This window comes from Lygodium microphyllum, chromosome 4 (genome assembly GCF_053477565.2).
Source record: "Lygodium microphyllum isolate KBCC chromosome 4, Lygodium_microphyllum_v1.1.10, whole genome shotgun sequence".
Lineage (NCBI taxonomy): Eukaryota > Viridiplantae > Streptophyta > Polypodiopsida > Schizaeales > Lygodiaceae > Lygodium > Lygodium microphyllum.
In genome coordinates this window covers 30,670,847-30,815,025 of record NC_141138.1, presented here as the reverse complement: position 1 = coordinate 30,815,025, position 144,179 = coordinate 30,670,847, and the positions used below count along the sequence as shown (strand labels likewise).

Here is a 144,179-nt window from a genome sequence, read left to right as displayed (position 1 = left end):
TCATCTCTATCTTGATGTTTTGGATTTATATCTTAGTTTTCAATGACCTAATCTACTTCTTATGTACCAATACTTGCCATATTTACAGCTTTTAATATTGGAAATTGTTACAATTATCCAACTTTGAATGTGAAAATAGCGCTATCATTTAATGCATTGGAAGTACTTGCCATTATGTCTATGAATGACTGAAAAGTACAAGAATTTGGGTTGTTGTAATTACATTAAAAAAATCCCAAAACAGAGCCAAAAGGGAGGGTAAGAGGTGAGAAAGAAACCCAAAAATAGTAGGCATTAGAGTGCTCAAATAGAGCACTTGTACGCTAAGAAATCTCTCATAAAAGTATCTAGCATTGCTATCCATAAAAATGTAGTAAATGACCATACATTTGTAGGCACACACTAGAGTGTAGTGTTTTGTAAAAGAGTGCCATGCTTCCTCTTGTGCAAATTGTAAAAGGGTAGACGTGCATAAACTAAAGAAATAGGCCAAGTAGAAGGGAATGGGAAAAAGGACCTTGCCATAATAGCTAGTCATGCAAAAAAGGGGATGGGTTCCCATGGGATTTTAGGGCATGTATATAAAGTTCAAAAAGTGAATGAGAGCTCATTCTTTGGTGTGTGACAAAAAGAGACTCTTCTTCTTCTCTTCTCCTCTTCTCTTTGCTTGCTTGTGTGTGCTTGAGGGAGAGTGTGTGAGAGTGTGAGGGAGTGAGTGTGTGAGGGTGAGGGATCAAGGAGGTGAAGCTCTCCACCATCTCGTCTCTTCTTCTTCTCTTCTCTTCTCTTCTCTTGTCTCGCACACAGCTATGGAGGATGGAGCTTGAAGGTGGAGGCTTGAGGATGCTTGAGCTTGCATCAAGAATCGTGGAGCTATCGGTGTGCTTGAGGGAGGAGGCAACTCGTTCAGGCATCAAGCTAAGCTCACTACACCCTAATAGGATATCAAAGGCGCATCGACTAGGTGAGGGATAGTCATAGGTGCTCGCTTAAAACGCTTGAACGAATAAGCGGTCTATGGGTCTTGGCACTTGAGCATGAGCTCGCCTCTACATTTTGATTTCGTTTACCAGGACCAACAAATTCAAGCTTGAGCGCTTGCATGTTTCAAATTGAGCATCAAAGTAAGGGTTTCCAACTCGAACACGAGCTTGAGATGGATAGGAGGTTTTGGCTTTTTAATCCATGCTACAAGTAAGTATTTTTGGTTTTTGATGATTAGTTTAGTAGGAGAAATCATTTCATTGCTTTGCTTTTGATTTTTGTTGCATTTAGAGTAGGATAGGATCGAGAAATTGGAGTGGAAAGCTTAGGGTTCGCTGTTATAAAACAAGCCCAAATAGGGCACAAACAGGGAAAAAATGGGAAAAAGGAGTTCTTATATGTGTTGGAATCACAAGGGGAGTGATCTGGAAGATTAAGGGTTTAAGACCTTGGGAGGCAAGGAAAAGCCTCATTTGTAGTCTTAGCTTTGAGAGAGAGAGAGAGAGAGAGAGAGAGAGAGAGAGAGAGAGAGAGAGAGAGAGAGAGAGAGAGAGAGAGAGAGAGAGAGAGAGAGAGAGAGAGAGAGAGAGAGAGAGAGAGAGAGAGAGAGAGAGAGAGAGAGAGAGCTTGCAAGCCACGAGCTTACAATCGAATCGATTGGAGCGTGTCAGAGTTTTCTGTGAGATTCAAGTATATGAGACCCTTGGCCTACACCCTTGACTGAACTTTGGAATCCTGATTGCGCACAGTGCACAGAAAAGAGTACACACATACACACATAGAGTGAGGGTAAGTTAAGGACTATTTGTAATTAACAAGGAACTCAGTCAAACATAAAAACTTGAAGGAACCCACCAATAAGAGAATATCCCAAGACGGGTGATCAAATCCCCAAACGTAGGACCAAGCAAAGAACATGACTAAAAAGCCTAACACAGCAAGGACTGACACTATCGGTGAAGTGGATCTACCCGACCTCATCAACCTGATCGACAACTTGGCAAAATATGAAATCTTAGGCATGGAAGAGGGCAGCTCAGGCCGTAGAAGCAAGAAGGAACTTGACCTACGAGACTTTCTTGAGGTGATCCAGCAGTTAGTGACCAAATATGACGCTCAAGCAGGGACCTGCGGAGGATATCATAGCGGATCTTGAGGAGGAGAGAAAGCTACCATGCAAAGCTTTGCAAGGCATAGTCACATACAGCTAGGACCAACAAACTGGGAGTTTACACAAGAGCATGGAAATGCAAGAGATCTAAAGAGTGCTAGCCCTAGCAGGCAAAAATCAGACGGAGAGCAAGAGAGCACTAGAAGGATACCTCACGTTGAGCAAGCTGCTGATGAAGCGGCTGCTAGATAACATGGCAGTGGAGCAGAGCACTACAACATTAGCAACATCACTACTGGCAGGGTTAGGAGTCAATCAAAGGCTTTAAGAGCCAATCAAAAATTCCCATGGTAGCAAAGCAGTTGAACAAACAAGCGAACGATGACCTGTACAGCTTTGTGGAGCAGTTTGAGCAGGTCTGCGAGGCCAACAACCTCACTGATCTCACTCAACGCTCACAAGATTTTGGTCTGTGCTTAGGTGATAAGGGTAGGACCTGGTATATGAGTCTAGATACTACTGAGCAAGCCAATTTCAATGGCCTAAAAAATCTCTTCATTAAGAGATTCTCCAAATAATGATACTTCGACAACCTCCTAGTGTGACTCATGAATATCTAATAAAGAGAGAAAGAGGACATCCGAGATTACATAACCCATGTGAGGAGCCTCTTCAAGGGAATCCCTATGGGTGAGAGACCAACCAAAAGAGCAATGTCCATAGTATTCATTAATAGAATACAAAGTGAAGAGCTCTATAAAGCCTTGGTAGGCAACTCAAGCCTGCAGCGAGATGCGTTGGCAAGGGTCTTTGAGAGGACGCTATTAGAGTGGACCAACAACTCAAGGAGAGAAAATCAAGGACCTCTAAATTGAGAAGATTCCAGTGCTAGGAATTTTGAGATAGCTTCAACACCAACCGAGAGATTAGGCTTGAGTGCTTAGGATAAAGGGAAGGGCATTAATTCAGGGCAAGAGCTAGCAGAGATGAAGATGGACATAGTCAAATTGCAGGAGATGATGCCATGACTAGTGTGACCACACGTCCAATGCATATATTGTGGTGGAAACAACCTTGCCCTTGGTCACGACCTTGCACTAATTGTGATAGGTTATTGCGATAGGTTTGGCCATGACACCATGCATTGCCATTTACCTCAGAGACTCCCATACTCGGAGACTTATGGTCAACCCTACCTTGCGATAGGCCACTGAACTTCTTTGAAAGGGAGCCCCATTGGCCCTCCCAGCACCTAATGACACTAAGTCGGCCATCCCTAGGATGGAGATAAACCCTACAAGCATTCGTAGACCACATGGACCCTACGTAACCCATCCATCGAGTGACACTCTAGTCCACTATGTGGATGAGCCAAACGACGACGAGCCTTATGTACACGCTTATGCGTCGTATGATGAAGAAGGAAAATGCATTCCTTATGGACTATCGAAGACCAGTATTAGTGATGGTGTTAGTAGGTAGAGGGAGAGGCAGAGGCCTAAGAGGGAAGACCCAAGAGCCAATCGTGTGTTGGACTTGCAGTCACCCAAGACATGTTTCTTCGCGCTACCCTGAGAGGGAGCAAGAAAATAGAGATAAGGCTAACCTAAGATGCACTGAGTGTGGAATCACTCATTTCTTTGTCAATTGCCCTAGACAAAAGCTATCCACTAGTTTGGCAAATGAGCCATTGGTTCCATTGGGATTGTTTGTCGAGACACTCGATGGGAAGGCCACGCCTATCCCATTGCATGTCATGACCCGTGCATAGACAAAGCGGGCCGGCATATTATTGCCAAGGCCTAACAATCTCGAAACAACCTTAGTTGGAAAGAAGAGTTAGAGATGGAGGAAGAAAAGGCCAGACACTAAGGTCACACTCAAAATCGAAAGTGCCATGACATTGCCTACTGGAAAGAGAGTCACTGACATAGAGGCAGAAATGTCGATGGATCCAAAGATGACTGAAAAGGGAAGTGCTAAGGTCGGGGAGTACCCCAACCCGAAGAACCAACTCGAAGCCATCGAGAAGGTGAAGGAATGGGTGAAAGAAGCCCAAGAGTACCTAAAAGATGTTGAGCCCATACTAGAAGACAAGATCAATGATCTCTCAAGCATGAGAATGCTAGTCTCACCCCCATGACCAAAATCGAGGGATGTGACGGCACCACAAGCAGTGGTTCTTAGACAAAGTCTAAATTCTACGGGCCAGCAAACAAGTCAAGGCCATTGGCTAAGAACCACGGAGTTGGGAGAGAGGCAAGCAACTAGCAACCTCCTTAATACATTGGTAACCACCCTTGTGACTCTAAGCTTAGGTGACTTGCTTAGATAGCATCCAATGCTATGGCAAGAGCTGAAACAGTGGGTCAAAGAATCAAATGAGCAAGTTGCCACAGACTTGCATGATCACGGTGTGGAAAAGCAAATACCGAGCTTGACGTTGCATTCCATGCCTAAATCCTTGCACGTCAATGCTGTTTGGGAAGGCACAGAGATGCATGCAGTCCTGCCGGTCTTAGGTCTTGGAGATGTCACAAGAAAGGGAATCGTGGGACAAGGGGGTGGGAGTGAGTGTGCTAAGCCATGCGATACTCTAAACTTGGGGTAGCCCACCAGTCGAGACTACTAGGTTCAATGTCACATTGGCTAATGGAATGAAGGTGAAACCATTCGGCGTGTTAAAAAGTTGGGTAGTGAAGATCACAGGAATCCAATTCTCTGTTGGCTTTATAGTCATGAAGGGAGTGGACTACAACATCTTTCTAGGCCGACCCTGGATGTGCAATGCGAGAGTTATAAAAGACTGGGGGAACGGTCTCATCTTCTTAGGTAATCAAATGGAGACTGTAAGGGTAGAGTTGGACACCTAAAAGACCATGCCAGTTGACCTAGATGCCATCTCCACCACGTTGAAGGCAATGGCGGTTAGATTAAGAAATCCTACAGGCCCTTAACCAAGTATATCATGTGTCCTAAGGACGAGCAAGACTGGATGCATGTTCTTGCTACCATCGACCTGCCGTTCTTTGACAACAAGGAGTACAAACAAGCCATTAAGATGATTGGCAAGCCCAAGGACACACCCTTCATACCAGTCTTTATGATGGCTGGAAGCCTATGCGGAAGACCCAACCTTGTCACATTCCAAGTCCTAAGTAATAGATGAGAGCTCCTTGAGATCCTAGGATATCTGACCGACAAGTTAGTTGGTAATCCAACAATGAATCTCAAGCCACTCCAAGATCTCCTAGATGGGCCTGAGTGGTGATGGTCCAAGGTGCACGATTTAAACTTGATGTATAATTGGGCCTTAGTCCTTGACCAACAAGAAGAGATGTATTAGGACTTGGGAGATGATGAGTCGCGGATCAAGATATCTCTAACCACAAATATGAAGACTAATGTTTCTTCAGTGATTGAGAGCAAAAGGAAAATAGACACCATAGAATACGACACTGAGGGACATGTAATCAAACAAATATAAGTTGACTCCAGACCACACAAGTTGAATGCCTTTAGATTTGAGAGAGGGATCATGTGCGTGGATTGCGATTGAACCTGGTTAGAGCACATAGGCGTGATTGACTACGAGCAGGCAAGCCTGGCCCAACCAAGTGCCGCACCACTGCTGAAAAGGGACTTGCCTTCTGAGTTGCGCCCACCAGGAGAGACTCCCTCTTTTAGCAAAAACGGAGATTTTGATTTTGAATTAGAAGTTAGATCACATAGTGATCCTTAGTTTCCTCAACCTTCTAGGCCTAGACGTACCAAGGGGGACCTACCCATCCACCTAAGGCACCGACAGCTAAGGGAGAAACGACAGAAGCTGCCTAAGGAAACACAGATAGAGGAGCAATGAAAATGACAAGACCTACCCAAGCGATTCACGAAATTCAAAAAAGGAGATAGGGTAGTGATCTTGTTGGGAGCCAAACGACAAGGGTAAGCAAGCGAATCAATCGAAGGGCCTACCAAGGTCAAGGAGGTCAATTTAGCTAGGGAAGGGAAGACAAACAGACCTATCTTTATAACCGATGACTTGACTGAGGAAGAGGAAGCAAGTCTCATTGCTATCTTACAAGAGTATATAGACATATTTGATCGGTCCCTAGAAGAGCTCAAAGGGGTGGACCCGAGTGTAGTGACTCACAACATACCCATAACACCTGACACAACACCGATCAAGCAGCGACCGTATCCCATGAATCCAAGGCACGCCCATGCTATCAAGGAAGAACTTGACAAGCTAATGATATTAGGATTCATCTACGAAATTGAGTACATGGATTGGGTTTTGTCCATAGTCATCGTATTGAAGAATAATTTGTTGAGATATCGAGCTCCACTCGTGATACGCCAGGGTGACCGTTGTGTATTTATGTCACCGACTTGTCAGTTGCAGACGCGGTTGGTACACCGCCCATGAATAATAGCTACATGACAGCTATCCTTATCTACTCTAGTTCGTGGCTCAGTTAGTATGCCACCTTAGTTAGTTGAGTTTGGTTTAAGACCCATATATAGGGTTCTTCTATTTCTTTGTATGAGAGTTCTTTTGGCTTACACAACTAAGAAGAGGAAAACTGTTTTCAGCCTCCACCCTTGTGTGTATTCCCCCATTGTGCAAGCAAGAAAGCTTCAAGTGAGGCTCCTTCCTTCTCTCCCACAATCTTGACATGGTATCAGAGCCTTGTTCGTGTTAAGGAGCTCAAGAAAGCAAGCCAAGCTCGCGGTGTTCTGGTAAGAGGAGCAGTGTTGCTTTCATTTTCTGTTTTGGGAGTAGATCTCTGCAGGTAGCATAGCCGGAAAGTGCAGGAGTGCATTGTCTCAGGTTGAGATGCCCTTCGCGGTGAAGCAAGAGGGCAGTATATTGCGGGCAAGGGCTTTAGCCCTTGGCGACCTTGGTTTTTTTATTTGAGGCCATTTCAGGGCCTGTTTTGGAGGCGGAAGTTTTCTGCACGTACTCAGGAAAAGGCTCAGTTTTATGTTGTGCAACCACTGTTCTACAGGTCGGTGTAAAGTTACTGTAGAAATTGCATCGTATGCTTGTGCGCAGAGACAATGGGAGTTACAGAATCATCCCTGTTGCTGTTGATGCAATTTCGTCACTAGGAAGTGACTGTGTGGTCAAATACCACTTTCGTCAGTTTTGCAGATTTGCCCTTGTGGGGCTGAAACTGTGTTCTCTGCAGTGAAAGATTTTTTTGCAGTATTCTGTAATGGCGTCTGATTCTCTTTCACAGATTGTAACTGAAAAGCTTGACAAGAACAACTTCCAAGCATGGAAGTTTAGAATGACGAATTTCCTTATGGGAAAAGGATATTGGGAATTTGTTGCAGGAAATGAAGAAGAATCAGTTCTTCCTGATGTTCCCAATCAACAGCAAATGCAGGCATTTAAAGCATGCCATGAGAGAGCCAGGAAAGTTATGTATTGGCTGTCTATCAGCATTTCAGACTCTATGATTCTGCATATTCAGGATGCAAGTACGCCAAAGGAGGCATGGGATACTTTGTCAAAAATGTATAGCACAAATACGCAAGCCAGGAAAATGTAGCTCAAGCAAGAGTTGCATAATGTGCAAAGAGAAAATATGAGCATCAATGACTACCACATGAAGGTGAAGAAGATTGCAGATGCACTTGCTTCCATTGGGTCACCAGTGGAAGATGATGATTTAGTTTCTGTGACCTTGAATGGTCTAGGAAAGGATTATGCACAGTTTCGGACATCGGTTTCAGTTGGTGAAAGATTTCCTGATTTTGAGGAGTTGATTGCTCTTCTAATTTCTGAGGAGTAGAGAAATGGTGGCGCATCTTCTTCAGGAGGAACTTCAAAAGAAGCTGCCTTCTACTCAAATGTTGGAAGAGGTAGAGGCAAAGGTAGAGGAGGCCGATTTGGAGGCCATGGTAGAAATCAGAATATGCAGCAAACTCAAGAAAACCAGTCCTATGGAGGAGGACGTGGTAACTCAAGAGGCAGGGGGAGCCAAAGAGGTTGTGGTGGATGGCAAAGAGGCCAAAATGCAAACAGTAATGTTGAATGCTACTACTGTGGTAAAGTGGGTCATATGGCTAAAGACTGCTATAAAAAGCAGAATGACATCATGAATGGAAAACTGCAACAAGGGAATTATGCATCTTCTAGTAGACAAGGTGATGACAGAAATGAGCATTTGTTTATGGTGCAGCACATGAACAATTCTGTGCAGCACATGAATAATTCAGTGACAAGTGCAGAAGAAAGCAATGATGTATGGTATGTTGACTCAGGTGCATCAAACCACATGACAGGTCATGCAGAATGGATGGAGGATGCAAGGAAAATGGAAAAACCAGGATTTGTGGAGACTGGTGATGATACTGCACATCCTATTGTGCAGATTGGAAAAATTCCTTTGTCTATGCAGGATGGGAAAAAGAAATACATGTCCGATGTATTTCATGTCCCCAATATCACCAAGAATCTGGTTTTTTTTGGTCAAATGGTTGAGTAGGACTTGCAGGTCAGATTTAATCCTCATGGATGCTTTGTTGGGGATATGAAAAATAAAGGTCGCTTGATAGCAAAAGGAAAGAAGAAGGGTAGAATGTTTACATTGGATGCAGACATGTCTGAATTGAGTACAGCAATGTTTGCACATGGGACCGGTGTAGTTGCAGATATTGATATCTGGCATAAACGCATTGGTCATGTTAATGTACAACGACTTAAATCAATGCAAGCCCAAAATATTGTTGCAGGATTGCCCAAATTCAAGGTTGCAGAAATACATAAGGTATGTGAAGCCTGTCAGTTTGGAAAACAGGCAAGGAAACCATTTTCTAGACATGTTCAAGAGAGTGAGAAGCCATTGGAATTAATCCACTCTGATGTGTGGACTACTAAAGCTCCATCTCTTGGAGGCTGTCATTATTTTGTCACTTTTATTGATGACTATAGCAGAAAAGTTTGGGTGTATTTTATGAAAAAGAAAAGTGAAGTTTTTGGGCATTTCAAAACTCTTAAAGCTATGGTTGAAAAAGAAACAGGCCTGCAGATAAAATGCCTAAGGTCAGATGGAGGGGGAGAGTACCTCTCAAATGAGTTTGCAAGGTTTCTGCAGGAGCATGGCATAAAGCAACAATATTCATGCAGTCATACTCCACAACAAAATGGAATTGCAGAAAGGAAAAACATGCATATTGGAGAGGTATCTCGTGCCATGATCAATGAAAAAGACTTGCCAGATTTTTATTGGGCTGAAGTAGTTGCTACAGCAGTCTACATAATGAACAGGACTCCCATTGCAGCAATACATGGAATGACTCCAGAGGAGAGGTATACTGGTAGGAAACCAGATATTTCTCATTTGAAAATTTTTGGTTGCATTGCCTATGTACATGTGCCAGATGAGTTGAGATCCAAGTTGGATCCAAAAGGTGAGAAGTGCATCTTTATTGGTTACTCTCTGCAGCAAAAAGGGTATAGATGCTATAACCCTTCTACTCGTAAGTTTACAGTGAGCAGAGATGTTGTTTTTAATGAGATGAGTAGCTGGTATAAACCAGTAAATGTGATTGATGATGTAGATGCACAAAATTGTAATGCTGCACAGAATTCACAGCAGCAGTCACAAAATATTAGTGGACCTGGAGCGTCCTCTAGCAGTGGTTCACATTCTTCGCCATGGACAGGCAGATTGAGATCATGAGAATCTTCTCAAAGTAATGCAGATAGTGGTATGCAGGTATCACGAAAAGGAAAAGAGAAGGTTGATCAGGCCATGTTTGATGTGAATGCAGGTCACTCTTATGTGGATGGTGAATCCAGTGGCTCAGAACAGAGCATTGATGATGAGTTGGGTATTCCTTCTATTGTTACACCTGGAGTAAGGAAGACCAGGGATGTTTTGAGAGCACGTGGGAGTGAACCTACTTTGCGTAGGTCTACGAGAGCTAGGTATCCTGTGGATAGGTTGAAATATGATGGATTTACAACCATTCACTATGCATATATGGTCAAAGTGATACAGGAACCAGAACCCACTTCTTTTGAGCAAGCCATGGGAAAAGAAAAATGGGAGAAAGCCATGGATGAAGAAATGGATGCCTTGGAAGCAAATGCTACATGGGAATTGATACCTTTGCCTAAAGGTAAAAATGCAATTGGCTGTAAGTGGGTTTATAAGGTCAAGCACAATGCAGATGGTTCTGTGAACAGATACAAGGCAAGATTAGTAGTCAAGGGGTATGCACAAACATATGGCATTGACTATGAAGAAACATTCAGTCCGGTTGCAAGGATGGCAACCGTAAGAGCAGTCATTGCTATGGCTGCATCAAAGGGATGGTCTTTACATCAGATGGATGTAAAGAATGCCTTCTTGCATGGTGATTTGCAAGAAGAGGTCTATATGGAGCAGCCACCAGGTTATGTGCATGCTGTTCATCCTGAGTTTGTTTGTAGGTTGAAGAAAGCCTTGTATGGCTTGAAGCAAGCACCTAGAGCATGGCCTGACAAGATAGGACAGTATCTTGTCACTATTGGCTTTCAGATTTCCAAGGCAGATTTCTCACTTGATGTGAGAAAAACAGAGAAAGGTATTATGCTACTTGTCATTTATGTTGATGATTTGATTATGACAGGTGACAGTGATGAAGATATCCTTCATGTGAAAATGCTATTGAAGCAGAAGTTTGAGATGAAGGATTTGGGAGAGCTGCGTTATTTCTTGGGCATTGAGGTGATTAGATCACCAAGTGGGATACAGCTCTTGCAGAGGCAGTATGGATTGGACATGCTGTCCAAATATGGGATGACAGGCTGTAAGCCTATTTCAGTTCCTTTGGAGCAGAATGTGAAGCTGAGCACAGATGCATGTGAGCTTCTAGAAGACCCTACTATGTACAGACGCATAGTAGGAAGTTTGATTTATATGACTATTACCAGGCCAGATTTGAGCTATGCTGTTGGATGGGTAAGTCAGTTTATGTAGGCTCCAAGGAAACCACATTTGGATGCGGCTAGACGCATACTCAGGTATGTGAAGTCCACATTGCAGTATGGACTATTTTATGAGACTGGGGTTCAGATAGAGTTGCATGGATACACTGATGCTGATTGGGCTGGTAGTATTTCTGATAGACGATCTACCAGTGGATATGTGTTCTCTTTTGGGAGTGCTGCAGTCACTTGGAGCAGCAAGAAATAGCCTACAGTTGCCTTGTCGAGCATAGAGGCTGAGTACAGGGGTGCAGCAATGGCTGCATGTGAGGTAGCTTGGTTGCATAAGCTACTTTATGATATGCATCAGTCTACAGATGGGCCAGTTGTCATTTATTGTGACAACATGAGTAGTATACACTTGGCAAATAACCCAGTCTATCATGCTAGAACAAAGCACATTGAGGTGCATTATCACTATGTGCGAGAGAGGGTTTTACTAGGTCTTATTGATCTAGTTTATATCAGCACAAAGGATCAGGTAGCTGACATATTCACAAAGGCATTGGGTGCAGAGAAGCTGCGCAAGTTCAGAGACCTGCTTGGTGTGCAGGAATTGGGATTGAGCTCGAGGGGAAGTGTTGAGATATTGAGCTCCACTCGTGATACGCCAGGGTGACCGTTGTGTATTTATTTCACCGACTTGTCAGTTGCAGACGCGGTTGGTACACCGCCCATGAATAATAGCTACATGACAGCTATCCTTATCTACTCTAGTTCGTGGCTTAGTTACTATGCCACCTTAGTTAGTTGAGTTTGGTTTAAGACCCATGTATAGGGTTCTTCTATTTCTTTGTATGAGAGTTCTTTTGGCTTACACAACTAAGAAGAGGAAAACTGTTTTCAGCCTCCACCCTTGTGTGTATTCCCCCATTGTGCAAGCAAGAAAGCTTCAAGTGAGACTCCTTCGTTCTCTCCCACAATCTTGACATAATCTACAAAATTAAGTACACGGATAGGGTAGTGATCTTGCTGGGAGCCAAATGACAAGGGTAAGCAAGCGAATCAATCGAAGGGTTTGCCAAGGTCAAGGAGGTCAATTTAGCTAGGGAAGGGAAGACAAATCGACTTGTCTTTATAACCAATGACTTGACTGAGGAAGAGGAAGCAAGTCCCATTGCTCTCTTACAAGAGTATATAGACATCTTTGCTTGGTCCCTAGAAGAGCTCAAAGGGGTGGACCCGAGTGTAGTGACTCACAACATACCCAGAACACCTGATACAACACTGATCAAGCAGCGACCGTATCCCATGAATCCAAGGTATGCCCATGCTGTCAAGGAAGAAATTGACAAGCTAATGGTATTAGGATTCATATGCAAAATTGAGTACATGGATTGGGTTTTGCCCATAGTCATCATATTGAAGAAGAATAGAAAGATTAGAGTATGCGTCAATTACAAGAAGGTAAACGTTGCTACGAAGAGAGATAACTATCCATTGCCATACACCAAGCACATGCTTGAGAGAGTGACTGGTAAAGAGGCCTACTGTTTTCTAGATGGCTTCTCTAGATACAATCAGGTGTGCAAGTGCATCCTAATGATATGCATAAGATCGCATTCGCCACTGAGTGGGACGTCTTTGCCTACATAGTCATGACTTTTGGGTTGACTAATGGGCCAGCTACATTTCAATGACTTATGTGCACTATATTCAAAGATATGCTTAGGAAGGAGTTAGAGGTCTTTATGGATGACTTGTGTGTTTACTCTACTTGGAAGGAACACTTAGACAAACTTGAACGGTGTCGACTATATCGTCTCTCATTGAACCCCTTGAAGTGCCAGTTTTGGGTAAAGCACAGATGCATCTTAGGGCACATAGTGTTGAAGAACGGCATTTCCATAGATTTCTCAAAGGTTAGGGTCATTGTCCATCTTCCATCCCTAAGTGATTACAAGGGTGTTCAATGCTTCTTAGGCCATACAGGGTATTGTTGGCAGTTTATGTTGAACTAACATTGATTACTAGACCTCTATACAAGCTGTTGATCATATTTAGATACATCGAGGAATGCCAACACGTGTGCATCTAAATCCATCATTGAAAAAATTTATGGCAACACTCTTTCTATTTGTGAGGTGCCTCCTCCAACAGACCCAAAGGAGTCCTCTTAGTAGTTGATTGAAATTCATATTCATGCACATCACCATCCCATCTCCCCAACGTAAACCTTGGACTTAGTTGAACATGGGAATCTCAGTTCTACTTCACAGGGGAAGCGTGGACAAGTCATCCCTAATGCCCACCTAAGAAAGATCACTTTGTAATCAATCAAAGCCAGGAGTGAGGTTAACACCGCACTTGGTTCAAAGAGAGTGAGAGACGGGGGAGAGTGTAACTCAATCCCCCTACCCATAAGGTAAAATCTCAGTTCTAGCTCCCTAAAACAATGTTAAACCTGGTAACTACTAATCCTATCGATATTGGGAGGTTTACAATTTAATAAGCTTTATTTAATGTTAGAAAAATACTCGACTTATTGGGTCCACCCAGCCATAGGCGTCCAATCATCAGGATCGAAGCCTCCCACTTTCCTCGATGGGATTTGCTTAGTTTTCTAACTAGCAAAGCATACTACCACACTGTTTGGACATATAAAATCAGCTTTCTTTTAGTACTCTCTTAAATTGGGTTTGTTAGACTCAATCCTTAATACATAACAATAATTCAAAAAATCAAATACTTTATTTCATAATAACATCTGGAAACGATCACTCCGTAGAGTGGTACAAAATCGTCTTTCTGCAGAAGGACATCGTCCAGCTTAGGATAGGACCTTCCAATCCCTCGGGACTGGGTTGTATGTAATTGCACTCCGTCCGTGGTCAACATGGAATTTATTGGCTCAGAGCCCCTCTAAGCTTTCGTGAGCCTCAAGAGCCGTCCTACATAACATGGGCACTTACCACTCGGCCCTTTGCCCTCTTAAATGCTCAAGTGATCAAAATCAAAAACACCTACTTCCCTTGGGAGCATAGGACCCCCACCCGTAGGTGAGTTTTTCCACACTTCGTAGAGTGTTAAAGGAGCATTGGGTTGGGGACCCCAATGTCCTGAACCATCAAAATCCACAATTTGTCCGTCTGTGCAAGCACAGAATCATACGAGCCATAATTCATCATTCACAAATCCAAAAGCATTCATAACCATAATACATTTTTAACATACTTGTCAATGTATACGATGCATGGAATCTATCCCCTCCATCAATTCTTATGTTCCTTCCTAAAAGCAATTGATAATACTTACATGTTTTTTTTGTAAGTTTAAGTACGTTCTAACTAATCATAATCTATCTAACGGACCAGCTTATCTCTTATTAGGAAATTGTAGAAGTAATAGCTTAAAAAGTAATCATTTTCTTATGTAGTAAACTTGATTATCTCCGTTCGCCATCCATTGTGATTATGATTTATGACTGCAACCTCGATTTGTTGTGGGATGGCTGGTTCTTCAGTTTGAATGGGTTTGGGGTTAACTTCCGCTTGCGCTTCAACATCGTGTTGAATTTTCTCAATAGCAGCAACCATTTTCTTGTGTTTGGGAGATCTCTGAGTGTGACAGCACCTTGACATCTCTTGGGAGAGCCATGGAAGAAGTTTGATGGGTTTGGGTAAAAGCGCTTCTGCGTAGGGATGGAGAGACATAGAGAGAAAGAGAGGCTCAGCTGATTGCAACAGAGCTTTGTCGCGTCAATAGCAGTAGAGAGAATTTTGCATGGATCGTTGTGTGTCCTTGACGTGATGCTCTATCCCTGTTTATATTGTAATAAGGGGGGTTTAAAAGAGAGGACACCCGATTTTTAGTGTTTTTGATGATGTCATCGATGACAAAGAGAGAACACTTTCTTTTAGCGTTTTTGACAATGTCATTGATAACGTCAAGGAGGGGCTCCATTTTTGTACTGCAAAGAAAAAAATTGATGAATATATGGGCGAGGACACACTACGCATTGTGGGGCAGGCGGGCGTCACTCCAAGAAGGTGCATGACTAAGGTGACGACCAAGGCATAGACCTTGGCATATTTGGCAATGGGCTACGAAGGCTTCGTTGGCGCTATTGTCTGCGCATGAGAAGCTTCCACTAGCTTGTAGGAAAATGTTCTCGAGAGGTCACCCATGCCGACAGTGTCGTTACCCAAGTGCACTTAACTGCCAAGTGACTATCCACTAGGCTAGTTCTTTTTTGTTGTTCTAAACTACAAAAATAGTTTTAATAAGCTAGTCTTGGGAGGGTTTTCCAAGTCTTTCTTCCATGAATTGGCATATAATACCTTATTAATAATAACAATTATCTTCATAAGTAGAGCCAATTTTATAATTAATTAAAAATGTACAAAATAAAATAATTTTCTTTGGAATGTATACACACATTGTTTAGTAAAATAAACTAAGTAATGGGGACATTACACTATCTTAGATATTAAAATGGCTCAAATTTCTAATGTTGATCTTGCAAAGCTTGGTGTAACAAAGTTTGGAAACTTCAGTGTGGAGGTCATAGATCATGCCTTTGACTACGTGGAGCTGCTAGAGAATGTGTTTGATTTCGCTTGCTTGGAATGATGAGAAGAATCAAGTTAGAGCATGTATTTTGGCCATGGATTCCCAAAAGAAAGAAATGTTGATGAATCCACCATGAAAGCTTGAAGGAAGGAGGAAGAAGAAGCTTGCTTTCAAAAGCAACCAGGACTAGTCTCTCTTTTTGCTCCAACTAAGTTCTCTTTAACCAAATTGGCTGCCAAAAATGCCTAGAATTGAGTGATGACCTGCTATTTAAAGTGTCTGCCACCATATCTATCCCTTCCAGCTTCAAAGTTATCCATATTTGTCTTCTTCCAACTCTAGTCGTGCAAGTCACTGCTAGTCACTGTCCATATCTTATACTTGTAGTACTTATCTGAAATTGGTTTTATGGTGAAAAATTAGAACGAAATAGAAGAAAAATGGATCAAAGACCAAGACTCTGATACCACTTGTCAAGAAGCGAATTGGAGAGAGAGAAAGAGGAGATAGAAGACTATAGAAGAGAGAAGAAAAAGTGCAGAAGTGAGAGAAAGAGAGTGAAGAGGAGAGAGAAATACTAGAAATGGAGAGAGGAAGACACGAAAGGAGAAGAGGGATGGTTGGAAGCCATGAAAGGACATAAGGAGCTAGAGAGAGAAGAAGGACAAAGTTGTATTATTGTGTCAAAAATAGATTCGATGTACATGTGACCTTTGCCCTTTTATATGCTCCTAATTCAGCTCTTTATAAGCACTCTTCAATGTATGTTAATTTTCTTACAATGTCTCACATTCCCAATGTGAACATGGTCTTCAATTATCCAACTCTAGCTCTAATCAGTGTGAAAAGGGTTCCTAGAAAACCAAGTCCACCAAGGTGAAAGAGGATTTCTAACTAAAGGTTAATAGCCTTAAATAAATGGCTTATAGCCTTATCTAAGAGCAACAAACCCATAATTTTCAAAATGGTGTCAAACATGCCATGTCATGAGGATGTTTTTGCCATCTTTAATTTGACTTTGGTCCTACGCGATCTAGTCAAAAGCTTCAAGCTATTTAAGTTGAGCTACAAGCCACAAGCCACAAGCCAAGCAATTTCATCTCTTCTTTCTCTGATAAGAAATACATGACCCATGTGCTTATTTAGCAAGCATCCCCTTTTCTTTTTCAAATAAGCTAACCATGTGCTTCCAAAATAAAAGCTACCCTTGTGCTTAAGTAGCCCTCATGCTTGCATACATGAATATATGAACTAAATCTCTTCTTGAGGAATGTGAAAATCCAATTGTTTTTCCTTGTTTTTGGCCTCAATTAGCTATCCAAACGCTTCAAACTCAATCTATGGTAGCCCCTAAATTGAGCATTGACTTAAACTAGAGAGTTTTGCAATTAGATTTGTACCTCTTTGAGATTTTGACATCAAGTATAGGTCTTGTTATAAGCATTGACTCATTGCACTCCTCACTCCAATTAGGAGCTCCCTAGTACGACTCTCATATACTAGTTGAGAGGAAGCGATGGGCTATGGAGTCACAAGCTTGAGAGAGCAAGAGGGTGAGTGAGAGAGAGAGCAAAAGCACACAAGAAGTTTTTGTGGGTACTTCATTACCCTTATTCTTCATTACCTTCACTTATACTTGAACATACAATAAGTAGATATACAAAGGGTTCTTGCTTGCCAATCTTTAGCCATCAGCATTTACCCTGCATTATCATAATCACAAGGCTTGTACCATAGCAAGGAGTACAAAGGTGACCCATCCATGATTGTTAGAGAAAAAAGAGACTGTGTACTCACCTTCAAGGGCTTCTCAAATTAGGGAGAGGAAGGAGAATGAAAAAGAAGAGAAAGAGGCACACAAGTTACAAGAGCTACATGTTAAGAGAAGATATTGTGGGTGGAAGATGAGATATAGGAGATTGTAATTGGTATAAGATAGGATCACCATAGCATCTAGAATAAGTGCTTCTTAAACTCTCCTTTTACTTAAGTTCTATTTGGGGTTAATTACTACATCTCTCTCTCTCTCTCTTTCTCTCTCTCTCTCTCTCTCTCCAATCCATAGATCTCTCCGTCTCTACTTGTGTGTGTGTGTGTGTATCTCAACCACCTTAGAACATGTCTTGCAATCTATCCTTCAACCCACTCTAGATCTGTAGAGGGCTAGAAAGGAAGGTGGAGAGCTTGATTCAAAAGAGTTGACAAAGCTAGGAGACAAGAGAAGTTCAACCAACTAGTGCCAAAAGAGACCCACTTTTTATAACCAAGGCTAAACTTGGGGGCATCTCAACAACCCATGATTGCATTAAAGGCCCATTAGAGCTTGCCACAAACCCTCACTTGCCTATCACAACTCTCACCCTACCCCCATTTGGAGGTTTTTTAAGATATAGAGAGAGTGGTCTAGACTAATAGGAAAAAATCATTTGTTAAAAAAATCCATTTTTGAAAAGATATAAACATTTATAAAGACACACTTTTTATTTGAATATCCTCATGTGACCATGGTAATGACACTCTTTAGATTAATGACATAGAGTCTAGTCCACTTTATGCTAATGATATAATTAAGATCTTTTACCTTTGTTTGCCGTTCATTCCGGCCTCTTTTATCTTTATTCACTTTATGGTTATCCTTACGGGCACGTTTACCAAATAACATAATCTGAAACAAAAGAGATTCGAACCCTCGACATCATGGTTCGTAGCCACGTGTTTTAATCCCCTGGGGAGAGGAGAGGAAGTGAAATGAATCATGATTACACATGATAATCATGATTGGATAAATTTAAATCCCAAAAGAAGCTTGGTGCTTCAAACTTCTCTCCCATATTTTTTCCTTTTTTTGGCTTGTTCCTTTCCCTTCCTCTCTCATAGCCATGTACATAGAAATTCAAACTTCAAGAAGGTACCCAAGTGCTTGGACTCAATCCATGTTAGTATTTATTTCATTTTTTAAAATGGATACCTACTATTATTAATATAGGTAGCTAGATCACCATGCAAAAGGCAAGACATAGGAAAAGACAAAGATGTGAGAGCCCGTTCATCTTTACTTGGAAGGGTAGAATCAAAGATTTTAGACTTGAAGCAAGCAAGAGTAGCGTAAAAGAGGTAGTACTATAGTTCATATTTCTACATAGAGAGCTATCTTTTCAACCTAAAATCTCAAACCTTCCAATTCATTGATAGAATATTAAGTATTTGATCCTTAATGTTTATCTTTTCTTAGACTTGGGATGGACTTGCAGAATGAAGATATCGAATTGCCAATCTCATTTATGTTCAAACTTAATAACAAAAGGGTAAGTTTTTATATCACATTGTACAAACATGTGCATATATTTTATGTAAATTCTTTAATGAGAAACATTCATGTTGTATATCCCAAAGAGAAGGGAGAAGAGTACATAATGCAAATACATTAAAGTAAAGCTCTTTTTACTTTCAATATAGCTACAAGCATAAATATTGAAGCAAAACTCTCTTTTGTTTCATCATAATTACATACAAATTTTTTTACAAGCAGATACAAAAAATTTATTGCTTTTTGTGAAGATTTTTCCTAGGAGAGACATTCTTTCTAGGATTCCTTTCAAACTCTTGGGCTTTCTTCAAGACTTTATTTGCCATGTGTGTTTAGAATATGTAGTATTGACAATCCATCTTAATTCACAAATTATAGACTAATTGAAATTAGAATAGAACACAAGGAAATATAGAGAGACAAGAGCACAAGAAGAGTATGATAAAAATTGGGTGCAATTATCCTCTCATACAATGAGAAGGCTCTCCTAAATACATGCCTTTATAGATTTTTATTACCCTTGTGCCGAAGCTAACACATTGCATCCATGTTTTTCTGTCTTTTTGTGAGTAGCTCCCTTCTCCCTAATATCTAGTCAATGTCCAAAAAGTTACACAATAACTTGAATATCTTGAGCTAAAAAATAATATTTTCCAACATTACAACATACAATACAATGTCTAATGCTTAGAAGTATGCAACAAAGCATTTAGCAATTCAAGTTTGTGAATAAAAATATTAATTATTAGCACTTAGACTAGCGCTTCATGCCTTTCTCCAAGTCCTTGACCTCAACATCTGTCACTAATACATAATGCATTAATCCTTCTCACGTCCACTTGTACAATGTGACTAGCACTATACATTCTCACATGCAATACGTGACAATTATGTGGCGAATCAACAAAAAATAAAAACTCCACATAAGCCTTAGCTGCAAGAAAAATATAAAGAAACATGCCTAATTGTTTTTGGAAAAAATAGTAATTCTTGTAACACTTGTTGGCCTTATTTATATGAGAGTTGAGATCCCTCCTTATGCAAATTGTATGTAGTAGCTAGCAACTCAATCATAACTTGTGTTCATGTTATTTTTTTCAACAAGACTAAGGTTGAATTGCATGTAAAAAGAGCCATGACTGGCTAGAAGGACCACAAAAGGGGTAGGTGCCCAAGGGGGATGGGGAAACCCTATGTATTTAAAGGATGAGAAATAATAAAACATGCTATTCATGTGTGTGCAAATTTTGTGTACTTGCCTTCTTGCTTTTCATTGGTGATAGAGGGAGGAAGTGAAAGTTGAGAAAGAGAGTGAGTGAGTGAGAATGAGGGACCATGTGGTTGAAGCCTCCTTCTTCTTTCCTTTGAGTTTGATTGGCTCCTTTCTCCAGTAGTAATTGAGGTACTCATTGAACCACTGGCCATGTTTATTTTGGCATCGATTCCCTGCTCATTGCCTAAGTCTATTTTGCCATATTATAAAATTTTATTGATCTATTTAGCACCTCTTCCTTTACATTCTTAAAAATCATAGAGATTTTCTTGATGTTTTTAAATATTATTATGGGTGGCTTGAGTTGGTACACACACACACACACACACACACACACGTGTTGTTGAGATGACAAGCTCAACACATGCAGACATTAATGATGGACCACCTGGTTAGATGGGTCACACATCTACACTTAGCATGTCGGTGGTCATTATGACTCTCACATGGTCACTGACTCATTACTTATTATATTCAGATTATTACACCTATTTACAACTGGCATAGTTATAGTGTCAGTCGACTAGTGTAGTCGGTTATGCACTGTTTGACTTAGTAGGCTATTTTTCTTTATGTTGTATCTTATCTATACTTTGTGTACATTGTAAAGTGTGTGGACGAGAAGAAGAAACCAGCAAGAAAACGTTTTGACCTCCATCTCTCTTCTTGTCTCTTGAGTGAGCTTCTCCTTGTGCATTCTATGTATGTTTGGCACAGCATCTTGAGCAAGTCCCCCCACCACGCGATTCGTGATATGGTATCAGAGCTGCACCACTAATTGAGGATGGTTTTGAAGGCTAAAGCAAAGGAGAGGAGCCAAGGATTTAAGCAAGCAAGCAACGGGTAAGAAGCTCTTCCATTCTCTACTTCTTCTCTCTGATAGTGCCTATGGAGGCACCGGAAGCAGGGCAGAGCAAAAATATTAGATTGCAGTGAGATTTGGTGTGCGCGAAGAGCGCTGTGTATTCTGCAGATGAGCCCTTTAGGGATTCCCACTGCTATTTTGGCCATTCGAGGTCATTTTAGGCCCCGTTTTAGACTCACAATGTTGCAAACAACAGTTCGAGGTATCCTACAATTTCAGCTGTGTCTACAATATACAGGTGCACATGTTACAAATTTCAGATCTGTAAGTTCAAAGGTGTTTACCAGCAAATAAACACAAGGTTTATCTACAAACTAGTTGCAGATTGCATGTATTATTGAGTAGACAATGAAAAAGGCTGTCTGGTGTATTGCTGTGCACTACAGGTCGAGGGTTGCAGAAGATTTGCTTGCTGTTTGGTATAAGTTTTGTGATAATGGCAGAGAATAGTGGAAACCCCATCATTGAGAAGCTCGACAAGAACAACTACCCTTCATGAAAGTTCCGTGTCACGAACTTCCTTATTGGAAAAGGCCTCTATGAGTTTGTTTCAGGTGAAGAAAAGGAGCCGAAGGTGAGTGATCCTCCAACTGCAGAAGAGACAAAGGCACGGAAGGAATGGAATGCAAAAGACAAAAATGTCATGTATTGGCTGTCTGCAGTAATTGACAATAATATGCTGGGACATATTAGAAATGCAGAGAATTCATAAGCAGCTTGGACCATACTTGAAAGTATGTTTTTTATAAATACAAAGGCACGAAATATTTAACTCAAGCAAGAGTTGAATACATTGAAGAAAGGGAAGATATCTATCAATGAGTATGCACTGAAGGTAAGGAGCATTGCAGATGCCTTGGCAGTGATTGATGCAATGCTCGATGATGATAATTTGGCGTCGTCTACCTTGGGTGGACTTAACAATGAAAAGGCTTGGAAGTCTTTTGTAACTTCCGTATATGTTAGAAAGCCATTTCCAGATTTCGATGAGTTGGTCTCCCTTATGATCAATGAAGAGATCAACATGCAAAGTGAGACATTTGAAAAAAGTGGTGAACAGGATCAAGCTTTCTACTTCAGTTCAGGAAGGGGACGTGGCAGGTCCTCTTCAAGAGGCCATTGTATAGGACGTGGTAGTGACAATCAGCAAAACAGATTAAATCAGCAATTTGGAAATATACAGGTTTCAGGAGGTCGTGGTAACTTTAGAGGCAGGGGGAGATTTAGAGGAAGAGGTGGATGGCAAAATAGAGGTTCTAACAACTTTGGTATTGTGTGTCACTACTGTGGCAAAACATGTCATATTGTAGCCCAATGTTATGCCAAGAAAGATGATATTCACAATGGTAAGTTGCAGCAAGGAAACTATGCATTGTCTTCACAACAGAATGAAGACAAAAATGAACGTCTGTTTGTTATGCAGCATATGCTAAATGCTGTTACATGAAAGGGAACACATGATGATGTTTGGTATGTTGATTCAGGTGCATCCAATCATATGACCAGCCATGCAGAATGGTTTGGAGAGATGTAGGATTTGCAAAATACAGGTTATGTGCAGACGAGTGATGATTCATGCCACCCAATTTCACACATTGGAAAAGTTCCCTTGTCCTTGCATGATGGTAAAACAAAGAGTCTTTTAGATGTATTACACGTGCCATCTATTACAAAGAACTTGGTGTCAGTCAGTCAGATGGTAGAGCAAGGACTGCAAGTCAGATTTAATGCAAAGGGCTGCTTTGTAGAAGAATTCAATGACAAGTGCAGGTTGGTTGCAAAGGGAAGTAGAGTTGGACGTATGTTTACTCTAGATGCTAGAATTCCTACTATGAATGCTGCTATGTATGCTAAAGGAGAAGGTATTGTTGCATATATTGAAATTTGGCACAAATGCATTGGATATGGAAATGTACAAAGGCTGAAATTAATGTAGTCCAAAGGGTTGGTTATAGGTTTGCCTACATTTAAAATTGCAGAATTTCATAAGGTATGCTAAGCATATCAGTTTGGTAAGGAGGCAAGACAACCCTTTTCACATGACATAGATGTAAGCAGAAATATCATTGATGTTGTGCATATAGATATTTGGGAGCCTACACAAAATGTATCTCTTGGAGGCAGTTCATACTTTGTCACATTCATTGATGATTGTTCTAGAAAGCTGTGGGTATATTTTATGAAGGAAAAGAGTGAAGCGTTTGAGCACTTTAGAACTTTCAAGGCTGCAGTTGAAAGAGAAACATGCTTGAAAGTAAAGTGCTTGAGGTCTGATGGAGGGGGAGAGTACCTCTCAAATGAGTTCAGTGATTTTCTAAGGTCTTATGGGATAAAGAGGCAGTTCACATGCAGGTATACCCCACAGCAAAATGGGATTGTAGAAAGAAAAAACAGGCATATTGCAGAAGTTGCACGCGCCTTGATGGCTGAAAAGAATATGCCTAAGCATTTTTGGTCTGAGGCTGTTCATATTGCTGTTTATATTATGAACAAAACTCCCACAGTTGCAATTTATGGTATGACCCCCGAAGAATGTTTTACAGGTAAGAAGAGTGATGTCTCACACTTGAAAGTGTTTGGTTGTATTGCTTATGTTCATGTGCGAGATGAGTTGCGGAAGAAACTGGATCCAAAGGCTAAAAAGTGTGTCTTTGTTGGATACTCTTTAGAGAAAAAAGGGTATCGTTGTTATTACCCTGTCACATGTAAGTTTAGAGTGAGTAGGGATGTCATCTTTGATGAAATGAGCAGTTGGTATGCATCTAGTGGATGATGATGATGATCATGAAACTCATGTGCAGGCTGAAAAGAAAGAATCACAAACTCTTAGTGGACCAGAGACATCATTTGGTAGTCCTTGGTTTGGGAGACTAAGGAGTAGCTCTACATCTTCAAGTGCATCTAGTAGCACTACAGGTAAAGACAAAGGAAAGAATAAAATGTCAGATGGCATTGATGCAGTTCTTGATGGAGACTCCAGTGGCTCAGAGAGCTTGGATGATGAGCTTGGCATTCCTTCAGTGAGAACTCTAGGTGTGCAAAGAGCACGCGTCAATGCAAAGACTCCATTGAGTGATCCAGTGGTACGCAGGTCTAGCAGGGTGAGATACCCTATTAACAGATTTGATTTTGAAGGTTATGCAGCTCACCATTATGCTTATATGGTGAAAGTGATTGAGGATGTTGAGCCCACAAGTTTTGAGGAGGCTGTTGGTCATGCTCATTGGGATGCAGCAATGGATGAGGAGATGGCTGCATTAGAGACCAATAAGACTTGGGATCTAGTATCATTGTGGAAGGGCAAGAAGGCTATTGGATGTAAGTGGGTTTATAAGATTAAGCACAATGCAGATGGTTCTATTAGTAGGTACAAAGCTAGGCTGGTTGCAAAAGGCTATGCCCAGATATATGGCATAGATTATGAAGAAACCTTCAGTCCAGTTGCTAGGATGGCAACTGCCAGATGTGTGATTGCTTTGGCAGTAGCCAAAGGTTGGAGGTTGCAGCAAATGGATGTGAAGAAGCCTTCTTGCATGGTGATTTTCAGGAAGAAGTATATATGGATCGGCCAGCAAGTTATGAAGATTTAGAGCATCCCATGTATGTATGCAGGTTGAAGGAGGCGCTCTATGGGCTCAAGTAAGCACCTAGAGCATGGTCTGACAAGATCAGAGAGTATCTTGTTTATATTGGCTTTTATGTTTCTGATGCTGATCACTCACTTTATGTGAGAAAGGGAGATGCAAGTTTGGTCATCATAGTCATCTATGTGGATGATGAAGTCAAGGACTTTTTGAAGACGAAGTTTGAGATGAAGGATTTAGGTGAGCTAAGGTACTTCCTTGGCATTGAGGTGATCAGATGTGATGATGGTATATGGCTGTCCCAAAGATAGTATGGCTTGGATATGTTGTCCAAGTATGGTATGATAGTATGCAAACCACTTTCAACCCCGTTGGAGCAGAATGTAAAGTTGAGTGCTGATGTTGGGGATGAGATAGAAGACCCTACTATGTTTAGGAGGATAGTGGGGAGTTTGATCTACATGACCATTACAAGGTCAGACTTGAGCTACGCTGTTGGTCTTATGAGTCAGTTTATGCAGGTACCTAGAAAGCCACATTTGGATGCAGTCAGACGCATATTGAGATATGTGAAGTCCACATTACATTATGGACTTTTCTATGAGGCAGGTACAAATGTACAGGTGTTTGGATACACAGATGTAGATTGGGTTGGTAGTATGTCTCATAGAAGATATACCAGTGGATACATGTTCTCTCTTGGTAGTGCAGCAGTTACTTGGAGCAGCAAAAAGAAATCTACAGTTGCTTTGTCGAGTATAGAGGCTGAATATAGAGGTATTGCTGTTGCAGCATGTGAGGTAGTATGACTACAAAAGTTATTGGCTGATTTAATGTGTAGGTGTAAGGTCCAGTTGTCATTTATTGTGTCAACATGAGCAATATACAGTTGGCTAGGAACCCTGTGTTTCATGCTAGGACAAAACATATTGAGGTACACTACCACTTTGTGAGAGAGAAGGTACTAACAAGTGAGATTGACTTGATGTATGTCAGCACACATGATCAGATAGCTGACATCTTCACGAAGGCATTGGGTACATAGAAGCTTCAAAAGTTTTGAAGCTTACTTGGAGTTGTAGAGATGTAGTTGAGCTTGAGGGGGAGTGTTGAGATGACAAGCTCAACATATGCAGACATTAATGATGGACCACCTGGTTAGATGGGTCCACACATCTACACTTAGCACGTCGATGGTCATTATGACTCTCAAATGGCCACTGACTCATTACTTATTATATTCAGGTTGTTACACCTATTTACAGTTGGCATAGTTATAGCGCCAGTCGATTAGTGTAGTCGGTTATGCATTGTTTGACTTAGTAGGCCATTTTCCTTTATGTTGTATCTTATCTATACTTTGTGTACATTGTAAAGTGTGTGGAAGAGAAGAAAAAACCAGCAAGAAAACGTTTTGGCCTCCATCTCTCTTCTTGTCTCTTGAGTGAGCTTCTCCTTGTGCATTCTGTGTGTGTTCGACGCAGCATCTTGAGCAAGTCCCCCCACCATGCAATTCGTGACACATGTGTATGTGTGTATCAACAAAACAACAACAATGGTAGTAGTAGTAGATTGCCTCCCATCTAGTATAATTACATTGGAATTATGTAGAATTTACATTCCTCTTGTATTCTAAAAGGCCTATTAGATTCATGCTGTCATAGCATGAGAGATGTTCATGTATATATGAGAAAATTAAGCAAAGAAAGAGAAAAGAGAGTGGGAGAGAATGAGATAGAGTGGAAGAATACACAGTTTGAACATGATTGAAGCATGTTGTTTCAATTCTCAAATTCCACTTTAATGTTAGGGGAACATTGTGAACTAACTGTAAATCATAGCAACAATAAGTAATGTACCATAATCTTTGTGTCTATCATGTATTAGCTTGGACTTCAATGTGACTACATATGACTATTTCTATTTCTAAAAAAATAATATTTAGTGCTTGTGCCAACTTTGTGTTTGGACTATTATGAAGAAGTGGGATCATCGTCACAAATTTTTAGTGAAGAAATGGGCATATTTTCACAACTTCTACTAGGTTCTTGTCTATGAAATTACCCAACTTAGGGAGCTCTACATCTTGAGTCTACTATGGTGTTTATCAAACATTATTATGTTTAAGAATATAATTTATTTTTTAGATATCTAGTATAATAATATTATGATTAATGTAATCCATGTTACTTAGTCGAAATTTTTCATATTTATGGATAGGTCAATTTGAATTCAACAATAGTTCATGTCTAAAAATTTTATATTTATGGTTCTATTCTCATATGTAGAAGATCCATGGTCCATTGGATTGGACCTTCTTGGACATAAGAGGAATCTCTCCTCGGAAAGAATAGGAATATCTACACTCCAGTTTCTAGTGTAGAGTCTCCTTAGACATTTAAAAGAGAAATGTTTAGAATGTTTCTTAGAGTTTTGAATATGTGGTATGATGGTTGCTACATAGTCCTATTCCATTTCGAGTCAGCAATAGTCCATGGCTTATAGCAATAGTCATGTTAGTAGTAAACCACAACAATAGTCATGTTAGCATCCACAATTTATGGAAGTGGTCCATGGCATCTGTAGTGTACAATAGGAGCATCCACCACATCTTGTGCAGGTTATAGTAGTAGTCCATGGCATCTCGGGAAGTTATAATAGTAGTCCACGAAAGTTTGTGCTAATGCATTTGAAACTAGAGTATTTATAAAAACTTGTGCAATCATTGCATATTAAGAAATAAGAAATATAGTGTATGCCTTGAGATCCATGACCATTTGCTAATCTTGAGCTTCCCTCACTCTCTAAGGAGTACTAAAGCTTTGAACCTATGCATTTCTTTCCTCTTTCATCAAGTTGCACATAGTTGCATGATATCTTTGTCCCCTTGAAAGTAATATTTACAATGGTGGCATCTCCATTGAAGGCAACTCAACTAGGCATTCATGTCCTTAATGACTTGGCTGACATTGATGAAGGCAGCCTCCTCTACTTGATATGCATCCCTCTTTGTGTACAACATGCCACCTACCTCTTTCTTTTATACATTCCTCTATCGTAAAAATTGCAATAGTAATGTAAGTTTGTTGAACAACAATTTTAAAAATGATCTAAGTGAGTGCTAGAACTATTTTTTTTAAAGATTATACATATTTGTGTCCTTTTGAATTTTGTGTAGTCTCTAGATAATTAGTTCAGCTAGGTCTAGTTATCCTTGATTGACAAATTATGATGTTTTCAAGGACTTAAGTGTAATTGTTTGTGAAACATGTCTAGTGTAGTAAATATAAACTAGGATTATTTTCAAGGACTCATATAGTGCTTTGCTTTTGCTTATTCTTAAATTACCACATGGTGCTCATGAGCTTTTTATTTATAGACATTCAAGTCCATAATGGAAAATGAAGAGCTAGGATGAGAATTTGGAAGAGACTAAGCTAGGCTTCATTTACCTATTTTTTCTATGATCTCTCTCTGCTCATTGGTTCATGTGATGTGTGATGTGTTCTATAGTTTCCTCTTTCATGAGTTTTTTCCATTGTATTATACCTCCACTGCTCTCAACATATCCACTAGTTTGTTGACATGTTGAGTTTCATTTGAACTAGCTTCCATGACATGCCTTGGTGGTGTGGCAAGACTTTACTTTTGGTGCATCAGGTGAGTGATAAATGAGGATATACTAGTGACTCCACATCCACACATTCTATTCTTGGTTATGCCACATTTGTTGTAGCACCTTAGGTTCACACTTAGTTACCACATATATGTATGTTTAAGTGCTTTCATATTAGTCCTTCATGATATTGTAGACTAAGTCTTTTTGAGAGGAAGAAGAATAGATTTTTAGCTACTTCTTTGGGTGCTCAAGTATCCATTATGTGTGTATATGCTCATTGTCGTATCTCTTCTCTCCCCTCTTCTTTCCTTTTATAGTGTTACAGTCTCCCCATGAATACGTAGGGCTTCATCATAGGTTAAGATGAAGCCAACAAAGTTAAAAGTAAGCAAGCAAGAAACAGTTAAGAAGATATTCCATCTTGTTCATTTTCCTTTAGAATATAGTCAAAAGAGGCTCTCAAGGTTGGTAGAACTATAGTGGTTTGGGGAAAGTTTTGGCCTCTACTTTAGCTTTTTAAATTGTTTGATAGCAATTCATGAGTATATTGCATTTTGATTGTGTCAACCATTTACAACTACAAAGATTACATATTTTGAATCTATAAAATTCCAAGTGTGTTTTGGACTATGAATATAAAGAGCATCTTCATAAAAATTGTAGATTGTAGTGTAGTAAATGGAAAAGGGTGTGAAATTTATTGAATCCATGATAAGTTCAAATCACACTTTTTATAAGGGTTACCTAGGCTAACTCTTGTTCATAAACCACAACAAAGTAAGGCCTATGTTGCATCACAAGATTCCTCATAGTTGTTCTCCATATGAAAATGCTCTAAGGGATCAATGCTATAGCAATTGTTAACGGTGTTGGGCACCCCTATTCTACTACATTTAGGAACTTAGCTTGCCCAAACTTTTAGCAAAAGCCTATGTGCTTGGTTACAGTGGACCTACTATTAGCTTGGGACATTGTCTTGTTTGAAAATTATAGTTTTTATAATGTCATTTGACTTGTTAGAATGTTTGATAATTTCAGTAAAATTGTCAAGAAGCTTGACAAGAACAATCATCCTACGTACAAGTTTAGGACTATAAATTTCTTGAAGGGTAAAGGCTAATGGAACTGTATAGAAGGAAACTATGCAATGATACTTGAGAATGGAGAAATGCATTGGAAAGTTAGGAGTAAACACAACGTAAGGTAATGTATTGGTAGTCTAGGAGTATCAAATATAGCATGGTGGGCTATTTATAGGAATCTGATATCTTTGCCAAAGAATGGAAGAATCTAGTAAGGGTATCTGGAGTAAACACAAAGGAAAAATATCTGCAGCTTAAATTAGAGATAAATCAAGTTAAAAGAGGGGATATTCATCAATGATTCTACATCAAAGATCAAGAGTATTGTGAAAGCATTTTGATCTATCAATGTAATATTGATGACAATGATGATGATATTGAGCGTGCATATTTAGGTGGACTTGGAGATGAGTATAAAAGCTTTAGGTCATCTACAAATAGTATCCCTAACTTTGAGATTTGAATTCTATGTTGATACTTGAGGAAAATAATCTCGGCTTGAATTTCGGTGGTTGTGGTGGTCAAGATTATGACACACAACAAAACAGAAAATGAAAATCTTGAGAAACAAAGAGTCAAAGAGGGCAAGTTGTAGGTTCTAATAGTAGGCAAGAAAGGTTTGATGATGATAGGAAATGCTAACATTGTGGTGAGAAAAGCCCAAGAATTGTTTAAAAAGGAAGGATGAAATTAGAGATGAAAAAGGGTAGCAAGGTAATTATGATTCTACTAGACAATGGTGACAAAAGTGACTAGTTATGTGTCATGTAGTATTTTATAAATTCTATGAATATTGATGGTTTGCCTAAGAGATGTGTATTATGTAGACTCAGATACTTCTAACCATGACATCTTATGGAGAATAGTTTATAGAGAAGTGCAATCTAAAATCTTTAGGATACATGGAGACAAGGGATGATACAATTGAGCCCATTATGGGATTCCAACTATTAAGATGCCTAATGTGATGAAGGAAAAAGAGGATACTAAGGTACGTGCTAGTGATCCACATCTATGTAAGTCAACTGAAATTAAAAAGCCAATGTAGTTGTTAAAAAATAGTAATAATATGTAGCTAATCACTAATACATGGGTAAGGTTACACAAGATGTAGAGTCCACTTGTTTTGAATATGCAATTGGTAATGAGCATTGGAATCATGATATGGATGAAGAAATGGTTGTACTTAAGAAAAATTACACATGGGATTCGGTGCTTTTTCTTGCAGGCAAGAAAGTTATTGATGGCAATGGTCATACTTAAGAAAAATGACACATGGGATTTGGTGAGTATGATAAGTATAGCAAAGGCTACTTGTTGAAAAGAGAGGGGGAGAGATGTGCAACGGAGAGTGGATGGCATGGGATATGGAGGCTCAACCATTTTTCATGTTCATCATCTTCTTCTTCTCATTATCACAGTCTTCTACAAGTGGCATATCCTCAAAGTGATAGATACCCTCAACCTAAGGACACTTTACATGTGCTTCTACTTTTGATATATACAACCATAGTATACGACTTAGGATATGTCATATTTATCAACACTCCCCCTCAAGCTCAGAATGAGCTTGCACACATAAGACTCTAAGTGCACTCCTAAAGTACTCAAACTTATCTTTACCTAATGCTTTGGTAAAGATATCAGCAACTTGGTCATTTATTTTCACATGGACCAAGTCAATCTCTCCATCAATGACTTTTTCTCTAATGAAGTGATAGTGCACTGCTATGTGTTTTGTCCTTGCATGGTAGATTGGGTTCTTTGCTAACATAATGTTGCTAACATTGTTACAATACATAATGACTCCACCATCAATCTCTATCCCCATGTCATATAAGATCAATCTCAGCCATGTCTGCTCACATGTTGCCAATGCAATGCCTCTATACTCTGCTTCAGTGCTTGATAGAGCAACTGTAGGTTGCTTCTTATTGCTCCAACTTACCATGGTTGAACCAAATGAGAATGCATAGCCACTAGTAGATCTTCAATCCATAGAGCTACCTGCCTAGTCTACATTTGAGTATCCAAACAATGTAGGATTGACTCCTTTTTCATAAAACGAGCCATAACCAATTGTCTTCTTCACATACCTAAGAACTTTTCTCACTACATCCAAATGTGATTTGCATAGTTTCTGCATAAACAAACTTATCAATCCAACAACATAACTCAAGTCTGGTCTTGTAATGGTCAAGTAGATAAGACTACCAACCATCTTTCTGAACATAGTGACATCCTCAACATAAGATCCATCATCCAGCAACTTAATATTTTGATTCAATGGTGTATCAACCTGTTTGCATCCTGCCAGGTCATATTTATCCAACATCTCCAATGCATATTGCCTTTGTATCAGCCATATACCATGAGGTGTGTCAATAACCTCAATACCCAAGAAGTATCTCAACAACCCAAGGTCCTTTATATCAAACTCTTTATGTAACCCATGCTTGACTTTAGCAACCTCCCTCTCAAGTGTACATGTAATAATGAGATCATCAACATAGATGACAACAACAACTATATCATCTTCTGTATGGCTCACATAAAGTGAATAATCAGCTTTTCTCTGTTGAAATCCCATATTGCATAAGAATTTGTTGATTCTATCACACCATGCTCTTGGTGCTTGCTTCAGCCCATATAAAGCCTCTTCAACCTGCATACATAATGTGGGTATTTTGGATCTACATAACCCTTTGGCTGATCCATGTACACTTTCTCTTCTAAGTTTCCATTCAAAAATGCATTTTTCACATCCATTTGATAAAGCTTCCAACCATAGATAGAATCCAAGGCAATCACAGATCTCATTGTCGTCATTTTAGCTACTGGACTGAATGTTTCTTCATAGTCCAAACCATAAGTTTGTGCATATCCTTTTGCAACTAGCCTTGCTTTATACCTCTCAAGGGAACCATCTGACTTACATTTTCCTTATAAAACCATTTACATCCAATGGATTTCTTACCATGAGGTAATTTCACCAAATCCTAGGTCTTGTTTTTCCTTAGTGCATCCATCTCTTCATCCTTTGCTTGTCTCCACTCTTTGCTCTCTATTGCTTCTTCAAAGCAAGTAGGCTCCACTTGTTATACATAAGAAACCACATATACATAATGCATCTTTATGAACCCATTATAAGTCAATCTATCAACTGGATACCTTGCCCTTTCTGACCTTCTCAATTGAGGTGCACTACCACTTGTCTCAATTGATCTAGCGTGTGGTGGAACATACTTTCCTGCACTTCTAGTGCCAGGTGTTTTAACATGCAGAATGCCATACTCGTCATCTATAGATTCATCTTTTGAACTTTCAACCATAGGTCTCTTTCCTTTCGCAACTTCTGCACTCCTTTGTGCACTTCTCAACCTACCACTCCATGGACTGTAACTACCACTACTTTCTACATCCTCTTGAGGTCCTAAAGCATCTTCATCATGCTGATTTTCAGCCTTGTTGTTTGCTGAAATTTTCCTTCCATAGCCAGCATCATCACTGATTTCATAGGAATCAACATCCATTGCAATTTTGGGCTTGTACCATGATTCATATTCACTAAATCTGACATCCCTACTTATGTATACTTCCTTACTCACTGGATCATAGCATTTGTATCCCTTCTTCTCATCAGGATATCCACTATATCCAAAGCAAACAATCTCCCTTTCTTTCTACCATGAGCAATCACCCTGCAAATTTTTCCATCTTGAAACTCCTCAATGAAACATCCAAACTTATTGAATCTCATCTGCAATCCTTGATAACCGATACTAAGTTCTTAGTTATTTTGGGCATATAAAGTACATAACCAAGCTTATTCTCAGTCCCATATTTAGTAACAAGTAGCACATCACCAATATGTGTAATATTATGTAAAGTATCACCACCAGTGGCAACATATTCCTCATTCTGCATCTGCTCCTTGCTATCAAACCACTCAGCATGATGAGTCATGTGGTTTGTATCTCCTGAATTCAAAAACCAGACATTCTCATGAGGAGAGTGAGTCATGCTCCCAAGCACATGCTCCATAGCAAATAGGTGACCTCTAGGCGATCCACCTCTAGGTTCATAACCTGTACCACCATAAATGCCTACATAGTGGCCATATTGGGTCCTTCCACGACCCCTAGAAATGGCATTCTGTTTGTGATAACATTCCCTCTCAAAATGACCAAACTTCCCACAATAATGACAAGTGCCATCTCTCTATGAAGGACTAGACCGTCCTCTACCTCGAGAGAAAGATCTCCCCCTACCTCTATGCATGAAGTCACCACGACCAAAGTTACCTCTTCCACGAGCAAAACCATCATTCCCACGACCAAGTGAAGAGCCTCTAGCTATAGATTAGTTGTCATGACCTCTCTGGTGATGGAAAACATTGTCTCCACCTGCATTTTTGCCACTGCTAGATGCATTCAATCCCAACTTGATTTCTTCTGTAAGTAGCAATCCAATAAGCTCCTCAAAGTTAGGCATAGAGGCTCCTTTAATTGAAATAAAGGAATCCAAAGATTTGAAAGCTAGTCCAATTCCATTTAATGTCACTGACACTAAATCATCATCATCAATAGGTGCATTAATGGATACAAGGTCTTCTGCAATTTGCTTGATTTCTACCACATAGTCACTGATACTGCAATTGCCTCTCCATGTACCATGTAATCTCTGCTTGAGTTGTATCTTACAAGCCTCTGTACATGTTCTATACATTTTTTCTATAATTTCCAATGCCTCCTTACAAGTACTTGCCTTTTTTATATGAGGAATCAAGGTCTCTGAAATACATATGGAGATCCAATGTAAAACCTTCCTGTTCTTCCCTGTCCAATCCTTGTATGCTTTATTTTTCTCTTCAATTGGATGTTCAGGAACTTTTGGACATTCATCATCACGTGTTATGAGGTCCCATAGACCTCTACCCATCAAAAAATTCTGCATCCTGTAAGACCAAACACTATAATTGTCTTTGGTCAATTTGTTTCCCACAATTTGAGTGATCTATGCCATGTTAGACATTATGGCTGCTACAAACTCAGAAAAAACTAGCAATACAAACTGTCCACAAATGGAATTCAATAGCATGCTCCCATTCGAAACATCAATGGTCCAATCCGAGACCAAAAAGCATAAAAAATAGCCCAAAATGCATGTAGAAATAGCTTCTAGCAATATGTTTGTCATACATGTGTCCAAAAATTGTCATATATATCCATTCATGATGCCAACATGTCATACATTCAGTTTCCAACAAGAAACATCCAAATCGGATTCCAAACGATGTTCATATGACCCAAAATGCATCAAAACATAGGTCTAAAATTGACCATTTTTCCTGCAATTTTTATGTAGTTTTTTGTGCCAACCTGGAAGTACATATCAAGTTGAAGCTACAAAAATTTTGCTAGAATTTTTTGAGCAAAAATCGACCTCCAAATAGCCTCTCGTAGGTTGCATGGAAACTGCCCTTTTTTAGTCTTCAAACCAACTAGGTCTTCTTTTCTGCAGTATGAATTGATTGACTGAGAACCTGTTTAGGAAATAACTAGTTCATGGGCTATGCAAGGTGAAAGCAGTTCCACAAAATAACGAGTTTCCCAATGTCCAATGTGAACACATTTTAGTTGAAGAAGATTCAAGCCTTAATGATAAGGCTATTAAGCCTTATAAGATAAAACTTAAAAAAAAAAAGGAATTGTGAGCTGTTGGCGACTAGCTATGGTGATGTTTTTCTACAACACTTGCTCATCAGTGTTGATAGTAACAGAAATGGCGGATCATGATTTTGTACAAGAGCATAAGGAGTTAAGACTGGTCTCCAACGCGTTCCAGCAGCATGATGGGAAGATCCCTCGCAAGTTTACATACAAAGGCCAGGTTCCCACAAGGGTGAGTCGCCTCCCCTCGAGTGGTATGGCGTCCTCGAGGGTACTCAGAGCCTTGCCCTCATTGTCGAAGACTTGAATGCACTTGACCCCGATGAGCCTTGCCCTCATCGTCCCTTGGACTCACTGGGTGGTTGTTAACATTCCACCAACTTTGAAAGGCCTCCCTGCTAATTTCTCAACCATGAATGTGGATGAGAATAGTGAGTATAGAAAGATCCAACATAGCATGAATGACTTTAAGGTTCCAGGTTACAGAGACCCTCATCCTCCAATAGGTGTGCACCACTACGAATTCAAGCTCTATGCTTTGATACCAACTGAAAAGAGAGGGGGAGAGATGTGCAAAACGGAGAGTGGATAGCATGGGATATGGAGGCTCAACCATTTTTCATGTTCATGTTTATCTTCTTCTCATTCTCACAGTCTTCTACAAGTGGTATATCTTCAAAGTGATAGATACCCTCAGCTTAAGGACACTTTACATATCCTTCTACTTTAGATATATACAACCATAGTATATGACTTAGGATATATCATATTTATCAACACTTGTCCTAGATATGGCCACATTTATTTTGTTTCTCAATGAAGTGAGGAATCTGTTGAAAAACACGTGGATCTAGAGCATGGCTATAGCTATGGAGGTTGGAATGTAGTAACTAGAACCATGACAACATAGGCAAATGACACTAAGGTTGAATTAGGTTCCAAGATAGAATGCTTGGACTCATAAACACAATCCCGAGTAAGACATGATTGGGACACATAGTATAATAGTATATATTGAAAAGTGAACCAAGTACATGCCTTTATAACTTTCCAGCTTCTCCACTCTCCTCACTGTGCTTATGGGATACAAGTCTCCTCATCATGCATCATATATCATTTGACCTATTTTCCAACACCCCCCCTCAAATGATGAATTCTTACACTTGGTGGCTTTTGCTCCCCCTACATGATGACATGACTCGGGAGACTAGCTCATGGGCAGCCTAGTCAAGTCAAGCTTGAAATGTAAAATTTTTGGCAAGGGTCTTTTTCAATACAAATCCACTAAGGGAAAGAAAACATCCACTATGGGAAAAACATGATCCACTATGGGAAAGACATGATCCACTATGGGAAAGATACAATGAAATTTTCTTTAAAACAGTCTATCAGATTTGTTGATGGTCACGGAAGCATATTCTTCTTCTTCATGCATAAACTAGCTTTGGTGGTGATCTTCTTGCACATGTTGTGCTCTCTTGTGGAAACATTCACTGGCTACGTGGCCAGTCTTGCCACATTAATGACAAATAATTCGGTCCTTGTTGCTATTGGTGGTGAATTCTCGACCAATAAGTACCCTTGGTTTACAAGAGGTGATCCCTTGAGTTGGTTTCTTTTACATCCTTGCTTTTAAATTTTCTTTCTCCATCAAGCATTGAGTGCTCAATGTCTTTGAGTGAGAGATTGGGACATTAATTAGTGTGGACACAAGATTCTCATATGTTTCATGATTAACACTAGCAAGTAGCACTGCTATTGCCTCATCCTCATCAATGTTCTTTTTAAGAGTTGCAAGCTGAGTTTTAAGACTCTTGAACTTATTGATGTGTACAGTCATAGATGAACTGTCTTTGACATCCAACTTATAAAACTGCATGAGTAATTTTACCTTTGAGTTCTTTGCTTGTGTACCAAAGATCTTGTCAAGCTCTTCCCATGCCTTCTTTGCATCTTTGATGCCAGAGATGTGGTGTAATACATCATCTGATAGACCCCATGCAATAATACCTATAGCTTTGTTGTTCATCTTCTTCCATGCCTTTGTTTTAGGCTGGTCTTCTGCAACATCTTCCTCTTTAGCATATTCTTTCTTGTCATTTGCTTCATCTTTCTCAAAGAGATCCTTGAGGTCTTTCCTCATGAGATGGAACATGATTTTCTCCTTCCAGGCATGAAAGCCTTCACCATTAAACTTTGCTATATGCTCTAGTTCAGTCATCTTAGAAGGAGGTCTTACCATGAGAACACTTGGGCAATGTCTATCCTTTTACAAAGAAATTGACACTTACAAATGGATTTGATCAATAGGGCTTTAAATCATTACAAATGCTGAGAATGAGTAGTTGAGGTAAAATCAGTGAAGAGCTTGTTCATGAGTGAGCTAAATACACAAGTGCCAAGAGACACTGATTGAATATTAATAGATACTATGTCTTGAAGATCTTAATGTTGGGACTGGATGTTGCTGGCTAATTTTTGAGCTTCCTTGGGCACTTCCAGATCTGCAATAGAATTCAGAGGTAACGTCAGAGTGATCAAGAGCACTATTGATGATGGCAATGAGAAAAGAACAAGGATGCCAAGCTTTCAAGTTTCTGACTATGGCTTCCTACTTCTAGGGTTTGACATGTGACTGAGTATTAAGTTGGTGCAGCTCATACAAGAGGTATTTCTAGGAGATCTTTTGTGAGAGGTAAGCCTACCTTATGGGCTTTCTTTGCCCTATACACACAAGATCAATGGCGGCATGTAGGCGCATATTTGAGCATACGACAGAGGACGAGCATAGACAGGATAGTGAGGTCGAATTTTTGCAATGTCAGGCTATAGATAGCCTAATGTCAAGCTATGAGATGATAGGATACTATGCCTTGATGTGAGGAAGAAGTCTCCAGAAGGGAGCAAGGCAAGATATGCTTTCCTTTGGCTACACCAGTTGCTCCAAGATGGACATGTCCTGTTTGGCTATGGCTGCCAAGTAGGGCAAGAAGAAAATGAAGTTGAAGATGAGGTCATGCACTTATCCCGAGTTAATCTGAGACTGTGAGAAGCTAGAAGAGCAGAGAGAGCTTAGCCACACTTGACTGGCTCTAATACCATGTTGAAAGACATGTGGATCTAGAGCATGGATGTAGCTATGGAGGTTGGAATGTAGTAACTAGAACCATGACAACATAGCCAAATGACAATAATTGTTACTCGGTTGAATTAGGTTCCAAGATAGAATGCTTGAACTCATAAACACAATCCCGAGTAGGACATGATAGGGACACACAATGAAGTACAAAGTACAATAGCATATATTGAAAAGTGAACTAAGTACATGCCTTTATAGCTTTCCAGCTTCTCCACTCTCCTCACTATGCTTATGGGATACAAGTCTCCTCATCATGCTTATGGGATTGTAGGATTTGTGGAGAGTAGCCTAAGAAATGGATTAGGTGGAGAGGACAAGCCAACTAAGGTAGATGTAGATTCACGTATTGATAACATGGGTGAAGTGTTTACCAGTGACAAAACAATTTCAAAAAACTTTTTGGAGTAAGGGAGGATGAAGCATTGCCAATGTTGGCAATTGTCAATGAATTCCCCTTTGTGTTAGAGGACCAAACCCTAGAATACTACAATCCATATCTTCAAGATATTTAGGATGCTTTAGTGTCTCTTCGGGATGCTATCAACTTAGCCGAGCATATTGTAGTTGGCAATCAAGAGTTTGAAGTGGTACAAGCCACAATAATGGCTATGTAGGTACCCTTGGAGGATATATAAGTATAATATTAAAGTTTTTGGCAATCATAAGTTATGTGTTAAGCATAGTAACAATAACATTCAAGAGCGATATCAAGACAAATAGTTACAAAAATTTAAATGAAATTCATGTGTGCATAGCTTGTTAAGAACCCTAAGAGCCTTAAGAGATCATATTCCACCATGGCACGTAAGCAAGAAACACATAAGATCATTAATTTTTGGGGCAAAAATAAATTAGACTTCCCAAGGGTGGAACCTAGGAATCTTGGGGGGGGGGGGGGGCAAGGGACAAAATAGCATATAATGATGGTCACAATCAAGGGACTAATCCAAGTATAAGGATTGCCAATATATTCCTTACAAGGCCCTTTTGGAGTTTGTATTTTCCCTAATGGAAAGCTTAAGTTAAACAAGATTAGATATACACTTTCAAGTAGACAAGCTTAAGCAAGCACTCTTAGGCTCAATTGGAAGCAAACACTCTTGGCTTAGCTTAATGGGTCATATGGACAAACATAGGCCTGCAAACTTAGTTGTAAGAAAGATTGGGTCTTAGAGATGAAAACTTAGGCAAGTATTCACTCTCAAGTTCTTAGTGGTAATTATCAAGCTACCACCAAGCTTTCTCAAGCCACTAGGAGGTACTCTTAAGCTTAGGTGACATGCAAGACATAGGTAAGCTTGAGCCAACATGCAAACTGCCTCCTCCATTTAGGCTAAGATCAAATGGGATGGTAGAATTAAGCTCAAGTTCAAGCGTAAGACTAAGGGAAAGCTTGAGTTGTCAAATTTAAGTCCTAATGTGAGTAATATCTAGTCCAAGTGGACTTAGGCTCAAGAAAGCGAGCATAGTTCTAAGTATATGCTTGAGGTGGCCAAGTATGACAGATTAAGTCTAAGTGCAGTAGAATTACCCAAGAAGGAAAGGTAAAATTACCCTCTAGTGGACGAGGCTTATTTGAATGTCCTTATACTAATTTGAGTGAGTTAGGCAAAAGCGTAATTAGACAAGGTCCAAGTGTATGCAATCTTTAGTTCAAGTGAGGTAGTTTAAAGCAAGCTTGAGTTGGCATATTTAGTCCAATGAATCAAATTAGGCAAGACTAAGAATATGTTTTTGAAAAGAACACTTAATGACAAGAAAGCTTAGTTTTGTAGTCCTAGCCCACTCATTAGAATAACCAAGTCCAAGTATAGCTAGACTAGTCCAAGTGCAAGCAAGTTAGTATAAATGCAGGTAAGTTTAGTTGTGCAAGTTGCATGAATAGCCTAAACCCTAGAGCATGTAGATAAGTCTTACTATTGGTAGACTAATAGTACTCCACCATTCACAATCCTATTACATTATCCATCTTTTCAAAACACACACAAGTCCTTCAAGTGGACAATTAATGAAACACAATTGATGTAATCCAAGAAACAAACAAATTTTCAAAGGATAACACTGCTAATAAAGGATTAGTAGCTTAACTTTTTAATGAAAAATTTTCAATTTTTTTAAAATTAATTCTCAATCTATCCTAACCTATCTTATTTAATCATCAAATCGATTCCTCCACCGATTTGATTGCGTAATCTAGCTATGCATGTTTTGGAGCAAGCAATGTATGCAAGTAGTAGATCAATTCCTCATTATTCCATCCCACTCAAGCCCACAAGCCTCCTATTTTGCTACACATTGAGAACACAAAATGTGCGGGCCAGTTAGTTCTATTCTTGGTCTTAGCAATAGAACACAAATTGTGTGGGCGAGTTAATTCTATTCTTGGTCTTAACTGTAGAACCAAAAGTTTGGGCTCTACAATGGCTCAACATTGGGACATTGCCTACATGCTCTTATTCTTTGAAAAGCCCAACAAGACTCTTATTCTTTCAAGATCTCAACTCTCACATGGATCAACTACCTCTCGCTTGGCTCAAAATAGCAATCAATTACTGCCATTGTTAAGGAAAAGGATGCCCCACTATCAAGGGAAAACTAGAGCCCCTAGGTAGCATTATGCCTAGTTACATTCAACACACAATTTGAGAATGTCTAAATAACTCATGGAGGGTATTGAACTTAATCTGACAAAATGATTTTCCCAACTTGATACAACATTTGGAATCTAGCAAGAGCCTACAAAATGATTGATATGACTATTGCCAATGATGATATTGTTGAGGTCATGTCTTTCTAGTATACAACTCTGAAAGACCACAAACACATCCTTTTGAAATGTATGCTAATCTAGGAGGAATTCCAAAAGACCCTAACAAAGAAGGAGGCAAGGATTCTTTGATCCATACCGCCTTATGCACATGTGAGACAAAGATTAAGGATGAGTCTAAAATTGAGGAGCTAAAATATAGAAATTTAATTTAAAAACCCTATTCTTGAGAGAGTGGTATAAACATCAAGTCGAAATTGCTTGCACTAGTAGTAGTCTCATGACTCTTAATGAACAACAAAGGGCTATTAATACACGCTTGTTTGACCCTATTATTGTACAACCACTTCTCTACAATCAACCATCCTCGCTTACAATTTTTATTCTCCACCAAAACTTCAACACCATCCTTTACTTGACAATGTTATGCGAGAAGAAGAGCTCTGTCACAAGTCACTTTGGTGTACCTAATTTGCTATTAGACATCATAACTTATCTATGTTAGTGTGTTGACTACTCAACCTAGACCCTTTTGCAAAACTACAAGATAACTCTAATTTCTAGGATTGGTGAATGCCAAATTCCTAGGCCAAAAATTTTGCTTGTACATAAATAAAAACACTCTTTCCATTGTACATAACTAATTTTCCAATATATGAAATGCATTGCATAACACAAAAAAACACTCAAGCCATCAACCATACTAGCCCCTTGCAATCCTAGAAAGCATTGCAACTCTTTTTTAGTGGAGGAGGTAATAGTACAAAGAAGAGGTAAAATGGTAACATAGCTAAAATTTTTTGACTTTATCTTGAATGATCAAGGTTTACTCCTCATACTAGAAAGTCCTTAAGAAAAATACATTGCATTTTAAATGCACATGGTAAGATAATAAGAAATCTTAGTCGAGATGGAAAAACAAGGAGTTAGCGTTTCAATCCATGTGCAGCTAGTACCAAAAGAATGAGGATAAACACTAAAGAAGCACTTCATGAACAATAAAACTATCATAAGTAAAATAGTGGTATTATTTTTGACTTCAATGTCTTCACAAGAGCCAAGTTTTGGAAGGATTCAACCCATATGCATGATTGAGACTCTCATCAAGACAAATGTAGAAAGGAAGTGGTTAGAACAACAAAGTGCAGCAACATTCACTAAAGCATGTAGGAATATAATATATTGAAATACCTACCTCATCATGAAGCCTCGTGAAGCTTGGAAAATGCAATCTCAATGGTGCTACAATATCTTAGAGGCAAATGAGTATACTTGGATTGCATTTGGTTATTCTTCTCCAACATAAAGGGATGATGCACTTCATTGTTTGTACCAAAATTTCGGTTATAATTCACACAAGTATGGGAGATAGAACTTTCCAAAGTTTTCTAATGAATGCACCATAGACCCTAACAAGACCTACCAATTCCAACTAGGGGAGACTTTGTTATAAAGTTTAGTAAGGATCTAGCCTTTGTCACCACTTACAACTACCTAAGGTTGATAATCAAGTTGTTAAAGAAAAAACCAATAATGTATGAGGATAGTTTACCACCACTATTATTTGATGTTGTGCTCAATAATAGGACATTGATTTTGATGAAACATTTTAGTATTTGCGCATTAATGACTCATAATGGTTGGAATGTATAACCGTTAAATATCAAAATTGCATTTCTAAATGGTGATTTACATGAGGAAGTGGATGTTTTTCAACATCACCCTTTTGTGTAGAAGGGGCAAGAAAACAAAGCATGCAAATTGAAAATTGCTCTCTATGTTTTGAAGCAAGCACCTCATGCTTGGTATGAGAAGATACACACATACTTGATTGCACATGGTTTTCAAAATAGTCTTACTATGAGCACATTATATGTTAGACATGAGGGTGATGTGCCTATGATCATTGTACTTTATGCTAATGACATGTTGCTCTCATCGATCCTTAAGGTTGAGTTGAAGGTAGCTTTTGATATGTCAAATTTGGGCCTATTGCACCATTATTTGGGCATACAATTTAAGCAATGTGATGGAGGTATTACTTTGTGTCAAATAAAGTAACTTGAGACATTATTGCAAAGCTTTGGTCTTTAAGATTGCAAGCTTATTGTTACTCCTATGGAGATAGCTTTGAAGTTGAGCTTCATGATGTAGGAGATAGTTTTGATTTCTTTTTCTATGAACAGGCTATTGGATGCTTGATTTATGTATGTATTATGAGGCTAGACATTCAATTTTCAATCTCATAGATGAGCAAGTTTATGCATAGCCTAGGCACTAAGCATTGACAGGCAGTGAAGTGGATATTTTGCTACTTGAGTGGGACTTAACACCTTGGGTAATCGACATCATTATTGCCAAATTTACATGCTTTTTTAGATTCTGATTGGGCTAGTTGTTATGATACTTGTGTATCCACAAGTGGTTTTACTTCATGCTTGTTAGCTCATGCATATCGTGGTTGAGCAAAAAGCAACCCAATGTGGTCACTTCTACTTGTGAAGCTATGCACATAGCACTTCTAGTTGTGAATTTGTGGTTGAGTGTGTTTGGCTTAGATGCTTCTTTGGTTGATTTGGATGTTGGACAATCATTTGCCACCACCATCTTCATTGAAAATCAGAGTGCATAGTCAATTGCATAGAATCTAGTGTTCCATGCACATACTAAGCACAGTGAGAGGCACTATCATTATGTCAGCAGGGAGAGATCCTCTATAAGAGAGATCAACTTGGCCTATGTGCCAACATAGGACAACCTTGTAGATCTTTTTACGAAGGCTTTGTCTCATGAGAAGTTCAAAGATTTGGACTTACCCTCCCTTTGTGAATTGATCTAGTCCACCAAGCATGGCACTTTCCTACACATGAATGTCAGCTCATGTTCACCTCAACTCTCCCAAGGGTGATTTGGTACTATTTTTTGGTAGTGATGTGTGTGAACAGACTTGGGATCACTGAGGTACTTTTTTTTCCTCTTTAGGAGGTCTTTTTTCCCATGGTATTGTGTATATGTCTATTCACCTTTTAGGGCATACTTAGTCTTGTAACTCTTCTCTATTGATACCTCCCAATACACTTTGACCTGCACTCTCTTAAACTTTTTTGTCTCCAAGTTGTGTACTTGCATTCTTGCAATCCCAAAACCAATAGACCATAGCCTCCTCAAAAGAAAGTAATTAACCATTGCTATTAAGCCAATTCCCAACCTTTAAAATTCATTTCTTAGCAAGGAATTTGCCTCTCCTTCCAAGCAATGCATCTAAGGGTCACTTAAAAGCCCACTCCCAAAATTTATTGTCTTCACCATCAAGCTTGGAATGCTCTTGCTCCCATATTGCCTAGCAGAGAATTCTTTTCCAATCCTCCACGATTGCAACACTCATCCCATTCAAGTTGATGTTGGTGATAGCCTAAGACGAAACTAGATTGAAGCTTTCTAGGCCCATGCAAGACAACTTTTTGTTCCTCTCTCAGCAAACTTTAGCAAGTACTTGAGCCCATGGAGACTTGAATTTCCATAACAATTTAAGGAGCATGGCTCTTCCTTTCATGGATTCCCTACCAATATCTAGTAGTTATAGACCTCCTAATCCCTTCTCCTTCTAGTGTGTTTCTAAAGCCAATGCAACTAAGTATCTATTGGATTCCTTCCTGCTTCTTCATAGAAAATTTCCCATTATAGAATCCCACATTTCTTGCGTCTCCTTGCTCCATGTTAGCAATGGTAAGTAAAATCTTCATGAAGGGAAAATGAAGAGCTCCAAGATCTTTAACTTTACATGTAATGGCTATGAAGTTGAGCTCCAACTATCGTTTTTTTCCTAGACTTTCTTTAGTACCAATCTTATCCTTTGAGATTCAACCACCCCAACACTGACATGAAAGTCTAGATATCTAAATACGCAACCCCTTCTGGTATACTTCCATTGCCATCCCAAATTCACCATATCATCTTTGATGACAATAAGTAGAGAAGATTTCTCTAGATTAATGTTGAAACTAGATGCTCTTTCATATAGTTGTAAGATTGACAAAGCTTCTTAAAAGTTCTTCATCGTTGTCTCCAACATTGGGAGTAGGTCATTGCGGTGAAGCTTTGGCTACTAGCAACTACTTGTTCATATATCTAAGCCCCACTAGTTTTCCATCTTTGGTGTAATTATCTAGCATGCAAAATAATGGGTGTGTTGCCAAAATGAAGAGGAGTGGACTTAATGGAAAACCTTAGCATACACCTCTCTTTACTTGAAGGGCATCCAACAATGTACAATTAGATAAAACCAAAGCTTCACCACCCCTACTAAGAAGAAAAGGACATTAGCAATATTCTCACAAAAACCCATTCCAATTAACTTTGTCAAAGGCTTTCTCTACATCCATTTGGAGGAAAACTACTATTTGGTCAGATAGATTGACCCACTCAACTAGCATGATGACATTTAGCACATTGTCCATCAAGGACTTGACCTTTATAAAATCGTATTGGTTTTTGTTTACACATCTTTGCAAAATTGGGGATAACCTAGAAGCCAAAGCCTTAGTAAAATATTTATAAAATGTGCCCATAATTGGTATTGGCCTCCAATGCTTAAGCTCTGTACATTGGTTTTGCTTTGAAAGAGAGAGATTATACTCCTTTCCTTGAGAGAGACAACTCATTTTCTTTCAAACATTGATTCACAAGGGCAATGTGATTAGGTCCTTAAACTTCAACTAAAAATGGACAAAGAATTCTGTGGTCATCCCATCAAAACTTGGTGCCTTCATTGTGCCATGACTCTTTAGTGCATGGAATAGTTCCTCTTTAGAGAGCGCTCTTATCAACAAGACATTTTTCTCCTTGGAAGATCACTTTGTCAACATGTTTTAGAAATAAACCTATGGCCCTTTGATCACATCCATCATGTCAACCATAAAGCTCTTTGAAAAAGCTCCTAGATTGGCTAAGAATGACTCTTTGATAAGTTACCCATCCTTCAACTCAATTTTCCAATAGAACATGACTCTTTTTAAGCTTTTTCTTCTTTAAGCCAGCTACGAAATTAGGAGATATGCAATGCGGGCATGAAGGACAAAAACAAAATGCCAACTTTTTCTATTTCCCTTACATGAGCGCTCCATGACCACCTTGTCTTATTTCAATTGCTTCTCTTTCATTTAATTTACTTCGTTTTGTAGTAGATATAGATACTCAAAAGAAATCCTCGACCTTATTAAGTTCAACTCTTCTAGGGTATAGCCATATCCCTTGTAGCCTGATGGACTAAGTTGGCAAAATTACTCCATGCTTTGCTATGTTAAGTTGCATTTCTACTTTCAAAGTCTCAATGGAGCCCTCGATGAGGTAGTTGGACAATTTGATTTAGATCTCTCACATTGACTCCTAGAGGTTTGTGCTGCATTTCCATCTTAAAAAGCTCAATAATGCACATTTTGAGCACAATAGGTAGGTGATAGCGAGAAGACATCCAAAATCTATTTCTAGAGAAACCATTAAAGGAAGCCAAACACAACTAGAGGAATAGCACATGTCCAACCTCATCTAATAGCCAACATGGCTAAGGAAGTTAAAAGTGAGGTTTGGATTGGAGTCATGCACTTTGGTCATAGATGTTTGTGAGGCCTATTTGAAGTGTGAGCCATTCCTAGGCTTGCAACTCAATTCCATGGTCCAAGGTTGAGTTTGTTGAAGCATTCGATGCCCTTATGACCATGTTAAAACCACCTCCAAGAAGGCACTTTCCAACATTCACCTAACTAAGCATGTTCCATAAACTGATCCTACCACGCACATCATTGTGACCATCTATGTTCACATCCAAGTTAGAGCCTTCCCAACCCTACCATAATACTCCTTTGAAAGCTTCAACACTCTTTTAACACCACCTTGAAAAAACCTTTCCCCCCATAATATATTTGCTCAATAGCTTTCTTAGACTTGCAAATAATATCGAAGCAAGTGGCCACATTAAGAGCTTTAGGACATTTACCCATAAATACATGCATCCATCTCTAGATATCATAAATTGTGCCTACATACCAAGCTCCATCCACAATTAATCATGCAATTATTAAAGAGTTCAACCCCTTAAATGTTGAATTCCAACAACCAAAGAAGCTTAGGCAACACAAACTTAAGTCTCAATAAAAGAATCACTATTTCCAAATTCATCAAGGGCTCTTTATAGTATGTGAGACCCTTAGAATGACTTTGCATGTTCACACCTGTGATTATATGTTGACACCTTTATTACTTTAGAGCATCCTTAACCTTTTGAACATGCAACGGTTGGGTCCTTGAGCCCTTAGGTGTAGTTTCCACATAGCTCATGTAAGGCATGCCTTGTAGCATTACCTCCTAAAACAATCACTTCCAATAGGCCTACTTCCATGAAATAGGACCTTTTTTAAAAGCAATGCCTTCTTGATGTCTTTCATAATGTCAAAGGATTTGATGTTGATTGGTACTAGGTCCTATTTATTTTATTATAGAAAAAATTACTATCAATACTACACTAACAAAAACAATTGTTATTGATACTCAACTAGAGCTTGCTAAAAGACATTGAATATGCTAAACTATCAAAATGAAACCCCTAATGGTAAACCCATGGGAAAACTTGAGTGGTAGACAAATCAATTTGGAGCATGCCTCAAATACAATCTCTCAAATCACTTTAGTGTGTGTATGATAGCATTGTGTTGATGTCTATGGCCCTTTACATATGGCATTATTCATTTCTGCAAATGTCAAGCATTCCAATCTGCACTTGTGACCAAGCACTCTTTATGCAAGGTGATTTCAACACCATTACCAAAGAAAGTATCAAATGTTACTGAAGGCCACATAAAAATGCATGTGATGCTATGGATGTTGCAACACTTATTATACTACAACCCCACTTATAGGGTTGAATAGTAGTACATGCATACACTTTTCCTTGTACATATACATGTGAATTACACAACAAACCATCTTCCATGGGACCCAACTTAGGATATACCTCATGCTTGAACAATACATTGACCTTAAATAATAAGTGCCTACTTGCTACATTGCGTATCCAGCTCAGGATATACCTCATGCTTGAACAATACATTGTAGCATATCCAGCAAAGCAACCAAATTGTGGATTATGCTCTCAAACAAAAACAGTATTAGAACTCCACGGCTGCATCTAACTTAAACAATCAATCATATTAATTAACAACCACACAGTGTGCCAATTAAAACCAATGTTTGACTATTTGCATTGCAAGGGCCCTAGAAATTATATCTAATGAACTGTGAGGTACATTGATTGAACAACATTTTGATGAATTGTTAGCTATGAGAGCCTCTCCACTATGCCCTAGTTGCTTTGAAAGACAATACCAAGCAAACATGCATGAAACCCTTCGACAATATGCTATGTATATGTCCTCTCCTTATCATTTTGTATGGAAAAACAGATGACCCCGACCTTCCCCCATCCTTTAACTTGTGTGCAAGAGGAGAGGAAGGAGCATTCCCACATTCTTAGAAGAAATTACCATTGCTGAGGACAGGAGAAGGTAAGTGGCAAGGGTTTTCTGAAGTAGGTAGAAGTGGATGCCCAGAAACCCTACATCAACACTCATGCACACTGCTAGAATACAAAATCTATAGTTGCTTATATGTTGAGATTAGCATGTCACAATGGCCAAGCTAGCATCCATACCAAGGAAATCTTCTCATGTATACACAGGGGAATGAATTAACTTTCACCTACACTAGGCCACCAAGCTCAATGCATGCCATCTATTTTCCAAAGCAAATTACAGGCAAAGAGTAGGTCCCACAAGGCAATAACCACAACACAAACTGTAAAATTCCCCATAAAACTTCCAATCTGCTTTCTGATCATAAACCTGATTGCAGAGATTTGTTTTAGATGTCCAAACCCTTAAGCACTGATTAAAGTAAGGTGCTCTCATCAAAAACACACATGCATGCACAGAGTGGAGTGGGTGGGAGATAGCACACATCATAGACTTCACTACAGTTTGCAGTTTCATTGGCTTCCTAAATGTCATTAAAATGTATGAGAGTTCATCAAAACAACTTTTGACTTTTAAACTCAGCATAAGCTGATATTTTAAATTGAGCAGTTAGACAAGGTAGTAGAAAACGTATGACAAATTCATGTACTATTCACGAGTTTTAACAAATAAAATTCTTTATGCAATGATTTATTTATCTGACTTCAATTTTTTGCTCATAAATGCAGAAAAGGAGGGTATGGAAGGAAGAGATTGTCTTTCTGCATCTGCAGCACTTGTTTTACCTACAAAGATATCATTTGCCCCCTCCACTTTGACTGAATGAGATGATTTTTCAGGAGAATTATCAATGAGTCTTTTCTTTCCCGGCCCATTGATGTTGACTTGTGGCTCAGTGTTTGGGACAATGCCAGTATTCATATTCTTCGAATCTTGAGGCTCCTTTACAGTTTCTTTTGGAGCTCGCGCTTCAAGTTCAGACAAAGTACAGGAAGATAGCCATCTCAAAGTACTTGCGACTTGAGAGTTGTAGAATGATCTCCCAGATTTTCCGTACTTCTTAAAGCATTCTTCCTCCAATGCTACAACAATTGCTTTGTCATCAAAACTGTGCAACCACACCAGAGACATAAGTGCATATATTCTGACTGCATGGATTTCTAGAGAACTTGCCGGAATGATCACTTCAAGGAAGCCCCTTACTTGCTTGCCTGGGTGCGCTGAAGTGCTTGCTCTACTGCTTTCCGCAACTTTTGCATTGCCATCTCTCTCAATGACTGGCTCACCATATTCTTCTCATTGGTCTTGCTCTTCTGCAGCAAGAAACAAAATGGTTAAATTTTTTCTAAGTTTAAAATTTAAGTCACCTTAGGAAGACAAACCGCAGAGTCTCAATATCTGTTGCCATGCATGTATACTAGTCTCAACTGTTTGTGCAAAGTGATTTGGCCATAGTTGTTTCCACATATTTTCGTACAATAAATGTGAAAAGGCATGAGAGTTCATTACAAGAATGATTCAGAACAGCCTCAGGCTGAATCTATAAACATTAGTAGCTTTTTTACCTTCATACTTTGTACACTAATTGGATTAGAAACAAGTGATAAAGTTGCTAGAGAAACATACATTATTCTTTGAACTCGAATTGGCAGATTCCGGGCCAGGTAAATAGTTAAGGGGAATGATTCATTTATCTGTTTTTCATACATCTGTTTCACGAAGCACTAGAGAATGTATCCAAGGCCATCCAGATGCATTGTTCCATGCAAGATTTTGACATAACATATGAATTGGTATTGCTATTTTGGTGTATGATCCAGTCTGAACTGTTAGTGCAGAGACTTTCAGGTTATCTACATACATCCTAACTAACATGTTTTGACAGAATAAAAGCTAAACACATGACTGCTTCCTTTATGTATCTCAATAAGGAGGAAATGAAATTTGGAAGTCGTTGAACTCCCATTGATCAAACCTTTGAATAGGGAACTGTAATACAATAACAAAGCATGGTTACCTCATTTGCTGAAAGTGATCATCTTGCTTCCTCTAGCAAGAAATATTAGCACTTGAGATCATCACACTTGGCTATAAGCAGATGACAGTTGGTTTGGTATTTCTGACCAGATCAAATTTACGGAAGTATGAATTCAACACATTGGCTAAAAAACTCAAAGACAGAGGTGCTGTGCAAGTTTGAGGCAAAGCCCAAATCGAGAAACATGCACACAAGATACTTGAGTAGCAGTGCTGTTACTATGTTTCAGTTGTCAGAAAGCATTTATGGTTGAGAAATGCAGTGCCTACCTCTCAACTTGAGCATACTTCCAAAATTCAGACCAAATGCACATGATCAAAATTAAAAAGGATGGACAGCAGGCTGAACAACAGTCTGAGACAGTCTAGAGCAGTCGCTAGCAACTGAGAGCTGTCACCTACAGCAATGGACAGGCTGAAGATAATGTGGCTGCAGTCGATGATGGCTGGACAGCAGATGGAGGCGGGCTGCAGGCTGGAAATTGTGCGCCAACAGCAGCAGAGGGTGTGTGGGCTGGTGTAACCTACAAACAAAGATAATGGCTGAATGGGGGCAGCTTGTCTATTTATAGATGTGGAAGGGCGCCTCAAAAATTAGGGTTTCCACTAAACTCTCTCGAACCACTTCCCGTTTTAGGGTTTCCATTGAACTCTCTCGAACCGCTTCCCATTTTAGGGTTTTACTCTAAAAGAGCATTTTTAGTGTGTTTTGGGGCTGTTTAAGAGGCTAATTAGCAAGTAATGTATATTTTAGCTCAACATCCCCTCTCAGGTCCAAAACTAAGCTGAAAGGTTAGGCCAGCCATTGTGATGTCTATGTACCCCAAGGCGTCCCACCCCAAAGCAGCCAAGGCATCGGACAAAGGGTGTACGTCGGCTGCCCAATGGCCTACTAAGACTACATAGGCAATGGTTATCTTACCAAGGGAATGCAAGTAGTCACTTTAAAGAGGACATGGCATCGGACAAAGGGTGCACGTCGGTTGCCCAGTGGCCTACCAAGCCCTACAAAGGCGGATGGAACTACATGGAAATTTTTTATTTTTTTACTATTTCTTAATAAGTGAAGTAAATTTGATGGGATACGATTGATTGAGTAAAAGTGACCCAGAAGACGGAAGTAGGGAGGGTACACCCAACACATTACAAAACAGTACAAGCTAACCCATCCACTCAGGGTGTCGATGATGAGGAAAAATAGATGATGAGGTATCCATGTGATGAAGAAGAATGGTGGTGTGGTAACAACAGCCGCCGGTGGAAACAGCTTAGGATCTACGTAAGTGGTGCTTTGCACAATGAGATGCAAAGTGTGCTACATACTGAAGAATGCTCATATAGCAGGTGCCACTTGGACAGCGTCCCTCGTGGAAAAATTGTTTACTTGCCCAAGCGCCCTAGTACAAGGATAATGTAATCATCATGGAATGCAAAGAGTAAGGTACAACAGGGGGAAAGAAGCCGATGCGAAGACAAAGTGCTAAGCTTGTAGAATACCAAGAAGGGTAGGAATCCCCTCTCAACCTGGATGTAGATGCCAAAGAAGGAATAGGAGTCTAATGTCGATCTTCATATGGTGCCGAGAACCATAAGGAATGAAAGAAGACGAAGTGGATGAAGCGGATGAAGCACCCCGCTAGAAGAGCAAGGTAGAAGTCACCGCTATGGTAGCATCGAGAGAGATGCTGCATGATCCGTCTCGGGTCTCGGGAGGGAAAACCGCCATGTTGGAAGAAGAGCAAGCACTCCTAGAATGATGAAACCATAAAAGGAACAGTGCGCATCCCTACGTCTCTAGCCCAGGGAGAACCAAAGCAATCTGCAAGTTAGCCCTACACTAAAAGACAAAACCCTGCAAAAGAGATGAGAATCTGCAAACACAGAGGTTAGTGGTGAGATGCTTCAAAGCAAAACAAAACAGAAAGAAAATCTAACTCAAAATAAATGCAATGAATGCGTATGTGTGTGAGAAAATACAGCGGAAGACAAAAAAATGGAAAAACTAAGGATAATGAATTCTATGGGTCCGACTTTAAGAGTGCGAAAAATGAATGCTAGACTGACCTAGGATATTTGAAAGAACCTAGACGCATGCGAGCCGAAGAAGGTGGCTACCATCGCGTATGTCCAGTAGTAGGGCTCTGCCAAGGAAACGCCAACCGAGGTAGAGAGGAAGATGAGATGGATGCATGAAGTGCAACGGGATCGGAACCTGCAGACCAATCAATCAATCCCTCAGGGGTAGTGAAAGAGATGGGCCGCTGAGGCTGTACTCGAGCCACATGCCCAACAACAACAACGGGTGCTGAAGGAGCAGATGCAGCAGGAGCGAAGGGCATAGCTCCACTAGACTGTGCAATCGCAGCGGTCTGTTGAGGCTTTTTAGGTGAAAGACCTTGGGTCTTGGAGCGATACTCCTCTTTCACATGGCCTGCTCTCTGGCAATGTGTACAAAACTGGTTTTTCTTAGGGAGTTGGTGCCAGATAGATCTAGATTCTTTGGTTCCATTTGAGCAAGAAAGTCACCCTTTAATTGGCTTGCCTTCATATCTAGCGAGTTTTTGCCACTAGTGGTTGTCCCTCCCGAAGAAGAGGCAACCAACCCCCTCTACTCTGAATAAGGCTGTGATGAGGATTTTTTGTGGACTTGATCATACAGCCTTGCATAATGCAAGAATTGGCACTCAAACTCGTAGAAGGTTGGCAATCTAGGTTGAGAGATGATATGTTGAACGAAATTGAAGTACTTGTCATGCAACTTATTCAAGAAGAATGTCATCTGATCGTCATCTGACTTTGCAGAGCCAGTAGTAGCGAACTCGGCAAGTAACTGTTGAGATATCGAGCTCCACTCGTGATACGCCAGGGTGACCGTTGTGCATTTATGTCACCGACGTGTCAGTTGCAGATGCGGTTGATACACCGCCCATGAATAATAGCTACATGATAGCTATCCTTATCTATTCTAGTTCGTGGCTCAGTTAGTATGCCACCTTAGTTAGTTGAGTTTGGTTTGAGACCCATATATAGGGTTCTTCTATTTCTTTGTACTTGAGTTCTTTTGGCTTACATAACTAAGAAGAGAAAAATTATTTTCAGCCTCTACCCTTGTGTGTATTCCCCCATTGTGCAAGCAAGAAAGCTACAAGTGAGACTCCTTCCTTCTCTCCCACAATCTTGGCATGGTATCAGAGCCTTGTTCGTGGTAAGGAGCTCAAGAAAGCAAGCCAAGCTCGCGGTGGTCTGGTAAGAGGAGCAGTGTTGCTTTCATTTTCTGTTTTGGGAGCAGATCTCTGCAGGTAGCACAGCCGAAAATTGCAAGAGTGCATTGTCTCAGGTTGAGGCGCCCTTCGCGGTGAAGCAAGAGGGCAGTATATGCTGCGGGAAAGAGCTTTAGCTCTTGGCGACCCTGTTTTTTTTATTTGAGGCCATTTCGGGGCTTGTTTTGGAGGCGGAAGTTTTCTGCACGCACTCAGGAAAAGGCTCAGTTTTATGCTGTTCAGCCACTGTTCTACAGGTCGGTGAAAAGTTACTGTAGAAATTGCATCGTATGCTTGTGCGCAAAGACATTGGGAGTTTCAGAATCATCCTTGGTTCCTGTTTATGCAAAATCGTCACTAGGAAGTGACTGTGTGGTCAAATACCACTTTCGCCAGTTTTGCAGATTTGCCCTTATGAGGGTGAAGCTAAGTTTTTGCAGTGACAGAATTTTTCGCAGTGTTCTGTAATGGCGTCTGATTCTCTTTCACAGATTGTAACTAAAAAGCTTGACAAGAACAACTTCCAAGCATGGAAGTTTAGAATGACGAATTTCCTTATGGGAAAATGATATTGGAAATTTGTTGCAGGAAATGAAGAAGAATCAGTTCTTCCTGATGTTCCCAATCAACAGCAAATGCAGGCATTCAAAGCATGGCATGAGAGAGCCAGGAAAGTTATGTACTGGCTGTCTATCAGCATTTCAAACTATGATTGTGCATATTCAGGATGCAAGTACGCCAAAGGAGGCATGGGATACTCTGTCAAAGATGTATAGCACAAATACGCAAGCCAAGAAAATGCAGCTCAAGCAAGAGTTGCACAATGTGCAAAGAGAAAATATGAGCATCAATGACTACCACATGAAGGTGAAGAAGATTGCAGATGCACTTGCTTCCATTGGGTCGCCAGTGGAAGATGATGATTTAGTTTCTGTGACCTTGAATGGTCTAGGAAAGGATTATGCACAGTTTCGGACATCCATTTCAGTTCGTGAAAGATTTCCTGATTTTGAGGAGTTGATTGCTCTTCTAATTTCTGAGGAGCAGAGAAATGGTGGTGCATCTTCTTCAGGAGGAACTTCAAAAGAAACTCTCTTCTACTCAAATGCTGGAAGAGGTAGAGGCAGAGGTAGAGGAGGCCGATTTGGAGGCCGTGGTAGAAATCAGAATATGCAGCAAACTCAAGAAAACCAGTCCTATGGAGGAGGACGTGGTAACTCTAGAGGCAGGGGGAGCCAAAGAGGTCGTGGTAGATGACAAAGAGGCCAAAATGCAAACAGTAATGTTGAATGCTACTACTGTGGTAAAATGGGTCATATGGCTAAAGACTGCAATAAAAAGCAGAATGACATCATGAAAGGAAAACTGCAACAAGGAAATTATACATCTTCTAGTAGACAGGGTGATGACAAAAAATGAGCATTTATTTATGGTCCAGTACATAAACAATTCTGTGACAAGTGCAGAAGAAAGCAATGATGTATGGTATGTTGACTCAGGTGCATCAAACCACATGACAGGTCATGCAGAATGGATGGAGGATGCAAGGAAAATGGAAAAACCAAGATTTGTGGAGACTGGTGATGATACTGCACATCCTATTGTGCAGATTGGAAAAATTCCTTTGTCTATGCAGGATGGGAAAAAGAAATACCTGTCCGATGTATTTCATGTCCCGAATATCACCAAGAATCTAGTTTCTGTTGGTCAAATGGTTGAACAGGGCTTACAGGTCAGATTTAATCCTCATGGATGCTTTGTTGAGGATATGAAAAATAAAGGTCGCTTGATAGCAAAAGGAAAGAAGAAGGGCAAAATGTTTACATTGGATGCAGACATGTCTGAATTGAGTGCAGCAATGTTTGCACATGGGACCGGTGTAGTTGCAAATATTGATATTTGGCATAAACGTATTGGTCATGTTAATGTACAGCGACTTAAATCAATGCAGACCCAAAATATTCTTGCAGGATTGCCTAAATTCAAGGTTGCAGAAATGCATAAGGTATGTGAAGCCTGTCAGTTTGGAAAACAGGCAAGGAAACCATTTCCTAGACATGTTCAAGAGAGTAAGAAGCCATTGGAATTAATCCACTCTGATGTGTGGACTACTAAAGCTGCGTCTCTTGGAGGCTGTCATTATTTTGTCACTTTTATTGATGACTACAGCAAAAAAGTTTGGGTGTATTTTATGAAAAAGAAAAGTGAAGTTCTTGGGCATTTCAAAACTCTTAAAGCTATGGCTGAAAAAGAAACAGGTCTGCAGATAAAATGCCTAAGGTCAAATGGAGGGGGAGAGTATCTCTCAAATGAGTTTGCAAGGTTCTTGCAGGAGCATGGCATAAAGCAGCAATATTCATGCAGTCATACTCCACAACAAAATGAAATTGCAGAAAGAAAAAACAGACATATTGGAGAGGTGTCTCGTGCCATGCTCAATGAAAAAGACCTGCCAGATTTTTATTGGGCTGAAGCAGTTGCTACAGCAGTCTACATAATGAACAGGACTCCCACTGCAGCAATACATGGAATGACTCCAGAGGAGAGGTATACTGGTAGGAAACCAGGTATTTCTCATTTGAATTTTTTTTGTTGCATTGCCTATGTACATGTGCCAAATGAGTTGAGATCCAAGTTGGATCCCAAAGCTGAGAAGTGCATCTTTATTGGTTACTCTCTGCAGCAAAAAGGGTATAGATGCTATAACCCTTCTACTCGTAAGTTTACAGTGAGCAGAGATGTTGTTTTTGATGAGATGAGTAGCTGGTATAAACCAGTAAATGTGATTGATGATGTAGATGCACAAAATGGTAATGCTGCACAGAATTCACAGCAACAGTCACAAAATATTAGTCGATCTCGAGTGTTCTCTAGCAGTGGTTCACATTCTTCGCCATGGACAGGTAGATTGAGATCAGGAGAATCTTCTCAAAGCAATGCAGATAGTGGTATGCAGGTATCACGAAAAGGAAAAGAGAAGGTTGATCAGCCCATGTTTGATGTGAATGCAGGTCACTCTTATGTGGATGGTGAATCCAGTGGCTCAGAACAGAGCATTGATGATGAGTTGGGTATTCCTTCTATTGTTACACCTGGAGTAAGGAAGACCAGGGATGTTTTGAGAGCACCTGGGAGTGAACCTACTTTGCGCAGGTCTACGAGAGCTAGGTATCCTGTGGATAGGCTGAAATATGATGGATTTACAGCCATTCACTATGCATATATGGTCAAGGTGATACAGGAACCAGAACCCACTTCTTTTGAGCAAGCCATGGGAAAGGAAAAATGGGAGAAAGCCATGGATGAAGAAATGGATGCCTTGGAAGCAAATACTACATGGGAATGGTACCTTTGCCTAAAGGTAAGAATGCAATTGGCTGTAAGTGGGTTTATAAGATGAAGCACAATGCTGATGATTCTGTGAACAGATACAAGGCAAGATTAGTAGTTAAGGGGTATGCACAAACATATGGCATTGACTATGAAGAAACATTCAGTCCGGTTGCAAGGATGGCAATCGTAAGAGCAGTCATTGCTATGGCTGCGTCAAAGGGATGGTCTTTGCATCAGATGGATGTAAAGAATGCCTTCTTGCATGGTGATTTGCAAGAAGAGGTCTATATGGAGCAGCCACCAGGTTATGTGCATGATGTTCATCCTGAGTTTGTTTGCAGGTTGAAGAAAGCTTTGTATGGCTTGAAGCAAGCACCTAGAGCATGGTCTGACAAGATAGGACAGTATCTTGTCACTATTGGCTTTCAGATTTTCAAGGCAGATTTCTCACTTGATGTGAAAAAAACAGAGAAAGGTATTATGCTACTTGTCATTTATGTTGATGATTTGATTATGACAAGTAATAGTGATGAAGATATCCTTCATGTGAAAATGCTATTGAAGCAGAAGTTTGAGATGAAGGATTTGGGAGAGCTGCGTTATTTCTTGGTCATTGAGGTGATTAGATCACCAAGTGGGATACAGCTCTTGCAGAGGCAATATGGATTGGACATGCTGTCCAAATATGGAATGACAGGCTGTAAGCCTATTTCAGTTCCTTTGGAGCAGAATGTGAAGCTGAGCGCAGATGCAGGTGAGCTTCTGGAAGACCCTACTATGTACAGACGCATAGTAGGAAGTTTGATTTATATGACTATTACCAGGCCAGATTTGAGCTATGCTGTTGGATTGGTAAGTCAGTTTATGCAGGCTCCAAGGAAATCACATTTGGATGCGGCTAGACGCATACTCAGGTATGTAAAGTCCACATTGCAGTATGGACTATTTTATGAGACTGGGGTTCAGATACAGTTGCATGGATACACTGATGCTGATTGGGCTGGTAGCATTTCTGATAGACGATCTACCAGTGGATATGTGTTCTCTTTTGGGAGTGCTGCAGTCACTTGGAGCAGCAAGAAACAGCCTACAGTTGCCTTGTCGAGCACAGAGGCCGAGTACAGGGGTGCAGCAATGGCTGCATGTGAGATAGCTTGGTTGCATAAGCTACTTTATGATATGCATGAGCCTACAGATGGGCCAGTTGTCATTTATTGTGACAACATGAGTAGTATACACTTGGCAAATAACCCAGTCTATCATGCTAGAACAAAGCACATTGAGGTGCATTATCACTATGTGCGAGAGAGGGTTTTACTAGGTCTTATTGATCTAGTTTATATCAGCACAGAGGATCAGGTAGCTGACATATTCACGAAGGCATTGGGTGCAGAGAAGCTGCGCAAGTTCAGAGACCTGCTTGGTGTGCAGGAATTGGGATTGAGCTCGAGAGGGAGTATTGAGATATCGAGCTCCACTCGTGATACGCCAGGGTGACCGTTGTGCATTTATGTCACCGACTTGTCAGTTGCAGATGCGGTTGGTATACCGCCCATGAATAATAGCTACATGATAGCTATCCTTATCTATTCTAGTTCATGGCTCAGTTAGTATGCCACCTTAGTTAGTTGAGTTTGGTTTGAGACCCATATAGAGGGTTCTTCTATTTCTTTGTACTTGAGTTCTTTTGGCTTACACAACTAAGAAGAGAAAAACTGTTTTCAGCCTCCACCCTTGTGTGTATTCCCCCATTGTGCAAGCAAGAAAGCTACAAGTGAGACTCCTTCCTTCTCTCCCACAATCTTGACAGTAACCGCCTATATTCAGCTAGCTTGACTTTCAAATCATTCCCTTTCTTAATAGAGAACTCTTGAAGCTCAAAGTCGAGATTGATGCACCGAGTATGATCACGAGTCGCATAGCGGTCAAGAAGGTGACTCCAACGCTCTGATGTGAGCGGGAAGTGCTGCAACTGAGAGTGAAACTCAGGAAGCAATCCTTGCATCAGCTCAACATTGGCTGTGGCATTACGGACTCTCCATTGACGGATGCAATTAGGGTGAGCTAGTATAGGATCCGACATAGGCTCTAGACCAATGACGAGGTCCCAAAGGCCTTGAGACTCAAGCACTTGTTGTATGAAATTAGACCAAGTGGTGAAATTTGACCCATTAAAACGTATCTTATCCGTGAAGGCATTCTTGGTTGTTGCAATAGGAGTGGTAGTGCTCGGAGATGGATAGTGTGAAAATGCCACCGATTCGCTCGAGGATCTTTCTTTTCATTAACTTATGTAAATCATCTCCAACGATACGTATGTTGTGAAAGGGAGGAGCCAAAATGCTGCAACCAACTGAGCAAAAACCTTTCACTTTCCTCGGTCACCTTTATCGCTTGACACTACCATGGATAGAAAAAAAATGATGAATTCCTTCATGATTAAGGAAGTACAAAGAGTCTTGATTATGTAAAGTTCTTGCAGGAGTAGTGAGAGACGGAGCCATTGTTTATGTTAGCTTTTGTTTTGTCTTCCTAAATTGTAGGGGGTAACTCCAATTTACATGGCTATCTCAAGCCCATGAAAAACCTTGCCAAGAAGATAATGCCACGATATGTAAAAGATAGAAGAACAGTCGTTAAGTCTTCACTATCTCCACAAAGAATGCAGGTGTCAGATGTAGCAATTCTCCGCTTAAATATCCATGATATGAGTAGATAACTTTTAGCTTTCATGGACTACTAAATATTAATCCAATTTTGCTTTTGAAGAGTCATATCATTTGCACTGGTAACATCCGAATTACAATATTTTCCTGAAGTCCTCATGTGAACCGATTTTCCATGCATTGTGCCCTATCAAGAACATGCTTTGGAAAAGAACTTCGTGCCCAATCACTTATGCAATTTGCAATTTAGAATCCATGTTATGCAATGAATCAAGCGATGCTTCCACAAAAAAAATTATGAATGCATTGAAGAAATTGTGCCTAGCCTAACTACAGGTGCTTGTGCGTCATGCAAATGCAAACACAAAAGATACACACACAACGGAAAATAAATTCCTAATGACACTGACTAATGTTTTCAAATTCATAGTAGAAAACTCCGCCTTCAGATTTGCAGTGGTGGACGTGCAACATCACAACACCACGAAGATCATTTTGCATTGACTGTCAGAGTATTACGCCCAAGGCCATAAGACGTATCCAATCTGCACTAAGTCATTGCAAGAAAGCGGATCATCAAGCACCACGATCTCTTGGAGACTGTTGCAATGCATTGCGTAGGTTTCCCCCCCCCACCTATTTCCAAGTCCAATGGACTCCATGGCCACGGCCTATGATTCTACACTCCACTCCATCGAGAGACTATGATTGTTGGATACTGTCTTCTCGTCAATCCGCTCCTTCGAGAGACAATGGTTGCTCAACTCCTTCCTCTCCTTAGGCTCCACAGTCCCCTCCATTGAGAGACAATGGATGTTGCCCATCTATGGCTCTATAGGAGCTACCTATTCCCTTACCTCCCTTGTCTTACTCCGTGGACATCAACTCCAATGCGGGCATTGAGGAGATTCTGTGTGAAACCTCTCCCTCCACTCCCTCTTCTACTTAGGTTCAAGAGGCCACCTTTGGAAGACGTGCAAATACCTTCCAACAAGAGTAATGGAGCTTGTGGCTTCTCTCCCAAGGTTAAGTCTATCAACTCATCCTGTCTACTGTTATTCACTACAAGTTACTTTACAATTGGAACACTAGGCTCCCCTAGTTGATCTTCTCTCTCGCACTTCTTTTTTTCGCTCCTTTTTAGGCCTAAGAGGGGGTGTTGAGAAACCAAATCATCAATACATTTGCCCTACTTTATTCCTATTCTAGTTTCCATTTATAGCCCCAAATAGCTTTATTTGGATCATTATTTAGTGTCAAGGCACCACCCAAGAGAGTCGAGGTGCCACTTGAGAGACTTCTTGGTTGCACTCGAGAGAATTGGGGCACTACTCAAGTCTGTGCCTATAAATATGGCACTAACTTGTTACTTCCCTCATTCTTCATTCCACACATCCCACACATTCATTCTTTTCGACACTCTGTCCCTCTCATCCATATTCTTCTCTCCTTTCTCCATCCTCTCCACTACTGTTCACACCCCATAAGGAAGACATTATGGTTCATGGCTTTTGCATCCATCTCCATCTAGCATTTTGCAGCCCACATCATCTAGCATCAGCCCTCCTCACCTACCATCATCATGAGGCTTCATGATCGAGTATCATTGTGCATCAATTAATTCTTTCATTCTCATTCATTTTCTATTAAATTAATCACACAATCACTCTACGCTTAGGGCAACAATGGTATTAGAGCTAGGTTACCTTCATCGCCCTTGCCATCGCTTGCGAATACCTTCCGTGCAGCCATTGCCATTGAGTGCCACACCTCGCCCAGCTACTGCAATTGAGCCAGCTTTCATCACGTCAATTTTCTAGCCTCGACTAGTTGCCATCGATGGTTGCATGTCATTGTGCTACCATTGTCGCTGCCAATTGGTCTTGCCTTCAACACACTAGCAGCTAGTCCTTATCTCAAGGTCCATTGCCACCAGTAGTTCACCTACCTATCAAAACGATTTGCTAACCTGCACACAGGACTTGCCTTGTCTTAGCCCTGTCTACAGGCCCTTCTACACCACGTCAGACTGTTGAGACATGTCGACCATCACGCCCTCAATTTTCTGTCATCCTTAAGCATTCAGTCTTAGTTTCATTTGAAGACATGACATCAAAGTGAGCCATTTCTCAAGTCTTTTCGCATTTATATCTTCAGCTAGCTTCAAAATTTCAAAATGCATGATTGGTTGTAGACTGCATGTGTTGAGAAAGACAAGATTAGCATGAAGTTGCAAAAGATGTGAAAAAGCTCTTACTTCAGAGTTTTTTTCTTGCCTCAAATTGTACTCTCTTTCAGCTCGCAAAAGACTGTCAAACTTTGAGTCCAGTTTCTTATTGGAGTACCTATGCTCCCTTGTCACTGCCTCTGCAATGTCAGTAGCCTCATCTGCAAAAATATCAACAGATTAGAAAATGTGTACAATTGTGTCTATATCTTCACCCTCTTTTCAGTATGAAAGGAAAATCCAGGCCCTAAGAGTAAATGCAAGTGAATGTACACAAGAATATCAAAAAAAGAGTACCGACCAGAATGCACTCGAACATGTATACAAAACCCAAAATCTGAGATTTCATGCTCAAGACATTTTATGTGTCCAAGCACACACTACAGCCAAGGGTCCATACTCTAATCCATCACAAGCTCCTAAATGATGTTTGGCCATGGATATGCCTAACAAAGTTGCCCAAACTGATAACACAAGCTGCCAACAATCCCAACCTCAAGATACAATATGGTGATCACATGAATACCAGAGCCCCATGTTTTGGGTCTCAAGGGATTTTTGTAGACAATTGCATAATTGCTCTAGTGAATGCGAAAGACAGTTCTAGGTGCTTCTTGGTATGGAACCAGTCACCAAATGTAGCAGGAGCTGATATTGATGTTGAAGTTGTTGATTCCGGTGAACCATGCACCACCAGTACCTGTGCAGAACCAGCCGAATATCACTTAAGTCGTATGAGATGTCTTCAACAATGTATTCCTACCATCTTCAAGGTAGGTGGATAGATCATAGGATACATGACTGTCATCATGTTGCAAAAAATCAAAATATTAGAAGATAATGTGACACTTTTGGTAATATGCATGATTTATCTAGACACCTCGTGGTTGGCTAAGTTTCATGGGTGATAGATACTCAATGTCCTATGAACAAAAAAAGGACATGTTGACAGAGACAACATTACAAAAATACCGAATTCTATTGTTGACTTTGGATCATGCAAAGTCCCATTGAAAAACATTGGAAGTCTTTCTCAACTTATGGGGCTTACAAAATAAACAACTCGTTTAAAAATAAATATAATGGTTATTTCTTCCATCAAATGACTAGTGCTCAGGACACTTGAATGCCCCAGAATACTTAGCTGTCAAAGTACAAAACTAGTGTTGCAGGTTGCTCTTCAACAAAAGATAGATAGTCTGACAATAAAGGCAATTCGAAAATGAATCACCATGGCTTTACACATGTTCTTTTATCTTGACAACATCCCACATTTTTTAGTAACCAACTTCCAATCAGTTGAGGGGAAAGGAATCAAGAGAATGTCAAGAGTGTAGAGAATAATCATTGAGTGTGTAAAAAAAAGAGAACAAATTTGGATGCATAATTGCATGTGATGACTGGTCAGATAATATTAAATGGGCAAAGACTTATTGTAGCTATTATGGCATCTTCTATATCCATAGCACAGAATTTCACCACTCACAAATGATATCCAACTTCCACTAGTCTTCTACAGACATTTCTCCTTCCATTGTATACAAAGAACTGCCAAGATTTGTAGCAAGAAAACCCAAAGCAACCATGCACAAAGCAGCAGTGCTTACCATCAGAATTGCATATATCATCCTCCGGATCATTCCCATCTTCATCTGAGTAGTTCCAGAATTCACTTTGAAACTCCCTGCATACTTTTTCACTACTGCAGCACCAAAAGAGCACATATTCTTGGTCAGATATCAAGGTATGGCTTGTAAAAACAGCTACAATAGAAATAGTATTTTACATGAGCTCTCTCTTATGATCTCCTTATACCTGAGGCTCTATCTAAGACACATAAGTTGTGAAAGCAACTTGCCTTGAAGCTGGAAGTTCAAGACCCTTTCAAAATGAAGATATAATGAAAGAGAATACAAAAAGGTTGTGTGCCTTTAAACAGATGAAGTTTCATCATTAAAGTCAACAGCAGCTTAATTCCCTTTACTGGAAATGAAGTAATAACACAGACCTTCTTATGAACACATTAGCCTTATAGGAGCATCGCATGCTTGCAGTTTCTGAAAGTTGTTGAAGCGCATCAGCAACATGAGCTGGATGCCTACAACTGTCACAAGTTTGACCACATAATGTTGCAGGCACCTACATATGTCCACTAATATGTCAGCACAAGACAAAGGTTTCTTCAGGAAACAAGAGATGGTGGATGAGAAGACCTGTTCTCCAAAGTGGCCAAGAAGTTTCTGCCGTCTACACCCTGGCAGGTCACAGTATGCAACCATCTGTAGAGGAGGAAATACCCCGGAATATTATAAGTTCTGAACACTCAAAACCAAAGGAAGAAGAAAAGTCCATACAACCTTATTAACATGACTACCACTCCACAATTTATGATAACCAAATAGGTATCATCAAACAGCCCTAAATTTCTAATCAATAGCAAAGAGAGTTCTGGTCACTTGCTTAAGACCAGTGACTAAAACTTATGGCAGTCATAATTTTTATTCTTGTGATAGAATACATTCTAACTGGACTTCTGATAAGGGACCTATATTTTGCATTTACAGATAGTGATGTACAGAATTGTAAAGCTTGGAGTATTTCAGAAATTGGATAGAAGCTGAAGAGAGATGAGGGAAGATCAGTGGACCTCTTCAAAATCCTTAAGGCCTTTTTTCAAGATATGATCATCCACTCCAGATTGTTTTCGTTTCTTTTTGGGAGAGTTCCGCAGAACAAATTCCTAGCATGGTAAAATGCTCCAAACTGTTACGCTCTAGAGATTTGCAGAAAAGAAAGCCACTCATTCTCTTATATGAAGCCAATGAAGTCAAATCTAGTTCAATAAGTTACAGAGTAGTTTTACATATGTTCTACCATGCTTCGACGGTCGTCAAGTCCATAGTAAAGTATACTTTTTGAGTGCTTATTATCACGTCCTGCTCTGCCAGATTCCTGATAAAAACTTTCAATAGATTTGGGGATGTTGTAGTGACAGACAAGGCGCACATCTCTTCTATCGATACCCTAAGTCATACAAAGAGAAACCAGATGTTGGGAAAGGATCGATAAATGATTGAGCTGCAATGGTATGCAGAACAACTTCAACAAGACACATCTCCTTACCATCCTGACAAAAGAGTTGGCATCCAGCTCCATAAGTACAGGCAAGTCAAAAGTGTAGGACAACAATACAAGAAAAACTCTATTTAGATAAGATATCAAGGACCTGTTGATGTAGAAAAATTGCACACGCAAAATAAGCTGATAAACGTTCTACACTTTGTGTCATGTTTTCAGTTTTGAAATGAGATTTTTTAGTCTTATTCTTCTTTAATCAAGCAGATCTGTTCTCATGCAAACTTGAGCAACTGTATGGCCTACAACTGCTGTGGCACGAAACTTGCAACAGATTCAATGCTTTTAAGAACTACAAGGATACTTCACCCATGCAAATGAGTAACATAAGATTTATAATACAGACCCAAAAGCAACAGTTCCAACAATGACAGGAACTTTGCCAGATGACCAATCATCCAATGCTTGACTTCGAACTTTGTCTGCTAGACCAGCATGATAAACTGAAAGTTTGCAACAAACAAACTCCAAAATTGTGTATCAAGTACCAAAAAAACAAGATAGTAGTAATAATAAAATTTACCAGTTCTCCACCAAAAAAAAAAAACTCACCACGAGAAGAGATGCCATCTGCCTGCAATTGAGCACCTATTTCATCACAAGTGTTGCGAGCATGGCAATAAACAATGGCACAAGATCTTGGATCCGATTTAAGCAGGTCTCGTAGATCTTCATAAGTATTCTTCAAGAGATCTTTGTATCGAACTGCCCATCATCAATCATCAAGCAACTAAGATCAAACTGTCCCTTTGAATAATTGCAAAGCTAGAGCAAGAAATATCTAGGTTGTAAGAGCACTCAGCAATTGCCTAGAAAGTCTGACCACACTTCCACCAACTAACTAGAGTTAGGTTTATTTTCTAATGTAGACCCTAGCATCACTACTTTAATATCCTAAGACACTAGGTGTACACACCATACATTGACACTTTAATATTAAAGTGTCCACACCATGCAAATTACATTGGGCACTACCCAGAATTGGCAAATTCTAACATTCCCCTGCAATGCCAATGTGATGAAGTACAAGATCAATCAAGTTCAAGGATTTTTGAAAAGCTTCAAACTTCTCTCATGGTAATGCTTTGGTGAAAATGTCAACAACATTTTTCGGTGTAGGAACATACATCAAGCTGATCTCTCCTACATAACACCTTTCTCTGACATAATGACCGTGGACCTCAATGTGTTTCATGTGAGCATGAAACACAAGATTTCGTGCTACTGAGAATAGCAATTAACTGTAAAAAAAAATGGATGTAGAACCCTCCAATGAGATCTATAGATCAGCCAACAATCTACACAGCCATATACATTCAACTATCGCTATGAAAGCTGTCCTCTACTCAACCTCACAAGACAAGGTAGCCACTATAGGTTATTTCTTGCTAAGCCATGAAATGCATGAATGGCCCAGAAAGAAATAATGTCCACTAGTAGACTGCCGAGTGTTTGAATCACCAGCCCAATCTGAATCGTTGTAAGCCTGTCGTTGTGAGTGCCCCCCACCCCCCCAAAATATAGTAATGCATATATCTGAGTACCTTGAAAATAGTGAAAAATCTACTTAATAGCTTGCCAATGCACTGTTCATAGGTTGTGCATAAACCTACTCACCAAGGATACTGCAAATTGTATGTCAGGGCATGTGTTCCAAAGATAAATAAGACAACCAAAAGCCTGGCTGTAAATTGCAACATCAAACATCTCACTACCATCATGCATGGCTGTAAATTGCAAACATCTCAACCAAAAGCCTGGCTGTAAATTGCAACATCAAACATCTCACTACCATCATGCATGGACAGCTTCAGTCCTAGCTTCATCGGAGTGCTCATAGGCTTACAATCTTGCATGTTGAACCTACATAAAAGCTTGTCCACATATTGTGACTATGACATGATGATACAATGCTAGTTTTAGGTGAATTGAATCTCCAAATAATTGTGTAAGCTGCCCATATCTAACATAGCAAAAGCATGTTTCAAATCAGCCTTAAAATCTACAATTTTATCCTCTCTAGGTTTGATGAGTAACATATCATCCACATAAAGAATGATAACCAACAAGTCCCCCCCTTCATTCTTAATGTAGAGTATGGGAGCAGTTTGACTATTTTTGAACCCAATGCTGGCCAAATAAGCATCAATTTTTGAATACCATGCACGAGGAACTTGTTTTAATCCATAAAGAGCCTTATGCAACTTACAAACCAAGTTCTCTTTTGCTTTTACCACAAACCCTGGAGGCTATGAGACATAGACATCCTCATGAAGATTACAATTCAAGAACGTTGTCTTTATATCCAACTGATGCACTTTCCAACCATACTGTGCAACCATAGCGAAAACACACCTCACTGTACTCATACGGGACATAGGAGCAAATGTCTCCTCATAATCGATGCCTTTCTTTTGGGCATAGCCTTTTGCTACCAAAAATGCCTTACACCTGTCAATGATGCCATCAACCTTGTGCTTGAGTTTAAAAATCCATTTGGTGCCAATAGCTTTCTTGCCAAGTGGCAACTCAACAAGATCCCAAGTACCATTAGTAGCAATAGAGTCTAACTCTTCTTGCATGGCCTGCAACCAATATGCATCTTGTTGGGCTTCATCAAAGGAAGTAGACTCATCATCATCCAACAATGAGTGTCACAACTCTATAGAAACAGAATTTGTATCCTTTTTCATTAATTTGTTTATATAATGATTTATTAAATTTGTTTCCTTTGCACTAATTAGATATAAAGAAAAGTGCATTGGAGCTGGCCACTGATGAGTGGTCACAGGTTATGGTGGACCCACGCGGTGGGTTAGAGAAAAGATAGTTCACACTTTCACATATATGGCCCGATTGGGCACCTATGACCAGAACTCACGTATATCAGGGTTAAACTCGCACACAGAAAGGATTGATGCCTTGAAGTGTGGGCTAGATCCGCCACAACAAACAGTTACAATCAACAAGATGGCATGATCATGAAATGCTTGTACAATGTGCATGTGTGGGCTGAAAGCTTGAAATGCACATTTCTTTACATAGGAAAGTCACATGAAGATTTTGATACCGTTTTTGCGATGTACACGGAAAAAGCTTTCATATGACACCCATATTGGGGGGTTCCTAAATTTTAGGAGGTCCCTAAATTTTAGGATCCTCGAATTAGCCTAAAAATGCTAGTCCTAAAAAATAGGGATGTCATTCTAAAAATAGTAAATTCTGTACTCTGACTGTGCTTACTAAATTTGGTTGTTTCTATTCTTGACAATATTCAGCCCAAAAAGGAAAGCCATAGAGAAGAGACAAGTGTCAAGACACTTGTCACACAAGTTTCCAAGAGTCCCACCACTTGTCACATCTTATGACATGTGGCTGGACACTTGTCTTGTGCTACTCCACTTTCCCATTTTATACTAACTCTTCCCTCTCCTATAAATAAGAGCTCGTTTTTCTTCATTCAGCATCATTTTTCTTTGTTGTAAACTCATGTACAGCACCCACAGATAGCCAGAAACTGGCCCCATCCATCCCCATTATCATCCCCTACTTCTCCATTATCAAATTCCTCCATATTCCCTCTTCTATCACTGCTGTTTTACAGGACAGCAAGCCTGTAAATTCATTACAGCACCCCCTTCTCGAGCTCTTTCTTCCATTTTAGCAACAAGAAGCAAGCCCTATCCATGTACTGCTGATCAATGATGGAGAAAGGCTGATTTTCCCTCTTTCTTCTCTCATATTGTAAAGAAATCAGTTCTTATTATTGCATAATAGATAATGCATGTGTGTTTGTACATCTTTGCATGATCTTGTGAGAGTGAGAATTACTTCTCCTCACTCTCAAGTTGATTGTAACTAAGCTCTTCCCTAAGGAACTTGGGTTGAGCAGAAATACATTCCTTCAGGGGGGAGGTTCGAGTTGCCCATCTTCAACCCTCAATCTTGTCTCCATTACTTTTACATTTTCATGGCTGTACTTTTATGAGTAATTTTCATTTTCAGCTTTAAGTGTTCATTCTCTTTTATATTAAATCTCGAAAACAAGTGAATATCATAATTGTTAAGCATATTACGTTGTTTGGGGCGTTTACAGTGATATCAGAGCTTTGGCTCGGTCCTCACCCTAACACTGGTAGTGCTTACAATTATAAGTTTGTTTGTTTTCAGTCCTTGCATTGAGTGCTTAAGCATATTTTTTCTTAGAGTCTCAATGGATCAGTCGAGTGCTATCCTTCAAGCCATTCAAAGTCTTAGAGAGGAGAATCAGCAAATTCGTGAGCAACTTCTCAAACTAGAAAAAGTTGAGAATCCCAAAGAATTCAAGAAAAGAAGCCTATCTCCTTTAAGGAGACAAAGCCATACCAATGAAAGAAGCCGATCAAGAAGTCCAACTACTTCTAAGAGGCAGTCCCATTCTACTTCAAGACAAAAAAAGAGATCACGTCGAAGCTCATCCTCTTCTTCAAAGTCATCTGGCACCTACTCTAATGGACCCTCTTCTAGTGACGAAGAGTCACATCCTTCTCGTGGAAGACCTCATCATCGTCAAAGGCGTCGACATTCTTCACCCTCATCTCCATCTTCATCCCCGTCAAGCACTTCATCATCTTCAACCTCAAGGTCTTGGCATGGACGAAGGCATAAGAAGAAGAAGAAGACTAAGTCACTATCTCAACTTGAAAAGAAGATCAAGTTCAGTATGTATGATGGTTCCCGAAATCCTAATCTTTTTCTGAAGTTTATTCGTCAATTTCAAATTTTGTATGGTCGTGACAAGTATAAAGAAAAAGAAAAGATTAAGTTTGCAGCTTTACATTTGACCGACTTAGCCCATACTTGGTGAATGGGATTGGAATATGATCATGCTGCCCCAAAATCATGGCGGTCCTTTATTCGCATGATACAAAGCCAATTTCTTTCTGTTCATTTCAAAAGAGATGTAAAAATGGAATGGGATCGGCTTTGGCAAAGGAAAAATGAGTCACTTGGTGACTATACTAAGAGATTTTGGGAGCTACTTTTGAAGGTCCAACATTTCAAGAATATCAACAGTTCGGAAAAGCTTAGGAAGTTTCATGGAGGTTTGCATTTTAAACTTCGTACTGCTCTTAATCATTATCATTATTCTAGTCTCAATGACCATGCTGAGACATGGAAAATGGAACACAATGGCAACAAATCATTCCAAAAGAATGATAAGAAGAGAGTAGCTAATGATGAGGAGTATTCAACCCCAAATGAAGGACAAAAACAGCGGCAAAAGCATCCATCAAATCAAAAGAAAATGAAGCCCTATGCACCTCCTAATGCTCCTCAATTTCGCTCCAATCTATACCCACAAGCAAAGCAACTTTCCGAAGAAGAAAAGCAACGCTTCATGAAAGAAGGAAAGTGCTTTAAATGTGGACAAACAGGCCACATAGCGAAGCAATGTCCAAACAAAGGACAAAGCAAGGTTTCTGACAACAAGCCTAAGTCGCCAGTGAAAATCAATGCTATTAGTGATGTAGTTGCAAACACAACCCACACTCCAAAGATGCGCAAATTATTAAAAGCTTGGGGACAGTTGCAAGGTAAGCAAGCATTATTCTTGATAGATCTTGGGATGAATGAAAATGTCATTTCCTTGCAATTAGCTAAAGAGCTTGGATTAAAGAATGAAGAGATGGACACTCCGGCAAAAGTTCGCAAAGCTTTAAATGCCGAAGAAGGTGACACAGTGAAGACTGTGACACCCTACATTGGCAAGCTCAAGTTTCAAATTCAAGGCTACAGTGACGAAGATACCTTCTGTATCGGAGACCTTGATGGTTGCGATGTGATTCTTGGCATGCCCTGAAATCATAGAGTAGATTCAACCATCTTCTCTCAGAAAAAGAAGGTAGAACTCACCAACAAAGGCAAGAAGTACGAGATCCAAGCTGGAGTTTCTGGAGACACCATACCTATGGTAAGCCATATACAAGTCTCTAGAGCAATTAAGGATTGTGTTCAATGTTGTTTGCTTTATGTCACTGATGTAAAAGATAATATGAATGCTGAAAACCAAGAGCGACTTCAGCTCTTGGAAAAGTATAAAGATTGTTTTTCGGAAGATCTTCCTTATCAGCTTCCCCCAGAAAGGCCAGAAGACCATCATATTCATATTGTTCCAGGCAATTCTCCTCCTAATATAGCACCATACCGTGTGAGCTGTCCTCAACAAGAAGAAATCAGAAAGCAAGTCGAAGACCTACTCAACTGTGGGCTAATTAGGCCAAGTAGCTCACCATTTTGTTCACTAGTTCTTCTTGTTCAAAAGAAAGATGGCACATTCAGGATGTGCATTGATTATCAAGCCCTCAACAAAATCATTGTGAAGAATTGGTTTCCTATTCCCAGAATTGACGACATTTTGGATCGTCTAGGAGGCTCAAAGGTTTTCAGCCGCATTGATCTAAAAAGTGGTTATCATCAAATTAGGGTAATACCACAAGATGTACACAAAACTGCTTTCCGCACTTCATACGGTCTTTATGAATTCTTAGTGGTTCCTTTCGGATTAACCAATGCACCAGTCACCTTTAATCGAATGATGGGGCGCATCTTTAGAGAGCATCGACAATATGTCGGTACTTTCTTTGATGATATTCTTGTCTTTAGCAAGAATGACGAGGAGCATCATTAACACTTGGAGATTGTTCTACAATTACTTCAACAAAATCAACTCTTGGTAAATGGTAAAAAGAGTGAATTTTTCATGCATAAAATAAATTACCTTGGGCATGTCATCTCTTCTGAAGGGATTCAGATGGATCTTGAAAAGATCAAGATAATCCAAGAATGGTCTCATCTTCATGATGTACATGAGGTGCGATCGTTTCTTGGCTTATGCTCTTATTACCGCCGCTTCATCAAGCATTTTGCACATATGGCTTTTCCACTTCATGACCTTACAAAGAAAAAGACATCTTTTCAATGGAAGGAAAAAGAGAAGGTAGCCTTCACAAGGCTGAAAACAGCTCTTACTTTTGGACTGGTTCTTATCATTCTAGATTTGGTAAAACCATTTGTGGTGGAAGCAGATGCTTGCGGTGATTGTATTGGTGCAGTGCTAAATCAAGAAGGCCATGCCGTAGCCTTTGAAAGCCACCATCTAAATGATGTGGAGAAAAGGTATACTCTTAGCAGTGGTTCATGCTTTGAAGATATGGAAACGCTATCTTTTAGGCAATGAATTCCTTATTAAAACTGATCATCAGAGCTTGAAGTATTTCAAGACTCAAAAGTATTTGGTAACTTTTGGCGTGCTTTATTTGAGAATTTGGGAACCACTTTAAAGTTCTCCTCAGCTTTTCGTCCTCAAACTGACGGCCAAACAGAGGTGATGAATCTCACTCTTTTGGATATGTTGAAAGCTTATGTTAGTAAACATAAGTCACAATGGGAGAAATATCTTCCATTACTGGAGTTTGCTTACAACAATATAGTGCACTCATCCACAGGGAAAGCTCCAAATGAAATAGTATAGGGTAAAGTGATTCCTCCTCCAATTATTCGTACTAAAGATAAGATTTTTGATGCTGATGAGTTTGCTTCAGATTTAAAAACAGCAATGGATCAAGTTCGAGCCACTATCAAAGTTGCCCAAGAGCGACAAAAGAAGCAAGCAGATAAATGAAGAAGACCTTTGGCTTTTGAAAAATGTCAATATGTCTTCCTAAAGTTTGATAAAAGCAGGCTCCGTCAAAATTCATCTTTTCCAAAGCTCTCCAATAGATACTTTGGACCCTTCAAAGTGATTAAGAAAATAAATGAAGTTTCTTATCAACTTGAGCTTCCTGCTCATTGGAAAATACACAATGCTTTTCATGTAAGTTTGCTAAAACCTTACATAGGACCAGAACCAAAGGAACCCATTACTGAAGATCCCCCACAAGTTGAAGAAACAGAGCAACTCTTGGAACCTGAACAGATTTTGTTTCACAAGGATCGAACCACGAGAAGCGGCCTTGTGACACGAAAATTGTTACTAAAATTCAAGAATCTATCCACAACAGATGCACAATGGGTAGATGAAAAATTCATGAAGGATTACCCACACATTCTTCAGCCATATCAAGAAGTTTTTCAGCTAAGGACAGCTGAATAAAAGCCAGAGGACTGTCACAACTCTATAGAAACAGAATTTGTATCCTTTTTCATTAATTTGTTTATATAATGATTTATTAAATTTGTTTCCTTTGCACTAATTAGATATAAAGAAAAGTGCATTGGAGCTGGCCACTGATGAGTGGTTACAGGTTATGGTAGACCCACACAGTGGGTTAGAGAAAAGATAATTCACACTTCCACCTATATGGCCCGATTGGGCGCCTGTGACCAGAACTCACGCATATCAGGGTTAGACTCGCACACAGAAAGGATTGATGCCTTGAAGTGTGGGCTAGATCCGCCACAACAAACAGTTACAATCAACAAGATGGCATGATCATGAAATGCTTGTACAATGTGCATGTGTGGGCTGAAAGCTTGAAATGCACATTTCTTTGCATAGGAAAGTCACATGAAGATTCTGATACCATTTTTGTGATGTACACGGAAAAAGCTTTCATATGACACCCATATTGGGGGGTCCCTAAATTTTAGGAGGTCCCTAAATTTTAGGAGCCTCGAATTAGCCTAAAAATGCTAGTCCTAAAAAATAGGGATGTCATTCTAAAAATAGTAAATTCTGTACTCTGACTGTGCTTACTAAATTTGGTTGTTTCTATTCTTGACAGTATTCAGCCCAAAAAGGAAAGCCATAGAGAAGAGACAAGTGTCAAGACACTTGTCACACAAGTTTCCAAGAGCCCCACCACTTGTCACAGCTCATGACATGTGGTTGGACACTTGTCTTGTGCTACTCCACTTTCCCCTTTTATACTAGCTCTTCCCTCTCCTATAAATAAGAGCTCGTTTTTCTTCATTCAGCATCATTTTTCTTTGCTGTAAACTCATGTACAGTACCCACACATAGCTAGAAACTGGCCCCATCCATCCCCATTATCATCCCTCACTTCTCCATTATCAAATTCCTCCATATTCCCTCTTCTATCACTGCTGTTTTACAGGACAGCAAGCCTGTAAATTCATTACAGCACTCCCTTCTCGAGCTCTTTCTTCCATTTTAGCAACAAGAAGCAAGCCCTATCCATGTACTGCTGATCAACGATGGAGAAAGGCTGATTTCCCCTCTTTCTTCTCTCATATTGTAAAGAAATCAGTTCTTATTATTGCATAATAGATAATGCATGTGCGTTTGTACATCTTTGCATGATCTTGTGAGAGTGAGAATTACTTCTCCTCACTCTCAAGTTGATTGTAACTAAGCTCTTCCCTAAGGGACTTGGGTTGAGCAGAAATACATTCCTTCGGGGGGGGGTGTGGGTGCGGGTTGCCCATCTTCAACCCTCAATCTTGTCTCCATTACTTTTACATTTTCATAGCTGTACTTTTGTGAGTAATTTTCATTTTCAGCTTTAAGTGTTCATTCTCTTTTGTATTAAATCTCGAAAACAAGCGAATATCATAATTGTTAAGCATACTACGTTGTTTGGGGCATTTACAATGAGCTTATAAACACATCCTCATCAAAAGGAGCCTCTACTTCGTAGTGTCAACCAAACGTGCCCCCTTTGCATTTTGTGTTACCTGTCTAGCAATCCTTTTAGTGTGTTGAGGTAAGGGATTATCAATATTACTCTCCTCGAGAGCCTATAACAACCATCTAGGGACTATTTTTGCTACGTTTACAGCAGCCCTTTCTTGCTCAATTGCATGTTCCTCTACTGAAAGCAAACCATGATCAATTAATTGCTAATCGAAGGCATGTGGAGCGGCAGTAGCTCGCTGTTCGGGCATTTACAGCAGCCGCATATCCAAACCAAGTGATAGAAGACCTTCAAAAACATCACCGAAATCATAAGTGGCTGGCATTTCAAATTGGTCATGCAAAAAGGCTGCATTTTCAGCAAAGATAACATCCCTGCTGATAAACACTTTGCGAGTGCTTGGATCATATAACCAATAGCTTTTGCTTTCCAAACTATAGCCAATAAAGATACATTTTAAGGCCTTATCATCGAGCTTTCCACGAAGCTCTTTTGGCACATGAGCGTAGACTATGCATCCAAACATACAAAAGTAGTCAACCTTCGGTTTCCTCTCATGCCATGCCTCACCTCAAAAAGAGTGTGTCTTAAATGTCTTTGTTAGAGCACAATTCAACACATGAGTAGCAGATTGAAGGCCCTTGAGCCAAAATTTATGTGGCAGCCCCTTACTTTTCAGGATACATCTAGTCATCTCCATGGCTGCCCGATTCTTTCTTTCACAGCAATGCCATTTTGTTGAGGTATCATTCTCACACTGGCTTGATGTGTGATACCATTCTCAAGTAAGATTGTCTCAAATGCGTGAGACATATATTCTCCCCCTCTATCTGTACGAAGTGTCTAGATGAAACCTATTTTAGCCTCTAACTTTGAAACCAAGTGTTTAAAGTGCATGAATACATCAGATTGTCTTAAGACCATACACCGATGTGTATTGAGACTAGTCATCTATGAGGGCAAGAAAATATAGATGACCCCCAAGAGCTCATGTCTGTATGGGAACACACATATTAGAGTGTATAAGCTGTAACTTACTAACAGCACGCACTCCACCATCCTTTTTAAAGGCAAAACGATACATTTTTCCCAAATACATCCTTCACATGCATGGGGAGGTGGGGTCTCAACAGGAGGCAAGGCATCCACCATCTAACAACGTTAAAGTGCTATCAAACTACGAAAACTCATGTGGCCATAACAGGCATGCCATAGCTTTGCATTCTATATGGCAAGTGTGAGGGTGCTAACTGCCAAAGCATCATGAGATCTCTCATATATATCCAATAAGAAAAGGCCCTTATACAAGGCACCTAACAACCAAAAAACATAATCAAGCTCTCTATCTCTAACAATACACTTGTCATCTTCAAAGATGACTTGACTTGATTATTGAATGTTGAAATTGACAAAAGATTTTTAGTAATCCCAAGCACAAACAATACATCCACAAGCATGAAGTCTGATCCATTTGCAACAATAGTAATCAACACTGAACCAATGCCACAGACATCATAGCTAGAGTTATTCGCATCTATAACTCCCTTCCCCATAGGGGCTGAATGCATAGATGTGAACAAACACTTTTCTGAAGTGATGCGTGTGGACACCTCACTATCAAAGTATCATGTATGTTGTGTTTCAGCAACATTAAATGCAGAATCAACCATAGAGGTGTCATAACTACATGTCAAAAATGTGTAGTCCTCAACGAACTTTGATGTAGCATCACCATCCAAAGACCGAGTGGATGATGTCTCCTGGTCAACCACACTGGAGTCTTTCTTCTTCCCCTTAGCCAATCTTTTTTTGCATTCTTCAATGTAATGGCCGGGACTCTTATAGTAGTGGTAGTTTCCTTGTTTCTTTGGTTTTTCTATGTCTTGGGCAGCCTTGCCAAATGGCTGTCCCACATCAGCCTTTGGCTGATTTTTGACTAGCGAGTTTGCTTTGCCTTTGCCTTTGTATTTAAAGAGCATGGCTGCATCACTTGATCAAATAACAATGTCCTTCTGAGTTTGTTACTCTTGCAACAAGAGACCAGTCAACTCTACGAATGTAAAGGGCTGTTGTGCCCCCTTAAAGACAAATTCAGCAAAGTGCGAAACCCAAGATAAGACTCTAGAAGTGAATTAAGAGTGATATTCACTACCTCTCCATCCATCAACACCTCATCAATATTCAGCAAGCTATTCCCATAGATCCTGTATGTGTGTGACGTGATTAGTCATGCTATCACCCTCATCCATATGTGCATTAGCCAATTCTCTATGCGATTTAAGAGATCCTGGATTCATTCCTTGCTGCAAACATACTTTCCAGTATCTCCCAAGCTACTTTTGATGTCTTACATGACCAAATGTGAGGTATTATTGCTCTTTTTACAAACAGAGCAATCAAGGCATGTGCATCCTTAGAGTCCCATTTCCTTTGTTCTTCTTAAGGACGAATATGGGCAGCAGCAAGGGCAGCTTGCTGTCCTTTAGCCCCTCTTCAAGGCATTTGAGGTGCAAACCCTCATAGTCTAGCTGAATCGCCGGTCACAAAATCCCACAAACCCTTGGCAACAAGCAGATTGCACACCATGAAACTCCACAAGGAGTAGTTGGTGCCATCCAATTTGTCCTCCCAAGTGAGGACACCCAAAATGTTGCTATGGTCACTGTGACCGTACTGAGTCATTGCCGCAATAAAGTGCACAAACTGCAACCAAACACTTCCAAACTAAAGTGCAAAACGTACTCTCACGAGTACCAAGATCCCAACACAGGATATGAATACAAGTACAAAAACTGTCCAAAATTGTCAAGTACCTCAAAATACATGCCAAGACTGCACAAAACAATACCAAATCTGCAATACACAGCACTTCACTGTTGTACCACTGCACTTTCTTTGGAATGCGTGCCAAATACAAATTTCAGCAATTTAATGCTTCAAATCCCCAAATTTCCAGAAACTTTTCTACCAAATCTGATCCAAACAGCAAATGCTGTCGGTGCATCATTTTCTGCCTTGGGATGTGTGCAAGCAAAAGCCCAAATTTTCTTGACTAAATTTTGAGCAGTTGAACAAGTTTTATAGTTACAATCTCAAGATTCGATGAAATGTCCCCTCAGGATGTGCGTTGACAGCAACCAGTAATTGGACTGCACCTTAGGGTGGGTGCCGAACCCAAAAATTGCAAACGCCCCAAATTTCTCACACAAATGTCAAAGAAATTGCTCAATGTTGGCAATTTCGACAAAGATTCGTACATGGGACTTCAAATAGGGCAAAAGTACCAAATTTTGAGGTGTCTTTCCCTCCTTGGGAAGCGTATTCAGACAGTCCAAAAGCTTCAATGGTGGCGGGATAGTTGGTGGAGTCGGCAATGGGTTGTGGTGGTAGATGGAGGTTGAGGTGGCACAATGACTAACTAGGCGAGGGAGGGAGGCACGATGGGCATTGCTAGCCAACAGCTATCAAGCATCTCAACGCTACTGGAGCTCGGTGAAAACAATGCTCCTATGGTGCAACAGGCGGACCTAGGTGAGGTGTAGGCTTGCAGGGGTTGGGTGACATAGTTCAGTGACTAGTGACGCCAGCAAAACAGAGAGGGGTAGAGATGCTATCATGCTCCTTGTTGGCAGCACAGCCAGGCAACGCAAGGCACCTTGGACAGGTAGCACTAGTGCTAGTGTAGCTCTAAGGTTGAGCTAACCACACTCCAATTATATGAGTTAGGTTTATTTACTCTAGAGCCTAGTGTCACTACTTCGATATCCAAAGACACTAAGTGTACACACCATACATTGACACTTTAATAAGTGTTCGAACCACACAAATTACATTGGGCACTACCCAGAATTGGCATATTTTAATAGCAAGGCCCGGCAAGGGAGTTTGAAGAAGGCTTTTCTAGGTGATAAAACATGTCTCTTAGGCTATTGGATCAAGATGGGGATCCTTCAGGTTAGACACTAGAAATCTGCACACTTTCGGATGTCTTTGACAAACTATCTCCAAACATGGGCAAAGTATAGTGACCATTATTCGCCCACACTTTCCATTGTAATAATACAATAAGTATATTACTGGTAGGAAACCCAAACTACAATAAAATCCACATGTGATACATGCATAAAGGGAAAAAAATAAGATTAGAACGGTCAACTCTTTTGGGGAGTTGGTTCAAAGATCCCTTCCTAGAATGATCAACTATATAAAAAATGTTATTTAGCAAGATTTCTAAGCCACCACTAGAAATCAGTAAATGATTATTCCCTTCAAGTAACAAAAAACGCCAGACCTTATTCCCCCCATTCTACATGAAATCCATCCATAATATGAGCTTGAAATATCGAGTTTACAGAAAATCCAGACCATGTTCCCTCATCCTCTACATGGAATCCATTCTTAAATTGGGCTTCGATAAATGAAATATCAATTTTACAAGGATGGGTTAGACATTGTCCATAATTTTCATGAAGACTATCATATACTGATGGATTTGTTGCCCCCGATGCTGGTAGTCTGCTAGTGGGAGACACATAGACTTGAGCCACTAAAATTAGAGTTTTCACTCTAACATAACTATGGTGCACTAATCCCTAATTTAGTGTCCTTAGAATAGCCCCAAAAAGTAATTAATGCAAAGTCACAAAAAAAAACGAAGAAAACTCGCAAAAAACAAATGTCTTTTATTTTACAATAGGAAAAATGTACCCCCAATCCCCTATAAATAGAAGCATTGTGTTTGTGCATCCTTATTCCCTCATTCAACCAACTAATCTCAGCTCTCTCAATGTACCACTATTGCCCACTTAGGTGGTTTTGTATGTCTAGTATGATATATTCAGTACACAAATATGTGCAGTTTGGTACATACACAAAAAATTTGAGAATAAAATACATTGTTTCGTACATTCATTTAAAAAATACATATAAAATCAGCCTACACACATATAAACTGTGCAACTTAAAGATAGATCATGGAACGCATAAAGTTTCCATGGATTTGAGTTTAGACAACAATTGCAAGGCCATATAAGAGTTGAAACTTAAAACTAGAATTGGGCAAATCGTAACATGTTCGATTGAGTGAGAGAAAAAAGATACAAAATGGCATTTGCCATGGCAAATGCTTTAGTCTATCACTCAATGCTCATAAAAAAACTCTAAATGACAAAATACAAAATGGCTCATCACTCATGAGGACTCGTTGTCAGGCCCAAATACATTGGAAGGTCAAAGTCACCCTCCCTAGAAGAGGCCTCAGACACCTCACCAAAGTCCCCATCACACCGATGACGTTCCCATCATCATCATACTCGGGCTCTCTAACTAGAGCATCCTCTACAACTACATGTGTAGTACAGGAACTTCCAAAGCCTTGCCTCACATAGATAATGATGACTAGTGCAACGGTGGTCCTGGTGCTTGCAACTTGACCAACAAGTCAACACCCTCGACGAGTGCATGAGACTCGACGATTAATCTCCTCAAGCTCCATGTAGAGATCCTTGAAGATCGCCTTCTGCTTCTCATGTTGTTCTTTGCTGACATTCAAGGTAGCCCCGCTCAACTTCAACTCATCAACACTCATTTAATTGGAGCAAAATGATAAGTTGATTGTTGCAACTTGAAAATTGCATATGAAGATTTAAATTTAACTATACAAGATATTAAACAATTAACTTTTTAACTTAGGATTTACCTGTCTAGCCAATAGGCATCTCATGCATAGTCTGTAGATTGTAGCATATGTAAGTTAGAGCGACAATAAATTAATTACTCTAGCTGCCATGTGCTCAATTTATTTCGAAGCTTAGTGTCTATGAGAGAGTATGCTGACCAATTTCTCTCACACGCACCAGCCGAGAAAAATCCTACATTGAAAAAAAAATTTAAATAATCTTCAATATTGAAAGTTCAAATTTGTTGCTTCACATAGCAATCAAGATTCAAAGATTATAAACGTTTAAGATTCTAGTCTCTAGGTGAGAACTTACAAGGTTAAAATGCAAATTTCAAACTTCAAAAGTTCAACTCACATATGCAAGAATTTTGGACATTGGATACTTGATATCCAAAGGATTCCCACCAAAAAAGAGGCTTGACCAAAGAGAGCATCTTAAAACATGGAGTGCTGACAAAAGTAGTTCATCTTTGGTTGGTATAATTGAGGATTTCTTGTAGGAATGTTGCATGCTGGTTCTCATCGAGTGCCTTCAAAAGGTAGGCATCTCTATTGGTTGCCAACTCCTGATCCATGAAAAGAGATGGAGATTTGTGGGTAGGATGCAAGAGGACAGCAATATTGTGAATGGGTCGTCTTATCCACTTCTATATTTTCTCAACCAAGTAAAGGATGTCATCATGCCTTGGCATGGTATCCAATATATCAACACCACATTTTTTTAAAAAAATATTACATTTAGCCTTTTGAATTTAAATCTTAAATCAATTAATCAACTTATATAAAGCTTAAAGCAGTTACCTCGCGTCCTTGATAATAAGTGCTCTACACACCTTAATCTCCTCAATGGCCTCTCTCATAATGTGTATGAGAAGCCCCAAGGTGGTGCCCTCCATGTTAGTCATGCGTAACACCCTATATAAGGGGGTGATCACTATGACCAATGCCTTGACATTGTGCCAAAATGTCTCTTTCAAGGAAAGCCTCTGAATGGCCTTCCCCTCTTCTACACACGAGAGTGGCTCCGCCTTAAACACCTCTAAGACCATGACTTGTTGAATTTTATTTTGCACGTCATATAGTCGCTCTAAAAGCAACCACATGGCAACAAAATGTGACTTGGAGAGTTCTTTAGCTCCACATCACTGTAAGCGTGAAAGATATCCAAGACCTTTACTATCCTTATGATGAAATCTACTATATGGCAAGCATCCGCAACAATCTTTTTCACCCAATTAATTGACCCAATATCTTCCATGAGGAGATCAATGCAATGGGTGGCACATGGGGTCCAATCAATGGATGGAAACTCTGCTTCAAGCAAGTATCCCATCCTTCAACAATTGGAGGCATTATCGATGACTACTTGTACCATGTTGGCCACACCAACCTACATGGTACAAGAGAAATATAAGGTGGGTGAGAGCTGAGATTAAGGGTGTAGATGAGGTGGAAGAGGTATTGGGATAGATGGTGAGATAAGACTCAAGAGATGGAAATTAGATTCTAAAAAATATAGATTTAAACAAAAAGTCAATAATGAACTATAAAATAAAATTTTAAATTTTTAATCTTGATTTTTAAGATTACCTCAACAATGGCTTGTCGGATATATGCGTATATGAAAGCCCCTGTTCTTCTTCGTTCTCTTTGCTCCACATCCACAGCCCATAAGAAAAAGGTGCCAAGAGGTGAAGAAACAAGGATGTTGATGATACCTCATTTCAAGCTTCTTGGTCCACATATCATTGTAGGCGATGCCATACCACCCCTTGCATGGACCAACAACCGCAATGGCTTTGACCATTCTATTCCACCTATCCACTCGAAGCAAGTGGAATGGGAGATTGCACTCAATGATAGTGCGTACAATCTCTATCACCACATTCCTTTGCCTCTCTTTGAGGAAAGACAAGGGACTAGAAATACCACCCATAGCTTTTTCTGGCGAAGCTTGTCGACATGGCCTTTTGCTTTCAACACTGGGAATGGAGCTCAAGGCTGTTGAGGCACATGGACTAGGATTAGGAATTTCAGAAACATCTACTTCCATATTGGGGGTGACCACCTCCTCTTGAGCCTTTGCCATGATCAATGACACATGCCTGATTTGATTGGAGAGGGGTGTTAGCCTGCTCTATTTTCATTCTCAGTCTGTCATCTCCTGGTTGTGAGCTCCTGTCAGAGTCTGGCAGGAGACAAAGCAGCTCTGTCAGCTTTGTTTCTGCTGTTTGTGTCTGCATTCCTTTTCCGGGTGTCACACAGCCCAAACTGGGCCTTTTGGTGTGCAGTCGGCCTAGATTTTGGGCAGGTCGGCCAGATTTGGCCAGGTCGGCCAGTTTTGGCAGGTTGGCCAGTTTTTCTGGCCTGGGGCTATTTATAGCAGCCCCCCAGTCATTCTCAGCACATTCTTCTGCAGGTTCAGCACACTCTCCGTCCTCTCCCACTCCAGCATTGCTACTGCCATTGCTTTCAGTCTGTTCTAGTGCCCTCACTGACGCTCTGGGCTGCGTGCAGGGACTGATCAGTCCATTTCAGTGTATTCAGCATTCATTTCAGTCAGTGCAGATTTTCTTCCTTCATTCCCTGCTTTCTCTCTCCCATCCTCTGTGTTCGTGTTCTTCTTCCGTTGCGCACTCTCACATGGTATCATCACCTAACTGAGAGCATGGAGGACCTAACCTTGTGGAGAGATGCCTCACCCATCTTCTGCTGCTGTCACCTCATCTCCAACTACCCAGGCGGCCCCTCCAGGTGGCCATTCTTCCTGCGTTTGCTGCAGACGACTCTTCCCGAGGCTGCCACGTCATCCATCGACCCCTCCTGCTTGTGTTTTCCATCAGGCAGCCCCTCCTTCAGCTGGGCGACACATCATTAGGCTGCGTTTTGCAGATCTGATGATCGTTTCCACTCCTGGCAGCTCATCTCCTACTGGCGACCCACTTTCAGGCTGCATTTTGGTGCTGGCGACTTCTTTTCTGGTGATCTTCATCAGCTATCTTTGCGTTTTGCAGATCCAGGTGTTTGTAGGCTATCACAGCCTGCGTCGTGGTGGTTGGTGACCATACTGCTGGTCATACTTCGGCTTCGGCACAATTTTCTTTGGTGTTTGGTATTTTGCAGATTGGAAGATGTCTTACCAGTTTTTAGGCTTTGACGACTCAAAGGATGAGCTCCTTTCTCATCATTCCTCTGAGCGGAGGCGGGATTATCAAGAGTTTCGACGTCGGGAGGAGCCTCCTCGCACTCATCCCTCTTCAATCCATGCATCTCAGAGGGTTCCATCTACCGTGAAGGTGTCTTCCGTGAAGACTACTTCAGCTGTGCGGATGCCTTCCTTGATTCCCTCTATTCAGGTGCCGATTCTCCCTTCCTTTCCGAAGGAAGATAAGTTGGATGGTTCCAACTACTCCCTCTAGTTGTGCAAGGTGGAGTGCATCCTCGATACATTCGACCTTTGGGAGCTTGTTTCTTCGCCCATCGACCGTCCCCCCGTGGATTCGTCAGATGGCACCTCTATGGACCGTGCAGCCTTGTGGGATAGGCTCAACTCTCGAGCCCGTTCCTTTCTTTTTATGAGTCTACATGATTCCGTTCTTGTACATGTTTACAGGTTACAGACCGCGGTGGAAGTGTGGAAGAAGCTTGCGTCTTTGTATCAGCACAAGACGTTTGCCCACAAGATTTCCTTGGAGAAGAACTTGCAGATGCTCAGTCTTGATGATTCTTCTTCCATGAAGGAGCACATCACGAAGATGACGGACATGCGAGGCGAACTAGCCTCTCTTGGTCATATGATATCGTCTGAGGATATGGCGATGATTCTGTTGACTCATCTGCCATCACCCCGCTATGATGTCTTCTACACCAGCCTCATCACCTCGAGGACCCGTGAGAAACTCCTATGGGAGGAACTTTCCCCGCTTGTCTTGGAGCATGACGAGCGACTCAAAGAGATGGGTGCCAGTGGCTCCACCAAGGCTTTTACGGCAGGTACAGGTGGCAGCAAGAAGAAGAAACAACAGAAGGAGAAGGCCAAGGACAAGGAGGAGGAGGAAAAGAAGGATGCGAAGGAGAAGAAGCCCAAATGTCCCCACTGTGGAAAGGGTACTCATCCCGAGGAGAAGTGTTGGCAGAAGTACCTCCATTTGAAGCCCAAGGAGAAGGACTCGAAGGCGGCCCCAGCCACGACACAGTCTGCGTTTGTGCATGTCTTTGTTAAGGAGGATACAGCCCTAGCTTCTACCACTCAGGAGAAGCCTTGGCTCGTGGACAGTGGAGCATCTTCACATATGACCTTCCGACAGGATTGGCTTCAGGATCTTCGTTCCAGAGAGGGCACTGTCACCATTGGTGACAATTCTACAGTTCCTGTTCGCGGCGTGGGGACTCTACCTATGTTTTCTGACAGGTGGTCTTCTTCCGCCAAAGTTCTCTATGTACCTGATTTGGGTTTTAACCTATTGTCTGTGCATGGCCTTACTCAGCTAGGTACCCGAGTCATTTTTACTCAAGATGCAGTCACAGTGGAGGATGCTTCTACAGGTAATGCTCTTTGGACGGGTACACGAGGGTGGGCTTTATACGCTCACAGCCTTGGCTGCGAGGACTTCCCATGAGCTTGGGCTGCTTTGGCATGCTCGGTATGGTCATTTGAACCTCGATTCTATTCGGCGGGCTTCTTGGAGGAAGATGGTGGAAGGACTTCCAGATTTCCCTCCTCTTCACACTTTGTGCCCTAGCTGCTTGAGGGGCAAGCAGCATAGGTAGCCTCACCCTCAGGTTGCCTCTAGGAGGGCTACTTCTCCGCTTGAGTTGGTTCACACCGACCTTTGCGGACCTATGGGCACGGCCTCCCTTGGGAAGGCCCGGTATTTGATGCTGATTGTGGACGACTTTAGTCGTTATGTGTGGCCTTATTTCTTGGAGTACAAGAGCGAGGCGTACTCCCATTTCTGCGAGTAGCAGGTGTTTATGGAGACCCAAACAACTTCCAAAGTTCGTGGCGTTCGAGCTGATCACGGTGGCGAGTTCACTTCTCACCTTTTCTCTCAGTTTTGAAGGGATCATGGTATTCGGGTGGAGTATTCCCATCCGAACACACCATCCGAGAATGGTGTGGTGGAGCGTGCGAATCGGACCATGGTGGAGATGGCCCGATCTATGCTCGAGCATAGGAGTCTTCCTCATTTCCTTTGGGGTGAGGCGGTGGCTACAGCGGTGCATATTCGCAACCACTCTCCGACTTCGGCTTTACAGGACATGACTCCTTATGAGGCTTTCTTTGGGAAGAAGCCTTCCGTGTCCCACTTTCGCATCTTTGGGTGCGATGTTTTTGTCCATGTGGACAAGAAGAAGAGGCAGGCGAAGTTCGACTCTAAGTCGAGAAAGCTTATCTTCGTGGGCTATAGCACGACCACGAAGGGATATCGGCTCTACGACCCGACGACACGGAAGGTAGAGGTGAGCAGGGGTGTGATCTTTGATGAGGCTTCGGCCTCTGAGGATCCGATGGATGGTTCTATTACCGGTGCTTCTTCGATATCGCCGGACCCCCCCCCCCCCCCCCACCTTCTCTCCCTTCTCTTCCTTCCAGGATACCCCTTAGCACCCCACCCATTCCTCCTACTACGGCTTCCCTTTCCCCTTTGGCGGATGTGACTCCTTCTTCTACGAGTTCTTCCACCCCTACAGCCTCCCCTCAAGAGTCTTCTCGGGATACACAGCCTTCTTCAGGTGAGGAGGATCTATCTTCATTTGGTGAGGGGGAGTCCCTCTCTGAAATGGGTGCTTTGCACGTTCCGGAGACTACTTGGTCTCCCTCGCAGCAGGAGGAGTCTCTTAGGATTCCCTTATGGTATCGCCGGCTCATGCAGGATTCAAGTGTTACTCACTTTCCTGCTTCTTCTACATGTCCACGTCGATCAGCCCGATTACAGGTCCAGCGGGATAGTTCACTGTGTGTGAACTATGCTCTTATGTCTCAGATTCTTCAGGATTCCGAGCCTTCCACTGTGGAGGAGGCTCTTGCACAGGATATTTGGAGACAGGCTATGCAGGCCGAGCTCGATTCCATCGAGCGAAACCATACTTGGGAACTTGTACTGTGTCCCAAGAAACAGAAGGTGATAGGTGTGAAATGGGTCTTTAAGACCAAGTATCTTGCAAATGGCTTCTTGGACAAGCATAAGGCTAGGCTTGTTGCCAAGGGTTTTGCACAGCGCGCAGGGTTGGACTACTTCGAGACTTTTGCTCCTACCACTCGGATGTCTACCATTCGAGTTATTTTGGCTCTTGCAGCTCACCACCGTTGGCTTGTTTATCAGATGGACGTCAAGTCAGCCTTTCTGAATGGCATCCTTGAGGAGGAGATTTATGTTTCCCAGCCTCCTGGTTTTCTTGTGCAGGGGAAGGAGGATCATGTCTACAGGTTGCGGAAGGCTCTTTATGGCCTGAAGCAGACTCCTCGTGCTTGGTACCAGAGGATTGACCGCTTCTTTCTACAGAGTGGCTTTCAGCGCTCCGCTCATGATCCCAACCTCTACTTACGGGTTGTGGATTTTCTTTGTGTTTTCCTTATTTTGTATGTCGATGATCTTATCATTACAGGGAGCGACACTCAGTAGGTGGAGCATACTCGGTCCATTCTTCAGCAGGAATTTGACATGACGGATCTAGGGATCCTTCACTTCTTTCTAGGACTGGAGATCTATCAGATGGCACAGGGCATCTTTATCTCGCAGCACAGGTACATCTCCGAGCTTCTTTCGGAGTTTGGTATGGTCACGTGTTGGCCTATTTCTTGCCCCATGGACCCTGAGTCCAAGCTTTTGGCAGATGGAGTCCCCCTTACAGATGCCACTCGTTACAGGTGCCTTGTAGGCTCTCTCATCTAGCTGCTTCACACTCGGCCGGATATCTCTTTTGTGGTGGTCAGCATTCATTTCAGTCAGTGCAGATTTTCTTCCTTCATTCCCTGCTTTCTCTCTCCCCTCCTCTCTGTTCGTGTTCTTCTTCCATTGCGCACTCTCACATGGTATCATCGCCTAACTGAGAGCACGGAGGACCTAACCTTGTGGAGAGATACCTCACCCATCTTCTGCTGCTGTCACCTCATCTCCAACTGCCCAGGCGGCCCCTCCAGGTGGCCATCCTTCCTGCGTTTGCTGCAGACGACTCTTACCGAGGCTGCCACGTCATCCATCGACCCCTCCTGCTTGTGTTTTCCATCAGGCAGCCCCTCCTTCAACTCGGCGACACATCATCAGGCTGCGTTTTGCAGATCTGATGATCGTTTCCACTCCTGGCGGCTCATCTCCTACTGGCGACCCACTTTCACGCTGCGTTTTGGTGCTGGCGGCTTCTTTTCTGGAGATCTTCATCAGCTATCTTTGCGTTTTGCAGATCCAGGTGTTTGTAGGCTATCACAGCCTGCGTCTTGGTGGTTGGTGACCATACTGCTGGTCATACTTCGGCTTCGGCACAGTTTTCTTTGGTGTTTGGTATTTTGCAGATTGGAAGATGTCTTACCAGTTTTCAGGCTTTGACGACTCAGAGGATGAGCTCCTTTCTCATCATTCCTCTGAGCGGAGGCAGGATTATCAAGAGTTTTGACGTCGGGAGGAGCCTCCTCGCACTCATCCCTCTTCAATCCATGCATCTCAGAGGGTTCCATCTACCGTGAAGGTGTCTTCCGTGAAGACTACTTCAGCTGTGCGGATGCCTTCCTTGATTCCCTCTATTCAGGTGCCGATTCTCCCTTCCTTTCCGAAGGAAGATAAGTTGGATGGTTTCAACTACTCCCTCTGGTCGTGCAAGGTGGAGTGCATCCTCGATACATTCGACCTTTGGGACCTTCTTTCTTTGCCCATCGACCATCCCCCCGTGGATTCGTCAGATGGCACCTCTATGGACCGTGCAGCCTTGTGGGATAGGCTCAACTCTCAAGCCCGTTCCTTTCTTTTTATGAGTCTACACGATTCCGTTCTTGTACATGTTCACAGGTTACAGACCGCGGCGAAAGTGTGGAAGAAGCTTGCATCTTTGTATCAGCACAAGACGTTTACCCACAAGATTTCCTTGAAGAAGAAGTTGCAGATGCTTAGTCTTGATGATTCTTGTTCCATGAAGGAGCACATCACGAAGATGACGGACATGCGAGGCGAACTAGCCTCTCTTGGTCGTATGATATCGTCTGAGGATATGGCGATGATTCTGTTGACTCAGCTGCCATCACCCGCTATGATGTCTTCTACACCAGCCTCATCACCTCGAGGACCCGTGAGAAACTCCCATGGGAGGAACTTTCCCCGCTTGTCTTGGAGCATGACGAGCGACTCAAAGAGGTGGGTGCCAGTGGCTCCACCAAGGCTTTTACGGCAGGTACAGGTGGCAGCAAGAAGAAGAAACAACAGAAGGAGAAGGCCAAGGACAAGAAGGAGGAGGAAAAGAAGGATGCGAAGGAGAAGAAGCCCAAATGTCCCCACTGTGGGAAGGGTACTCATCCCGAGGAGAAGTGTTGGCAGAAGTACCCCCATTTGAAGCCCAAGGAGGACTCGAAGGCGGCCCCAGCCACAACAGAGTCTGCGTTTGTGCATGTCTTTGTTGAGGAGGATACAGCCCTAGCTTCTACCACTCAGGAGAAGCCTTGGCTCGTGGACAGTGGAGCATCTTCACATATGACCTTCCGACAGGATTGGCTTCAGGATCTTCGTTCCAGAGGGGGCACTGTCACCATTGGTGACAATTCTACAGTTCCTGTTCGCGGCGTGGGGACTCTACCTATGTTTTCTGACAGGCGGTCTTCTTCCGCCAAAGTTCTCTATGTACCTGATTTGGGTTTTAACCTATTGTCTGTGCATGACCTTACTCAGCTAGGTACCCGAGTCATTTTTACTCATGATGCAGTCACAGTGGAGGATGCTTCTACAGGTAATGCTCTTTGGACGGGTACGCAGGAGGGTGGGCTTTATACCCTCACAGCCTTGGCTGCGAGGACTTCCCATGAGCTTGGGCTGCTTTGGCATGCTCGGTATGGTCATTTGAACCTCGATTCTATTCGGCGGGCTTCTCGGAGGAAGATGGTGGAGGGACTTCCAGATTTCCCTCCTCTTCACACTTTGTGCCCTAGCTGCTTGAGGGGCAAGCAACATAGGCAGCCTCACCCTCAGGTTGCCTCTAGGAGGGCTACTTCTCCGCTTGAGTTGGTTCACACCGACCTTTGCGGACCTATGGGCACGGCCTCCCTTGGGAAGGCCCGGTATTTGATGTTGATTGTGGACGACTTTAGTCGTTATGAGTGGCCTTATTTCTTGGAGTACAAGAGCGAGGTGTACTCTCGTTTCTGCGAGTGGCAGGTGTTTGTGGAGACCCAAACAACTTCCAAAGTTCGTGGCATTCGAGCTGATCACGGTGGCAAGTTCACTTCTCACCTTTTCTCTCAGTTTTGAAGGGATTATGGTATTCGGATGGAGTATTCCCATCCGAACACACCATCCGAGAATGGTGTGGTGGAGCGTGCGAATCGGACCACCATAGTGGGCAGCCACTAGCTGCCCGGCCACTTTTTTGGTCATTGATGTGGGGCGCCCATTTTAGGGCATTTTTAGGGTTTGCGCCCGTTTTAGGGTTAGGGTTAGGGTTTGTCCTTTTGCCTATTTATAGGCAGCCCCCCTCCCCACTTGATCACTTGTCTTCTTGCAGATTCCGACACTCCTCCCCCATGGTGGTGCTGCCATCATCATCAGCCTGATCTGGTGCCCTCACTAACGCTGTGGGCTGCGTGCAGGGACTGATCAGTTTCCTTCCGCCTTCCCGTTTGTATTCAGCATTCATTTCAGCCAGTGCAGATTTCTCTTCCTTATTTTCTGCTTTCTCTCTCTCTCTCCCTCCGTGTTCGTATTCCCTCTTCTGCAGCGCACTCTCACCTGGTATCAGAACCGAAGGAGAGTACATGGAGCTGAGTTTTACGCGGGCGAACACCCACAACCTTGCGTTTGCTGGTCAAGACGTCTCCAACAGCTGAGGCGTCACCTTCAGCACCATCTCCTTGATCAAGGCGGCCTGTTTTGGTGTCCACCTATTTGCGTTTGCTGTTGGCGTCATCCCCAAATTTGCATATTCAGCCTGGGCGGCCCTCCTCCAGCTTGCGCCTTGCTGTTCTGGCTGTTGTTCCATCTTCAGACAGCTCTTTTCCTGCTAGCGACCTATTCCCAGGCTGCGTTTTGAGGCAGAAGGCTGTTTTTCTCTGGTGATTGCATCGTTAGCACTTGCGTTTGACACCATCCTTGCATTCTGTGCAAGGCAGCCAGCTCAGGAGCTTTTGGTGTTTGTGTTTCGGCACCGGCAACCTTCCCTTGTTGTGTTTTGGTGTTTGCAGATATCGAAGATGTCTTCTCATCAATTTACGGGCTTTGATGACTCAGATGACGAGCTTTTGTCTCGACACTCATCTGAACAAAGGCGTGATTTCTATCACAAGGACCGTCGTCCGGAGTCTATTCCTCTTTCCCGTCCCCCTTCTATTCATGTATCTCGGCGAGCCCCTTCCAGTGGGCCGAAGATGCAGCCTTTGGTACCCCCTGTACAGGTACCCGTACTTCCTCAGCTGCCCAAAGAGGACCGGTTGGATGGCTCCAACTTTTCTCTATGGTCCTGCAAGGTGGAGTGTATCTTGGACTCCTTCGATCTTTGGGAGCTTGTTTCTGTTCCTCTTCCCCGGCCTAAGGTGGATCCCGCAGATGGGACATCTATGGATCGTGCAGCCTTATGGGATCGGCTCAATTCTAGAGCAAGATCTTTCCTCTTTCTGAGTTTGCAAGATTCTATCCTTGTTCATGTTCACAAGTTGAAGACTGTAGCAGAAGTGTGGAGAAATATCGCGTCTCTCTATCAACAGAAGACGTTTGCCCACCGGATATCTCTCGAAAAGAAGTTGTGGATGCTCGCTATTGATGATAGTCCTTCCATGAAGGACCACATCAACAGAAGCATCCTCCACTGTGACTGTATCCTGAGTAAAAATGACTGAGAGCACGGAGGAAGCTGAGGTCATGACCTCTAAGGAAGATGGTTGAGAATACCTTCGTGTTTCTTCCTTAGAGGCCATGACCTCAGCTTTGAAGGAGTGGTACTCTAAGACAAGAATGTACATGCTCACTCGTGAGGAATATGAGCTACTCATGAGGCAAGATCAAGTTGGAACTGTCGAGCTAAAAATGCAATAGAAACTGAATAGCTCTTGCTTACAGCCCCAAAACTCAAAATTAACAAACTTTCATTCCTTTCACACATTCTTCATCCAATCCTATTCCTACTCGCTAAAGATGCCATTATTTTGTTCCACCAGAAAAATGGGCAGCAAACAAAAAGAGCTCTAAAAAATGAGCATGCCTCAACTTGTCTCTTGCAGCTTCCAGGAAAGATGGAAAGAGAAACCATAATGCATTTTTCAAACCAAATGAGACGGAAAAGAAAATTTTGAATAACTTGATACAAGTAGAACTTCCAACCACTCATTTCAACTAAATGTTACAAATGATTTAATCCAATTTCTAGCACAAGCAGAATAAAAATTAACATTGAACTGGAGCATGTCTGGTAGATTTATCAGCAAAATACCTTCATAATATATATTAGGCCGATTGAATGATGATATAAGAATTCTTGGCTGGTGTAACTTCAATGATCTCACGATGTCCTCTTGGACCCTGACACAACCATTTACAGTTAAAGCTAGCAGGTTACTGTTAGATATTGATGCCTGCCTGTAATATACTGACTCTGAAATGAAAAAAGGTTTTCAGGTATTCTATTTTATAGTCAATAGTACAAATTTAAGGCTGCAAGTTTCTCTGACAGACTACGGCATTATCAAATGCAAGGTTTGAATCCCATAGGCTGCCTGTAAGCAAGCAGCTGCACCTTTCATGGGTGACAAAAGGGATTTGCTGTGTAGGCTGTGTGGTTCATTTGCAGATAGCATAAGTATTTGCCTAGAAGAATTGACTTTTTGTTGGGCATCAGTTTCTATGTCCCATCTCAATGGGAGGACTATCCCTTGAGAAGCCAAATTCTCTGTGCCCAGAGTTTGAGATCAGCTAAAACTCCCAAATAAATATGGCAGAATAGATACCCCTCTGCCACAGCTCTTCAGCCAAACTACTTGCATCAAAAGTAAATCCTCAGAAAACTCCAGAATTTAAATTACATGGCAATTACTTGAATGGGAAGCTCACTTCTTAGCAGCTGTAGCAGTCAAAGCAAGGATAGGAACATTCGGAAGTCCACTTCGCAATGTTGACAGCTGACGGTAGCTTGGTCTATACAGAATGATAAATGAAAATGTCAAAATTGAGGTGAGCTTAAAGAAAAAGAAACTCGTAGAACAATGTATAGGCAAAAAACCTGAAATCATGCCCCCAAGACGATATGCAGTGTGCCTGTCATCCAGGGCAATATAAAATATTTGCAACCTTTTATGGATGGATTTATAACAAAACAGTACTAGTGTGGGAGATAAACAGGGCCAAATACCTCATCTACTGCAATCAAGCTCAACAGACCTCTATCATGCAGCTTTTTCAACTTGGATAAAAAGCCCCCCGTTGCAATCAGCTCTGGTGTCACATACAAAATTCTCAATGAAGGCTTTCCTGAATTCAACTCTTCATAGATCTAAAAGTACAAACAAGGTCATTAGTGACACCAAACTAGTAAAAGGACAGCTCAGAAGCATAGAACTTTTTTTGGTCTACACCTGTGCCCTAGTGGATGCATGTTGTGTCGAAGAAAGAAACTCAGCACGAATGTGCTGTGACTTCAATGCAGCAACTTGATTTTCCTGTCAACATTTGACTCACCTAGTATTACATTGAATGCAACTATTGCACAAGAAAGTGCACCTGGTCAACAGAAAACAATTATCATGTACAGAGAGAAGGGAAAGGTGTTACCATTAGAGCTGCTCCCTCCAAAAGCATGCCATATGCATCCACAATATCAAATACTTTAGTCACAGGCTGAAAGCTTATAGAATCAACGAACATACAACAAAATCCCCATAAAACAGCTACAGGTCACCTATCAAAGGAGATACGACAAGGACAACTCCGTCCTTTGCAAGTGCAGGTATTTGATAACATAAAGATTTTCCTCCACCAGTTGGCATCAGACAAAAGCAATCCTGTCCTGTACAAGACAACCTGTCAATCAAGATGCAAATGTACAACCATGTGCCTAGAATAATTGAATATACTTACCAGATAAAACGGCTTGAATGGCCTCAAGTTGCCGACCTCTAAAGTTTGCATGTCCAAAGTTTTGCTGTAAAATTTTTCGAAGCTCTTCTTGTTGTGCAATTACAGTACTTTTATTTGATGAACTGGACTTGCCAGTTCTCTGCATTATTAAAGATGCCTTCATCCTTATGTCTGTGGAAAAAGTATACATGATAAGCTTGTTTAGACATCATCAAATAGGAAAGTATCCATCAAACAAAATAACAGTTTATGTTGTGCATAAACCATGCACCCTGGCCACCATGGGTAGACAATTGCTAAATGCCATCCAAACAAGATACTAGAACGACCCAAGAGAGCTTCATGGTTAACCAAGATGATGACATGGCATGCTGAAGCAGTCGTTATCAGTAGGATGTGTTTTTCCACGTTCAAGATTAACATGTCATTAACTACTAGCTCCTTGGGCAAGCAAGACATTGCATAAGTTGGACAAGACATGGGCAGGTCCATTAGTGGCAAAGTCTCAATGTAAAAGAGCCAGAGATTAATTTAATGTGCAAGCTTTACATGCACATTTAATTATTTGGAGCTTTATGAACCTTAGAGCCAAAACTTCAATTAAACTATTAAATTTGAGCAATAGGGCCAAAGTTTAGGCCAAAACACCATAATTTCAATATCTTAATAAGAAAAATAAGCTTTTATGCAAAAACATGATAAGTCAGTGTGTCAATTCTCGAAAGGTGGAGGTAGTCTCTGATCCAGTTGTGACATGCAAAGGAGGGATTGTGGCTGTTTTCACAGCATCATCGATAGACTTCTTTTTTTTTCGTAGTGGATGGATAGTCTTCTCTCTCTTCTCTGCAGTGTGCATGCAAAGACAAGCTGTTTTCTCATCTCTTCCAAGCGTAGTCAAGGTGGACTAGAAGTGTGCAAGGCTAGAAGAGGCCATGTTGTGCGTGTAATCGTCGCGGGCTAATTTGGACAATGTAAACTTGCTATATAGGCTGCATGCAGCCTTCTTGTGCTCAATGCCCACTCTTGTCAAGTGCCATGAATGATCCATGGTGCTCAAAGTTGTAAGCCTTAACATCCTAATATGACAAGAATCCACATTTGCATACCAACTCGTAGTGACTACTACACTAAATAGTCATCCCAATGGCAGAAATACTGTCAGCTTATTGTACCCTGGATGCCAAAAACCAAGTAGGGTGCACTACATAACCGATTTGTCCATCTCTAGGGGAGTGGAGATGCAACCTCCCCCTTGAGCATCAGGTAATACCCCTTTCTATGCTTTGTTGAATCTCAATGAGCCCAATCCAAAGGTTTGGCCTAAAAATGCATTATAACTTAATTAGCTCTTAATAACAGCCCCAAAACTTACCAAACCTTTATTAAAAGAAATGGGATCCTAGAAAGTGTTCTATGTCCCATAAGCCAAACCCTAATTTGGGAGGACCCATCCATCTACAAATGGACAAGCTGCCCACCCCCCAACCCAATCTCGTTTCCATCATCAGGCACCTACTGTCCAGTACCCCTATCGCTGTTGGCAACTGTTTCCAGCCTGCTGTCATCACCAGAACAGTTGTGTTTACTGCTTGCAGATCATGCTCCAACCTCTGTTTATGCTCTCCCTACTAGCACCAACTGCTGACGTCATCAGTAGACCCTGCACTTGCTGTACTGGCACTGCTACGTATCAGCCAGCAGATCTATGTTTTGCTTGTTCCAGCTTGTCACCCAGCTACCACTTCATCATCTGATCAGCATTTTGTCGATTCTGCCTTCAACTGCTCCACTAATCTAGCTTCTCCTAAGCTGCATTTGCTGCTATCTAACATCTCTAGAGGCTATCTACTACATTTTGAGATCCGTCAAAGTACGACACACTCTATACTTATAGTCTCTACCCCAGTCCTTGAGACACGAGTTCAAGGGTCAATATTTCATCTTTGCATAGTGCGCTTGCTGTATTGAGCATCATATATATATTCAGCATTCTTTATTCATTCATTATCTTACTAAGTGTTCATTGTCTTTGAGTTATCCTAACCCTAATTGTGTTCTTTATCAGTTCGTGTTTTGTTGTACAATTGTGTTTGTTATTCGTAGACAATTATTTCTTTACATGGTATTAGAGCTAGATACTCTTTGAAGAAACCTAGTTCACCACTATAGTCTCCAAAATGTTCTATGCTAAGAATGGAGCAGGAGTGGGCTTCACAACTTGTCAACAAGATCCCGACATTAATGGAAAGACATTTGACTATCATGGTGTCTATATACCCTATGAGATCTTAGGGGCCGAGAAAATTTTGATTCTCATGTATAGAGCCCAACAACAACTATAAGGTAACATTGTTTATTTACCCTTAGATTATTTACAAGTCTAATGATTTTGTAGGAAGGACGAAATCTTCGTCTGGCACTGGCTATCCTATCGGAGAAGTAGACACAAGAGTACAAACCCTCATATTCTTCCTTTCCCAACCTTTCTATAGCCTTGCTCCAAAGATTACAGCAATAAGGTCACTAAAAGCTAAGAAATTTCATATTTCTTTGCTGTAAACCCTAATTTACAACAGAAATCAAGATTTAGCAACAGCTTCGGGAAGCATGTCAAAAATTGGAAACTCCAAGACTTGGATTCAATAGGGCTGAAGCTGTTTTCAATCAAATTTAAGTGGAGGGACCAGCAAATCAATGGATTTGGGGCATTTTCCATCTCCATCAAAGCGGGTGAAGGCCAATTGACTGTCTGAAGCAAGGGGCAAATCAGATTGAAGACTTGCTAGTCATCTCAACAACAAGGGGAGTTGGAATACCGAAAGGGATTGGAAAAATCCCATTGTACATCAACTTCTTCAATTAAGTCAAAGAAATACCGAAAGGGACACTAGTTTTGGAGCCAACAAGGTGTCCATTGTCCAAGATTGTAAGTTAATTTGCATTTCTCTGTTTTATAATAAATGTTGCTATTGTAACTAGGTTGTAATCAAGGAATTACTACCCATCCACGGAAGGAAGGCTGTTTCATGGTTCCATTGCCAATATACCACTCAATCCCTTGATTTGATAGACCCGAGGCACCTAATTGCAAGCCAAAGCTTTGTGCTAGTGCTGACTTTTACTCTCAATTGAGAAATTACAGCAATATGTCTTCATACGGTGATGATGCCTCTAAGTATGAACATTCACATAGGTATAAAGAAAATGCAATGCCTGACCTTGGACAAGGCTCAGACCATGGACGACAAGCTGAAAATATTGTAGTTGGGTAAGATGCACAGCCTTCAAGGCATAATGAGACTGATGACTGGCAAAGTGAAGAGGAATTTGATGACCAATTCAAGAATCGGATGAGGACAGCAGAAAATCTCTTTGTTAAATGAAGGGGTGAGAGTGCGCAATGGCATGCAAGGTCAAGGTGTTAGCTGAAGAGAAGAGATGAGCTGAGAGTTAGAGGAAGTGAACGCAGAAATAGGTGTACCATTTTTTACGGTACACAAAGAATTAAAAAATGTACTTATATATTAGGGTACATTAAGGGTGTGTTCGCACCCGTAAGACTATACACGGAGATGAAGGGACTTTACACCCAATAACCTCCCACTTAAAGGCTCAAAGTGGTACCTTTAATCTAACCAACTCCCATTAAACGAATGCATTGCTCATGCTGAGCCTTTGCAAAAGACTTATGAGAACATTTGCAGGGTTATCTTGGGTTTTGACCTTCGTCAATGTGACAAGACCATCATCCAAGACCTGTTGAATAAAGTGATACCGAACATCTATGTGTTTGGTACGTGCATGGAACATGGCATTCTCAGCCAGACATACTGCACTCAGGCTATCACAACCAAGCACTAGAGTACGTGAAGAAAGACCAAAATCCTTGACCAAACGGCCAAGCCAAATAGCTTCCTTAGAAGCTTCTGTGGCTGAAATATATTCAGCCTTTGTAGTACTCAGTGCCACAATTTTTTGCAATCTTAAACACCAAGAGATAGCCCCACCAGCCAAAGTAAAAACATACCCACTGGTAGATTTCCTAGTGTCAAGATCTCCTGCCATGTCTAAATCACAAAATCCCTGCAATTCTAGTGTACCCTTTCCATAGCATATACACTTTTCTTGTGTACCTTTCAAGTATCTGAAGATACATTTCACTGCTTCCCAATGTGGCTTGCCAGGGTTAGACATAAATCTATTAACAACTCCCACTGCATAAGCAATGCCAAGGCAAGTTGCAACCATGGCATACATCAAAGATCCACAAGCTAATGCATAAGGTATACCCTTCATGGCACTAGCAGCTGCATCATCCTTAGGGCAATCAACTTTGCTAAGCTTTGTATGGGGCGGTAAAGGCACACCAAGAGGCTTAGCATCAACCATATTAAACCTGTCAAGTACTTTGCTGATGTACTTGTCTCGTGAGAGAAACAACAAATACTGCCCTCTGTCTCTTTTAATGCACATACCCAAAATGTGTTCAGTTGCCCCCAAATCTTTCATGGAGAAGGCTGAACTTAGCTGCCTTTTAAGAGTGTGGACAACATGCATCTAACTCTCTCACAAAGTATGCGGTTAAATCTTTCAGCCACGCCATTTGATGCAAGATTATAAGAAGTTGCCAACTCCCTCTTAATGCCATGCATCTCACAAGACTTGTTAAATTATTTTGAGACATACTCACCCCCATAATCTATTCTTATGGCTTTCAACTTAAGCCATTTTTGTGTGGTAACAAAAGCATGAAACTTTTTAAAAGAATCCAACACTTCCTTTTTGCTCGTAAGTACATACACCCATGACTTTCTACTGAAATCATCAATGAAAGTAACAAAGTACCGTGCACCGCTATACGAATTAATAAGCATAGTGTACACATCAGAGTGTACTAGGTCAAGAGCATTAGAATTTTTAACGACACTAGAGTGATAAGGAGACTTCACTTGTTTTTCATATAAGCAATCATTACAAAATTTGAGACCAGAGCCTTTTACATCAAATCTCCCTAAAGAGAAGAGAACCTGAAGGCCTTTTTGGCTCATATGACCAAGTCATATGACCAAGTCTTTTGTGCCAAAGCTCCATCTATGAATGGACTTCAGTCACAACCAAGAACTTTCCAGGTAATGCTTTACAATGCAAATAATATAAAGTCCCCTTTTTGCATAGAGCCCTTATGGACCTTCCAAGATCCACCACCAAATGTAGTAAAATACCCTTTAGCATCAAGCTGTCCAACTAATAGTAGACTCTTCTTTATGCCAAGTACAAATCTAGCATCCTGCAAAATCAGCTCTTGGCCATTTTCAAGAGCCTAGTGAATGGTACCAAATCCCTCTATCTCACATGCATAGTTATTACCCAAGTAAACCTTGCCTAGACAACTTGCAATGTATTCAGCAAATGACTCCAAAGAGGGAGTAACATGAAAAGAGACGTCGCTATCCACTATCCATGATTGTGACAGCCCATCAGGAGCTGAAAGTAAGGCATCAATTACCTCCTTTTTGGTGATGTGCATATCACCTATTGCTACCATAATATCTCCATCATTACATTAGGCTACAACAAGTATCTCTTCAATGTCACGAAGCTCTTCAATAACCACACTAGATGCAACATTTGCCTTTGGAACTTCTTTTGAGGAAGAGCTGTCATCATCTTTCTTATCATCCTTCTTTTTCTTACCTTGCTATTTCTTTCTTTCTTGCTCTTTTTGGAAGTACCGGCAATTGGGCTTTTTATGCCCTTTACGCCCACACTGATAGCATGTAACATCCTACTGTTTGCCCTTGCTTTTACTTTTGCTTTTACCTTTACTGGCTGCATTACCCCTCTTATCAGACCTGCCTCTCACATGGTAAGCTGAGCCACTGCTTTCACTACTAGACTTTCTTCTGATTTCTTCATTAAGGATTGAACCTCTTACACTATCAAAAGTCAAAGCAGGATAGTTGCTAAGTGACACAACCAAAGATTCCCAACTATCAAGCAAAGTCATCAATAAGAAAATAGCTTTCAATTTATCATCGAAAGCTGCCAAACCAGAGTCCTGCAACTAACTCAAAACCCTTGTGAAAGTACTCAAATGCTCAAATGCTAGCTTAGACTCATCCAACTCCATGTTCACAAGCTTACGCATAAGATGCACTTGATTCACAGGAGTTGTATTTTCATAAGTATCCTTAAGCTTTTTCCATATAGGATAACCTGTGTCAAGACGACGCTTGATGTCTGTAAGTACATCATCAGACACTATCATCTTAATGTATGCAATGGCCTTCTTATTAAGTCTAGCCCAATCCACATCTGTCATAGCTGCAAGCTTAGTCTCCGAGAGAGTATCTTCACAGTCCTTGAGAAACAAAATGCCTTGCATCCTATCCTTCCACAAGTCAAAGCCACTGCCATCAAACCTCTTGATTTCAAAGAGGGATTTAGTGTCACTGCTGCTAGAAGCATTTGCAGCCATTTTTCAGCAATAAGCCAGAAATTCAATGCTACAACTTATGACAGCAAAAAAAAGAGCTGAATATTCAGCTGATTTCAGTCCAATTTTTCAGCAAATATCAGTCCAAGTACATGTACAGCAGTAGAACGAATGACTTTCAGTAGTATGACTGCAATTTCAGCATACATTAAATGCATAAACCACTGCCAGGTAACTCCCACTTCAGCAATATCACCAAAAATACATCTGCGCAATCCCAGATCTACAAATGATCACTAAGACTGCTGCAACATGAATAATTAGCAATACATTAACTCAATGGGAGCTGTCTAGCAAGTGTACTACATATGTATGTGCTCGTATCATCTTTTAATACCCAAAACACCAAGAAATCTCTGCAATTTCTCCAAAATTGCACAAGCAAGAGATAAAAATGCTCAAATCACTCTACTGATACCACAATATTGCTGCAGCAATATTCCCAAAGTGCATTTCACGCATTAACTTTGCCAAAATCCACAGATTTCAGCAAAAGCCCCAAAATTTCACTATCAAATCTGCCCCAATTGCATTAATACATGTTCCCAAGAGCATAAAACGGGCAAATTTAGCAAAATTTCACAAAATTTTGCAAAAGCCCCAAAATTTCTGGGTCCAAGTGTGCATGAACAACCAATCTGACTCAGTTGAACAAAATTTTACCAATACAGCAAAAGCCCCAAATTTTATGGGTCCAATGTTGAGAAATTTTACTCAAATGAGCAAATTTTCACTAAATTTGGTGAAATCCCCGATTTAAATGTGCACAATGTTTGCAATTTCTGACGCAAATGCCTCAATCTTGCATGAGCAGCACTCAATCTGAAAAAGCCCCAAATTTTTGGGCCTAAATCTGCACAAACTTGCAAATTGAACGTGTGCGTGCGAACCCCCATCAATGAGCAAGGGACCTCCTTGCAAAATTAATGAAAATTTATAAATTGCTGATAACGTGACGAAAACATTAGCCATTGACCAGCCGCCTGTCCCGCATGCCTGTCGCCTGATGAATCTGCCTGCGCCTGTCCTCGTGAGCTGTCGCCTCCCTGGGAGCTGTCACCAGCAGTCATGCTGACTTGTACAGGCTGTCGCCTGCTTGCGCAAACCTGTCCTGTTGCCGCTTGGCTGTCGCCTACTGCAAACTGTGAGCACACGCTAGAAAACTGACGACTTGACCTGTGGGAGGTGACAACTTGCTGAAATGTGTCACCTCGATGCGCGTGCAGCCGTCTGCTGAAAAACAACCTGTTTTCTTTACACACACAAGATGAAATTGACTCGCCTTGACTTCGCGAAGCGCGCACACCTTCATTGAAGCTCTAATACCAATTTGAAGGGGTGAGAGTGCACAATGGCGTGCAAGGTCAAGGTGTTAGCTAAAGAGCAGAGATGAGCTGAGAGTTAGAGGAAGTGAACGCAGAGATAGGTGTACTGTTTTTTATGGTACACAAAGAATAAAAGAATGTATTTATATGTTAGGGTACATTAAGGGTGTGTTCACACCCGTAAGACTATACACAGAGACGAAGGGACTTTACACCCAACATTGAATTGACAAAGGATCCTCAGTTTACCCAATTTTTGAATGCTCCGAAGAAGAAGAACAAGGGCAAGAAAAAAAAGACATCTTCTAGGACAGCAAGGTGTATCGAAGGTGATGCCAAATCCTTTACTTGAAGCTCCCAAAGATGCTAATGAAGCAAAACAGTTTATACCTACAAGGCAAGAAATGCAAATGCAAGGCCATCATGGAAGTGTCAATCAAATGGATTTTGAATAGCTAGACATGCATGCTATGATGGGGCAACCAAGATACTTTGGTGGTAGCACCATTTTCATGCTATGATTGGACAAGAACCACATACGGAAATGTAAGAGCAGCACACCTACTTTCTCTTTACCGAAGTATAAAACATGATATACTCACTATCGGCCTCTATTTCTATTTGCTCGAGTGGATCCCTTGAGAGGACAACTTCACCAAATGGTTCGCAACACCATACTAGTTCAAAGCTATCCTCTGCCAATCCTAATTCATGGGTAAAGGATCCTATTTTGCATTGGTCACCTCTCATGCTAAGAGAGAGTTTATCCTTGGCACTGCAAATCCGATATGTTGGTGATCTCTTGTTTATGCTCTGTCCTGGTCTTCTGAGAGAGATTTTATCCTTGGCAATGCAAATCCAATATGTTGGTAATCTCTTGTTTATGCTCGGTCCTGGACTTCTAGGTTTTCGCCTGAAATGTCTCTCCTTCATGAATGCCTGGTCTGGATCGAGTTCCTTGCCCTTCCTAACTGGCTCGAAGGGAAGATCACGTCCTTGGCAGAGCTATGGGATTGGCAATGGGAGATCTTTGACATTCTAGAGCTATACAACACCAATGGTCTAGAGATTGTCACAAAGGTACACTTCTCGTCCTTTCCAGACACGTATTGCATCTGTATGTCTGCGGGGCACTTCGCAAAAAACTGTCCCTCTAAAGAGGAGCAGACTAAGGATGGCAAGGATCAACCAAAGGTGTACTCACCCAAGGCAGCCCAAGTCAACCTTGTTAAACATAAAAAAGAAACATCCAAATCTACAACTAGTTTGAAAGGCCAATCGAGCAAAAATAGCAAGGACAATGGTAGTGAAACGTAGAAAAGATTGTCGAGAGGCAAAACACAAATTGGGAGGTGGCTTCCAGCAGCAGCACAAGAAAGGAAAAAAGAAGCCGTCGCTCAAACAGCTTGCCCGGAAACCATTGATCGATTGCAATATTTATGTGGACCTTGAGGTGAAAGATGATTTCTTGGATTTCAATGAGTAGAACTGCAGGAGGATCAGTGCACTGCCTTGGAATGTTTGGGGCTACTGCAATGAGCAAAGAAGAGCGGCTTGTAAAGCCTTGGTGAAACCTTCTAATCCCAATGTTTCAGCTTTATAGGAAGTCAAGGTGGGTGAGGCTACTGAAGAGAGCTTGGAAATCAATGGATATCTAAGATTCACTACATGAAAGAAAGAGGAGGCACTTTCATCTACATCACATTAATGCTGAAGCCCTAGCAGGAATGGTAAAAAGATGATAGAACGATGGTGGCAACCAGATTGGTCCTGTAAGGAGAAACACTCGTAGTAGCATCAATTTATACATGTGCTAAAGGTATTCTCACATTTGCTTGTGGACATAAATAATGTCATGGACTCAAACAAGATGTCTGAGTTAACACAATCTAACATGCTTGATCTCATCCCTATTATACAAGAAGGAAGCCTGTGCAATTGGTTTCATGGCTTCAAGCAATTTTGCATGTAGCATCATCATGTGATTAGATACACCTAAATCTACATACCATTCTACATCTACCTCATGCATAGTACCCAAAATAAGTAGCATAGACAACAACTCTTCTCCATTTCCATGATCACCCAAAGCATACTTACTTTGGGAAATCTTTCCTACATGAATCTTTGTTTACTTTTTCCTACATTTGAATGCATAATGGCTTGCTATGGCACAATGATTGCATGATGCTAGTATCTTTTAGGGACTAGGCTCTTTCTTTGCCTTTATTAGCCCCCCTTTCTCTAGCATATCTTCCCCACCATTCCTAGCATGTCTCAACTCATAGAGATTGCCGCTACAGCTGATGCTTTGCTACATGGGAAGAATTTGGGCTTCCTAGAGAGTGGGGAGAAGCCGAATAAAAAGTTGTTTAAGGCTGAGAAAAGAGGCAAATCTAAAAATCAGCCTAAAAAGCGACCAAAATAGCAAAGAAAGGGTCACAAACATTGGCACAATGTAGGGAATCGATGGCTGCAAATAAATGCTTTATTTGTGAACAAGAGGGTTGCATTGTAAGGGACTATCCCAATAAGCAACAAGCTAAAAAATAAAAAAATCAAAGAGATTTCAAGGGAAAGAAGCCCAAAACATCAATGGGATTGGTACCCGATGTTATTAGTGATCAGCCCAATGATGATACTACTAAGTTGTGTCGAGTATGGGACAAAATTAGGGATCAACATGCATTGATATTCTTTGGTAATGGTGCACGAGCTAGCTTCATCTCTATAGACATGGCAGCCTATCTAAGCATTAGAGAGAATGAGATGGGACCCACGGTAGAAGTTGGAATGGCATGTAAGGGCCATGTCACACAGATCCTTGGAATTTTCATATTGCTGCCAAAAATTATACATTGGCAATTTCCCTCATGACTATCACTATTAGGAGCATTTGCATGACCAGTATTGATGCCATGAACCCCAAACACACAGGGGTTAGCAAATGCATTACTAAACATACCACTTTGTGCTCTAGGAATCATGCCAACATTACGATACATGGAATCTTCCATTCCATTTGCCGTACCCAAATACATTGAGCCTTGCATTCCATGCACTACGTGCTATATATCATAAAGATTCCATGCATATATACCCATAAATGGTCCTTGACTAGCCATCGCATGGAAAATAGATCCACCATCAAACTATCCCAAGTGCCCACATTAGCATGCATCCCTTGTTGTCCAAAACTCATTGGATTGGCATGACCAACTTGGCCTAGAATTTGCAGTACTTGCCCTATTGGCACCATTTGCTTTTGGTCATTACCAACATTGTATGCATCTTGTGGCTGAAGTGGCTCTTCTTTGGAACCTCATGCTATCCCAAAGCTTTAGAAGGTGACTTCTTCTTGTTGCGTTTGTTGTCCTTCGAAGAAACATTTTGCACTTATTGAGGATTCTTTGCCAATTTTGCAAAGAGATCAGCTCCTATCCTCAACTATGACTCAAACTGATCATCATTGTCTTCTTCCTCTTGCTGGTCATCAGTATTTTGAGGCCTTGAGGGACCCACTTCTTGGTCAAAACCAAACATTCTCAAGATGCTGCCCATGTTGCATACCCATTCCAAGATTACACATTGCATTAACCCCAATGCTTTATGAACCTTCAAACTATGAAGCATCATCATGACTTGAACCCATTTCAATAGAATATGATGACATGCATGCAAAAATGCACTAAACTGATCACAAATTCAGTAGCTTGCACACAAGTACCTCAGGTCCACCTACTCGAATGAATCGATGTATCCTAGTAATGGAACCTTAAAACCAGCCTTTCTTCTCAGATAGGGTGGTAGATGACATCATTTAACACTAATTAAGCGAGCAAATAAATTTCCCAAATCTGAAATAAAACTTTACCACAAAAATCCTGGACAGCTGACACCTAATTGGCCCCAAAACGGGTGCCCCTTGTGGTATTTCTTTAAGCTTGTATTGCTATAAATCTGTAGCACATTGAGATGTAGAAGAAATCTCTCTACAAATTCCAATTCTTTGGGCTGTCACCAATCACTCGCAGTTCCAATTCTTTGGGCTGTCACCAATCACTCGCAGTAGCAAGATCCAATTTGCCCCTTGATTCTGTCACAATTCGGGCACAACTGAATCTAGTACACTTGCATGCAGGTCGACTTCAATGTGGATGTCCAATCTTCAGTAGGTCTTCTGTAAATACTTCATTTACAGCAGCTGCTTTGATATCTAGGCTTCTATTTAATGGGCATCTTCGAGATGGCTGAGAAAAGCTAATGTCAGCTGTAAATTAGGGTTTTGACAACATAAAAATTGATGTCCACCTTCAAACAGCTAAGCAAGACTGAGAATGGCTGAGATTCAATGGTACACTTCTTGAGACAGTTGATAAACATAATTACAGCAGTAATTAGGTTTGAATTCAGCAAAACAATGCTTAATAACTTCAGATTTGTTGAGATAGGGAGAAGGACAGTATAAGAGAGAGACCCTTCCAATCTGATGACAAGGAAGTGCTGTAACAACAATGCCCTCCCGTTCTAGAGGGAGAAAATCAGGTCACTTGCTGGTTTTTAGGGCTTTGTTGCTGTGTGGAACCCTAATTTCTGCACCAGCAACTGTAGACTGTCATTGACCTCATTTTTAGGGTTTCCTGCTGTTTACAGCCCCAGAATCTGCTCCAGATCAGCTATCCCTACTGTCTTGAACCTTCAACAGCTGTCTCCCTACTCACAATTGAGTTGTCCACCCTCAAATTTGTCCGAAACAGCTCAAGATGGGAGAAAAAACAGCCCAACGTAGAAGATACACTTTGCATGCAACCCAAAATTGACCCAGACTTGACATTTGGCAAATTTCCATTTTCATTAGGGTCTCCACATGCAAAAACGAGCTGCCTAGCTCTTTGACCCTACCCTTATTAAAATAACATAAATGGTGCCATCCTTATTTTAAATTCTTAACCTCTTTGAACTTAAAAGTCTTGAAAATTTCCACAAACCTTTCTTTGAGACATTAAATCATTTAAAACTCTGACCCCCATGACACCAAAAGTCATTTCCAAGGGGAACTCAATGTGCCTAATCAAGATCTATCCTAGGTACCCCACTAGCCCCTGTGCACAACAACTTATGCCAATGTCGCCCACTGCTCAAGCCATGACAATCTGTCACTATGACTCGCATCTTAGTCTCACATTTGCAACTCACATGTGCACAACTAAGTGTCCCAACTTAAGTATCCAAAGAGCATTAAGTTAAGAATTCACGATTGTCACAAGGACATTAAGGTTTAACTTAATGATCTTAGGACGCTTAAGTTGTGCATGAGTAATGTGCACATGTGAGATTAAGTTGAATGTATGTCACGATGACAGATTGTGCTAGCTTTCGCAATGGGAAACATTGGCAAAAGTTATTCTGGACAAGTGCCAATGGGTGCCTAGTATCAAACCTTGGTCATAGCATTGAATGTTCCCTTGAAAATGACTTTTGGTATCATAGGGTTATAGATTTAAATGATTTAATGTCCTAAAGTAAGGTTTGTAGAAAGTTACAATACTTTCAAGTTCAAAGAGGTTAGGGATTTCAAATTGAGAATGAGCACAATTTAATGTTATTTAAATGAGGCCAGCGCCAAAGGCATATGCAGCTCAAATTTGCATGTCGAGGCCCTAGTTAAAATGGAAATTTGCCAAATGTCAAGTTTGAGTTAGTTTTGAACTACATGCAAGTGCATCTTCCTTGTTGGACTCTTTCTCTCTCATTTTGAATTATTTGGGGAAAAAAGGAGGGTGGAGAATTGAGTGGTGGGCTAAGAGAGGGCAGCTGACCATTCAGGACAGCAAAGGGACCTGATCTACAACACTTTCTAGGGCTCAAACCGCAGGGGCAACTACTATGCAAGCATTTCTCTCACAAGGAAGTCAAAGAATTTTCTCTAATTTGATATTCATCTCTTCTCCCCCTTGGTAGATCTGAATTTTCTCTACCTTTAACTTTTGTTTCGGACCTAATTACAACAATAATTAAGGTTTACCAGCCTATCTCAAAAAGTATGCCATCAAAATCACAACCATGCAACAAGATGATTTGCTGGTTGGCAATGCAAAAGTTTCTGTCTCCTAATTCTTCTCCCTCATCTAGACTTGATGCATGTGTCATATGGCAAAGGAAATTGGAGATTTGAGCCTCAGATGTGAACCTAATTGTATAATCCAAGACAAGGATCCTACTCAAATTTTGCCCGATGATGAGAAAAGAAAAACTCCCTGAACATCCTCATAGCCACATGCTAGGCCTCTATCTATAACCCAAGCAATAGCCCCCAAAGTCACCACCATGGTCCCTATTGTGCTATGGAATAACATCCTAAGGGCTCTCCTTCATACCTCTTGGGTCTAGGGCAATCCCATAGGCAGTGTCTCTATGTCCCTTGTGGCTCACCACATCTCGGACATGCCATTGGATCCCTGTTGTGTCCAAGCCAAGTGCCAGCCGCTAGGCTTCTATGAGCTACAAGCCATAGGAAGAGAGATTTTCCTAGGCCTAAAACTATCATGTAGCCTCCTCCAAAAGTCATAGAACTTGTGAATGTCGTAATCCCTACAAAACTTAGAAAATACGTTAAAACAAACTCATTGCCAAGGTCAACTCTAATACCTCCAACCGTAAAAGCCGTTTGCGTTTCCACAAACACCTTCCAGTCATGCAAAAGTTGAAGTATGCCTCACTCTTATACTCTAAGAAATACAGCTACATATATCTATTGAAATTGTCAACAATCAACATCAAATATGTGGCCTTCCCAAGGGAGGCTATGAGCATAGGTCAAAAGTCGGTGTGCACCAACTCTAGAGGAGCAGCAGCCGAGAAGCAACCTGTATATAAGACTGCCTATGCTACTTGCCCTATAAACAACTAGGGTACAAGGTGTGAATAGGAAGAAAATCTAGGAGTTTCTCCACTAACTTCTTCTAAGAAGCCTTGTGTATAGAGTCAAAATCCAGGTATCCATAACAGGCATGCCAAAGTAGCCCAAGCTAGTGGAAAGGCCATGCACAACATCTTGGGTAAAGACAATGCGAGTACCTAGCTATGTCAAACCATGGACAAAAAGAAGGTTAAAGCCCAAAACTAGTACATAAAAGACTTTGGCTGTTGACACCTGACAATCGAGCAAAAGGAAAATATTCCCCACTCCACGAACTCACACACAAGAGCTATCACCGATAGAGACCAAACCCCCTCTGTAATGAAGATCCTAAAGCTAATCCTGATGATCCGTCATATGAGAAGTGGCTCCACTGATGAGACATGGCTTCTTCTTAGTTGAGGAAGCAAGGGTTGTATCCTCAACCTCAAATAGATGCACAAAAACAAAGTCGGTGGTAGCAAGGGTGGCTTTTGAGTCCTTCAAACCATCCTTTGGCTTCAAATGTCAGAAGTGGATGCAGTAATGAAAGCATATAAGAATGCTGAAATAAACTGTTGAACACAAGATAGAAGAGAGAGAAAAATGAAAACACGAGAACACTGCAAAGGAGAACCGGAATCCATATACCAAACATGAGACAGTCACATAGAATAGTGAGTCAATGGGTGTGTGGGCACTGGCACCAGCTCTCTCTCTCCAACAGGGCATGCACTAGAATCTAAACATGAAGAATGACAGATTGTGAAGGAGGAAGCCTGAATATAAAGGCCAAGAATATGCCCTAAACATGTACCACAACACTTCTGCACAAACCATGCTTTCATAACAACACTCCAAGTTAAGTAATCAAGGCCGTGAAGTTTGTCATCAATAGAACAACAGGGAGGAGCCATCTCGAGAGGATAGGAAGAGAAGATAAGGAATAGAGAGAGAGAGAGAGAGAGAGAGAGAAATGAAATGAAATGATATATTAACGTCTACAAAAGGCCAAAATGACCTATGAGACAATGAGTTACAATCATATGTATGATGGTATAACTGTATAGGCAAAATATGTAGCACAAAGCAAAATAAGAAAGGAAACTAACTATGGCTATGTGTAAAACATAGAGCTCTATCTAGTAACAATGAGCTCCAAATGGTACAATCTCATGTGGGTATGGAGGGTCTAGCTCTATCTCGAGCAATAATCCCCTATATCTGCCTATGAAGGTGTCATCGGTGTCTGTTGAGGAAATGGGACATCGCCTCTGCAAAGAGTAGGAACAAGTACAGGGCCAAGGGGCAGGCCTATCATACCGATCTCTGTAGCCGAAGCTCCTCCCACGCCTACCACCTATGAGAACCCTATTGGTGGCTGATCTGTAAAGTGCGGAGACCCCGCGAATCCAACCTAGGGGAAACCCAGCCTCACCATGGTGCCCTCTAGAAAGTCCCAGTCCCCACCCTGTCATAAGCTCTCTCAAAATCCAAGAGTAGTACAGCCAATCTCTGCCCACTGTGCTGAGCCCACTCTGTCGCCTCAAAGAAGGTGAATACATTGTCCAAGATGCTCCTATCCTGGACAAAGCCTATCTATGTGTCATGGATGATGTCTGGAAGCACGGGGCGCAGTCGCCTACCAATCATCTTTGCCAATGCCTTATAGGCCACTGCCAATAATGTGATCCGTCTCCACTGGGAAAGCTCCAACCGGTAGCCCTTTGGGGAGAAGACTGATAAGGCCTGCCGAAAGACTCCCTGGCATCTGTCCTGAAGTGAAGATCTCTTGAAAGGCCATCAGCAGGGGGTCCTTCACCACTTCCCAGTATCTAGTGAAAAAGGCCTTAGAGAGGCCATCCTCTCCGAGCATTTCTGACTGTCCTATGTATGGAAAGCCTCCTCTAGTTCCTTCTCTGTGGGAGTGTCCCATCTCTGAGACGAGGGACAGGATGTGATCCCAAACTTGCTGTCTATATCGTTGTCCTCTAGCTAAGGCTGTCGCTTGCTGGAACAAGCCACTGTAGTAGTTGGTGGCGATCTCCATCACCTTGTCTGGGCTAAAACGAGTCCTCCCATACTGATCTCGAAGGTTGCGTATCTGCTCTCCTGAGGAGCAAGGCAAGTGCACTTGGAAGAACTCCCTGCACATCGTATCTCCCTTCCGCACCCAGAAAGCTGCTAAGGTGCGGAAAGAGAACTCAGAGCGCTTGTCCTCTAGGCCAGCAATGGTTGCTCGCACGCCCACCTCCTGTGCGTGGAGGATGGGATCCCCTAGTGCCTCCTGTAGTAATCTCTTCGTGGCTGCAAGGTTCTGCCGGAGTGCTCTCTCCTACTCCCAGCTCTCCTGCCTGGCCTGTATGGCTACCTCCGCATATTCTGCTCAACTTGGCTAGGGACTCTGCAATCTCCTTTGCAATCCGGTCCCTTCTACCCCACTCCTTGGTCCAAACCTGCTCTATCTATCTCGTCACCTCCTCCCTCCAATAGATCGAGTCAAGGATCCGACAGGATCGCGTGTCTAGGGCAGATGGTGGGGGGTCAAGTGTCAAGAGAACTGGGTAGTGATCAGACAAAGTGGTACCTGCCAACTGCCCTACCTGGCCTCTGTGAGAGCATCCCCACTCTCCCACATAGAACGTGTCCAGCTGCTCCAGCACGACTCCGCCTAGCCGCCTGTATCCCCAAGAGAAATCCAACGATCTCTCCCTCCTGTGGAAAGCTGGCTCTCTCCAAGCATCGCGTGCTCCTACTACCAGTGGAAAGACCTCCCATGCCTCTGCTCCTCCCAAGCCATGCCCTAGTAGTTTCTGCCTCTACCCTACTGGTCCTCTAAGGCCTCCAGGTTGTTGAAGTCTCCTCCAACGATCCAGGAGTCCACCTCTGGGAGTCTTGCTACAATCTCCACCTAGAACCTGCTGCGTGCCCTAACCTCAATAGGGGCATAGACATTGAGGACTCCAAGGCACGAGTCCCCAATATCCAATCTGATCCATAGAACCCTCCCTGCCACGATTGTCCCGTGGTCTCATACACAGGCGGTGAGGCTCAGACCAATAGAGGTGCATATGCCTCCACTCCTGCCGTGGGCAGCACTGATGGCGTACTCCCAATAAGTGTGTGAACTACCCGGAAGTACCTTCCCTACTTGCTGGGCCTGGGCAGGAGTAAGCTTGTGCTCTTGTATAAGTAAGATGTCGATCCATCCGGCAATGGCAAGCTGCAGCTCCTACCGAACAATCAACTTCCTAGAACCACGTGCTCCGCTATAGTGGAGGTTGTTCACATTCCAAGATGCAAAATGTACACTCATGGGGATACCTGTGACTGACCGAACAGACATCTATTCGGTGTGGAAGCTGCTAACGAGGAAAAGGAGCTCTGAGGCATGCGGATACGCTTCGCTGCCGGCCTGGACGGTGAGCTCCATGCCCCCATGGTAGCCCTCGGGCGGACCATGGGAGTGATGGATGCACCTGGTGGTATCACCAGGGCATCTATTAGCCAAGCTGAGAAGCGAGACCCAGTGCACTGGTACAAACGGGCCGCCTGTGCCGAAGGCCACTCGATCACATCCATTGGGGCTCTCCACACTGCGGAGGGGCTCGAACGATAATGCTCAGATATGGGACCTCAGCCCCAGCCCACCAGTTAATGTCCATCATGTAGCCTGGCCACTGCTAGGAGAAGAGTGCCAATCCTCCTTCTCCCATCCACTGGGAGATGTGATCTACCACCTAGCTCTTCACCTCCTCCTCTATCTAGGTCAACGTTCAATCTCCTGTGTGAGACGTCTGAAGGAAAAAAGCATAGTTTGGTCCATCCAATGGTGCTAGTAGATGAACCTTGCCACTCCTTGACTTGCATACCACGAAGATTCCCACCTCTAGGGGTAGCAGGAACTCTCTGCGCTCTGCAACTCTCAGGTAAGACCACGGCCCACTACAAAAGAACTCCTATGGTAGCAGCTGCGCCTGTCTCGGGAAAGTGTGATGGGCGGCATGGACAGAGGAGCTGGTGGTTATGTGGGGAGGGAGGGGGGAGCTAGACTGCCGGTGGGTGGTGGATGTCAGTGTATGGGGGTCCTCACCTCTTGTGGGGAGGGGGGGGTCACATGTGCTGGGTGGGGGTCAAGGGTACTGGTTGGCGGGGGTGGTGGTGGAGAGGGGGAGGATCGAGGGGTTGGGATAGTCAGAGATACGTGGTAGGTGTGGGGAAGGGCCAGTAGCTCTAGAGGGTGGGGGCTGTAGACTAGGGTCGCGGGGGGGGGGAAGGGTGAGGGGATGGGGGATGTGGGCCCTCGGGTGAGGTCGCCTGTGACGCCTCTGTGGGGGGTGGATGTGTAGGCCTATGGTCCTGCCGGGTGGGGTGAGGGACGGGGGGGGGTGGGGTCGGTCGCGTGGGGTTCTACCGGGGGGATGACGCTCGCCCTCCTACTCCCTGCTGCCATGGCTATGTTTGAGGGGATGGCTATAGCCCCTCCCCGCCGTCTCCCTCTCTGCAGTCTCTAGACCCATGTGAAGCTGTCCGCGTCCACCTGTGGACCTGTCAACGAAGCTACCTTGGCTCCAAAGCACATGCACTCTGCTGCCAGATGCCCAAAATCATGGCAACTCAAGCACTGCCTAGGCTGCCCCGCCACAATAACCTACTGCCTAAAGGAGTGTGCGCCTGCCTCAATCTCTAAAAACTACGGTATGTTCTTTGTCTCTTTCACTGCCACCCGTACCTTTAGGACTCCTACGGCTATCATTCGTCTGCAAAAGAGGCGGGAAGGACAGTGCCGAAGAGCCCTCCAAAGTCTTCCACAAGCTGACGATACTCTATCGCCAGTCCGGGGAAGAGTAGGGTAACCAGGTGTCTAAGGAAACTATTGTGGAGCGCAAATGCCTCCACTATAAAACCGCTATATCAAGGGATTGTGTAAATGACCCCCTTCGTAGAGGCATAGGGTGAACTGGTCACTAACTCCTGGGCTGCGTCTGCCGAGGTGAGTCGTACCATGAAGATCCCTTGCCCCATGAGAATTGCCTCCACGACCTGCGCTGTCCCGATGTGCAACGTGGAGTGAAGCCAGTCCCGAAGCTAAGCCTTGGAGGGGGAGTGTCCTACGACCTAACCAAAGATCGCTGTTTCTTTTAGCTCCAGCTCTCTGGCACGAACTGCTAAGAGTTGTTCCTCAGAGAGGACTACACGCAAGGTGTGTGATTGGGGGGCACTCGCAAAATGCGTCAGCGTCTGACCAGAGGTTTCCAGTGCACATCCCTTTTGAGAACCTACCAAACACACTCTTGTACTGCCGGAGGAGGGGTTGTTGCTGCTGCACTGTCAAGGCTGAGCCATCTCTTCACTCTCTTTGGACTCCCTTTTTGGGCCTAAGAGGGGGTGTTGAGCAATCAAAACTTGCCTGTAAATTATCATAGTTTTCTAGCATTTTTAAGCTCATTAGAACAACCCCAAAAAGACATTTTAGCCATTTTATATGACACTCTAGACAGTCGTACAACACAATAGACTTCTTCTAGCTCCAATTAGTCCTATAAGAGAAACTCCATGTGGACACCACTCTCTTTCCCTGTTTATCCCTTTGCCACCCTTGCATCCACAGCTTTCACCATCATACACACCATCCGAAGGTGCTACCCTTCTAGCAACCATCTACATCGGCACTTGCTGTTGTCAACCTGTTCGTGGACATCTCCTTGCTGTCACCGGCCATATGGCATCTCTCAACTACATTTGTCTACTGCTAGCATCCACGACACTATCTGCTGCTGTCACAACTTCATTTTCAGCATCGTCAACTCCTATAGACTATAGGTGACCTGGTTTTGAGCATTGACGACTTGTTTTTCCAGATGGGCAACCATCAGCACACTTGCCTTTTTTGACTAGGAGCTCTTGCGTTTGTTATCTGCATCAGTAAATTTGTGTTTTGATGTTTCACCACTCCATCTACAAATTCCACACCTTCATCATCAGATTTTCAGTCATCCTCATCTCCGACTAGCCCTTGCTTATTGCACGACATCACTCTCTACTCCATATACTCTAGATTTGGCGGTACTGTTGCACTCAGGATCCATACACAGAGGGGGTCATTCTCCAACACACTCCCACAAGAGTCGGTGGTTGTTGGACATCTCCACTCCTTAAGCATCACATCTATACCATCTTCTGTCATTCATATTCTGCATTCAACCACTCACCAAATTCTACTCTTCTCTCCATTCTGCATTTTTTAATTTTTCTCTAAGTTATTGTGTTTTAGTCATATCAATACATTTTGTGTTTTCTCTATGCAAACTCTAGGATGTCTACACAAGTAGAGGTATTAAGGTGATGTTGCATAACATGCTTGGGGTGTCATGGTGAGATCAGAGAGTGCGCAATGGAAGAAGGAACACACACACACACAGCAGAAGATGAAAGAAGAATACTGCACTTCCTGAAATGAATGCTGAAAACAATGATGTCCACTGATCAGTCCCTACACACAGCCCAGAGCATCAATGAGGGCACCAGATCAGGCTGAAATGAATGGCAACACCAATGTCGGAGAGGAACCGGAGATAGAGTGCTGAAATCTGCAGAAGAGAGTGTGTGTAAGTGACTGGGGGGGCTGCTATATAGAGCCCCCACCCCCCAAATCTGGCCAACCTGCTAGCGGCCAGCCAAAACTGACCAACTGGCCCTAAATCTGACTGACCTGCAGAAAATGCCCTAAAATGGGCTGCCTGCCACCCAAGAAGGAAATGCAAATACACACAAATGCTGAATAAACTGACAAAGCTCCTCTCTCTCCTGCTAGACTCTGACAGGAGCTCACAACCAGGAGATGACAGACTGACATGCTAAAATAGGCAAGCTAACACCCCCTCTCAGATCCTGGGACTAAAGGCCCAACCACCTCATGTGATGAAGCAAAGAAGCCTTAGGCAAAGGCTTTGTAAAGAGATCGGCCGCATTGTCCTCCATGGGACAGTAGACCACCGCCAGCTCCGAACCCATGACCCGCTCTCGAAAATAGTGACTCTGAACCTCAATGTGCTTCATGTGAGCATAAAACACCAAGTTCTTGGCCGGAGCTAGGGCACTGTGGTTGTCCACGCATAACTCCGTAGGACTTGTTTGTGGAAAGCCAATCTCCACCAACATACGACAGAGCCAAACTGCCTCCATAGTGGTCGAACATAAGACTCGATACTCAGCCTCTGTAGAAGAAAGGGAAACAATAGGCTGCTTCTTGCTACTCCAAGAGATAGCTCCCGATCCAAGAAAGAAGGCATATCCCATAGTGGATCGTCTCGAATCCACATCACTTGCCCAATCTAAGTCACTCCATCCAGAAAGAGTGACCCCCTCTCTATACATGATCCTGTAGGATTGAGTCCCCTTAAATACCGAAGAACATGCAAGGCAGCCCTCCAGTGATAATGTGTAGGAGTCTTCATGAAAGAAGACAACAAAGCCAGCACAAAAGAAATATCCAGCCATGAGTGGATAAGCCACATAAGGGAGCCAACAAGACACCTATAATGGGTAGCATCTAAGAGGAACTCCATCTGCCACAAGCTTGACTCAAGGTCCATGGGGCGAGGCAAGAAATAGGCCGACACTCGACCCTACAAAACTCCAAAAGAAGCTCGGAGATGTACCTATGCTAGGAAATGAAAATGCCCTATGCCACTTGATAGATCTCCAATCCAAGAAAGAAGTGTAGGATCCCAAGATCTGTCGTGTCAAACTCCTGCCTCAAAATAGCCTAAGTATGATCTACCTCTTGAGTGTCGCTCCCTATAATGATAAGATCAATATACAAAATAACCAAAACACATCGGCCACCCTCAACCTTGTAGTGCAGGTTGGGGCCATGATCAGAGCGATGGAAACCACTCTACACAAAGAAGCGGTCAATCCTTTGGTACCAAGCTCTAGGAGCCTGCTTCAGGCCATAAAGGGGCTTTCGCAATCTATAGACATGATCCTCCTTCCCCTGCACAAGAAAACCTGGAGGCTGTGAGACATAGATCTCCTCCTTAAGGACGCCATTCAAGAAGGTTGACTTGACGTCCATCTAATAAACAAGCCAGCACTGGTGAGCTACAAGAGCCAAAATAGCCCGAATAGTAAACATCCGAGCTGTAGGTGCAAAAGTCTTAAAGAAGTGCAAACCTACTGTCTGAGCAAAACCCTTGGCAACAAGCCTAGCTTTGTGCTTGTCCAAGGAATCATTTGCAAGGTACTTGGTCTTACAGACCCACTTCACACCGATCACCTTCCACTTCTTGGGACACAGAAGGAGCTCTCAAGTTTGATTTTACTCGATGGCATCGAGCTCATCCTGTATAGCTTGTCTCCAAAGATCCTGTGCAAGAGCCTCCACAACCATAAAAGGCTCGAAATCCTAAAGAATCTAACATAAGAGCATAGTTCACACAGAGTGAACTATCCCGTTGGGCTTGTAATCGGGTTGATCTGCTGTAAACGCCCCGAACAACGTAGTATGCTTAGCAATTATGATATTCGCTTGTTTTCAAGATTTAATATAAAAGAGAATAAATACTTAAAGCTGAAAATGAAATTTACTCACAATATTACAGCCATGAAAATATAAAAGTAATGAAGACAAGATTGAGAGTTGAAGATGGGCAAAACCCCCCTCCCCCCCCCCCCCCGAAGGAATGTATTTCTGCTCAACCCAAGTCCCTTAGGGAAGAGCTCAGTTACAATCAACCTGAGAGTGAGGAGATATAATTCTCACTCTCACAAGATCATGCAAAGATGTACAAACACATGCATTATCTATTATGCAATGATAAGAACTGATTTCTTTACAGTATGAGAGAAGAAAGAGGGAAAATCAGCCTTTTTTCATCGTTGATCAGCAATACATAGATAGGGCTTGCTTCTTGTTGCTAAAATGGAAGAAAGAGCTCGAGAAGGAGGTGCTGTAATGAATTTACAATCTTGTTGTCCTGTAAAACAACAGTGATAGAAGAGGGAATATGGAGGAATTTGATAATGGAGAAGTGGGGGATGATGATGGGGATGGATGGGGCCAATTTCTGGCTATCTGTGGGTGCTGTACATGAGTTTAAAGCAAAGAAAAATGATGCCAAATGAAGAAAAGCGAGCTCTTATTTATAGGAGAGGAAAGAGCTAGTACAAAAGGGGAAAGTGGAGTAGCACAAGACAAGTGTCCAGCCACATGTCATGAGATGTGACAAGTGGTGGGACACTTGGAAACTTTTGTGACAAGTGTCTTGACACTTGTCTCTTCTCTATGGCCTTCCTTTTTGGGCTGAATACTGTCAAGAATAGAAACAACCAGATTTAGTAAGCACAGTCAGAGTACAGAATTTACTATTTTTAGAATGACATCCCTATTTTTTAGGACTAGAATTTTTAGGCTAATTCGAGACTCCTAAAATTTAGGGACCTCCTAAAATTTAGGGAACCCCCCAATATGGGTGTCATATGAAAGCTTTTTCCGTGTACATCGCAAAAATGGTATCAGAATCTTCATGTGACTTTCCTATGCAAAGAAATGTGTATTTCAAGTTTTCAGCCCACACATGCACATTGTACAAGCATTTCATGATCATGCCATCTTGTTGATTGTAACTGTCTGTTCTGGTGGATCTAGCCCACACTTCAAGGCATCAATCCTTTCTGTGTGCGAGTCTAACCCTGATATGCGTGAGTTCTAGTCACAGGCGCCCAATCGGGCCATATAGGTGGAAGTGTAAACTATCTTTTCTCTAACCCACTGCGTGGGTCCACCATAACCTGTGACCACTTATCAGTGGCCAGCTCCAATGCACTTTTCTTTATATCTAATTAATACAAAGGAAACAAATTTAATAAATCATTATATAGACAAATTAATGAAAAAGGATACAAATTCTGTTTCTATAGAGTTGTGACATCTGCGTGGACCTGAAGAAGTGGCCACCGCCTCACCCCAAAAAGATTAAGGAAGACTCCTATGCTCCAGCATCGAATACCCCATCTCCAACATGGCCCGATTTGCACGCTCCACCACACCATTCTTTGATGGTGTGTTCAGATGGGAATACTCCACCTGAATGTTGTGGTCCATGCAAAACTGAGAAAAGAAGTGAGAAATAAACTCGCCACCATGATCTACTCATACACCACGGACTTTGCAAGCAATTTGCGTCCTTAAAACACCTTCCACTCGCAGAATCGGGTGTTCACCTCGCTCTTGTACTCCAAAAAGTAAGGCCACACATGATGACTGAAGTCTTCAACAATCAGCATCAAATACTTGGCCTTTCCCAGAGAGGCCATGCCCATAGGTCCACAAAGATCGGTATACACCAAGTCCTGCCGTGAAAAAGCCCTCCTAGGGGCAACAAACCTATGAGTTAGGCTGCATATACTACTTGCCCCTCAGGTAGCTAGGACATAAAGTGTGAAGAGGAGGGAAATCCGGAAGTCCCTCCACCATCTTCTTTTGAGAAGCCCGTCGAATCGCATCAAGATGAAGATACCCATAACGAGCATGCCAAAGCAGCCCAAGCTCGTGGGAAGACCGTGCTACTAAGGCTTATGAGCTTGTAGAGCCCACCCTCCTATGTACCTGTCCAAAGAGCTGCACTTGTAGAAGCATCCTCCACGGTAACTGCATCCGAGGTAAAACTTTAAAATGACATGGATACCTAGCTGTGTAAGACCATGGACAGACAATAGGTTAAAGCCCAAATCCGCTACATAAAGGACTCTAGTAGAAGAAGATTGCCTATCAGAGAACAAAGGTAAAGTCTTCACACCTCGTGCAGGAACAGTAGAGTTGTCACCAATGGTGACTATGCCCCCTCTAAAATAGATGTCTTGAAGAAAATCCTTCCTGAAGGTCATGTGAGAAGAAGCACCACTATCCACAAGCCAAGGCTTCTCCTGAGTGGTAGAAGCAAGGGTTGTATCCTCCTCGACAAATACATACACAAAGATGGACTCTGTCATGGTTGAGGTCGCCTTCGAATCTTTCTCCTTGGGCTTCAAATGGGGGTACTTCTACCAACACTTGTCCTCGGGATGAGTGCCCTTCCCACAGTGTGGGCACTTGGTCTTCTTCTCCTTCGAATCCTTCGTGTCCTCTTTCTTCTTATCCTTGGCCTTCTCCTTTTGTTGCTTCTTCTTCCGCCACCTGTACCTATAGTAAATGCCTTGGTGGAGTCAAAACAACTAGCCCCCGCCTCTCAAAGTCGCTCATCATGCTCCAAGACAAGCGGTGAAAGCTTCTCCCATAAGAGTTTCTCCTGGGTCCTTGAGGTGATGAGGCCGGTATATAAAAAACATCGAACCAGGGAGATGGCAACTAAGTCAGGAGAATCAGCACCATATCCTCAGAAGTGATCGTCCGTCCAAGAGAGACAAGCTCACCTCTCATATCCTCCATCTTCGTAATGTGCTCCTTCATGGAACAAGAATCATGAAGACTAAGCATCCGCAATTTCTTCTCAAGGGAAATCTTGTGGGCAAATGCCTTGTGCTGATACAAAGATGCAAGCTTCTTCCACACTTCCGTCAAGGTCTGCAACCTGCGAACATGTACAAGAACAGAATCCTATAGAATCATGAAGAGAAAGAATCGGGCTCGAGAGTCGAGCTAATCCCAAAAGGCTACACGGTCCATGGGGCCCCATCATCAGGGTCCTCCTTGGGACGAGCAATTGATCAAGAAACAAGCTTCATAGGTCGAAGGTGTCAAGAATACACTCCACCTTACAAGACCATAATGAATAGTTGGAACCATCCAATTTGGCTTCCTTGGGTAAATAAGGGGTATAGGCACCTAAATAGAGGGAATCAAAGAAGACATACGAGCATCCGATGGAGGCTTCTCTAACGAAGCCTTCACTGTAGATGGAACCCTTTGAAACACATGGACAAAAGGACGGGTTCAAGGAGGCTCCTCCTATCATCGAGCACGAAACTCCCGATATTCATGTCTCCACTCACAGGAGTGTCAAGAAAGGAGCTCCTCCTTTGAGTCATCAAAGCCTGAGAACTGGTAAGACATCTTCTGAATAATCTGCAATCACCAAGCAATCGGCAACACAAGACAGAAAGAGAATGTGCTGACTACACAAAAACTATCGCCAACCACCACAGATGCTGCTGCCTTGGCCTAGGAGATGCCACCTAAAGCTAAATGCAATGCCAGACAAGGTCATCTCCTCCTAAGGATGCCGCCTGCAGCCAAACACAATGTCTAATGTGGTCGCCTCCTCCAGATGATGCCACCTCAACAAAACGCAAGGTGGGGAGTGTCTAGATATAACCGCCTCAACTGCATTTGACGATAGAAGGTTGGGGGTTGATGACAGGTGTCCTCATCTATAAGAAATCTCTCCTTTGTGCTCTCAGGTAGGCGATGATACCATGTGAGATTGCACAACGGAAGAAGGAACACAAACACACACACACACACAGAGAAAGCAGAAAATGAAAGAAGGAATGCTGCACTAACTGAAATGAATGCTGAATACCATGACGTGGACTGATCACTCCCTACACGCAGCCCGGAGCGTTAGTGAGGGCACCAAATCAGGCTGAAATGAATGGCAGCACCAATGTCGGAGAGGAACAGGAGATAGAGTGCTGAAATTTGCACAAGAGAGTGTAAGTGATTGGGGGGGCTGCTATATATAGCCCCCACCCCCCAAAATCTAGCCAACCTACTGGCAGCCAGCCAAAACTGGTGGCCGACTGGCCCTAAATCTGGCCGACCTGTAGAAAATGCCCTAAAATGGGCTACCTACCACCCAAGAAGGAAATGCAAATGCACACAAATGCTGAATGAACTAACAAAGCTCCTCTATCTCTTGCCAAGACCCTAACAAGAGCTCACAACCAAGAGATGACAAACTAACATGCTAAAATAGGTAGGCTAACAAGATGTTGCTAACAATGGTGGGGTTTCTAGGAGCAGAGACAAGCCAAGGATTGAACGGTTTCCAATGTTCAAGTAGATTGAAAGTGTTAGAGATTAGTCATCCCTTGGACTAGCATTTCTCAGGTTACCATTGGTGCAGTCAGTTCTCTCGGAGGTACTCTCAAAGGGCATTATTCATTATTCCTGTCAGTCAGTGGCCATTTTCAGCTGACACGGTGTACATGCAATTTGTCAAGTCGGCCAGTTTTGGCTGGCCAACTGCATTATATTATTGCATTATTTCCTCCTATTTAGGCCCGGTTGGCAGCCTGCCCTCCTCACTTGCTTTTCAGTTCACTGGTGGGAGAGATACTGCTCGAGGAGATACGTCTACAACTCCTATATATCTGCCCTCTTCATTTGAGCATTCATTGACTGCTGATTTCTATATTCTTCTATCTCTTTTCTCTCTCCCTTTATCTCGTGTTCATTTTCTTTCAGTCTTGTCCATATGCTTTTGCATTCACTACACTCTAATAGAAAGAGATCATAGATTTGGATTAACCACTCAGTGGTGCAATTTAGTAGGAAAAACAACTGTCATATGTAGCTTGCTACAATTTGTGGGAACCTTTGAGATTATAGTCAAAGTGAACCAATGTCTAGCAAAAATTGCAAAACGTCCTGTGGAGACAATTTTTATGAAAGTGACTTGGCTTGGTTCATGTGGTAAAGCAACATAGCTAGCTGGAGCAAATTCCTTGCTATTTTTGAGCTCTTTAACATCTTTCTTCAGTTGTTGGAGAACCTCATCCTACTTTCTTTTGCAAGAGATTCAGATGGAAATATTATTATTTAAAGGACACATCCTAAGCTTTCACATGAAGTTGAAGGAGTAAGGCGAGTGATGCATTGGGAAGGCACTACGCATGAAGAATCTTGAGGCTGCTTAATTTTTCATCATCCAGAACATGTTTGCAGTGCACCTCGTATGAGATCGCAACACAAAGAATCTTGAGGCTGCTTAATTTTTCATAATCCAGAACGTGTTTGTAGTGCACCTCGTATGAGATCGCAACCTTTTTCTTTGACAATACCAAAAGACACTTTCAAACATGTTCACACCCACTCAGAGTTTTCAGCAGGATCCTGGCCTACCATGTACACAGCAGTTACAATTGGTATTATACAGGTTCCAGCATTAGACCTGCTCCAACAGATAAGTTTGTGACAAACCAAACCAATGCCCTCATCATTAGACAATTGCAGAAAGGTCTTAAGAGAGGCAAACCAAGGCATCGCACGTCCTATCCTCAGTTTTGACTGCATATTGGCTTGTTATGGCCAAAGCACCACTAGGTACAAGACAAGGCAACAGGCTTGGGTGTAGTGACAACACTATCACATTGAGTGAATCCTGCTGAAGTGACTGCCATGTTGAAGAATAAAGGAAACCAGTATGTCATTAGATCTTACAAAAAAGTATTCTTGCCTCCTAAAAGAGGTGACATTCCCATAATTCCACTAGAGCACAGCCAAAAGGTAGCATCCCACCCTGTTACACCAGCAAAAGTAAAATTCGCTCACAGAGACTGCAATGCAAAAGTTTGTACAGATGCCCAAGCTCTTTAGTGATTCGCTATATCCTTCAGGTTATTGTCAAACTCACAATCAGGGGCGGTAAGTAATGCCGCGATGGAAGATTAATAGCGAGAAACACTTTGTAAAACAAGCACACAGAAAATGCTCCTCGGAAATTAAAAACTTACATAGGGTGGACTGGAAAATGGCTATACAAGGTCGCAATCTATACATGTCAAACATGAGATGTCATTCAAGGTTAAGTAAAGTTATTCTATGTTTTTCTGGGAGTCAATGAGGGTACCTATTGGCACTTACTGTGCCACTTATTGATTGTATCAAGCAGGTCATAAGAGTGATCGGCATATGGCACACTCATTACTACCAATGTGCACAAATGATGAGGAATTCAAATTTGTGGGTGATTGTACCACGCAGGTAAGGACGATTCTCAGATGGCACACTCATCCTTAAGTGCATACCGTGTGCACAGATGATGAAAGCGAGTGTCCGACCGATAAGCATGTGAGTAGTCTGACAAAACCATCCGGGTGAAGTACTAAAACCTCTGGTTATTTTGATGCTCTTGTTGATAAAGAAAGCGCCCATGAGTTGATGCACTGGTCCTTGTATTAACTAACCTCATGACATTCAATCAGCCCTCCTGGATGAGGATGCATTATGATCGAATTTGGGGCGCCAAATTTGCAGATTAAAGGATGCTACATCCAGACGTTTGCTTGCACGTAACAGGTCATTGATTACAATTTGAAGACCCCCGGGAGATTGAGAGACTGACCTCGATGGGAGAGTTTACCAAGCGCCAACCCAACAAGCTTCCGGCAGCAATACCTGAGCAGATCGCCCAAGACCTTTCATGGATACGACTCATCTCCATTCTGCTATTGTGTAATTATACAACTATAATAATCACAATTACAATTATCATTATCATTATCATCACAATTACAAGAAACACTCCCCGCACCCACAAATAAAAAGGCCAAAAACACCCTCAACTCAATCAACTCTTGTGTTAACTCAAGAATTGATTATAATTATACAATTATAATAATTACATGTATCATTATCATTATCATCACAATTACAAGACACACTCCCACCCACCCACAAATAAAAGGGCAAAAAACACCCTCAGCTAGAATCGACTAGACTTGTGTCAACTCAAATCAACTTTTGTGTTAACTTTAAAGTAGGTGCTTTGCTCTGGTGTTCTCCCAATTTGTAGGCATGTTTCATATCACAAGAGGGTTCATGGGCACTTGAGTTACCAAAAAACCAACCATGAGAAATCCCAAAGCTTTTGTGTGAGCTGAAGATTACCTTGTATTTAACTAAGACTTCTAAGTTCTTGCAATGAACACGTTTTTGCTATTCTTTTTGTTTTATGCAAAGAGAATATTGCTCGATTTTCTTATCATTAATATTTACATGCGCATTTGAATAGTTGCAATATTTAAAAAGAAATCACCTGCAAAATTAATCGATACCACAACTCTTATAAGGAGCCTGTAGCTAATCTTGAAGACATGTTTTGTCTTCTTTAACCTCTTATGGGGTGAAGGAGGTAATAACAAATACATTTCTCCCATGTCAATGCAATCTATTAAAATATTGAAAAACAAGAGTGGTTTATGGTTGCTAAATGCTAAAGAGAAGAGCAACGCCTTAAGGACTAAATTGTTTTTAAAAATGCTAGATGTTAGAGCTATCTTGCGCATGTATAATTTTGGACCTATTTACTCATAGAAACAAGAAAGTTTATAGATCATGGAACCTTTCAAGACGTAATGTGGAAACTATGCAAGCCATCAAAAAATCAAACTAAATGGAATCTTGGCAAGTTTGATTTCCACCTTCGAAATAATCTTATACAAATCCAAATGGGAGGATTTCACAACACATTAGAGATTGAGGACATTGTTTTATGGTCATGGGCCTACAGCAATCAATTCTTGAGATTATAGGGAGAATGGAAATGTTACTTGCTAGGTATGCTATCCAATAAAGTTGGCAATCGGTTTAACCAAGATGGCAGTTGAAAGTGGTTTGAGGAGGAAAGAAAAAGCAAGGGTCTATCCAATCCTCATAGATTTTGTTAGGGGATAATCGCTCAAAAATGCAAGAGATTCCAAATCATAGTACTATTCATGCTAAAATCCAAGATTTAACTTGTCTAGTATCCAAGGAAATGGATTTTAAAGGTGCTTACAAGTAAGGTTGTCAAAGGATTGAATACAAAAGATGCTTCACACATAACAAACATTTGCAATATATGTGTTCTAAACATTTCTAGACATGTAATCACGATTACTTAGAGAACAACTTGTCTTTCGAGCTTACTCTCAAAGAGAGACTGTTTCTTTGAAGAATAATTTTGGGAGTGTTAATGTTTGGATTAAAATTAAGGAGAGAGGAATCACAAATGGAAAAAGTACCCACGGGGCAAGGAATCTTTATTGTAGTTCTTTTGGAATGGTTGTGTGGTTAAAGTCATATGGCATCAAGTTCTTCCGCACATTGACATGTCAAGCTGTGAACATGAAAATATGTTATTTTGCATCTTTGGCAACATTGCAAGCTAGGAACAAATTTGAGATACTTTCTTGCTTGTTCAACCAAGTCTTTACACTACAAACAATTTGGGAGTCCTACCAAAATGGTTCTTTTAAGTAGCAATACCTTGGCTAAAAATAGCTTTTAAAGGCCAAAGAACCAAGTTTAGGCATCATGATGGAGTGTTGCCCCAAACTTGTCTTGTTCTCCTCTTCTATGTCCTTGGCTATGTCTTGGGAAATTCCCCCTTGTAGTGCTCAAAGACTCTGAAGATGATGCATCCCTTGTTTTTTCACAGAGTCTCCTCTCTTCTTAGCATCTCCTAAACTTACTCTCTCTTTCAATTTGGAAACACTTTAAGAGGCTAATGTTCCTTTGCATTGGTGAAGTGGGCCAGGTGTCCTTGTGCTTAGATAGTGTTTTTTCCATCCATAATCTTTTTGCTTTATTCAAACCATGGTACGTGGAAACTTCTTCAGCAACCACAATCTCATAGTATTTACATTTCAAAGATCCAACCACTTTCTAACACCTTTCTCATAGATGCTCCTCTCACTAGTTTTGGACAAGCCTATAGGGGTAAATTCCCTTCCTTATATGCTTCAGGGGGGGATACTAGCAAGATGACAATAGACAGACTCAGGTTTCCACTTCCTTCCTTATCACCTACCTAGCCTATTTCAACATTGACCTTCTTCCATTCTTTAAAGATCTTCTGAGTGAACTCGAATCCGTGAATCTTGTACCAAAACCCTTTATAGAAGATGATATCCAACTGCTAAAGTTTCTGCCACTCCCCTCTTGGCATTTTACTATTAGTCAGCCAAAATCTTACCATTATTGTCCAAGGTTGCAAAGAGTCAATCCTAGAGAGAGCTTTAAGAAGGAGTCATCTACCGTTATCCCTTAGAGGCTACACTCCTAGGCCCCCCTTCGTTCTCTCAATTGTAACTAGCTCCTAGGGAATATAATAGAATGCCACTGGCGATTATCCCCATGAGTCCAAAGGAAATTTTAGAAAGACTTCTCTAGTTCATCCCACCCTTTGACACTAAAGCCAAAGGCTACAGCAACAATGAAGTCAATCATGGGAGCCAACATTGAGTTGAGAATTACTAGCCTATTAGGGTAGCCTTCTCCATCATCCATTGACGTACATTACCTTTGGCTTTATTCAAAAGCCAACTAAATCTTTGTTGTTGTGTGAGGCCCAAGCCCAATGGGCACCCCAAATACTAAAGTACTTCACCTTTTCCAATGACTTTGAAACCATGTTCTTGAATCCACTCAGGTGGGTGTTCTAACCCAAATACTATCCATGGGTGGTTTTAGTGCATTTTTTAAAGTAGACCAAAGGCCATCCACTTTGTGTTGTCCTCTAAAGTCTCAAGGCCTACTCCACCTTCATCCTTATGCATGTTTTAAAGTAGGCCAAAGGTCATCCTCTTTGCTTTGTCCTCTAAAACCTCAAGACCTACTCCACCTACATCCTTGTGTGATGTGAAGATGTCCTAGCCAATTTGTGTAGGTTTCTAGCTCTCCCTATTTGACCAAATGAAGCACCTAAAAATTTTCTCTAGTTGGAGCTAAGAGGACTTGGAGAAAGGAAATAGAGAAGTTGCATGTACTGTAGTTGAGGTCAATATGCTTTTTGTCACTATGATTCTGCCAACTAGCAAGATAGGAGCTTGATCTTGCTTTTGAATTTTTCAACAAAGTATTCAAACCTTTGTCTAGTAGAGATTCCTATGCCAATGGGTGCTCCAAGGTATCTAATGATCTCCCATAGTCTAATGACCCTAAACCCATATTGGTAGACCCATTGTTTAGGATCTCTCCATGAGAGGAGAGATATAACAATTCTATATTCTGTTGACTAACCTTCAAACCACGCACCTTCAAGAAGAGATGATATGTGGAGGACAGGTTATCCTCCTAGTCCTTCTCTGCTTCCACTATATTGAATTTGTCATTAACAAAAATTTGCATCACAAAATGACTTTCCTCAAGGAGCTTAAGTGGCCTTAGGGTGCCCCTTTAAACCAACCATTTAATCCAATTGATTAAGGGATCTATGGCTATAGTGAGGAGCAATAGTGCCAGAGAGCATCCTTGTCTTATTGATCATTCCAAAGGGCATCCTTGTCTTATTGGTTTTCCAAAGGAAAGGCTTCAAAGAGGGAACCATTAATACACACGTGCCAAAGGGTTGGAGAAAAGGGTGCTTACCATCCATGTGCAAGTAGAGCCGAAACCTAGTGTCACCATGGCTATCAAGATAAATTGTCAACTCATCCGGTCATCTACTTTGTCAAATTCCATGTTGACAAGGATAGCATTTTGGCCACTAGCAATTGCCTAGTCAATTGCAATAACAAGGTTAAGAATCGCATCTTTTATCTTCGTCTGAAAAGTAAACACATATTGCCTTAGGTTAATAGTCTTGGATAAGATGCACCTAAATCTCAGTGCCATAGACTTTGTCATTATCTTGTAGGACAAATTGAGCATGGAAGGGGTCTCCATTGCCCTAGTTTCATCTTGTCAGCTAACTTGGGGATTACTTTGATGAGACCTTCGTTCAACTCTCTCGAAATATCCCCTTCCCTCACACATGCATTGAAAAATGCTATGAAATCCTTGCCATATGTGTCCCAAAGGGATTTATAAAATTGTACGGGCATCCCATGAAGGCCCAAGGATTTGTCATCCTTCATGGATTTCAAGGCAAACTTGACCTCATCTTTTGAGAAGGACTTGGATAAGCACCATATGTCCACTTTTATAAGTGCTATTGCATACACTTTAAAGAAGGCTAATGGCTTCTCATCATACTCAACCACTCTCTCTGGTTCATACCTCATGATGGCAATAAGATGGTAGAAAAAAGCATCTTAAATTTCTTCTGTGCGTGAGACATTGACACCAATTGTGTTTTTAATGCAAGTAATGTGTTCTCTCCTAGCCTTTTTCATGAGAGCGCCAAAATAAAAATTATATGAGGCATCACCCTCTATATCCCACCTTACCTTCAACTAAAATTTTACAACCTTAATTCTATCAATTTATTGATCTTTAATGTAAACTTCAATCTCCTACAAAAGAGTAGAAAGGGCACGATCATTCAAAAAAATACCAACATCAACAAGAAGGGCAGCCCTGGCTTTGGTAGCCTAATCCATAAGACTTCTCCTCTTCTGCACGATAGCTCTACCATGTTTGTTGGATACTTCAATCACATCAAAGTTGTAGTTAACCCATGTCTTGACATGCTTACTACTCCTTGCTTTGATAGCTTGCCACACATGCTTCATTCTTCTTAAGTACTTGGGATCATCCAAAAAGGACACATTGAACATCAAACGAGGGGGTCCTTCCCTAGTACTTTGAGTCATTGTATCATAAACATTACTTGAACTAGCAAATGGTCTAAACCTATCACCTCTAGGTGTATTGTAACCTTACAGTCAAAGGACATCCACCAAGCTCCAATATTGGTGTATACACAATCGAGTTGGGTAGCTTGCTAGTAGCTATCCCTTTGGTGATTATTCCACATTTAGATAGGGTGGCTCTTACCAAATGTCAAGGCCATGTTAGTAAGTTGATGCGTGCTGACCAAAACCATCTCAAGCTGTCTTCTTGGTAACTAGCATTTTTTGACTACCATGGGAGCAGTTGTATTCTTTTGAAAGGTAGAGCCTGAGTGAAAGCACACAAGTAGAAGCAAGAGCTATGGTGAATGGAGCATCAAAACAAGAGAGAGAGAGACATTGTATGTGGGAACTCTAACAGTCAATGTGTGACCACCTTCCCTTATTCAATATTCACTAAAAGAATAGAATAAAGTGATAGTGATGGGTTTCCACCACCTATAATGTATAGGTGTGCGATCGCGATGTGTGAAGTAAATACGTGGTGGCATAAGCACAAGTGTCTTTACCCCCAACAACCTCCCCCTTAAAGACAAATATACCTCTAGTGAGGAGGGAATAAGAAAAAAAGTGACAAAGTAGAAATGTACATAAAGTACAACAAGATGAGGAATAGGCGTCATCTCATCCTACGCCTATCATCTTCCTAAGAAAGGCAAAGCGTCCTAGTGAGAGACTTTTAGTGAGAAAATCTGCAATATTCTCCTCAGCCAAGATCTTGACAAGCTCAACAGACTTGTCCTCTACCACCTCCCTGATGAAGTGATAGCATAACTCAATGTGCTTTGTCTTTTCATGGAAGTCTAGATTCCTACCAACTAAATGCACTCATAGAATCTGAATGTAGTGCAAGAGTAGCAAGCCCCAGTGGTTGCAATATACTCTACCTTAGTAGTAGATAAGGCCATGCATTTCTACACCCTGGACATCCAAGAAACAATGCCTCCAACAATAAGACATGCCTAGAGGTGGACTTCCTACTAGTTGCATGTCATGTATAGCCAAAGGCAGTGTAATCCATGACTATAGTATCTTGGCCACCATAGTAAATACATCTATCTACAATGCCTTTCAGGTACCTCATGAAATCGTTCAGGGCATCCCAATGTTGTTAGCCAAGTGTAGCCATATAGCATGCCACAACTCCCACTATAAATGCTATATTAAGGCGAGTGGCAATCATAGCATACGTCAAATTGCCCACTATGAATGCATAAGGGATCCTTGCCATCTCAGCCTTCTACTCATCTGACTGAGGACAATCTATCTGATGACTAATCTTCACATGGAAATGTAAAGGATAGTCAATAGGCTCAACATCTTGCATATGGGAGCACTCAAGGACCTTCTATATGTACTCCTTCTATGACAAGTAAAGGAGCCCCTTAGAATGATCATGCGTGATGCGCATCCCAAGAAAATGTGAGGCTTGCCCCGTGTTCTTCATCTCAAAGTTCTTCTCAAGCTAAGTTTTCAAAGCATCCAACTCATCATGAGCTCTTCCAACAATCAACATATCATCCACATAAAGTATTAAGATTATAAGGTTGCCATCACAAGCCTTCTTCATGTAGAGACACGGATCCATATCACTGCGGGAGTAAGTTTTCAACTGCATAAATGTATCAAACTTATGATACTATTTCCTAGGTGCTTGCTTAAGACCACAAAGGCTCTTTCTCAACTTGCGCATTAGGTGTTCCCTGCCATTTTCTTGAAAGCCCTTAGGCTGCTACATATAAATCTCATTGTGCAAGTTCCCATGTAAAAAAGATGTCTTAATATCCATTTGATAGAGATCCATATCTAATTGAGTAACCAAGGCTAACACTAAGTGTAGGGTAGTCATCTTGACTAAAGAAGAAAAGACCTCATCAAAGTCAACATTGTGCTCCTACTTAAAACCCTTAGCAACTAATCTGGACTTATATGCTAGTTTGGGGTGTCTAGGGGTACTCTTCAACTTGTACACCCACTTGCACAAAAATGCATATTTCCCAATGGTCAAGGGAACCAAATCCCATGTATGGCTTTTACTACAATGAATCAAACTTAGATTGCAAAGCCCTCTCCAAGAGTGACTATCATCTTTGCACATGGCCTCCTCTCATGAGTAAGAGGCTCACCAAAATTTGCTACCATAACATAGTCCATGAGGAGCGCAAATCAATCAAGCTAGCATCTATCTCTAGTAGATCGTTTGAGAATGGATTGTGGGGCATATACATCTTGTCCAACATCATGAACATATACCACTGGAACATTAGTTGCATGTTGTCTAGCTAGCTATACAATAATAGGAGGCTCCTTCTAAAAGATTGTAAACATCATGGCTATGGATAACTTTCCAAGCTTGCAGATCCCATAGGCAATAGCCCATCTCACTTGCATCCCCATAACCAAGAAAGATGCATCTCACTAACTTAGGATCTAGCTTATTGCATTTGTCCTTGGGTACATGGCAAAAAGCCTCACATCCATACCCTACTCATCGCAAAACTGCTCACCCCCATTGTTAGACCTTAGACATTTCAGCCTATACCTAGACCAGTTCTCAACAAGAGCAAGCCAATGCTAAAAGCTAGATAAGACATTTGAATTTTGCTTAATAGGATATGCCTAGACCTTATGCAAATAATCATCAATGAATGTAACAAAGTACTTTGCACCACCCAATGACTCACATGGCATGGGACCACATATATCATAATGTATAAGAGCTAGAGGCTCACCCATGTGTGTAATGCAGACTTCTTATGAGAACTATGGGTCTACTAGCCATAAAGACAATGGTCACAAGAATCAAAACGTTTGTAATCAATATATGGAAGATACTGCAAATGAGTAAGCATTTTCATTCCCTTTAAAGACATGTACCCAAGGTGATGATGGCATAAAGATACATGTGATATGTTAGCCACAACCAAAACATGGTCAATAGACTTAGACATAAGCAAGGGATAGAGGTTGCTAGCCTTAGCACCTTCAGCAAAGACAATATTCCCATGGTAATCTTTCACACGGAATCACCAAAAGCTATATAATAGCCTGCATCATCCATATCCAATGCCAAGTCATTTCCCAGTCTAACAGGATCTATCATGCTGTGATGGGACTAAAACCAATCCCTCTGCGGGGTAACATGAAAAGAAGCCCCTAAATCAAGTAGACAACACTGAGAAAAAGGGGATGAGATATCGGCCAACTATCCAGCATCAAGAGAAGAAGCTACTGAGATATACTCACCATTTGACTCAAGTAGCACTATATTTATCTCTTCAATCTTTACATTGGACTTACTAGGGACAATGCTACGATCATTAGACTTTTCTTGTACTTTGTCCTTGCCTTTCTCTTTGCGCTTATCATCACACATCTTATGGCACACTATGGCTAAATATGACCCTACTTCCAATAGTAATGACATGTAAGAGAGGCCTTATGACCAAGGGACTTACTGTTGTGAGATTGCATGTGAGATTGAGACCTTTGTAAGTCTCTACCGCAGTGATGATTACCATTCTTACCATCATGTCTATCCCTAATTGTCAATGCATGAGAAGTATAGGCTACATCTACATTCTATTAGTTCTTCTTCTCTATGAGTAAGGCACGCTCAATATATTGGAGTTTCAAACCATTCTTAGGCATATTGGCACACATGGTAGTATGAAAAGTGTCCCATGACTCAAGAAGTGTAACAAGCAAGAATGTAGAATTGATATTATCTTCAAACTAAATGCCTTGTGATACAAGTTGGTTGAAAATGGAATGAAACTCATCCAAATGAGTAGACATAGTTGTTGCCTCCTTCATGCAAAGGTCCACAAGCTTCTTCAGCCAGTTCAACTAAGATATTGGACTTTCATTGTCATAAAGATCACAAATATTTTTCCATAATTTATAAGCACCACCCTTAATGTCAATGACATTAAAATACACCTACTTTGATAATGACAAAATGATAGTGGACATGCATAGCTCATCAAGTTCTGCCTATTCCTCTAGATCATAAAGCTCATGCTTTACGCCCTATAGCTTCAATGGTTTAACCTACCTCTTTGCACACCAACTTGCCATATCTGCATCTTCTAGTATTAAAACTTATTGCCATCAAGTTTTTCAATATTGAAAATAGCACTACTAGACTGATGAACTTGCCATATTGACTATAAATGCCTACAATGAAAAGAGTATAGCCCAAAAGGATGGGCAAAAGGGCGTAAATAAAAGAAACTAGAGCTATCTCCAAACTACAAGTAGAAGAGTGCCAAAACGAACTATTTTATCTCCAAAAAAATTCTAAAAATTGTAATTACAGCAATGCTAAAATAAAGACAATAGTATATGTCAATCCAATTGTGGGAAAATAGAAAAGAAAGCAAGCTTCCACTAATAGGGATATCCAAGTAGAAATCTAAGATACAAAGAATGCAACTAGCAGTAAATAACTGAGCATAGACCACTGGTACCAAAGCATGTCACACGAATTCAAAGTGTGAGTAAACCATACATCCCATAAATATATACATCATGCATGTAGACGATCTCAAGAGCAACTATAGAGATTAGTCAAATGCACAACTGATGAAGCAAAGAGTAATGGAGCTCAATACATAACCAATATACATACATCATTGACAAACTACTAATAGAGGTAAGTGCCAATGTCCAAAGTATACAAAAGATAACTACATATATGAACTAAGATGTTTCACTATCTCAAAGAACCAAGATTTGCCAAGTAAGTATAAGCATCTCCTACTGGAAGTGAATTTGAAATGCAAAGTGATCAAGCAAAGCTCAAGAAATATACATCAAACCATCTAAGGAGCCCAAGCACATCACAAATACATCTGGGAGCATAAATATCATGAAGCTTCAATACTTGCAAGTTAATAAGCACGAAAGCTCAAAGAAATTGACCAAAGCCCAAATACATCAAATGTAGCTCAAATCCACATGCCAAAGCATGTCACAAACATATCCATGCTTATACATCAATGCTAGATATCACCATAGACATGTAGCATACCAGAAATACCATGTAGACACAATAAACATTCAAAGCATGAAGCTCATTGTTGTATGGTTGTTTCCCAAACTATTATATAGGAATAAACACTTCAATGACTAAGCTAATCAAGCTGCAAACATCCCCTATAAGCGTCAATAGAGCATAGATCAATCAAATGCTTACTGTCCAAATCAAAATTGCTATGTTTTATATAAAATAGAGAACTAAAAACTATAAATAATTGACTCTATGAGCACTTAGATCTATAGTTCTCATTGTGCTCTTTATTTCTAGCTACAGAAGAATACCTAAATTTGATATCAAATGCAAAACTTATGGCTAAAATATGAAGTATTGTCAAGCTATCATAGCTATCCATGATTGTTGCAACATGCTTTGTATCCACTCAAGATGGATAGAATGGCTACTTTTAAGCTTAATAAGCACTCAACAAGGCTCAGTTAAGCCATGGGAAGGTCCTCGACAAGTTGGGACTAAGCTGGAACAAGCTAAGAGAAGGGAAGACTCAATGCATACCAAGAGGAAGAAAAAATGGCTACCATATGAAACATTGAGCTAAAACTTCTTCATGAGCTAAAACAAATTATCGATAAATCTCCTCAAGTCCAAGTTCTGATACTAGTTGAAAGGTAGAGCTTGAGTGGAAGCGTACAAGCAGAAGTGAGAGTTATGGTAGATGGACCAAGAGAGTAAGAGAGTGAGACACTATATGTAGGAACTCCAATAGTCACAATGCATTATTGGCCTTCCCTTATTCAATAGTCATTGAAAGAATATAGTGTACAAGTGTGTAGTCACATGTGTGTGAAGTAAATATAGGGCGATGTAGGCACAAGCACCTTTACCCCCAACGTCTTCCACAAACATGTTCCAATCCCCTAAAAGGATTGTAGGATTAGGGCACAACTTATCCCACAACAAATTCCATTGTTCAATCCTTTTAGAAGACGAGTTTGTGGCATAAATTGATATACATCTTAGTTTTTCCCCTTGAATCGATATCTCGATGCCTACCATGCAGCCATCTTGGTTTGTTGTCCATAGCATTGATGTAGATAAGACCTCCTTGATGAGCAACATAGAGTCTCCTTTTCCTTCAATACATCCCTTAGTAAGGGGGATATATCCAAGTATCTACATGCTCAGCAAGGGGGACATACCCAAGTACCTGCATACTCTGCACCTCTGTATCATCCATCTTTATCTATTGTAAAGCCAAAACCTCATGCTTTCTTTTCTTTATGATGCCATTGGAGTACCATCTTTCTCTTTTCAGAGCACAAGCCATACACATTTCATGTAGTAGTGACGTTCTTCGTTAGACTCCTTTCAATAGCAATGAACATCACATAACTCACCTTCTCCTTCAATTGATGCATAGTAATTGCAATCCACCGGTAGTAAGCAGGTTTGTTTCTTGAGAAAAATCTCTCCTTGGCACGGAACTTGTTTGCACACATGCACTTCTGCCCTTGGGTTGACATTTTCCTTCTCTTTCCCCTTTGTGTCCTTAGGAGGAGTGATCGATTGTTTAATATGGCTAGTAGCTTGGGAGGGTTCTCTTATACTTCCTTCTTCTTTGCTTCCTACTTCTCCACCTTCCTAGGCCTTGAAGGCTTCTTAGATGGCTATTGAGTCTCATGATTTGCTTGTTGTGGGTGGTAGCATTCCTAGCTTCCTCCAACTTTTAAGTCAATCCTTTGAAAAATCCACACTAGCAACATAGGTAGCAGGAGTTAGGGAAGTTCCTGAACCTAACATGAGCCACCACTTCAAAACCCTTTTGGTCAAAGAGTTCCAATTACTCAAGCACTTCTTTGCACTTATCCCATGCAACACAAGCTCTCATCTCAAGCTTGAGAACCCCTAAGGTAGAAGCCTAGGGTGGCACGTATAGAACCTTGCAAAGCACATACTTGTGATAGCAGCGATCTCATCATCTAATGGGAAGATCTAGCAATGACACCCATACAGGGCACTCATGTTGCAACATAGAGTCAAGGGAAAGGATGGTGACCACATCATTGTGAGGAGCACATTTCCATTGTAGCCAACCATGCAACCCAACACACAGTCCTTCTCCTATGAGGAGCTAACCAGAGCCATAAAAAAGTCCTTGCCAATGAATCTAAAATGTCACATGAAGGCTTTGCCTTGATAACTCAGTGAGAACCATCTATTGAAATCCTCTTGTACCTTGAGGTCCATGTCCACCATATCAACACCAAACTTGGGAGTAGCACCAGCAATGTCTTGGTCCATGATGGTCCCATTGTTCAATGCTTGCTTCTTGCCATAGTGAGATTTAGAACAGCCTTCCTCACATCTTGCTTGCACACCCTCGATGCCTACGTGCATGTAGGTGCTTGTGGGAGCTTTCGCTCAACCGCCAAGACCCATGGACCGCTTATTGTTTTAAGCGTTCCAAGCGAGCTCTCATGGCCATCTCTCACCTAGCCGACGGGCCGTCAATCCTACGAATGCAGTGAACTTACCTTGATGCTTGATCGAGTACCCTCCTCTCTCTCACACTTCGGTATCTCCACGATTCTTGATGCTAGCTCAAGCATCCTCAAGCCTCCTCCATCTCCAAGCCTCATCCTCCATAGCCGCGCGCACAAGAGAAGATAAGAAGAGAGAAGAGGAGAAGGGAAGAGGAGATGGTGGAGAGCTTCACCCTCTTGATTCCTCACTCTCTCACACACTCACTCCCTCACACTCTCACAGTCCCTCTCTCAAGAGCATACACAAGCAAGAAGGAGAGAAGAAGAGAGGAAGAAGAATACTAGTTTTGCCACACCAAAGAATGAGCTCTTCATTCACTTTTCAACTTTATATACAAAACCCTACTTCCCTTTTGGGCGGTAATTCCCTTTTTCCCTTTTTTACATGGCCGGTCATGGCCTTGTTTTCCATTGTCCTTTTATCTTCCTTGCTTCCTTTTCACTACCCTTCTATATTTACAAATAGCACGGGTGAGAGCCCGGCACTCTTTTACAAGATTTTAGGGTGCACTTTTTATGCGCCTTTCCCTTTTCGTGGTTGCCTTGGTCTTTAACGGTTGTCCTTGCGCTTTTGGCATTTTCTCCTTCTTTTCCTTCCGTCGGGTTACCTTCTTTCCGCCTTTGCCCTGCGTCTTTTCCACTTTCTTTTGCTCTCTTCGTGTTGGGGTTAACATTACCCCCCTCCTAGACAAGTGCCAGTCCCATGGCACTTACTGGCGCAGGGAGCAAGTGGTGGTAGGCACTGAAGACTTCCGGGGGACAGGGGCTTGGGGTCTGCACTGGTGACCGGTTACGTGGGGGTTGGTTGGGGATGCCGCGTAGGATGATTTTGCCAGCTCGCTGGATGTTGGGTGGGCAATTAGCATTAGAGGTTGATGAAGAACGAATGCCACTTGGGTTGTGGTTGTCGACACCTGCAATTGAAAACGTGTCAGGTGGTCTCTCCCTAGGGGTAGTGCTAGTCTCTGTATTGTGCACAAGACTTAGTTTGGGAGACAGGTCGAACTCTAAGCAAGCTGAGAGTGTTGTCCTGCACTTGAGGACCCAAACTGTGAATTAGGTCTGTGTAGGTATTATATGAGTGCCGTGCGTGTGTATATTTAAATATTACGTAGTTAGAAGACTGGGCGGCGGGGGGCCGCGTGGAGCAGAAGGGTGGTAATGGGGAGATGAAGTACACCTTTGACTCTTGTTTGGAGGCGTCGTTAAGGGTGTCCCATTGTGTTCAGGGTTTGCTTGCTTTTCTTTTCTTTTCTTTTCTTGTTTTGTTTGTTTGTTTTTTTTTTTTGCCATGGTTACATGGGGGTAGCAGTACAAGGGATAACGGGAGTTCTACCCCTCATCATCCGAATGGTGGGGAAGGGTGGGCGGAGGGCGGGGGGCCTTGTTGAGGAATTTTCGGCTTAGCAAGTAGCCTTTAGTGTGGAGGCGGGTTTTAAGGGTGGTGGTGGAGAGAAAGGGGTGGTTGCACTGTGTGAACTTGCTGTCATTCATGTCTTCCAGCAGTGCACCACAGAAGGATGGCAAAAGAGGAGCACGCATCATGAGACGAGTCATGGTGGTGCTGTCTATGGCATTGGGGTCAAAATAGAGGGGTGGAAGGTGGCACTCTTGGGGTGCAGGTTCCTGGTGTACTAGGATTCTAATTAATCTAAGGTAGTTACAGGTGGTGATGAAGACTGGGTCAGGGCAAGAAGTGAATTCAGTAAGGAATTTATTTATGGAGCTGTACAAGTCGGGCAGGGTGAAGAGAAGAGCGTTCCTATGGGAAGTGGTGTTGGCATTATAAATAACGGGAAAGTCAAACCTGCCGTGGATGGACGGGTTAAAATCCACTCCTACCCTTCAAGGAAACGGCATAAAGGTGGGGTCGTTCCTTTCCGAAGGGAGGGTGTTGCAAAACGCCATCCACGCCTCCAGGTTGACGTCAAAAATGCGCTGCCTCGAGGTGGGTTGGGAACTATAGCCTTCCACTGTGCGAGGTACGTGGAGGACTTTGTCTTGCCAAAATTCGCGGTCCTCAGTCCCCCAAGTAGTTGGGTGGGCCTCACGCTCTTCTAACCATCTAGCCTTGAGCCGGGCCCCCATGGCGATGACATCCTCCACCAACTGAATGGGCAGCACCCTATTCAAGGCGGTGGGAAACTCGAAGCGTAGGTCGAAGGGGTCTCGGCTATACTCCTGCTACTCCCAGATAATCATCTCAGCGCGGTACTCAGCGGGGGAGTCTTGGGTGCGCAGCGGGAAAGGGGCAGGCTGTTTCAGGGCTGGTCTGGCCTTGAGTTTTCTTCTTGCCTTCTCCACCAGTTCCTTCCTTCGGGTGGTGTGGGCCGCTCTTCGTTCGACGGGTGTGTCATGGGGTGGCACTTCGGTTTGTTGGGGTTGAGAGGGTGGCAGGGCATATTCCTCGTCTTGAGGCCCTAGTTCAAGCTCGGGCTCACCCCCTTCTGCTTGCTCCTCCTCCTGTATTTTCTCCTTAGTGAACCCCAGGTCATCCATCTCCTGTGTTGTCAGTCCTGCTTGTGCCAGATATTTCCTTTGTTCCTCCAGGCTCTGCGGAGGGCCTCCTAGCTGCAGTGGTACGTGCAGGCCTGCCGTAAGGGCCGTGCACGCAATGGTTAGCTTTCTCTGCAACAACTGATTATTGGCCTCTTCTGTTTCTGAGTGGGTGGTGTGGAGCAACGTGTTGATGAAAGTGCGCTGCTGAGCCATCATAGCAAGTTGGGCTGCCTCTGCCTGGTTTTCAACCATCACTTTGTCGCCCTCCGCCTTGGCCAGCCGGCGTGCTAGGTCCCACACTCTCTACTCGTTATGATTTGACCATTCCTTTGCCTGCCTCTCCATGTCTTCCAGGCTTTCCCCCTGTCAGAGGGTCATTGCCATAAGCTGTTGTTGTTGGGCCTCGAGCTCCTGGTGCAAGCGGGACTGCTCTCAGTGCTGCTCTGCAATCTGCTTGTTGAGTTGGTCCCGCGTCGCCTGCAACCTGTGCACCTGTTCTGCCCTCAATTGATCCAGCTCTGCAATGTCTTGTCTAATTTTTTCGAGCTGGCTCTGCGCCTCCAAGTTGGTTGCATATAGCTGGTCATTTCTGCGCTGAAGGTGGGCATTTGTCTCCCTCTCCCTGGTGAGACGCTCCATTAGGATTTTCCTTCATCCTTCCCAGGTAGCGTCGCGCTCCTTCAGGGTTTTCAGCTCCTCCGCCTCCTTGGTGTTGGCCTCCTCCCTAAGCACAGCAATTTCTTTTTGATATTCTGTTATTTGCCTTACTCTATCCAGTTGGAGGGCAGCTTGCGATTCGCGCTCTGCTGCCAGCTCTTCCACCGCCACCCTCCTTTCCTGCCTGGCTATTTGCAACTGCGCGAGCAGCTCCTTTACATAGTCATCATAGTGGCCTGTTGGGGGTGGGGAGTGGGGCATGATCGTAGTGGTGGCAATCTCCTCCACTTTTTGTCTTTTCTCCTCTGGCCCTGGCTCCAGCTCGGTCGTCGCTACCCTTTTGGCCCCTGAGACTGGGGTGGCCCCGGCTGCTTCCCTTGCCAACTCTCTTTCCACCAAGAATTGTAGCCAGGTGACTACATTGCTTTCATCGACCTTTGGGGTGTGCATCAGGGCGGCTGTGTCAGGGGGCGTCACCTTGAGGGGAGTGGCTTGCATGGTTGGTGTGAGGAGAGGGGAGACGGGTCCTGACCGGGTCTTTTTCCTTCCCTTCTGTAGGAGGCAACGGCACAGGTTCCGGCGCACCAGTGCTGGGGCCGGGTGCTTCAGATTCGGATTGGTATGCCCTGCCCGCTCCCTCTATGTCTTTCCTCCGCTGTTCCTCGATGGAGCGACGCGTTGCCAACTCCAATTCTTCTTCTTTTCTCCTCCTCAGCTCTTCCTCAACTCTTTTTCTTCTTTCCTCTTCTTCTCTTACCGACTCTCTTCGGGCCCATTCGAGCTCCTCCTTCTCTTTTCTCCTTCGCTCCTCCTCTCTCTTTCCGTGCAAGGCTTTGGTCTGTTGCTCTGCTTTCCTTTTTGGTGCAGCCTGGCGTTCTTCCTCCTTGTCGGTGTCCGTCTCTGTTTCTTCCGACTGTTCCTCCGCCTGGGGCTGGGACTGCGACGGCGATTCGCCTCCTTTTCCGCCATCTCCCTGTTTGTCCTCTTTCGCACGTCCCTGCCCTATTGCCTCGTAGAGGATCGCATTGAGGACACCTCCAAAACCTACGGTGGAGGCCTTGGAGGATGAGGCCTTGTGGGTTGATCGAGGTGAGGGGGACTATCCTGCTATGGCCCTTCCTCCTGTTGCCAGGGCCTTTGCTGAGGCCTCAATTGTCCTTCTCACGAACCCGTTGAGGTTCACCTCATCCAGTGCCTGAGCCACGATGCTTTCGAGTAAAGGTACATTTATCCTGGACATGATGCTATTGTACCGTTGACTCGAAAATAGGGTATGCATCATTTTTGCCTGCAGCTGGATCTCTAGATAAGGGATGTCTGCCAAGTTGACTCCGTCGTTGGTGTGGACTTTCACTTTGTCCATTCCCAACATGGCATAGACGTCCCTTTTCGACTTCTTCTCCACCTTGTTCGGAAGCTCCATTGCTCTTTCTACCAGTTCAGGAGTCAGTTCAACCTGCACCTGTTTGGTGGCTCCCGCGTCCCGTACTGTGATGGTGCCCCTGTTTTTGTTGAAGGTGCGTAGGAACTCGGCGCACCGGGTATAGTCTATCCTCCGGCCCACTGCTTCCAGATACCGTTGTAAGTGGCATTGCTCCATGATCCGTCGCACCGCTGGTTCCTCAATAACCACATCTTCCAAGTTGAATATGTGGCGGAACTTCAGCTGATTGAATGCTCTGGTTTCCACCGTGAGGCCGTATCGCACCTGTTCCTCCTTCGAGAAAGGGGGTTTACCAGCTTTGTCTTGACCTGCCATGGTCGCTACCTGTACATTAAGTCAATTCACTCCTTAGTATTTTTGGCAACCAATTCGTAGGACAACCATAGCAGATTTTATCATTTATAATCATGATTTTTTCCTTTCAAACTTCTATCACCTATTTCTGCATGGCATTTTAATTTGGAGCTTTTTCATGCGTGGTTCACTTTTTAGTTTTAACTTTCATGCTTGGTTTGCTTTTTAGATTTATTGTCCCATCCCCCTTGTGGAAAAGAAAAATCCATCCCAGGATTGGGGTGTGGGTCCAAGGTGTTCAGGTTGTTTTGTGGAGGAGCCAATCGTAGAAGTTGGGGTTATATTCGAGGTGTGCAGAGTGGTCCAGGTCACAGGGTCGGATGCCTACATGGGTGATGTATGTGAGGACATCGGTGAGGAAATCTCTGGAATTGATCCGACTTGCGATGTGGAGCTCTTCTTCTGTCAGGATGCGATCGAGATAGGGGTGTCCTAAGATATGATCGTCCATGGTTCGACCTCGAAGAGTGGTTAACACTCGATACGAGGTGGGCGCGATGTATGTGGGATCATACTCGGCTGTCTTGATGGCTCGGCATTGTTCGGCGTTGGTCATTATGCGGCATCCTTCCATTGCCCATTTTAATCGAAGAGTGTACCACTGCTTCAAGAAGGGAGATTTGGTGTCTGCGAGGTGGGACAACCTTGCTGTTTCTTGGCTAGTGAGGTCGGACGTCGTGCGCGGGTCAAATGATGGGATGAGGCGTTGCTTAATGGCTTGCTCTTTGGAGACCTCGCGAGCGAGTAGCTCAACGGGGCAGAGCGTGAAGCTTGTGAGAAGGTGAATTCAAAAGTCTCCCAAGAGCAAGGCATGGTGCGCACATCCGTTGTAAGGGATTCTGCTAACAGTCCCAAGTCTAGGCGGTCATAGCTAAGGGCCAGTGCCACAAAGGTGGAGTCGAGTTGTTTGATGCAGTCCACAACATCATCCCCTGTGTCCTCAGCGAGGTCAGCGCTAGCGTTAGGAATGACTTCTGTTCATAGGAAGGCTTAAGGCCGGCGGGTGGTTGAGGTTTGCCGGGGCTAGAGGTTCTATCGGCACAAAGCTGCTGCTGGGGGCCTGTTTGAGTAAGCAACTCGGCCAATGGTCGGATGGATGGGTCGAGGTTGATCTTAGGGACCATGCTAGGGCGGTCGGCAGGGTTGCTGGGTTGCGGGCCAAGGTGGTTGGGTGATACGGCCGGTGGTGGTGGCCGGTGCTTGGGCCGTTGGGCGTGTATGACACCTGTGGGGTGACTCGCAAAGGAGTCGGATGACTGAGGTGGATTCTGCGGTTCGTGGTCTTGAAGTGTCAGAGGACAAGGCCTTGTGATTGACGTAGGAGCAGTGCCCGTGTCAGTTGGGACTTTGGGGACCCACAGTAATGCATTCCCTTCATAGTAGCCTTGTGCATGCAGTAGGATTTTAGGGACCCATATTTGCTTAACCACGCGGCGCTTGTGATGATGGCGTTTTGGTCTTCTAGGTTTAGGTTTGTAGGTGTTTTGCGGACCCGCGCGTCTAGTTCTAGGCTGATCCCGAGGCTTCTTCGGCACCTAATGCAAGCGAGTCTGTTGGGGTTTTGCCTTAGGTTTGGTGGGTTGCGGTGCATGGGGATCTGGGTGTAGTAAATATGCACGGCCCTCCTTCTTAGTCCTAGGTGCGGCTATTTCTAATGGTGGCCCGTTGAGCAATGCTGGGGTTACGAGGCGCTGGTTGAAAGTCGTGACAATAGCCACATTCCCGATTGTTAGGTGGATGCGTTGTGACCCATAATCAAAATTGCAACGGGTCTGCTTTTTAAAAGTTCACTCGAGCAATGACTCTGTGCCTGCCTCCCTGGCATCGGGTAGGACATAGAACAGCATGGGAATAGTTTCAGTCTCGATAGAAACGGCAACCCTGCATGTGCCAAGGAGCGGGTAGGATTGGGCCCCATATGGGTTCAATCTGGCTGTTGTGGGATGAAGTGTTGGTGCGCCAAGTTGGGTCCAATGCTCATGTGTCAAAATGTTAAAATCCGCCCCCTCGTCGATCAGGGCGTTGAAGGAGCACGTTTGCTTGGCCGTGACCGTGATGCGGAGGTAGGCAGGTTCTACAAGCTCGTCCTCATTCTCGCCGATTTCCATAAGTGTGGCTACTCGTATTTTAACGTGCGTTTCCACCATTGGTTGTTCATGCAGCGGGTGCGTGGGCGGATAGTACTTTTTGATTCGACTGCCGTTAAAGAAGCCCATTCCCTCTCCATCCAGTGTTTCTAGCTTGACATTACCAGTTCGGCTGATTGTGCAGACCTTAAAGGGCCCAAGACCTCTGAATTTCATCTTCTGTTTGTGTCCTTTAACTGAATAGAGGAGCACTAGGTCGCCCGGCTCAAACTCTCGTTGCTTGACATGCTTATCAAACCAGGTTTTGCGTCTAGCTTTCTCACAAATAAGCGCATGGGTGGCTAGTAGACGTACCTCTGATAGGCGTTCTAGCTTGACTAAGCGTTGCGTCCATGCCTCCCTCCCCTCCCATCGTTCTTGGAGTGCTATCCGTAGGCTAGGGACGAAGAATTCTAATGGAAGAATAGCTTCGGTCCCATAGGTTTGCCTAAAAGGCGTTTGTCCGACGGCCGTCTTATAAGCTGTTCAGTAGGCCCACAGGGCTGCCATCAACTTGTTATCCCAGTCACTTCGTGAGGCTGAGATGACTTTGGTCATGACATTGATGAGAATTTTGTTGGTTGACTTAGCCTGGCCGTTAGCCTGAGGGTAGTATGGTGAGGATTTGCGATGGATGATGAGGAAAGTGGATAGGAGATGGGCTATCACTTCGT

At 42.0% G+C, this 144,179-nt stretch overlaps 1 protein-coding gene across 1 annotated transcript; it reads right to left on the bottom strand.

The window, feature by feature from the left end:
- Positions 1 to 48,948: 48,948 nt before the first annotated feature.
- Positions 48,949 to 123,834, bottom strand: RECQL3 (DEAD/DEAH box RNA helicase family protein). Its single transcript, XM_087675836.1, has 19 exons — positions 123,672 to 123,834; positions 93,663 to 93,833; positions 93,484 to 93,591; positions 93,357 to 93,364; positions 93,161 to 93,244; positions 92,938 to 93,078; positions 92,809 to 92,843; positions 92,640 to 92,723; positions 92,023 to 92,111; positions 65,638 to 65,790; positions 65,428 to 65,528; positions 64,825 to 64,974; positions 64,598 to 64,690; positions 64,164 to 64,229; positions 63,959 to 64,089; positions 63,558 to 63,652; positions 61,981 to 62,111; positions 49,631 to 49,740; positions 48,949 to 49,535 (listed from the first exon to the last, which is right to left on the bottom strand). The coding sequence occupies exons 2-19, from the start codon at positions 93,823 to 93,825 to the stop codon at positions 49,118 to 49,120; spliced, it is 2,160 nt and encodes a 719-aa protein (XP_087531962.1). The 5' UTR covers positions 93,826 to 93,833; positions 123,672 to 123,834; the 3' UTR covers positions 48,949 to 49,117.
- Between the last annotated feature and the right edge of the window lie 20,345 nt (positions 123,835 to 144,179).

Coding starts and splice junctions, on each gene's coding strand:
- RECQL3 (XM_087675836.1), bottom strand. CDS start 93,825: ATGAAGGCATCTTTAATAATGCAGAGAACTGGCAAGTCCAGTTCATCA. Junction 92,844..92,937: donor GCTTGATTGCAGTAGATGAG/GTATTTGGCCCT, acceptor CCTGGATGACAG/GCACACTGCATATCGTCTTG. Junction 62,112..63,557: donor TGATATATGCAATTCTGATG/GTAAGCACTGCT, acceptor ATATTTTTGCAG/ATGAGGCTACTGACATTGCA.